General features: G+C 37.1%; 5 protein-coding genes across 10 annotated transcripts in view; 3 read left to right on the top strand and 2 right to left on the bottom strand.

Annotated features, from left to right (window-relative positions):
* slc29a1a (solute carrier family 29 member 1a) overlaps positions 1-1954 on the bottom strand; it is a 44269-nt gene extending 42315 nt beyond the window's left edge. Inside the window, exon 1 of one of the 2 annotated variants that reach the window (XM_077217476.1) lies at positions 1729-1954. The gene's annotated coding sequence lies outside the window, so the exon portion shown is untranslated. The remainder of the gene's footprint in view (positions 1-1728) is intronic. The other variant, XM_077217479.1, reaches the window with a different exon arrangement.
* Positions 1955-4916: 2962 nt separating this feature from the next.
* Positions 4917-12546, top strand: mtrf1l (mitochondrial translational release factor 1-like). Its single transcript, XM_077217482.1, has 7 exons — positions 4917-5464; positions 5544-5623; positions 6264-6447; positions 6583-6746; positions 7637-7754; positions 9040-9176; positions 12304-12546. Exons 1-7 carry the CDS (start codon positions 5065-5067, stop codon positions 12511-12513), a joined length of 1293 nt encoding a protein of 430 aa, XP_077073597.1. The 5' UTR covers positions 4917-5064; the 3' UTR covers positions 12514-12546.
* A 1236-nt stretch (positions 12547-13782) lies between these two features.
* fbxo5 (F-box protein 5) lies at positions 13783-18260 on the top strand. Its single transcript, XM_077217481.1, has 5 exons — positions 13783-13909; positions 15014-15675; positions 15769-15859; positions 16319-16495; positions 17695-18260. The coding sequence occupies exons 2-5, from the start codon at positions 15038-15040 to the stop codon at positions 17944-17946; spliced, it is 1158 nt and encodes a 385-aa protein (XP_077073596.1). The 5' UTR covers positions 13783-13909; positions 15014-15037; the 3' UTR covers positions 17947-18260.
* An 18513-nt stretch (positions 18261-36773) lies between these two features.
* Positions 36774-41606, bottom strand: vip (vasoactive intestinal peptide). The gene is made up of 7 exons (XM_077217489.1): positions 41518-41606; positions 39288-39544; positions 38783-38887; positions 38038-38142; positions 37363-37494; positions 37131-37239; positions 36774-37044 (listed from the first exon to the last, which is right to left on the bottom strand). Coding segments are annotated over exons 2-7 (462 nt in total). The 5' UTR covers positions 39290-39544; positions 41518-41606; the 3' UTR covers positions 36774-37035.
* A 2873-nt stretch (positions 41607-44479) lies between these two features.
* anapc1 (anaphase promoting complex subunit 1) lies at positions 44480-124617 on the top strand. Of its 5 annotated transcripts, none has more exons than XM_077217427.1 (48): positions 44480-44674; positions 45711-45947; positions 46869-47024; positions 47754-47796; positions 47965-48065; positions 48757-48839; positions 48966-49039; positions 50361-50503; positions 53437-53660; positions 54515-54724; positions 56114-56209; positions 56325-56415; positions 58425-58490; positions 61289-61426; positions 62892-63032; positions 65032-65092; positions 71741-71928; positions 72561-72635; positions 73279-73544; positions 75147-75238; positions 76369-76517; positions 79372-79450; positions 80793-80829; positions 80962-81035; positions 81652-81830; positions 82605-82831; positions 85245-85363; positions 86048-86319; positions 89577-89811; positions 89945-90036; positions 91641-91775; positions 104833-104915; positions 105537-105615; positions 110330-110404; positions 111167-111237; positions 111437-111527; positions 111614-111667; positions 111752-111945; positions 113711-113797; positions 115327-115444; positions 115963-116040; positions 116120-116187; positions 117367-117505; positions 117792-117878; positions 119453-119548; positions 119678-119882; positions 121175-121309; positions 124163-124617. In XM_077217427.1, exons 2-48 carry the CDS (start codon positions 45735-45737, stop codon positions 124273-124275), a joined length of 5832 nt encoding a protein of 1943 aa, XP_077073542.1. In that variant the 5' UTR covers positions 44480-44674; positions 45711-45734; the 3' UTR covers positions 124276-124617. The 5 variants fall into 5 exon arrangements, with proteins under 5 accessions (XP_077073542.1, XP_077073543.1, XP_077073539.1 ...); XM_077217428.1 differs by having other exon boundaries at positions 44483-44674; positions 111614-111664; XM_077217429.1 differs by having other exon boundaries at positions 44488-44674; positions 48966-49027.
* Positions 124618-144179: the final 19562 nt, after the last annotated feature.

The raw sequence follows: 144179 nt of genomic DNA, 5'->3' as shown, positions 1-144179 counted from the left end.
ATTTTTTTATGGAATATTGCACTATTGTATAATCAAAATGATTTATTCATGCATATCATTATGTTTTTAATGCATGTGCTCTCTCTAATCTTTACTTAAAATAACTTACCCTCCCTTTTCTAGTGACATCTCTTCTCTTCGCTGTTTACTGGCGTGAGAGCGGGGCAACTGTCACTCACATGAGATTGGCCAATAGCAAACCACAACCATCCAATCAATTCCTGTTGGACAAAATCAAGTCCCGCCCTACATTTTTTCTTGTTTGAGAAGACTTATGGAAGAATAGACTATAGCAACTTCTGTTTCATGCCGGCTTTAAAGGGACAATTTGTAGTTTTTTAGGTATTTTATTATCTAAAATCAATATTTTTATTCATAAATATGTCCTCAATTGTGTACAAATACCTCTGCCAATTATCTGACTTATCCTCGTAAACGAAGAATTTATTATCTTTATATAAATGTGACGGGCAGGTCCACGGAGGCTTCCATGTAGTTCCGGCATCTTGAAAAACTATAATTGCAGAGAGGGTCAAAAAGTACTAGGCCAACGCGTTTCCACAACGCGTTTTCGTTCAGAGCCAGCGTCACGTAACTGAAAGCAGCCGAAACGGAGGAGCAGAGCAGTGAGAGGCGCTTGTCACTGCCCCGGCAAGTTTAAAAGCCTGCATTACACTGTTATTATTCATTCTGTAACATTCGCTTGTTCATCGTGTCAAGTTGCAGTTTGTTTGAAATAACAAACCTGTTCACCCGAAGGAAAACTCGACGAAGTGCTATTAGAAGACATCCTGTCAAAGCTTTTTGGTACATAACAGCTACCGTAGATGCAACACGCATTTGAAAAAGCGAGGCGCTGGAGAGCACAATTCGTTTGAATGGAAAATACAATTTCACCGCTAGATGGGAGAAATTGCTACATAATGTCCCTTTAACACTCCAAAAATGAAAACAGCAAAAGCACCATAAGTATCATAAATGTGTGCCGTATATTCCACATCATTTCTAACCCAGGCTGTGCTTGTGAATGGGTCTAGCTGAGTCTCACAGAAGATGTTCTGGTATTTAAGAAGTTGGCTACATTCAGAATTCTGGTTTTGGCATTACTAACCACTGGGGCATCCGAGGTCACCAGACAAAGATTGTTATTTCGTTTCTTTGCATTTCAATACACTGTATCGAATGAAGATTCTTAACAGCACACTCAAGAGATGTTAAAGAGGAATCTGCCAGACATATATTTTGGGGATTTTCTCACGGGATCGCCTGTGGAGGTCAGACCTGAAACAGCATGTGTTCTGCGTACAAATCCGCCTACATTCAACTGACAAGTGTTCTTTTTCGGTCGCTTAATTTATTCAAAATCTGACAAAGCACCACTGCTACTTATTGCTAAGTCTTTTCTTCATTGTATTTATTATAATTAGCCTAAATCTAGGCTATTTAAATTTATTATTATTTTAATTTAACGCATTATTGTAGGCTACAAAATGATATTTTAAATGTACAAAAATGTATAGTAGCCTACTGTATGATATATATATATATATATATATATATATATATATATATATATATATATATATATATATAGGCCTGTATATACTATACAGTATACAGTGTTTGTTTTCAAACAGTCCATTTCGTGACGCAGCGTTCCTGAGCGCGTGCACAGCTGTCATTGTCATTGACTAGCGTTTTCTACAGTGCTGCAGTGTTATTACTTACATGGTTCTTCGCGTTTTCCGAAACGTCCTGCATGTCATTGCGCAGAGTTTCCAGAATGTGTTCTGTGTGAGTGTCGGACTGTTGTCACAGTCTGAATGTGATGACTGCGTCGATATGCAGTGTGAAGTTGCTCCAAATTCCTCTCTGAATCAATGGCTCTGTCAATGGACTTCAGCCTGGTTAAGCGCTGCATGCTTTACATCATTATCCGTTTGGATTAAAAATCGTCAGAAACACGTCATTACAATTGATAGGCTACATTTAAGACAAATAACACATCGCAACGCAGCAGTGCAGGAGGCTAGATGAAAAATAACATGGAAATATGTTTTTTTTTATTAAATGTATATAAATTAACAAGCGTGCAGTGATTGTGAAATAATGTTTTACATAAAAGTAGGCTACATATATTCACAAAGTCTTTCAATGTGAGTTTATTAAACTGGCTTTGCTATGCAAATAAATATAGGCCTAGCTTAATTTCCAGATCGCAGGGAACGAACTCAGAACTTTCTGACAAGGTTCTCTCAAAGTGATTAACAAACGTTTTCAAAGTTATCTGGTCTTTAATAATGTTCTCAAAATGTTTGCAGAAAAACATTAGGCTATTTATACATCGTTCATATAACGTTTTCCTGAGGAGTTTTATTTGGACGTCCCTCTAACGTTTCCTTTTTAATGTTACTTGTTTCAGAACGTTCAGAGAACGTATGTTCCAAATGTAACATTCACAAAATTATAAAATAGAATGTTCCCTTAAAGGGATAGATCACCCAAAGAATGAACATTCTATCATCATATACTCACCCTCATGTTGTTCTAAACCTGTATGATTTTCTTAGTTCTGTTGAACACAAAATAATAAATTATTAAGTATGTTGGTAATCAAACAGTTGATGGACCACATTGACTTCCATATAGGAAAAATACTATGGAATCAATGGCTGCATCAACTTGTTATATTTCTTCAGAATATCTTCTTTTGTGTTCAACAGAAGAAAGAAACTCATAACGTTTTGGAACAGCTTGTGGGTGAGTAAATGATGACAGAATTTTCATTTTTTGGTGAATTATCCTTTTAATGGTCGAAACAAAAAAAAATCAAACTGTAAAAAGCTGGACATTTTAAACATTCAGGGAACATTAAGAAATACGTTTTCATAACTTAATGGGCACGTTAGCAATCGTTCTTAGAACTATTTGTTAGCTGGGTTATATTTATTTATTATGCATGTTATTCTAGCCTAAGTAGTGTGGATGATCTATAACTTAATTATTGGCTATTCTGTACAAATTAGAGCATTCTTGTGAAACTTTTTTCAAACACAATTAAAAAGTGTTTCTGGTCACTTGTAAATAATTGCACTGAGACTTTGGGATCTCAGAGATTGTCAGATGTTTGAGGGTGTGCATTATGTGCATACACAAAGGAATTATGAATCCAAAATAATCAGAGAACAATGGAGCTGAAGACAATAGGATATTGTTATTGTCCATTAGTAATCTTCTTAATATATGAAGACCATCTTCATTGGCAGGGGTTTCCAGCTGCTCACCGAGTGTTTTTGTTCACTTCTCCTATAGGAATATAAGGATATTTCCAGACAGATTTCCTTAAACATGAGTCTTGACTATAACATTGAGCTCTGGAATTGAATATGTTTTTTATAATACACCACCAAGATGAAGAATTGATTTGGATGTGATATTGTGGCTCGTAATGACGTATATTCATTGTCCCCCTGCACACCCAATCTTTGTAGATCAAATCCATGTAAATCCTCTATAATCATGAATTTGCAGAGGATTAAACTTTTCATAACCCTTTTCTCTTTCTCTGGGCCACATAATGTCAAACCTCGGCCTCCAGTGAGAATTACACAATCCACATGGCTCTGTTTTATTTGTCCCTACATAACCCTTTTAAAGAATGCAAAGATTAGATCTAACAAAACATTAATTTTAGAGACAATATTTGAAGCCATGTACTAACATGACATTCCTAAACAGCTCTGGAATTTGTGTTGGACTGTTGTTGTAGAATTTATTCAGGTAAAGCATCAATTTAGTTGCAAAAAGTTTTAAAAATGTTTGGAAAATATGATATGATATATATGTAAAAAGTTGAAAGTCTCTGCAATAAATGGCAAATGTGTGTATATGTTCAAACTTAATTTGTGAAAGAATGAATCACTTGATTCACAAGTAAATCATGTGGTCTAATAAAAAAAATTATATATTGTCTGACTATATATATATAGTATGACTATATATGACTATACATATATATATATGTTACTATCTATGTTACTATGCTACATACATGTATAATGTATAATATATATTATACATTATACATGTATGTTGCATAGTAACAAAGACTAAACTAAATAAAACTTGATCTACATTTATAAATACCTTTCCTAATACTGCCATCTATTGGTTATACTGTGTGTGTGTGTGTGTGTGTGTGTGTGTGTGTGTGTGTGTGTGTGTGTGTGTGTGTGTGTGTGTGTGTGTGTGTGTGTGTGTGTGTGTGTGTGTGTGTGTGTGTGTGATTATTTATTTAATAAAGAACACACTCTAATAAATATACATCAATACATAATAATATAATAACCTTTGCAATACTACCATCACCTGGTTTAATGTGGTACTGCTTTTTACAGTACGATTTGGAATTTATTGTATTTCCACATTATCTAATAAATTATAAATGATAATTATTTTATTATATTATTTTATAAATAGTAGATCGTCTTGATTTTAAATGATTAAAATCGCATTCTCTTGGTTTCAATATATTACATTGATATAGTCTTGTTTTTAAATAAAAAGCCTTTATAAACAATATTAAGGTAAATTTTATAAGATTAATTAATAATAAATTATATTTTATTAAAACAATATAGACGTGTCTCCCGTATATAATAGTAATTAAAATTATTAAAATAAATAAATAAAACATTTTTAAATAGTATTGTGCTCCAGATTCCGTGTTGACGAACTATCGTGATGAACTTTCATTTTTTATTTTAAAATGTGTGTAAATTTATTTTTATACAATGTTACCTAAATGTTAGACAATGTAAAGTATTGTTTTATAATATACATAACAGAACGTCTTGAATATTTCCAGTATGTTTGTAATGTTTCGGACTTTTATTTTGAAGAAGAAAAGATTACCCGGAAAAAGAAGCTTGGTGAATGTGTACAAGTACATGTGAATGTTGTGGTTAATAGATGTCAACTGAAGGCTGAAATAAAATAGTGTTTGGAAAACTATTTTGAATAGCAAATGCTTTTATCCTCCTTTAATACGGCACTTGAGTGGAGATGGCAGTCGTTTGCTTTAGTAAGAGGCTAATGAATGTGACACTGAGAGCAGGAGTCATTAGAGGAGCAGTATGCAGATACCCAGCCATTCACAGGACTGTTAACAGTACAATACCACACACTCAAAGAGCCTTACATACATCCCAGTCTGTGATGGTCACTAAGATACTGTCTGTGGATGAGATCTTTAACAAGAAGTCTCTACATGACTATCTGAGGAAGAAGGAACTGGAATATAACACATGGTTGGACTCCATCAGTACTGAAAACCAACCACTGGATGATGATGATATAAAAATAAAAAGGAATAATCTTTCAGCACTAGGGCCTTTGGTACAAAAAATCAAAGAATTGGAGGAAAAACAGAAGGAGTTGGAGGAAACACAGGACTTGCTGAAAGGTAATGAACTGTGAAAGATTTACTTAAATTGAAAAGCTTTCTAGAGTGCCATTTCATTTGCATCTGCATTTCATTTCAGACAATGACCCAGAATTACATGAACTTGCAGAGTCGGAGAAGGAAACCTGTCTGGCAGCCATTCAAGATCTCAAACAAAAGGTGAGGTGTGAAATCCTCTCATTAACATGTCAGTCACCTTTATTAAATAAATTACCCTTATTGATTGTCATACAGTCTTTGCACAGTCACAGATCTTCTTTTTTTTTAAGTATACCAAGGAATGAGATGGATGACATGTAAACACTTACAGACCTTATGGGTCTCACATATCCAAGTTTTATAGTTTATAGTATACAATAATGTATTAAACTATACATCAATAATGTATATTTTTAGCATTATTGATGTATAAGTAAATATACAAGTTAATAATTTATGAATTTTTAAACAATACAGTTAATGTATCCAGTAAACGAATTAGAAATTAATATATAAATGTATACAATTTATTTTATTCAAATTAATTAATTTACTGGATACATTCACTGTATTGTTTAAAAATTAATTAATTAATAACATCCAGTTATTATATAACCAGTGAAAATAAAATATAAATAACATTAATAGCATGACTTGATAATGATTATTTATTTATTTGTTTGTTTGTTACTCTTATTGAATTATTACTTTAAGGCAGTACAAAAAGTAGTGAAAAATTTTGCAAGTCAAAATGCTGTAAAACCAATAGGTTTAAACATAATGTAAACCGACACTCAATACTTAATTTTCTGTGTTCCAGATTTTATCACTGCTGATCCCAGAAGAGGACTCCGACATGAGTGACCTGGTCCTAGAGGTCACTATGGGGGTCGGAGGTCAAGAAGCTATGCTCTTTACCGCAGAGATCTTCGATATGTATCAGTCTTTCGCTGCTTTCCATGGCTGGGACTTTGGAATCCTGGAGGTCATGTCTAGTGAACTAGGTTGACACATTTGTCTACTTCTAACCGGTCATAGGCAAAGACTCTATAAACTCTTAATAATTTGTGTCAGTGATTGTGTTTTTGTTATCATGTGCCCTGAACGCTCATTTCCAGTGGTGTATTTGGCTTGTTTAGGGGGCATCAGACATGCAGCAGCCAGTATCAGTGGTCCACTCAGCTATAAAAAGTTAAAGTTTGAAGCTGGCGTCCATCGTGTCCAGAGGGTCCCGAAAACAGAAAGTAAAGGTCGCATACACACCAGCACGATGACCGTGGCCATACTTCCTCAACCCACTGAGGTACACACAAAACTTAAGCTCTAATGGCTATTTAGATAAATGCATGTCTAAATTAGGTGTTATTATTAAAATTGAATCGGTATTTCATGAGAAAGCCTTAGGGGTGTAGCGATACCCTCATGTCACGATTCAATACATATCACAATACTGAACTCACGATACAATATTATTGCGATACTCCAAGATATATGATAAAAGGTTAACAAAAAATGTACTACTATTGATTAAAATGCTAAATTAGGTATTACATTGTAGGTGTAAGTGAATAGTGTTAGATTTGGTGCATTGAAACCCAAAGCACAGGACAAAAGAGACACCAGAATAAAAATATTCATAATTCAGAAGCTGAAAATACAGAATTGTTTTAGACGAATATGCTTACACTCTGTCACTGACCAAATATATTTAAAATAATAGGCCACTTTTTACTGGTAACATCAGACATTTGGCATTATCAGGACCCACAAATATTCCCCCATTGCATTATTATACATTATATACAACATTATAGTAGTTTAATGTCGTACTGACACTAAAACTCTGAAAACTTGAATTTATTCTCACACAGTAATATTCATTTTGGGTGAACTATCCACGATACATATTGTTGCATTTTTGTATTGCGATATATTTGACACGATATATTGTTACACCCCTAGACAGCCTTGTTCTTTGAGCAGTACTCAGGTATAAGTGATTATTCATCTTATTGCATTGGTTTTTTTTAAAATATATTTTTATTGAGCAGATTTAAAAGACATTATGTGCATGACATATATGAAAAACATCACAACCTGCTTTTTTTTTACATCCATAGAAATGAATAAAGAAAAATTATACAAATATAGAGAACTCTTATTGCATTGTTGACTTTCTCTTTACCCTCACAGATCTCATTTACCATCCACCCCAAAGATCTGAGGATCGAGACGAAGAGAGCCAGTGGAGCAGGAGGACAGCATGTCAACACCACCGACAGCGCTGTGAGGATCGTCCATCTACCCACAGGTCAGCGGGATGGAGATAAGGTGGAGAATTGAGTTGGGACGCCAGGGACAGGTCCTTACCAATATCCAGCTACTACTGAATTGTCCCTGACAATAATTTTGATCAAACAATTAAAAAAAGATTTATATGTAACCACTGTTTAGTTAATTTGAGCCACATCTGAGAAGTCATAGTAAATACGCTTGAAAACTGTTTTAGTTTAGGGACGTGCATTTAGTGCATGGATGGAGTAAGGTAAGTGTTTGAAACAAAGTCTATGTGCACAGTTCAGTTGAATGGTAATGTTTACGCTCTTTAACTTAATGTTGTTAAACTGAATGTACAAAGCTCAAATTTCCACAAAATTAAAAACAACACTAAAATAAGAGTGTGCAGTTAATGAGATGCATGTAGAAGTTGTGTGTTTCTACAGCAACTGTACACTCTCAGTCGCGTTTTCTTTCAGAATCATTGGTTTAGTTCATTTTTGATATTAAAATAAAGTGATGCACAGTGTCATCAAGAAACAAAAAACACTGTAATTCGCAGTAAGTGCACTATATACTGTACATTATGCAATATTTACTGATTATGTTAATGTTTGAGAGATGTTGATGATTGCATTATGGACAGAGTCAAGTTAAAGTCTCCTTGTCATCATTACCTTTAACTTATAACATTACATACATAATTAAAGTCAATACAGACTTAAAACCTTAATGTCAATCCCTGAATAACATTTTTTGCTGTTATTAATGTATGCTTGTTTTAATATTCTATCATAAAGTACAGAAAGCTAAATTGTAATTTTGTTGGTTTACATAATCAAAATTATGAGTTATGAATGGGTTGGCTACCATATCTATAAATTTAGATGACATGAAATTATGGTCAAAAGTGCGTTTGTGTCCCCACCAATGTTAAAATCAAACCTATGCCCTATATACAAATATATATATACTGTTGTATGTATAGTAACAGTAATATTTTAAAATATTTTTTACAATTTTCTAAATGAATGTATATTAAATTGTAATTTATTCCTGTGACGCAAAGCTAAATTTTCAGCATCATTACTCCAGTCTTCAGTGTCACATGATAATAATAAATGTCGTAAAAACCATAATAATTATCATAAGTATACGGTTTCCACAAAAATACTAAGCATCATGTGACACTGAAGACAGAGTAATAACGCTGAAAATTCAGCTTAGCATCACAGGAATAAATAGCTTTTTAACAGTTATTTTAGATTGTAATACTTTCACAATAAATATGACTTTTTCATAATTTGTGCTATTTTCAGGCACAGTGTCTGAGTGCCAGCAGGAGCGCTCCCAGATCAAGAACAAAGAGACGGCGATGACACTCCTGCGAGCCAAACTCTACAGCGCCCGGCTGGAGGACGAGACCAGCAAGAGATACCAGGCTCGCAAACTCCAGGTACATCGAAACCAGAGCATCAGTGCATGTTATTCAAAAGAAGAAAAAAAATCTTCATAATCTTTAAGCAAAATATAATCTTCCTCTGATATAACACTTTGGTCACACAGGCTATTGGACAATGTAAACCAAGAGCTGTTTTTGATTTGATTTGATTTGATTTATTTAATTGTATCAAGAATGCCTTACACATGAGACAAAAAAAAAAGGCAACAAATACAATCGAGGATAAAAACACAATAAAGTCCAGGACTTATTTCCATTGTGGTCCTCAACACATAACATCTAAACAAGACACTTATAGATTGTGTGATAATCAATGACATAACATAAAAAAGAAAATTCATAAATAAAAAACAAATAAAAATGGCAACTGGGCCCTGATTCTATTCCGCTACCCTCTCTAATAACCAGGGCCCGTATTCCCAAAGAATCTTAATGCAAAAAGCAGCTCCTAGTGACAAAATTCTAAGAAAATTCTTAGAAATGTGGGCGTTTACTCCTAAAATTAAAGAAAAAATCCTAGTAAAGAAAAAAGTAATTCAGAAAGCATCTTAACCCTTAAAAGAGGTCTTAAGGTCAAAATTGTTAGGAGCACGGACGAGGGCATTTAAGAGGCTTAAGAGCAGTGGTGGTAAGTAACGAAGTAGAAATACTTCGTTACTTTACTTAAGTATTTTTTTCGGGGATCTGTACTTTACTTGAGTATGTTTTATTTGCATCTACTTTTACTCTTACTCCAACAAACAATACATTTTCAAACAATAAATACCGTTTTGGGGCTTTTAAATGCGATGTGACAGATAGCTAGCGCCTGCTATGGGGTGCCGTTAATCTCTTTACTACTAGTTAATTGTAAATAAACACAAATGAACAATAATAGGTAGCCTATGTTGAAAGATACAGTACAACTTACCGAAATGTATATACCTTATACATAATATCAATAAATCAGTGTTTTTCAACTGCAGATAGAGGTCAATAAATCAGCTGGAGAACATTACACATAACGTTACATTTACCTCAGGAAAAAAACAAACATTTAATGACCATAGTATGTTAGTTGGCTAGAAAAATTAGTATTTTATAATATATGTAATATTAGTATAAATTAGTATTTTGTTAAATGTGCACTATATATTTATTATATTTTTACTTATATCATTAAAATATTATAAAGTTGTTATTATAATAAAAATCACATGTATTTTTAACATGTAATAATACCAGCTGACAGGGCTCTCTGTAGCCTATGTTTACAGAATTAGGTGAGATTTTCTTAATTTAAAAATTAACATGTATCTACTGTACCAAATATTTATCAAAATGAATCTATTGAATCAAGATCAGAATCAAACCACAATAATTGAATTGAAATTGTAAAATCTGTATCAAAGAATGGCCTACCAGTCATTGCACCATAATATTCTGTCACTAAACTTAATGAATTTGTTTAGAATTGATGCAAGGTGCTTCATTGTCTCTTATGATTGCAAATCTAACAAATTCTTAATTGCAGTATCTAATAATTTGTTCAATTAAAACAGATCAATTGTTTTGGGAGTGATATGCAATGTTTAATTATTGAGATTTACAGTTTGAATATTTACTTTTTACTTTCTGTACTTAAGTACGTTTTAAAACGGATACTTTTGTACTTTTACTCAAGTGATGTTTGAATGGAGGACTTTCTACTTTTACTGGAGTCATTTTTTATTTAGGTATATATACTTTTACTCAAGTATAATTTTTGAGCACTTTTACCACCCCTGCTCAAGAGTTTTTTTAGCAGAGGAGAAAATGGCAGAAAGACGAAGAGGGAGAAGAAATGCATTGCAGTCAATAGATGACAGTGAGTTAATAAGACACTATAGATTAGATCGTGCAGGGATCATGTTTGTGACCGATTTTATTAGAGACACAATAACATCTCCGACACAGCGCAGGAATGGCGTAGTGCCAGAAATGAAATCACTACTGTACATTAAGATATTTGGCAGCTGGGAAAATGCATCAATGCAGCAGTGATGATTTGGTTCTGTCACAAACTTCTGTAAGCAGTGATCACAAACAATTACAGCACTTTCAGAACCTCTTATTGTGTCGCAGTTCATTTAGTTTCCACTGGACATTCCCACATTGCAGGGTCAAAAAATGCATTTATGAATATAGCAGGCTTCCACACAAGGAGGGGGAATGAACCGTAAATAATATATTATTAACCACTATAAGCTCCCACGTCTGCTTCTGTGCTGTGACACCCGGCCTGATGTTCCTTTAAGGATGGCCTTGTGTTCATCCACTAACTGGGCTCACAGTAAACACTGTTACTCTGTCCAGTTGAGCTTTCTTGTCCTTCCTGTTTTTTATTCCATGTTTGTTACATTAAAACCAACATTCAAACCAACACTTAAATAGACAGTGGAAAAATGTTTATCATTCTAATCCAATCAAATACCTTATAGGAAATTAACAGTATGGTAAATAAAAAAAAGGATTTATATACAGAAATATAATGTGTGTGTGTGTGTGTGTGTGTGTGTGAGAATGGTCAAATAGGAAAAATTACGCATGTAATTTCAAAGTGAAGGCTTAGAATAGACCCTAATCACTCTTTTTTCCCTTCTTGGACAACCAACCAATCACAGTCTTCAAAAGATTGTGTCATACATAGCAACGGGGTCAGCCCCGCCTCCTCACTAAGATAAAAGTTTTTGTCTTTTCCTTACTCAGAGTTGCTCTCAGATCGGTCCCGAATCACTCTTAAGCTAAGACTCCTACGTGAAAGTTTTTAAGCTAAATTAAGAGTTTTCTGAGAGGATTCTTAGATTCTTTAGGAATACGGGCCCAGGCCTTGATTCTCTTTTTAAAAGAGTTCATGCTGGAAATGACTTTTTAGCCACATCAATTTGGTATTCTCTGAATATCCTGTTTTACCTGGAAGTACATTGCATTAACAGTTGCGAACATCAATTCACATTGAGTTTAACTTTATAATGGACAGAATAAGGCTACTGTAGAATTGTCAATGTTGATGTATAAGTGACTATCTAATATCAGAAATAATTGGTTTAGTTGATTTATGTTAATAATATACATAAACTACATTTTACTTCTCTTATTACAGATTGGCACCAAAGGCAGATCAGAGAAAATCAGGACGTATAACTTCTCACAGGACCGGATCACTGATCACAGGATTGGAAAAACCATTCATGACGTGCGTGGATTTTTACAAGGAGAGGAACTGCTAGAGGAGATGATTGTGTTTTTGCAACAGTTTTCTGAACAGGAATCCCTCATGGATGTTCTCGAGGACAATGAACAGAATCAGTAGTTATTTATGGCAATAAAGAAATGTGTAAAAGTTTGACTTCATGGGTGTCAAATTGAATTGTGAGGCCAGCGTCTGGTCTAAGAAAAGAGCGCAGTATATCTCACCATTACCCTGAGAAGCTTCACACACACTGTGCTTTCTCTTGAAGTTCACACAGCCCTGTGAAATGCTTTGGTGAGGTGACTAATTACAGTTAGTTTGACTTTTACAGTTGTTTGAGATTTTTTAAAATCATTTTGTAGAGATTTAACTCGCAAAGAGCCATTTCTAGCTCATAAAATAATATGTAGAGCTGGCTATAACATACATTATTTTTTTTAAAACTTTTTAATGGCAGGATTTTATATAAAAGCTGTTGTAATATAGTTTAAAATGTAATTTATTCCTGTGGTGCAAAGCTGAATTTTCAGCTTCATTGCTCCAGTCTTCAGTGTCACATGATCTTTCAGAAATCATTCTAAGATCATTTCTTATTATCAATGTTTTTTTGTTTTTTTTTTTGGAAATCATAATACACTGCCTTTTAAAAGTTTGGGGTAAGTAAGATTTAAAAAGAAAAAGAAATGAGCACTTTTATTTAACCAAGGCACATTAAAATGATTTTTTTTTTTAAAGACTGTAAAGACGTTTATGAAATTAATAAATATTACAAATAATTATTTTTAATAAATGCTGTTCTTTTGAACCTTCTATCCTTCAAAGAATCCTTTAAAAAACAATTTCCACAAAAATACTAAGCAGCACAACTGTTTAACGTGAATAATAATAATAAATGTTACTTGAGCAGCGAATCAGCATATTAGAATGATTTCTGAGAGATTATTCATGTGACAATTAAGGCTGGAGCAATGATGCTGAAAATTCACAGAAACCAGTTCATTTAAATTGTAATAATATTTCACAATATTACTGGTTTTCCTGTATTTTTAATCAAATAAATGCAGCCTTGGTGAGATTAAGAGACTACTTTTAAAAACCTTAATGGTTCCTGTATAATCTCGGTAATAACCAATAATAATAATTTAAAAAAACATTTTTAAAGTCCACTTTATTGATTTATTTAAAAAAGGCGCTTTTCCCCCCAAGCGCGCCTTTGATTGGTTGGCGCTCTTTATGCATGTTGACGTTTAGGAGCTATCTGCGTCATGACATCACTTCAGTCTTCCGGCGTACGCTTTCATTGGCTGCTGGTCGTTTAAAGGTATTCCACTGCGCTCTGGTTGGCTAGACGGTTTTTCGCCAAATTTCAAATACATTTGCAAGTGGCGCTTTTTCCTGAAACTCTCACTAACCATTGTGTTGCCGCTTAAATGCTTGTACTACAACTGCAATAGCGACCAGGACGTGTTTGTAACGACATATGAGGACTATACAAACGTGATTTTATATTTTAGAGGTAAGAGACGACTACTTTAATGTTATATTTTTGTAGTTTCGTGAAAATATAACTCTTTAAATAGGATTTTGAGCAAATAGTTGCTAGTTGTCCAGACATTTTTTCGATCACTCAATGTGATGGTCTCAGATTTGAGTTTAGTATTGTATTTTTGTATAATGCAATTTATCTATTTGTATTATAGAAGCCATTCAAAGAAACGTTATAAGCATTTTTGCGTAGGAACATCGATTTTAAGTTGTCCTAAAGCTAGTATGTGGCCTCAGTAGTGTGCATCATGAGGAGCCACGTCAGGAATGCATGCACTTAGGCGCGTAAATTTAAAAGTACAAATAAACGCATCCACTATAACATCTTAACACATTAAATATCAGGCAACAAAAATGAATTATTTCAACATCCATTATCACTGTGTTTTTATATTAAGGCTGTAATGTTTAAAACGCGAGAGCAGGCTAATGCGTTTCCATTTGAGCCTTAAAAAAAGGAGGGACATTGTGCTTTGTGTTTCTATATGAGTTTATATAATTATTTATGTTTTAAACGTATTGGACACATAACACATAAAGAAAATCTGCAATTAGTTAATGCAGTTCCAATATAGGCCTAAGTTACAGTGTAAAAAATATGACTTCCATATTAGGTATTTGTGTACCTAAGCTTCTTTAAGTTGATGTCATTTTAAGTCATGTTTTCTGGGAATACTTTTTAAATCAAGTTACTTTTTGCTGAAAACAAGTAAAATCTGCCAATTGTAAGACATGAGAATTTAATTCAAATGGAAAAATATGTTGTTTTTTTTGTACCCCATTGGCAGTTATTTTTTTCTTGTTTTTAGCAAAAAGGAGGGAAAAAGGCTTTACACCTTAATAGGTCGTTTAGCATCTCAAATATTCTTGATATAAGAGTGTTAGAGCAGTCACAAGTGTTTAGACCTTTGTATTGGAAGATGGGGGGGGGTATATTTACTTGTACTGACTGTACATGTCAAACTAGTAGTTTGGCTAATGTGGCTTTATAAAATGTTCACATTATTGGGTTAGTAATGACATATAACAATTTGTCCAACATACTTTAACATGTCTTATTTCTCATTTCCTCTAGTTTGCGGTCTGAATTGGACTCATTATGAAGTGTCCAAGCTACAGTGACGATTGTACCGTTTTATGCCACATGGAGAAAGCTAAATCGGACCTCGGTGAGATGAAGTGCCACACCGTTTCTCCACGGAAAACGGCCGCCCCAAGCTCACCGGTGACGGCCATCGTCTCCACCCCAACGGAGGCCAGAAGCAAAGGTCCCCACAATAAAGAAAACTACCAGAATAAGCGTCATTCTCTAGAGGTCACGTCAGACGACGAGCTGATGCTCAGCAGTTGTGGCCTAGCTGAGGACAGCGGCTACCTTTCCCTCCAAAACAGCCGGTTGGATCACGGGGATGTGGGTGGCATGGACTCATTGGAGAGGAGTAAAGTGGAAAATGTGTCCTCTCAATCCTCGGATGCGGAGTGTCATTCTGCGCTCTGTCTACCCGTGCTGAATTTCCAGGAGGAGGTGTGCAGAGAACTGGCCAAAAGCTATAAAAAGAGCAGAAGTTACGACTGGACCGTCGTCAATAAGGTTGCTGTGAATTTCGGGCTGCATAATGTGATCGGTCAGAAGATGGGACTGCAGTTTGTAGACCTCCTTTGTGAACTGTTGAAGAAGGACATGAGGCACATTCTCGCCAGGGTTTTGGGCCTGCTGGGAGATTGCGACTTAGTAAGGTAACGTCCCGTTTAGTTTCATTATTTTTCCTGTGATTTGATCTGACACTGATGTGGATCAGATTGACTGACTGTCTGTTTGATCTGTTGCAGCTGTAAAAAAGTGAGCCAGACATGGCGGAAAATCATTTCCCAGGATCATGTTGCCCTTCAGCGCTGCAAAAAAGCAGAAAGAACACAAAGGGTAAGAGACATTCAGATGACAACTGGACCTATTCACCCATGTGCTGTTTTATTAACTTTTATATAATGCAAAGTTCACATTGTAATGGTTTAGTTTAAGCTAAATGAAATGGACTTGAATTGGTTCTTTCAGGTGCCAAACAGAATTAAGCTTGTCAAATGACTACCTCAAGATCGCTCAAAGAAAAAAACACCATTACAAAAAAAAGCTTTTTTTCTTACCACAATAATGCTTTGATTTTAATATTAGGGTTTTTCTTTTATTAAAGAGTTTGGTTTCAATCTTGTATTCACATACACAAAAAACCCTCAAAACCACTTCCAAGCTTAAAATTTGGTTTGAGACAAACCGCAGTGTCACTTATAAAAGTGTGCATATTTGTGGTTCGAACATGATTAGAGCCTTCATAATTGTTGTTTTGCTATCTTTCAGTTCTAATTGTTTGTTTTTTGATTCCAGGACTCGGGCCGCCCCGTGGGATCATTATCACGAGACTTCACCTTGAGCAGGGTGGTGTTCTCTTGCATGCAGACCGTCGCCTCGACGCCCATTCACAAGGCTGTTAAGAAGTCGCAGTGCCAGACTGGTGGAGCGCAAAACTCATCCAAATCAATTCGCTTCCAACAGTTTCAAGAGGTAATTTTTTATTTTATTTTTTTATCTCCGTTACACTAAATTATGGATCCTTTTCACAGACTGTGATGCGTTTTCACAGTAAACATTGTAAATCCAGCTTTCTTTCTTTAAATATACATTTTACTTTAAAAAAAGTGTAAATTTATATGAAATTGCTGATCACTTATCAATTCTGTTGTGTGATTGGCTGAGGTAGGGATGGATTTGTCTTTCTCTCTTCTGACCAACTTAATGTCTCTAAGTTTTCCTCTTTTATGGTACATTTTCACCGCAACGATGTAGCCTACTTAAAGGAGTTCTTCCTCTGTTTTTCGCGTGCGGACGACAGCGTTGTCAAAATGATACCATTCATGAAATGATTAAAAGCGTTATATTCTGCTGCCAGGCAAGCAGTTGGCGATGTCACTTTGTAATGAAACCCTAAGGGCCAGATTTACTAACCGCTTGCAGCAACGCAAACCTTCATTTGGTGTTAAACTCAGTATTTCCTAAAGACATGCATTGCAAAATGAGCGCTGAAAGATGTGGACAGGGTTGTCTTTGCAGCTGACCTTATTGCATATGCGTTTGTAGGAGTTTCCCCTTTCAGACACAGAATTTATGAGGAGAATGGTTTGCACCATTATTTACCGCCCCATAAAAGCACATCTAGACACTAACTGGTAGATTGTGTTGGTCATTATGGAAATGATCTGGCTGCGTCTTTTATTTGTGTGTTGTCAGTAGATCACGCTGGACGACTCCCATCGGTGCTTATTTAGAGTTGCGCTCTCGCTAATTTGCGCTGTTTAGTAAATCTGGCCTTAATTTAAAATTTTTTTGGGGTACATACACAGACTATAATAGTATTGTTTTCTAAAACTTGAACCTTGAAACCAGTTTTCAAATGTTAATGTTTTCAGGCGCCTAAAACGCTGTTGCGTAAATGAACGGCCAAAATACACGCGTTTTGTTTTTCCGTTCTGTCTCGCGTAAACGCCCCTATTAAAAGTCATAGAACATGGGTTTTTTCTTTTGCTATTGGGGCAAATGGGAACACCAATTATTTGTTATAGTTTCCTTTCACCACTAGAAGTTTACCCAACTATAATGGCTTCTGAGAACCTGGGAAATGAGAAAAGTTAAATTGTCTCTTCTGATACACACATGAGTTTAGTTGTACGTGTCTGGCAGCTGATGTGAATGTGTTTTTCTTCTAGGCTGCCAGATCCCTCAAGCAGCACGAGTCTCTGCGACCGTGTGTTCTCTGTGGCTCTCCGGCACGCGTCGACTCCGACATGCAGCAGGCCGTGTGCACACGCATCAGCTGCGCTTTTGAGTTTTGCACACTGTGCCAGTCGGCGTTCCACAACTCCGACCCGTGCCGAAGATCAGTCCGAGGCTTCTCCCACTCCCAGAAGACACTCGTCGTCGGCTCCACTCGAAGCAAAAGAAACGTCCGTCGCCTCTGAGCACCACAAGGGAAAATGTTGCAAGAACTTTTAAAAAAAAAATGCCTTTGGATTCTTAACTGTTTTGAAAGACTTTTTAAAATGTTTTATCTTCCTAAAATGTGAAGTGAATTTTGCACAACGTGGAATACCTACAATCATCCATTGCCAAAAAAAGATTCAACAAGGAGGTTAAACAGCCTCTTGTATATTGTGAATGTTTTATAAGATTTTATAACATTATGAATGTTTTATGATGAAATGAACCATTCTTGTCTGTTTTGTTACAGAATGTACATATTTAAATGGTTAAATAAAGCCTGTATATTTTTAAATTTTGGTTCTTTATTGACTGGCAATATAATTGAGCTTTCAAATATGTAGGAGTCTTTTTTTTTTTTTTTCAGGGTTTAATTGCTTAATGATTGAGATTCCTTATTGGCTATTAGAACCAAGAGATTTGCTTATTGCATACTTTGCAGTGTGCTACATGTCACATGACTTCTCCATTTGGCCCATGACGTTATAGGTGTTTATCTGCCTCTAATCACTCTTGCTATACTGATGTCTGTGCAACACTGCTTCAAATCGAACAAACCCTGGGTTTTAGTCATACTTTACACTTAACTTCAGGTTGAGTGCATTGCATTATGGGATCCAATTCCCAATACACATTTTATGAAATATCCTCTGCATCTGAAATCACATAATTCCCTACTATAAAGTAGGTGAAAAACAGCATGTGATAAAAGTATGTCCTAATTCACAATACTCATAAAAGAGTAGGCAAACAGTTTCCAGAGAGATGCATATAATGGATACTTTTCTATCCCATAAGGTAGGATATTATCAATGGCAGTGAATTGAGGCTTGTAGTTCATAATGACAACATGACAAATGTAGTACGTCCAGATTACATTCATACACACTCATAGCATATAGAACATACTTTGTTTTCTTCCTTTTTTTTTGCAGTTTTGATCAATTTAATGCATCCTTGCTGAAAAAAATCTTTAAAACTGACCCCAATCTTTAGAATGATAGTACATACTGAGCACAATACACATGCTATGGTCTGCTCCATATAGTAGCCTATGGCAGTATATTAACAATTTTGACATTATTATTATGATTTCCGCATAAAATCTATATTGCTCTCAGCTGGTCAATCAGGTTATCTGTTATTAGTGTCGTGTGGTCTGATGAAGACACAAAATGGAGCCCAGAAACTTCTGAAGCTTTTTTATTTTTAGCTAGATGGCACCAAAGAGCTTTTCTATGACACCTATTCCTCCTGGTGCTGTTTAATCCACAGGTTCACCACCTAAAATTAATGTATTCTGTGAAACACTCAATTACGTTTGTATTTTTTGTATACTTTGCCGTATCAAGCACAATAGTGTTTGTTAAACCAGGTCAAATGAGCAGCGGATGAAGGGTTTCCACTGAACTACACGGAGGGTTTACCAATCATTCACTGTCTAATGTGATTCACAGACAGAAAACAGAGCTAAACCTGAAACACAATTACCTCTCTACTTGCTGGAATCTGAATTAGTGTCTCCCTATAGAAAGTATCTCATTTATAGAAGAACATATAAATAATGTGGCCACTTTTCTCATTTCCATTACGTTTCAACCATGTCTGGACCCAGGTGTGTATTTTCAGAATACAAAACACTGATTGCAATAATAGGCTATGAGTTTCTTATCTTTTTTCCAATTGTTTACTCCTTCGCAGCTATAAGTAAAATATAAGTTTTTCTTGTTATATGTTTGGTCCACATGTGAAAAATGAAATTATTATTATTTGTGATGCAATAATGCTGCTTCCTTACATGCCATTTAATAAATTTAAACCATATAACATCCATATAAAATGTGATTTCATTACTGTGAAGTCTGAATATTGTTTAAAATGCTGTGAAAGGATATAAACCAAATTGTAGACAAGTAAAAACCATGTCAATGTTTGATTTGAAAGATTATAAGTATAGATATCACTGCATGCTTGAAGCCAATTTTAACCTAGAATTAAAAATATAATTGATTTTTGGATTTCCTTCCACATCTCTGACATAAAACCTGTTGTATATGGCAATAGACATTTGTTTTCTCTTACCCATGAAAATGGGTACAACTTAAACTTGAAATATATTTGAAATAATTGTCTTACAATTTTATTCTTAAAATTGAAAATAAACGTTATCCGAAATAAATCAAACATAAAAAATGAAATGTAATTTATTTCCGCTAGTAGTCAAGAAAACATTTCATTGTACTAAAGTAATTAAAACTGAAATAAAAATTCATCAAAAACAAACATACTTAAAAAACAAAAACGAATAATGACGTGTTAATGTTAATGACGAAACAAGTAACAAAATGATTAAAACTTTTAACTAAAATGAAAATAAAAGCAAAGTATAAAAATTATAATACCGTGGTACAGTGAAGATGTCAGTAATTTTGTATATACAGTTTACCATGGTACCATGTCAAAAAACATGGTAATACTATGGTACTTTGATATACAGTTTACCAAAAAACATGGTCATACTTTTTGTTAATGTGACAGATTTAACATTTAAAAAAACTCACAAAAGCTAACAACAGCATTAAAGTTTTTGACCATTTAAAATTTAAAATGCTTTAATGTTTTATTGATCCTTTCTCAGCATGATTCAACTAATTCATAACCATAAATAAGTGCACCTGTTCCATTCACATTTAATTTCCTCTCTCCTGCTGTTTCGTTTAGAAGTTTTCCTGATTTACTCTTGGAATGCACTATGGCTCCATTGCTAATATTTTTGGCTTATGATATAAATTGCTTGCTTTTCTTCATTTGTACGTCGCTGTGGATAAAAGCATGTGCTAAATGAATAAATGCAAATGTAAATCTTGACAAAGAACCACCAGGCAAGACGGGACCTGTTTGTCTGTTCATTCTAAAGGCTGAAATATCAGTGTGTAGTTGATGATGCTGTCACTGTCCCGGAGACTCTTGTGACAAGCGGCCATTTCTCAAGGCTGAATGTGGCTCTTAAACGACACCCCCACGTCCTCATTACATTTATTCCTTCATCTGTAAACACGCACACTGGGGTTGCTGCATGCACAAAAAATAGGATGTGCAATTGTAAAAAGACAGATTTGGAGTGAATTATTGGGATTGTAAAAGCAAGGTTGTGTCATGTAGAGAAATATTCCGTAATTAAAGGGATAATTCACCCAAAAATGAGAATTCTGTCATTATTTACTCACCCTCAAGTTGTTGAATGAGTTTCTTACAAGTTTAGAACAACTTGAAGATATTTTAAAGAGTTTTGGCAACCAAACTTTCCCCCATTGCGAACGTATACGGAAGTAAACATTTTTCAAAATTTTTCTTTAGTGTTCAACTGAACAAAGAAACTCATACAAGTTTAGAAAAACTTGAAGGTAAGTAAATGATGACAAAATTTTCATTTTTGGGTGAACTATCCCTTTAAGGTCTTCCTCTCAGTATAATTAATCTCAGAGCTGACCTTTCTGGACGAGAAAACCTCTGTGTGCGTGTTTTATTGTATTTCCATTTGATTTATTAAACCACAGCCTGTACAAATGAAGCTCCAAATCATCGGAGGATACGGAGAGCAAAACAGGTGTTTACACTGAAACACACACACACACAAAACATATTGCTTATTATGAGTCATTCTGTTTGGGAATACAAATCTAATTTTTCTGTTTGAAGCTTTCTGCTGTGATTAACCTTTCAGGCTAAATGCAAAGCGCTCTGAGTATGTGGGTGGGTGATGTTTTAACATTATTTTAGTCACATCTGGGTTTAAATTTGAATTAAGGGCATGTGGGTTCGTTGGAAATGTGGACTGTAGATTATTGCCACTAAAGGAATGCATTATTATGAAATCTGTCTTATAAAACAGTGAGTTCTGACTCACTGTCAAATGCTTGCTTTTTAACCATAAATGTCTTAATTTTAGGCCAAACTCAAAAAATATATATTTAGGCCTAAATTTAAGATTTATGTTTTTGAACTGCCTATAAAAAGTCCATTAATTTGGGTGTAATCCAAATACGGGTTGGGTGTAATCCTAATCCGTATACGTTCGCAATGAGGAAAAGTTTGGCTGCCAAAAGTCTTCAAAATATCTTCAAGTTGTTCTAAACTTGTAAGAAACTCATTCTCGTTTCGAACAGCTTGAGGGTAAGTAAATAATGACAGAATTCTCATTTTTGGGTGAATTAGCCCTTTAACATAAACAAATTTATAAACTTACTCTGATGTATATTTGTCAGGCAAACTGAAAAAAAAAACAAGGCATAAGTTTATCAGTGACTATTTGCATCTATTAGGTTTAAAAATATATAATATATTTCCAAAATCTATTCAAATTGCTTAGAATCAATCTGTTAGTTCACCCAGAAATGAGAATTCTGTCATTAATTACTCGCCCTCATGTCGTTTCCAAACCCGTAAGACTTTCATTCATCTTTGGAACACAAATGAAGATCTTTTTGATGAAATATTCTGTCCCTTCATTGACAGTCTACGCAATTGACACTTTGACACTCCAAAAAGTTCATAAAGAGATCGTAAAACTAATCTATATGAATCGAGTGGTTTAGTCCAAATTTTCTGAAGAGACTCGATCGCTTTATATGATGAACAGATTGAATTTAGACTTTTATTCACATATGAACATTCATCAACTCACACATCAGTTATGATAAACAGAAGCTCAAGCATGTTCGCTTGACGTGCGAAAACCAATGAGGTTCATTCTAGTCTTACGCATCACGTTTGAGCTTCTGCAAGAACCAATGAGGTTCATTCTCGTGTTATGCATCACGTTTGAGCTTCAGCAAGAACCAATGAGGTTCATTCTCGTGTTACGCATCACGTTTGAGCTTCAGCAAGAACCAATGAGGTTAATTCTCGTGTTACGCATCACGTTTGAGCTTCAGCAAGAACCAATGAGGTTCATTCTCGTGTTATGCATCACAATTGAGCTTCAGCAAGAACCAATGAGGTTCATTCTTGTGTTACGCATCACGTTTGAGCTTCTGCAAGAACCAATGAGGTTCATTCTCGTGTTATGCATCACGTTTGAGCTTCTGCAAGAACCAATGAGGTTCATTCTCGTGTTACGAAGCACGTTTGAGCTTCTATAAGAACCATTGAGGTTCATTCTCGTGTTAGGCATCACGTTTGAGCTTCAGCAAGAACCAATGAGGTTCATTCTCGTGTTACGCATCACGTTTGAGCTTCAGCAAGAACCAATGAGGTTCATTCTCGTGTTATGCATCATGTTTGAGCTTCAGCAAGAACCAATGAGGTTCATTCTCGTGTTACGCATCACGTTTGAGCTTCTGCAAGAACCAATGAGGTTCATTCTCGTGTTATGCATCATGTTTGAGCTTCAGCAAGAACCAATGAGGTTCATTCTCGTGTTACGCATCACGTTTGAGCTTCTGCAAGAACCAATGAGGTTCATTTTCGTGTTATGCATCATGTTTGAGCTTCAGCAAGAACCAATGAGGTTCATTCTCGTGTTATGCATCACGTTTGAGCTTTAGCAAGAACCAATGAGGTTCATTCTCGTGTTATGCATCACGTTTGAGCTTCTGCAAGAACCAATGAGGTTCATTCTCGTGTTATGCATCACGTTTGAGCTTCAGCAAGAACCAATGAGGTTCATTCTCGTGTTACGCATCACAATTGAGCTTCAGCAAGAACCAATGAGGTTCATTCTCGTGTTATGCATCACAATTGAGCTTCAGCAAGAACCAATGAGGTTCATTCTCGTGTTACGCATCACGTTTGAGCTTCTGTAAGAGGTTTGTTCTTGTGCATCAAAAGCAGGTTCGGTTGAGCTTCTGTTTATGTTCGGTGATCAATGTTTATATGTGAATAAAAGCCTAAATTCAATCTGTTCATGATATAAAGCGATACAAATGGATTTGTTTTACAATCTTTTTATGAACTTTTTGAAGCATCAAAGTGTCAGTAGCGTAGCTGTCAATGGAGGGACAAAAAACTCTCAGATTTCATCAAAACGATCTTCATTTGTGTACTGAAAGATGAATGAAAGTCTTTCGGGTTTGGAGCGACATGAGGGTGAAATCACAGCATTTTCATTTTTTGGTGAAATAATCCTATTATTCGAATCTTACCTTTCATGCGGTGTGTAATAAAGCTGTTTGTGAATGGAAAAGGTCTGCAAAGTTTTAGAGATCAAAGTGTGTGTGTATACTATTACTCTGACAGTTTCTGCTACCTCACAAATTCTGAAACCATTTCAAAACTTTGATTGAAAATACTGTACTTTCATTTGCAACCAAGGTTAATACACATTATAACCTGACAGAAAAATAACCTTTATTCTGATTATTAAGTTGACCTATTTTTGAATCATTGCTGTCTTGTATTATATCACCCCTTTTCTCTACACTGTAGGAAATAACAACATAAAAATGGTAACATCTAATTTTTATAGGTTAAATCTATAGAAATAGCTATTTATAGTAACAATGGCAGGTGGCCACTTTTTACAGTGTACGTCTATAAGATTTTCTGCCCTTCGGTTTTCTTTAATGTGTCATGTGTCGAGCTGTTCCCTGTGAAGTGAGGGGCATGTGTGATGTTTATTATGAATGACTGGCATCTGTCACATGACTACATCAGGTCTCTAAAGGTCGACTCCTGTCACTGCGATGGTCTTGACCTCGCATTGCCACCGGCCCAAAGGACAGCAGATCCGCTCTGCTGCTCACACACACTCACATACAGAAGAGTTTCATTCTGCAGAAGATAGGAGCATGCAGGACAGATGTTGAAGTGGGAAATTAATCATTTACAAATGAAATGCTGATTGTCTTTCATTGTTGTGATCCACTAGCGTAAATTCCAATGCTACAGTCCTTTTCCTCCCCCCATGGCATGTGTGAATTAACATAAAATGATTCGCGGAACATGTAGGGATTAATAGATAGACGGTCTTGCATGGCTGGATAATTCTGTTCAGATTTGTTTTCGTGCATGATAAAACAATTAAACCTATCATCTTTTTCTAAAGATGCAGCGCTCTGTTCTCATCAAAATGGAGAAACACAAATCATACTCTTTCTAAAATTTGGTTAGTAGCCTATTGTTTAAAAGTTTGGAATCAATAAAAATTGTTATTCTTTTTTTTTTTGCAAAAGAAAATAATTTAATTGATCATGGATACAATGCAAAAATGTGTACCTTCGGGGGTACAACGGCTTGTCACTGGGGCAGTACCCTCACCCGATGTACCCTTTCACATGGGTACATATCAGTACCCTTGCAGTACACTCTAGAAAATGCTGGGTTGTTTTAACCCAATTTTGGGTCAAACATGGACAAACACAGCCATTGGGCAGTGTTGGGGGTAACTTATTACAAGTAACTTGAGTTACGTAATCAGATTACTTTTTCAAGTAACTAGTAAAGTAACGCATTACTTTTTCAATTTACAACAAAATATCTGAGTTACTTTTTCAAATAAGTAACGCTAGTTACTTTTTCACATTTATTGACTGACAGCTCTCCTGTCCCCATGTTGAGAGAAATAAAGTGAGGTGTTGTGTGCATTTGCATTGAACATGCATTTACTCATCTCACTTGCACAAAAACATTCAGTATTCCTCAAAATGAATAAAAACAGTCAAATGCAATCTCAGAATTTTGTGCAAAAGTTTTATAATTAACTATGTTAAATTACACAAATATACTTTGTGTATTTAATCTCACTTTATTAACCAATGTATTTGCTGCTGATCTACAGTGATCTAATTCAACCATACTAATAAGCAAAAATGACTTTAGATTAGGTTTAGAAATAAGAGTGTTGAACTTCCTTCTGTATCCTATTGTTATTTAATCAAGAACAGCAGCAGCTGAAAGGTTTGTTTGAGCGGCGCCCTCTACTGTACAGTAGTAAATATGCATTTCCTTCAGCTTTAGGCTTATTCATTTAACTTTTGATGTAAAAGGGCCTTAACAATTGGCAAAAATAGATTGTTTTAGCTGTTAAAAAACAAACAAACAAGCCCATGCAGGTGAGAAAAAGTAACGCAAAAGTAATGTAACGCATTACTTTCCATAAAAAGTAACTAAGTAACGTACTTAGTTACTTTTTTGGGGAGTAACGCAATATTGTAATGCATTACTTTTAAAAGTAACTTTCCCCAACACTGCCATTGGGTTAAATTTTTAAATTACATTTTTAACCCAATGTTTGAGTTTGTCCATATTTGACCCAAAATTTATTAAAACAACCCAGCATTTTTTAGAGAGTATGTACCTTTCAAAGACAAATATGTTGTCAGGATTTGGGTTGCTTCTCTGTTCTCTCTTACACTATCACACACACTCATCTCACTCACACACCAGCACACACACACTTTCATGTCTGCACTCTGACATCACCTGTTGATCATCTCAATCAGCACTCACGCTGATTTGCAGTGACACCTGTTTAGTCTCGTCCGATTACTCTGTCACTTCTGGTGTTTGCTCTCTCTGTTCTGTGTCGGATTATTGTGTGTGTTACGCACTGCGTTATGCTCTCTCGTCTCGTCTTGTCTTGTGTAGCAGTGTTCGTCTCCTGTCATGTGAGCCTCGACTAAGCTACTCTGCTCGAGCTGCTTTCTACAAGGACGAGTTCCTACTGGCCAAAAGAACTTCCTGCTCCACGTTTTCTCTCCTGACTAATATCTTCTGTTACGCTGTCTTCCTGGAGAGCATCTTTTGAGTTCCAGTTCTGTGTAATCGACTACAAACCGACGTTGTTGTTGAACATTAAAGACTTTGATTTAAGTTACCTTTGCATTTGGATCCCTTTGTTGCACTCTGACATATATACCTCGGGTGACTAAATTGTACCTTATAAGGTACAATGTTGTCCTTTTAAGGGTACTGCCAAGCGTTTTGTACCTTATGATGGCAAATGTTGTACTCCATACAGCACATTAAAAAGGCCAGAATGCTCTTTATCATTTATTAAACATTCAAAATGATTACATTTTCCACAGGATGAATATTTTAAGCACTATCACAATGTGTCATAACAGGATGCATATATTGAGCAATTTACTTCAACTTTTTATACTCTAAAAAAAGAGTTGTAAACAGTAAGAATATTAAGCTTAATATTATATTAAGCTTTTTTCAAAATCAGTACAATACATTTAATTAACTTTCTTTACCATGCAATAAAACATGTTAACATCAAGAATCACAAAGAAATTTCTTTTTTTTTCCAAATCATACTCACAGTACTAGATCTCCTTTTAAGTTTTTTTTCTACTTTTAAAACAGTTTTGAACATCAAGAATGACAAAGCAATCTTTCTAGCAGTACAAAGTATGAATATTTTAAGCACTATCACAATGTGTCATAACAGGATGCATATATTGAGCAATTTTACTTCAACTTTTTACACTCCAAAATGTTTTTTTTTGTAAACAGTAAGAATATTAAGCTTAATATTATATTAAGCTTTTTTAAAAATCAGTACAATACATTTCATTAACTTTTTTTTACCATGCAATAAAACACGTTAACATCAAGAATCACAAAGAAATTTCATTTTTTTTTCAAATCAGTACTAGATCTCATTTTAAGATTTTGTTTCTACTTTTAAAACAGTTTTGAACATCAAGAATGACAAGGCAATCTTCCTAGCAGTACACATTTCATAAATTGTAACTTTATACCCTTAAAACATTTGATCAGAAAAACACATTTCACCAAACACAGTGCTACACATTTAATTTTAACTTTTTAAACATTATTGAGGATCACAAACAAATTATCATCAGCAGAGTATGTGTCAAGGGCCTGAAAGTCCTTTTCTTGCCCTGGTTTCATAATACTCCATTCAAAGTCAAATTTGTGTACGCATGGAAGTGTAAATCATACAAAACTGGTATTAAAAACTTGCCACACAGAAACCATACAGTTTTGACATTTAAAATGTATTTAATTTGGAAAAATAGAGGAATTTCTTCTGCATGGATATAGTCAACTATGAATACATCTTTTAAAGAGTACTTCACTGTCATCAGTCACTTCTGAAACAAGCTGTATGTATTTGGACAAATCCTCCTGTACATTTGTAAGAATTTTCTGTAGGTCTAATGACAACGGATTCTCTATACTCCTACCTACTACCATCTCAAATTCATCAAGGATTTTGGGAGTGGAAAATTTCCAGCATTGTCTATCTGGTGCCTTTCGCTTAAAGTTTTGGCAATATTAATACACTTTCTACAGCTTGCAACGGTTTTAAAATACAGATGCTTCTCCTCGAAACGCATACATCAAAGTAAACGCAAAGGTCCATACATTGTTGTTAGTCTCGAGTATACTCTTAATTTGTGCTCTTGACAGAGTGTGAACCTCCTCTCTGTAGGCCGATTCATCGTTGTCGGTGATCAGATCACCGTCGTATCATCAGCAAACTTGATGGTATTGGAGCTGTGAGTTGCCACGCAGTCATTAGTGTACAAGGAGTACAAGAGTGGGCTAAGAACAGCCCTGTGGGGCTCCAGTGTTGAGGGCCAGTGATGAGGAGATGTTGCTGCCCATCCTAACCACCTGGCTTCTGTTTGACAGGATCCAGCTGCACAGCAAGCTGTTTAAAGGTGCAGTGTGTGATTTTTAGCGGCATCTAGTGGTGAGGTTACGAATTGCAACCAAGAAAAGTTACGTTGGCCGACAGGAAAATATGTCATCACCTTCACACCGCCAGCGACTTTCTCGCTGTATGTCGCTAGGCTCTGTACTGTGAAGTCGCTTGTGGGCGTTCGTAGTGCTGTCGCTCTAATGTGCACGTCTGGCCATATCTATACAAAATACCATCACAAGTGATGTATACAACTATACAATTTTAATTTGACTAGGAATTAGGCTCAAAAGAAACAGTATATGCTGTTGGGGGAGTGTTTTTATATTACCACAGCAGTGTTCAGTGGATTAAATAATTTACTAGATTAACGATCGATCAATCAACAAATTAAACTCACTCGTACTGTCATAAATTACTAAAACGTCATTCGAATTTGACAAATAATCAATTTTCTTGTCCCTAATAGTCAACACAATGCAGGGGAAACTGTAAAATGAACTGCAGGAGTACTAAACTTGCATCATAAAATTACACCACTCGAACTATAAATGTATGAATTAAACTAACAGAGACTGTCGACAGTTTCTTTTCCATGCATCATTTATTATATCCATATGTGGTTACAGTCAAATCATATAAAACCGTGAAATCATCCTCGAACTCTTCTGTCTTCCCTGCACTCGAGACGGTGACGTAAGCTCCACTGAAAAGGCTTCTTTCCTATTGGTTGTCGCTCGCGAAAATCGCTTCTCATTTGCATAAAGTTGAAATTTCTCAACTTTTGTCGCTTGTCTCTTGTCGCTTGACACGCCCACATTCTGTCGCCAACAGTCAATGTCGCTCGTGTCGCCGGATTGTCGCTACTCGATCCGTACCGAAACACGATCTGTACTGCGCATGTGCGAGAACGAAGTTTTTCTGCCACTTCCTGTCATCATCAATGTTTTTACGACATCGTCACTGTCACTACTCGATCCGTTTACTGTCACAATTTGTACTGTACTGTGCTGCATGTGCGAAAAAAACATGGATTCTTTTGCATTTTATGTGAAAGTTCAAGAATTTCTCTTAAAAGGAGAAATGCCTGGCAATCACGCAGAGCGTCGGAAAGTGAAACGGTCGTCTGCGAATTTTATCATCAAAGGTAACTATGACAAGGTTTAGACTAATCCAGGATTAGGCCTTAGTTCAATTTTGTTGTGTAACAATATATCGTAATACAAAAATCATGCAACAATACGATAGTGACAATATATGTATCGTGGATAGTTCACCCAAAATAAAAATTGTGTGAGGAAAAAAATTATGTTTGCAGAGTTTTTGTGTAAGTACTACATTAAACTACTATATAATGTTGTTTTAATGCCAAACGTCTTATGTTACCAGAATGTTAAGCATATTCGTCTAAAATAATTTAGCGACACGGATGTCGCCAGCGCTCCATTGAAATGAATGGGATCATGTCGCTTTGTCGCTGGCGGTGTGAACGGGGCTTGAGACAGCAGAGAGTAGCCAGTTCAGCAATGAGGTTTCTTTACAAGGATAAATTAAGAAACTATGTTTAATTAATTATTCAGTAAAACTATATGTTATTGCGAATATTATTGTTACTTGTTCATCATTGTGTCAGTGTTTTATTTGCTGAACTAAGCTTGCTTCCTTGCACGAAGAGCAACATAGTAACGAAACGCGTTTGTCCGTTTAGGGCTCCTGTAGAAACATGTCGGTGCATTTCAATGTAAGATGACCCGTGGTGTGTGTAGACAGAAACTGCTCATTCTAAGGTAATACAAATATAACAGTTCATTAAGTAAGGTCTTTATACACCACTGAAATCTTCTTTTTCAAGGTAGAGACGAAACGCGCTCTGTAGCGCTGTGTGTTCACTGTCGGCTGCGGTAGAAACATGACGTCACAATATGTCGACCTCCAAGGGGCGCCCGCGGTTATGGAGATATAAATATCTCATTCTAAGGAAATAAAAACATAACGGTTCATTATGCAAGGTCTTTATACACCACTGAAAACATAGTTATGGATCTTAAGCCTGGTTCACACGGCAGGATAATTAGGCCGATTTTAGCCCCGATTTACCTCTTCCGACATTCTTAAGGATGCTCCAATTATCGTAAAACAATCTGATCAGATATTCCTGCCGTTTGTGGTGTGTTAAGACTGCTCTCATCTGCTCGGAAGGACGTCGGGAACGCTCCGATCTCAAATTGGGGATATCCAACATGTTGGATTCTATGGCCCAATTTCTCCGGGGACACACGAGCACGCAGCAAGTGGACTGTGGTGTGTAGCCAATCAGAAAGCGAGGTGACAAGGCGCAGAGGAAGCAACGGGAAACAAAATCAAAACAGCCGGCGGCACGGCGCACCAGAAAGACCGGTGGATGTCGGAGATGGATTCGGTTAAAAACGAACTACAAACTATCGCCACTGCATCATCCTCTACGTCCGCCATGATTGTTTACTCTGAAGGCACGTTTGATCTTGAGGGATTTTGCTAGATTTTCCATCTGACCTGGGAATGCTGGGGAGTCAAATCGGTTCGTGTGTGATGCGTTGATTTTGCCGTGTGGCTGCGCACCATGTCAATAGATCCTCAGAAATATTACACAATGCCAGGGCCCGAAGTTTCACAACAAGCATGGAGGCCACTATGGTGTTGAACATAATCATACACTGTTCGTTCATTGGCCAAAGGAGGACTGGCCCCCTGACTGAGCCTGGGTTTTCCCAAGGTTTTTTTCTCCATTCTGTCACCTGATGGAGTTTTGGTTCCTTGCCACTGTTGCCTTTCGCCTTTGCCGCCATTGGCTTTCGGCTTGCTTAGTTGGGGACATTTCATTTTGTATTTAACAATACTATTACAACTTTATTTTCCTGTTATCTCTATAAAGCTGCTTTGAAACAATCTCTATTGTAAAAAGCGCTATATAAATAAAGGTGACTTGACTTGACTTGAACGCTGAGCTGTAGTCTACAAACAGCATTCTCACATATGTGTTCCTTTTTTCCAGGTGGGAGAGACAAGTGTGTATTGTAGATGCAATAGCATCATCAGTGGAGCGGTTATTGCGGTATGCAATTTGTATGAGCAAGTACCATGTTTTAGCCATGATGCCATGGTAATATCTTGTGTTTTTGGACAATCTCTATGACAGAACCTTAATATCAGTACCAGATTATCTAAATATTGTAAAAATTCAGTAACACTGTATATGGTATTTTCTGAATTCTTAGAGCAACAAAACTGCCTACAAATGTGTACAGGACTAATGTGGCATGCGGGAAAAGTGCAATGCACAAACAGACACGCTCACTAATGCTCAAAACAAGTGGTTCCTGGCCAGCCATTTCTATCATTTTAAGTGGTAATGCACCCATTATCAGAGTGGAGCTGGTCAGTGTAGAGTCTATCCATCTATTTTTACCTGCTGTGGTCAGCAGGCCCATTTAGCCATCCGGTAATGAGAGCTAATGAGCTGGCCTTCTCCACACAGCCCTGGGCAAATCACATAGCATCTGATTTGCACCACAACAATTCAATAGCCAAAGATTAAGCCTGTATTTTTGTTAAAAAAAAATCTTTCTTTGCAAGAACCCTTGCAAAATTATTTAAAGTATATTGAGAAAGCCACCACTTCTGGTCACATCTGTGGTTAGATTGATTTGTTTAGATCCAGTGAAGTCATGTCCCATCAGTTTTTTAAACATTAAGGCACAGATGTAGCCTACCCAATAAATAAAACATCAGTTAACTATCAGAGCATTCATTTAGTTCGCTATTAAATAAGAGATCTAGTGCTAAAATGAGTTGATTTTTAACTCAAGCTGAGGGCTCATTGCTGCTGCTATCAGTGTCATGGATACAGTGTTGTGCCTCGCAGTCTTCAATCGGATGCGCTCTTCAATCTGTCGCCGTTGTGGAGACTCTATTCATTCCGGTGAAATCACAAAATAAAATGCACAGCACACAAAACGTGTCCCTGCTTGATATAGACTGTAACCACTGATGAACATATTCAGTTATGATGAGAAAAAAACCCTATACGAATGCGGATTAGAACGCGTAACCTCTGACGCGCTTGGCAAAAGATCAACCACTAGGGCATTTAAGAACTCAAACAAAACTTGCGGATCGATGGATTTATTTACGGGTTGAGAGAGGCTGCACAGTTAAGCGGCCAGCGGCCACACATCATGCCGCCGGATGATGTTGCTAAGAACTTGCTATGTATAACTATTATCAGACCGGCCCTCGCGGCCTCAAAACACTACCGGCCCACCGGGAAAAGTCCCGACTCTCCCGATTGCCACTCCGCCCCTGGTCACACGCATCACACACATGACCAGCGTCGGCCAATAGTGTGTGACGTAGCTCTACGCAATCACACTACTTAACTGACTCGCCCACAGAGAAGGAAATGAATAGTTGAAATAAAGTCGTTATTTTTGTTTGTTTTTGCAGACAAAAAGTATTCTCGTCGCCTGATAAACTTAAGCTTGAGCCACTGTAGTCACTTGGACTATTTTAACGATGTCTTTAATAACTTTTCAGGGCGGCAAGTTTCAATCCCTTAGAAGCCTATGGAGGAGTGATCCAGCTCTCAGATTTAATCAAAAATATCTTAATTCGTGTTCCTAAGATGAACAAAGGTTTTACGGGGCTGGAACAACATGAGGGTGAGTAATTACTGACAGAATTTTCATTTTTGGGTGAACTATCCCTTTAAAGGAACAAAAGTGTACTTTTGAAAAGGTACTGCCCCAGTGTCCGCTTTTGTACCTTTTTTGAGTGTGTATAAAGCCTACTGTTTTCATGTATTTGTGCCTTGATTTGAAAATCCAGATTCAAGATGCTTGATGCAGATGAACGGTGAAATCACATTTCACATAAGGAAAAATAAGGGGAACCACCAGCACTAAGGCCCCGTTTACACGAAGGGAAAACGCAGACATTTCCCTGCGGTTTGGCCTCTTGTTTACACAAAAACCCCGTTTTTATCCCAGAAAACGATTATTTCTAAAAACTCTGGCCAAAGTGGAGATTTCTGAAAACGCCGGTTATGTGTTGCCGTGTCAACTGGGAGAAACGCGGTTTTAGGTTCTCAAAGTCACATTATGCGCCAGAAAATGATTAACCTCATGTGAGCGCCCAGTTTGGCATAGTGATGATGGCGCTCAACGGCGTATTTATGCGGGTTGATGTAAATGACAAATGTTGTGTGCACGATGTTATTATTGAAAACGGAGGGGCCCGGGGGGGGGGGGGGGATATTCGTTTCTCTAAATACCCGGCTATGTGTAAACGTGGCCTTAATGTAACACCAGACTCTGAACAGAGGATGACTGATATACACTGAATAACAGGGGGATAATGATAGACAGGTGCAGATGATTAGTTGACATGGAGATTAACCAGGGTAAATATGGCTGCGTCCAAAAACATAGCTGACTTGTTGCCTCGCTGCCTTTGCAATGACTTTGCAGGCAGCGTTAGTGCATGAACTTCATGGAACTGATTTTGGGCAGACTTCTGAGGAAGTGTAACGGTTTAATGATCTACACAGCAAAATAGAGAGAGCTTTGTTGAAAATAAAACAAAGTGAATGACTATAATAGTAATTTATCACTATATAATATCAGAAGTGGAAAACATTGAGCAAAAACGTACATTTACACACAAACTGACCAGCAACTTTCAGACGCCATCTTTATTTCTGTCATAGAATGAAACAGGATTGTGGGATAGGATTGTGGGATATCAAAGTCAGTGAAGGACACATCCAAGTTGCCTTCAAAAATCAATCAGATCCGGAGACAGGAAGTGAAGCTAACTTTGGATTCGGACGTGCCTTGATGCCTTTCTATCTCTAAAAGCAGCATTTTTAAATTTTCGGACGCAACCTATGAAAACTAATAAGACAGCAATGGAGACAACGGAAACAGCAACTAAATACACAGGAACAGAAGATAGGCACAACGAGACAAAATAAATTAGTTGATGAAAACAAGGTAATCTTGACAGTATAATATTTGATATGCGATTTCTAAGGCCTCTAAATGATCAAATTGTTGCTGAAAAAACTGTTGTGCAAAATCTACATGCCTTCTGTCATCTGATCGAAAGTTGACCTTTTTTACAAGTAAAAGGCCTTTTGTAAAATGTCCACCTTCAGGTCCTTTTGCTGTGAAATCTTCACGTATTTTTATAAAGAAAACACAAGAATAGCTTTTATATTGTTAGAACTATTTCAAGATGAACACTTACTGGACTGAAGCAAATTATATTTGTATGCATGTTATGTCAGTAGTCACTAATATAAAGATCTCATTGATTAAATTACAAGCTATCAGAAGTCCATCTTACTTTCAGGCCATACATATCAGCATATGCACAAAATTGCAGATATTTGCTCAGTTTGGGCCTCTGAATAAAATGTAGGTGTTTTTTCCTCTCCATATTCTCCATACTATATGAAACTTAACAACCTGATGCCTTCTACATCAAATAATAAGACACACTACAATATAGACGTGTATCAAATATGATACAATACATAAAACGAATAACATAAACTTAAAAAAAAATTATAATATTTTACTATTATTTCATATTTCAGGCTTTACAGGATTAGAAAAATCATAATGTTTCTTAATGGAGTTAACATGGATAAATGTATAAATGTATATATAGCTATATATAGCCCATTGCTAACAATAAATGTTCATATGGAGCATATTATGCTATACAAGTTTTGGTGCATGAGTAATTTTCAATTAGTCATCTCCATTTTTGCATTTCCTCCTACTTAGTGCTGTAATGATATAAATCCAATGTGACAAATTAAGACCAAACATAATATTTAGTGCATGTTTTTTTTTGTTGATTGTTTGTTATTGTTCCATTCAGTTTGATTTCTGGCATTTCCAGGAAGATGGGATGTGCAACTGCCACAAAGATTACAAATGACAGGCTAAAATGACACATGCATTAAGAGAAGCACAGCCACAGAAGAACACATAACAGCCTCTTCAGTTACCTAAGCCAAGTAGAGCACTTCAACAATAACAACCTGGCCGACCAATCAAAAGAATAGGACACTCATTGACAATAACCTATTCTTAACTAGGCTTTAACCACGCTGTTAAGAATCAAACGTTTGTACTAACCTTAACTTTAACCCTAACTCCATTCGTATTTCCAACATATATATATGTTGTACAAACCAAACCATTTTTCCAGACCAAAGGATGACTCAAAATAAATCTAATTTGACAGACAAGCCTAATTTTGGCAACCAGAGTCCCATCTTACAGTGCATGTCATCTTATATAACGTTTTCTTTGGCATTCCATATCCTCTGACATTTATGATTCAAATTTCCAGAGCTGCCTTTAATGCGTTGTAGACGCTTAGTCACTGGCCGGCTAATAGTAATGACCGTTTCCTTTCGGAAGTTCTCAAAATAACACTCACAAAATGAGACCATTAACTGGAATAACAAGAATGAATGATCGCACACCTTTTGGGGACAAACCCTTCTGAATATATCCGTCTTCAGACTGCATCATAATCGCATCATCCTATGACACTCATACATCATTACTCCAGCTGTCTGTATTTACCATATTTTTCTAAAAAGTGAGTGCTATGCAATATTTAACATTTTTGTCTTGCTCTGCACTTGTGCTCCTTAAGTCCAATTTATCTGTATTTTCAGGGATGAAAACATATGGCTGTCATAAGTCACAGAAATATAATTGAGACAGTTTGAACATTCTTCAAAGTAATGGCCCATTATTCTGAATGGCTGTCGGTGGAACCAAACATGACCGTGAATCAATTGTAGTTCATGGTTAAAGTTTGTTTCACGCTTGTGGCCGGACCAAGAGCAACATTGAAATTGAGCGCACTCAAGAAATGTATGGCTCTTCAACCTTTTATTATACTTTGAATGGCAAAAATAAAGATTTCCAGTGCCTGACCCTCCCAAACCCAAATGATCCCTCTAGAGTTAGAATTCACACAGAAGCAACATCAATATTTTTTTACAAAATAAGTCAATTTACAAAATGCACGGAGATACATCATCATTCGAGATATTTCACGGGTCCAATCAGCAGTCTTCAGGTCCAAATATGTGGTTCTCTTATTGTACCAGTCCGGGGCTTGTTTCAATGCATTTATTGATCTACAATTTACAGGAAACATGTCAAAGCAAACGTGTCGGTTCCAAGGCCAAAGCACACTATGTACATCTTAAAGCTAACATCTCTCATCAAAGTTTAATTTCTATGTACAGTGCAAACATTTACGTTTTCTTTTTCTTCAACACGTTGTTTTAGTAGTATGCTGATGTCCTATACTAGACTGTGTAAATGGAAAACCTATGATGGTCAAGGAGAGTTGTTTTCTTGCCTTCAAACCCACCTCAGAGCGGCTAGAAGAGAAAAGATCAGTCTTTAAATATACTTGAAAACCAGACTGTTGTTAATAGAAAGCCATGCACGTCTCCATCTAACTTACCAACGGTATATGATTGAGAAGTCGGTCTACAGTGACGTCATCGTAGCTCTCCCGATACGAGGTCTCTCCGCCAGCCGATTCCTCCTGCATGCTGGGTGGGTCTTCTTGACTAAAGAAAGGAAAAAAACACCAGTAAAATACCGTTTTCATCGTTTAACACCACAAAATATGTTCTTTGGTTCAGAGTATTAGCATGACCCTCATGAAGCAACAACATGCTGGCGCTTTTTACCTTCTCTTCCCTGTTAGAACAGAGTTAAGATATTTCTTCACCGCCATCTGCTTGCGAAAGCGGCTGTAGTTGTCTGTGAATATTGCGTCTGAATGACGCTTCACCGGCGCCTGGTCCTCCATCAAATCATCACTAAAATTGCACAAAGAAACACGTCAGATATGCATTTCATTCCTAACAGTTCATGTGACATTTAACATTTAACTTTTAAGATTATACGGTATATAATCCTATGGACATTTTGAGATTGATCAGAGTCTGTATACGGATAAACAATCCATTAAAGCAGAAAACAACTTTCTTTGCATCTAAAATCTGTGATTATATCGAACGATTACCAAAATATAATTCCAGTTACACCAAGTTTAATTGATCTGTCTTCAATTTAGATGATCTGATTTCTCCTCCCTATTAAAACATATAAAAACTCCCTCTTCTAAAACCAATCTGAGATAATTGATGGTTTTAGTTCACCACCAAGTTGGTTTCAACTATTCAGGTCCGGTTTAATGGTTTTAGAAGGTTTTGGGACCACCTGTGTGACCAGTAAAAACCATCAAATCACCTTAGGCTGGTTCCAGCATGGCTATGGATCATGTTAAGGATTTCCCCTCTGCCAGATTGTTAAATGCCACTAAACCCGGATGCATTGGCATAAAAAAAGGGTTCATGTACCTGACTCGCTTTCCAATCAATGACTCCAGGTACCGTCTGGCAGATAACTGTCCAAGAAGTTTACTGTATCCGCTTGTGAAGAGCCCGTCTGCGTGTCTTGTATCTCTGCACAGACACAGAACCAATCATTTCACAACTGCAATAACCAACTTTACTCTAGAAACCAGTGAATGACAGTCTATTTCAGTTGCTCTTATAGCACTGAGTTGTCATAAAAGATACTTGTTTTAATTATATTAAAGCTTTTGAGCAATGTCTCTGTTTCAGTCAAAATTCCAGTTAAACAGAAAAAGGAAATATGTTTTCTAAAAGCTTCTTGAAGAACTCGCATTAAGATTCTATAAGAATATGAACTATTTTCCCGGAAACTATGGTTAACATGGTAAATTTTGCACGTTTGTGTAAGAGCCACCAACGATTTCAAGCATTTGGAGGTGATTTAAATAATTTACGACTAGACAATTTTAATTTGGTAGCCTATTGAAATTACACAGAAACGGTGTTTAAACTAAATCTGGATTTTCCCTATTTGATTGGTTCATACAGCGTATCAAAATTGTAATTCTGACAACAAAAATAACTTTCTTTTCTTTCTTTCCGATGCGATTCAGTCACCTGCGCGCGCACAGCTCTGATGGCGCGGACAGCGCGCGCTCATATTCCGATACATAAAATGCTTGAAAACCTTACAAAAGAGTTAGGAATTTTGTTTAATTCGTGTGCTTTCATAGAATAAAGCGCTTACCTCATGGAGGCGAAGGGTAAACTTAAGGTCCGGGCATATAAAACACTGGAGAGAGTTATGAAGAGCAAAATCTGAGAGCCGTTCCTCACGAGCATTGCTTTACACCTGTGCATACATGAATACATACTGTGATTTAACATCGCATTAATTAACAATCAAATGTAAATGCATTTTAAAGCTTGAATGCAATTGTAAAGGCATTTGAATGCATTCGCATAAACTAACTTAAAATGAGCACTCTTTGCGCATACATCATAATTAAAAGGGGCTTCTTTATAGAAGATATTTCTATTTGATTAATTATAACAGTTTTTGCTTTGCCTAAAACAATTTAAGATTAGTTTGTATAGAAAATACTAATTAATTGTTCAATTAATTAATGTAGGCTATATGTCATGCAATTTCTTGAGTTTGTAAAATAAAACTAATCTAAATGAATGTAACATGCACAGAAGTAAAAAGTGACTATGGTAAATGTTCAAATATTAAAATCAAAGGAACTTACATGTGCTATGGTGATGTGATCCGCGCGCTGATCGGGGTCCTGAAATGCCTCCAGTCAAATCTCCCAAAGTGACCAGGTGGTTTTTAAAGTTCCTTTTCGCGGTCTTGTGTCTCTTTGAATAGTCTCACCCCTCGCCCCGTTTTATATGTCTGAATACTTTCCATCAGACAGGAAGACAATCAGATTTGATTTGTGTTAATACGTCACGAAGAAAGTCCCATTGGGACTGATGTGTTCGTCATTGGTCGGCAGGCACACTTCACACACACACACACACACACACACACACACACACACACACACACACACACACACACACACACACACACACACACACACACACACACACACACACACACACACACACACACACACACACACACACACAAATCAAGTTTGTGATTGCTCAGAATGTTTTGTGTCATTTCTGGTGATTCATTCTGTGGATATTTGTTTGCATGAATGCATTGTTTGGTCAAAGAAGAGATACGAGAGACATGAAACAATAAACATTAAACAATAAAAATTGCATGACTTCCCGAGTTAAATAAGAATTCCTGCACAAAATTCCTTTTGTCATTTTTTTTCTAATTTTGGAACTGATCTTAAAAAACATTAAAGGGAATATTATATGGATTTCTACACATTTTTTTATAGATAGATGGATGATAGACAGAACAATAGAACGATAGATAGATAGATAGATAGATAGATAGATAGATAGATAGATAGATAGATAGATAGATAGATAGATAGATAGATAGAACAATGGGTATAGAATGATAAATGCATATATAGATAGATAGATAGATAGATAGATAGATAGATAGATAGATAGATAGATAGATGGATAGATAGATGGATAGATAGATAGATAGATAGATAGATAGATAGATAGATAGATAGATGGATAGATAGATAGATAGATAGATAGATAGATAGATAGATAGATAGATAGATAGATAGATAGATAGATAGATGGATAGATAGATGGATAGATAGATAGATAGATAGATAGATAGATAGATAGATGGATAGATAGATGGATAGATAGATGGATAGATAGATGGATAGATAGATAGATAGATAGAACAATGGGTATAGAATGATAAATGCATAGATAGATAGATAGATAGATAGATAGATAGATAGATAGATAGATAGATAGATAGATAGATAGATAGATGGATAGATAGATGGATAGATAGATAGATAGATAGATAGATAGATAGATAGATAGATGGATAGATAGATGGATAGATAGATGGATAGATAGATGGATAGATAGATAGATAGATAGATAGATAGATAGATAGATAGATAGATAGATAGATAGAACAATGGGTATAGAATGATAAATGCATAGATAGATAGATAGATAGATAGATAGATAGATAGATAGATAGATAGATAGATAGATAGATAGATGGATGGATAGATAGATAGATAGATAGATAGATAGATAGATAGATAGATAGATAGATAGATAGATAGATAGATAGATAGATGGATAGACAAAATGATGGATAGATATACAGAAAGTTTATTTTATACAAACATAAGCGAATGGACATGATTACGGATATCTTTGCGTGGGCTACTGTAGTCTACCCTCATCTTAACCCCGATTCAATCCCTTTGCTAACAGGATCATTCTCTGCATTAAATACATCACTGCCAAAATAATGAACAAACATGGTCAGTTGTGGAGAGCCGCGATAGTGACATAAACCAGACTCTTTTAAAGCATCAACACAGGAAATGTTTAGTGTCCGCTAAGACCCTAGAGATGGTTGTCCCGATCACTCATTACTTTGAAAAGTCGTCATTTATTCTCAGTAATATTATGTTAGCCGTTGGCCTGGCATTAGGACTGTCCTCATTGTTGGAACGACGAGTCCTGGTTTACACATTTCTCTGCAGTAACAGGGACCATTCGACCTGTGACCTGAACAGCATTCTAATGATTTGATCTGGAAAGCTGTTATCTGGCTCTGGATCCTTGTGGATGAAGTGATTAATGAGGGAAGCAGATTGCAGATGTGATGCCAATAAATCAAGTTGACAAAAACAATTTCAGTCTCTGTTCTGTGTCTACTCTGTAGAATCTAGACAGAAGTGTGAGACTTCCTTTATCTGGATCAATTAGATGGCAGAGTTTAATATAGTGTTAGGGAGTTGTTCAAATCCGTAACACCAAATATGATAGAAATAGAGATGCTTGACTTACTGTAGCAAGCGGCAGGTTCAAGTCTCGTGATTTCCTGATCCACTTCCCTCTTTTTTTTATTGTTTCCTGTCGTTACTTCTCAACAAACTGTCAACAAAAATGAATAAAATGTTGTTAAGGACCTCTAACAAACTGAAAGAGTTTTAAGAAATTTTAAATGGATCAGTATGTTGATGTTAGGTTTGTAATATTTAGTTTATTCTTTCGTCTTGAAATTCATAGAGGAAGAGTCAGTTCTGATCTGTCAATATCTTTATACTGCGGCCCAAAAACCCTGTGACTGATCAGTTAGACAAACCCTTAAGTGCATCCAGATTAATGCAGTAAATACATCTGTATATCTGGCCACACGGAGGACATTAGCTTCAATAACGCTATCAGAGCATCATTAGATCTGTAATCAAAGCTAAAGACAACAGCATCATCCTCCGGAGACCGTCACTCCACTCGGCCAATCACATTAGGGGGTTTATTTAGCGTAGTACATCCATTTCAATCTGAATTATATTTATTTAATTATAGAAATGCATTTAAAAAGAAGTACATCTATCTATCTATCTATCTATCTATCTATCTATCTATCTATCTATCTATCTATCTATCTATCTATCTATCTATCTATCAAAAATATTTTCAATATAACTCAATAACTAATGCTGATTGCCATAGAATATTTCAAGCCTCTGCGTTGTCCTATGACTAATAGTTTCATCTTTGCACACTGACTGTTTTTCGTACGTCATCTCACACACGAGCATCATGCAGTTTGTTCCCATTGCCCATGTATATGCTCTTGACTCGGACATGGATGTGACAGCTCTCAGTCATTGGCGAAATATTTTCTTCGCACGACTCTGTCATATTGTGTAGTTCTGCATTCGATATTGCCAATTTAACTAGCTGAAGTTTAGCTGTGCATGCAGTGGAAAGACTTGGGTTTAGTAATACAAAGGAACATTCTGAGGTGATGCTTCCCATATGTGTGAGAGGGAGGAGACTTATTGAAAAATAATCGAGTGAGATGATAACACACATTCATCCAGACACACACTATCTAGTGTACATTAAGAATCTCTGCAAGTCCATAGAGGAAGCGTGCAACCTTTATTCTGTCTCTATCGAATTCATATTGATCTCAACACATCCATCTCTATTGTGTCAGAGTTTATGGGAAATAAAATGCCTGAAATTCAATACCACCTCAGAACCTCTATTGGTTTCACTCAAACAGAATCTATTTCTCTATTGATTGCAAAACAAATATACATATCAAAATATGAATACCTTTTATACAGCATGCATAAAATACAGTACAAGTTTTCTAAAATTGATTTTCCAAGCATACATATCTCATATCTCATTGAGACTCAGTCACTACAATGTTCTTCTGTGCCATGAGAATTCAAACTCAACTTATTATGACCTGCAGCCTTGGAGAGCTAATAGAAAAGTGTTATTAATAATCTGTGGCTTTAGGTTTAAGTGTGCTTGTTGCTATGCAATTATTTTGTTCATGTTTATGAAATCACCAATATTCAGAGAATAAATATGGGTGGTATTCAAAATCATATACAATAAAAATATTAATTTATTCTTTTATTAACATTACATACAAAATATTTTGTCATTATCATTTGTATGAAGCTGTAAAGCAGATTTGTGGAGTTTAACGTTTACTTTAATTCATTTAGCATACGCTTTTATCCGAATCAGCTTACAAATGAATAATACAACAACATAGTCGATTAATCCTAAGAGGCAGTAACAAGAGAAGTGTAATCATCAGTGCATTAAAAATAAATCAATATCTGTGCTGTCCCGTGTTTACATGAATGTCTTTATACAGGCACAGACATGTATATAGGCTATTATAGGGTAGTAAACTTCCAAAGAGGGGTCAAAATGTCTTAACAATTTAAATAAATAAATATTTGAAAGATTTAACAAATTAAACGGCTAAATCTGCTCCAATATATTAGTTATTTAAACCCTTACGCTGTGTTGAAAAGCCTGTAACACCTGTGATGCTCCCTGTCAAAAATGACCTGCCTTTTAAAAATTGCTTGAAAATCGCTTGTTATGCCATATTATCACCAATTATTGGATTCATTCTTTTTGTAAACTTGTTTTCTTTCAATTAGCACAGGTTTTGTATTTCTTTTTGGAACTGATTGATTGTAGGCCTCATTGATCTGAGCTTATGCACCTCAGCTTTTGGGTGAAAAAAGCATTATTTGTGGACAATTTTGTCAATATTCAACAAAATAATTTGCGCTGTTTATCTCATAGCTTTAATGTTTAACCAGGAAGTTTGTTTTGTACAAAATAGATCAAAGTCCCACTTGTTTAGTGTTCCTGGTCAAAAATTACCGGCCAACAACAAAGAAAAGCGTATAAATCGCATTATTGCTATTATCAGCAAATGTGGAATTCAATCTTTTTGCAAACTTGTTTTCTTTCAATTACTACAGGTTTTGTATTTATTTTTGAAAATGATCGATCATAGGCCTCATGTAATGGCCATATACAATGGAATAAATATAGCTATCGAACTAGCATTTATCTATTTAATATTCCTATTTGTCATTTTATAGAAAGATGGGGGTACTGGCCACCCGTCCAGGTTTTCCCCCTGCTTTCAGTCCACATTCCATACAAAGGATACAAAATAAAATGTATGATTTTCAATGTTGACACCGTTCTTTAAGACAAATACTGCCAAGATACAAGGTTTTACTGTGGGTTTGTTTGGAAATGCACCTTGGAAATAACTTTTTTGGCCATATACGTGGCAATACTATGGTATTGTGTAAAGTACCATGGTAATCCACGGCATGAATCGAAAAACCATGATAAAGCCATGATACAGTGAATGATAGCACCATCACTTTACCTTGCAGGCCCAACAGATGCGTGCGATTGGCTGCCAGAACGCAGCTCTCTGATTGGTCAGAAGTTCGGAAGTGCGTCACGGGATAACAACATGTCCGCGTTCATTTGAAACAGTGTAGTGCGCTCTGCTCGATCGGTTTTCACTGCATACTTTGATGTATTTGTATGTTGGGCTCAACGAGCAGGCGATTGCAGAGGGAGAGGCATCTGTCAAAGGGAAGGACCGCACTCCAGGACAGGAAGATCGACTATTTGTTATTAGCAGGTGAAGATTTGAGCGGATGTTAGCAGTAGCTCGGCTGCTAATGCTGGCATGATGACAGTCTAACTGAAATATAGAAAGTTTCGTGTTTTCCCCCTAAACACTGTTACACGTTACAAGCAAAAACATAAGATAAGAGGTCATGTGCAGTGTAATTGAGGAATTTACTTAAGGATTTCCCCGGAATCCATCGCATGCCATAACAAATGTAACTGTCACTGATACATGACACTGACTGGATAAAAACTGCAGTCAATGTTTTATTTTTGTCTGCAGCTGATGAACTTTTGCTTTGTGTGATGATTTTAGGTGGACAGTTGACAGTGCATGAAATATACTGATAGATTGACAGATAAATGTTGTATGGAAATAAATATTATATGTGTTGATAGATAGACAGAACGATGGATGGATAGACAAGATAAAACAATAGATATAACTATAGATAGATAGATAGATAGATAGATAGATAATTAGATATGGGTATGTCTTCTAGAAAGATAGATTGATAGGTGGATATATGCACATATGTTTTGTCATATAAACTGAAAGAAAGACATGTATAGACAGACAAACAGATGGACAGCTTTGCTATAATGCTGGCTTATTATTATATTAGGAATAATACAATTATAATGCAATTTCAAAGATATATATATATATATATATATATATATATATAAATCTTTGAATAGCTATAAATCTTTTGAACAAATGAACAAGGTTCAACAACATATAAGGCCTCGCACAACCTTGTTCATTTGTTTGTGTTTTTTCACTAAATATGCACATTCACCTTTTTTTTACGTGCTTCATTGAGCACTGAGACATATTTTGTGAAAAACAGCAGCAATGTCCAAATTAACATATGCTCAAAGTGCTTTTAAAAAGATGTTTGAGATATTATATGTTGTATAATATGATACAAATGGGGTCATCAATAATGCAGAATTAATTTGCTGCTATTCTGAAGGTAACATAAATGTCAAACCATTCTGTATTAATAACGTTTTTTTTTCTATGTCCTTCTGTTTCACAGAAATAATGCTGATATTGGGAACTCATGTCGCACATCTATGAAGAGAGAGCCACAATGATAGCCGCAGGCGAATTGCAGTCGTTTGTCCCATTCGGTCGTGAGCACTGCAAAAATCACCCGAATGCCGTTAATCTCCAGCTGCGGCAGCTCCAGCCGGCCTCTGAGCTCTGGTCCTCCGACGGGGCGGCTGGGCTCGTGGGATCCCTTCAGGAGGTCACGCTGCAGGAGAGAGAGAAGGTAGACTGTTTGTTCTGTGGAACACAAAAAGAGATGTTTAGCAGCATGTTTGCACTGCTCTTTTTTCCTTAAAGTGAAAGCAAACTTTTGTTAATTAAAATATGAAATGTTTTATAGGATTAGTTCTCCCAAAAATGATAATTCTGTCATTAATTACTCACCTTCACGTCTTTCCAAACCTGTAAGACTTTCGTTCATCTTCGGAGCGCTAATGAAGATTGTTTTGATGTAATCGGAGAGATTTCTGTCTCTCCATTGACAGCTACACAACTACAGATTTGACTCCTCAGAAATTCATAAAGAGATCGTAAAAACTAATCCATTTGAATTGACCGGTTTAGTAAATTTTCTGAAGAGTCTCGATCACTTTATATGATAAACAGATTTAATTTAGGCTTTTATTCACATATAAACATTGATCAGAGAACATAAACAGAAGCTCAACTAAACCTGCTTGACGCACGAGAACAAATCTCTTGCTGAAACTCAAACGTGATGCGTAACACGAGAATGAACCTCATTGGTTTTCGCACGTCAAGCGAACATGCTTGAGCTTCCGTTTATCATAACTGATGTGTGAGTTGATGAATGTTCATATGTGTATAAAAGCTTAAATTAAATCTGTTCATCATATAAAGCAATCTTGTCTTTATATAAAGTTTGGATTAAACTGCTCAATTCATATTGATTAGTTTTACGATCGCTTTATAAACTTTTTGGAGAGACAAAGTGTCAGTTGCGTAGACTGTCAATGGAGGGACAGAAATTGCTCACAATTAATCAAAAAAGATCTTCATTTTTGTTCCGAAGACGAACGAAAGTCTTACAGGTTTGGAATGACATGAGGGGGAGTAATCAATGACAGAATTTTCATTTTTTGGTGAACTGTCCCTTTAAGTATGATTATGGTGTGATTGGCAGGAGCGCTGGCGGCTGAGGAAGGGAACTGCTCCTGATGAGGTTGAATATGAGGAGGAGCTGTATGTGGCTGGAAACATGGTCATATGGAGTCGTGGCAGTAAGAATCAAGCCTCATATGTGTACAAGGCCTTCACGGTGGACAGCCCAGTTCAGCAGGTACCATCTAACTTGTGCTGGACATTTTCTCAGAATAAACCTCACTTTTATAAGCCATTTTGGGTAATGTGAGAAAATATAATAATTACCGTTTGGTATTTTTTTATGTAATACAATCGATTCTATACACTACCATTTCAAAGTTTGGGGTTGGTAAGGTTTGTTTATGTTTTTGACCGAAGTCTCTTCTGCTCAACAAGGCTGCATTTATGTGATCCAAAAACAGCAAAAAAAAAAAAACTACAACCCAATAATATTGTGAAACATTTTACAATTTAAAATAAGTGTTTTCTATTGTAATATGTTTTATTCACGTGATCAAATCATTACTCCAGTCTTCAGTGTCACACGATCCTTCAGAAATCATTCTAATATGCTGATTTGCTGCTCAAGAAACATTTCTGATTATTATCAATGTTGAAATAATTTGTGCTGCTTCATATTTTTGAGGAATTTTCATATTTCTTCATATTTTTTTTTCAGGATTCTTTGATAAATAGAAACAGGATATTATTCGAAATAGAAATATTTTGTAACCTTATAACTATTACTTTTGATCAGTGTAATACATCCTTGAATAAAAGTATTAACCCCCCAACAAACAAACCTACTGACCCCAGTGAACGGTAGTGTATAAACATTTTTGAAGTGCCCAAATACGTTTTGGGGCTGCTGTATTAAGAGTCACGTTTAATAATTCAGTTTATATAATTTCACTTTGGTTTATAGGCTCTATGGTGTCATTTCACTGTTCCTCAGTCTAAAAAAGATGGTAAGAATTTTATAAATTATATTATTGTTTCCACACAAGTTAAAAATGTTTTGTTTTTTATTTATATATTACTTTATTGCATTTTAAATGCTTAATTGCTTCAGTAGCAAGTATATGATGCTGTCTCTTTTTAGTTGTTGAGTGATTATTTTTCCTCATAATCTCCAGTAAAGGATGTTGTGGAGCAGACGGTGTGTATTGTCCAGAGTACCTGTGTGAACGTCCACAGCATGAGTGGCAAAGAGTTCATATCTCCACTCCCCTTCCAGGTCAGAATGCTTAATGTCGGTGTCTGTTGGGTTTCTCCACAGTACATCTATGTCTAAAAACAATTGACAGAGGCCTTGCTAACAAATTCGGTTTAAATGGCTGTATCAGCCTTGTGTGTTTGCAGGACACACTGCAGCAGAGCCTTTGTCACGGACAGAACGTTTGCTACTGCCATTGGGGATTTAGTCAGCCTGACTGTCTTTTTTAGCTCAGTGACCGATTATGTGTGGTAGTTGTCCATTTCATGAGGCATATAATGGGTTATTTGGCACGCAGACAGGAAAAGGGGGCGGTTTTGGTTTTAGTAACAGTATTTAGACAGTGCAATTTATAGTTTTGACTAATGCTGGCTTTATTTTACCAAAGCATATTCTGGCATGTTGCCCCTGAGGCTTTTCCTAAACATTTCAGACTGATTTTAAATGTGCGTAAGGGAAATGGGACTGGAATGTGGAGCCTGAAACTTTTGCATTGCACAATGCCATTTTTCCATAATAGAATTAAAGTTTGTCTGTTTGTTTGTAAAAATGTCTAGAATGAATACAAGCAATACAGCATTGAGTACCCTGCTATTGTAAATATAGTATGTGCAAAGTAAAAATCCTTGCATAAATACTATTTTTCCATCAGCTGAAAAATTGTAATGTTCCGTCTTTGTCTTGATCGACTGTTACTGGGTTTCGTTTGTAGGTCTCCGCTCTCTGGTCAACAAAGTTTGGCCTGCTTTTGGAGCGCAAAAATATTACAGTTGACGGCCCCATGAGCCCCATCAGGTATTTATTTATTTAATTTATTTTTCGACATGCACAATGTTAGTACTGTAAGTGCTTATGTTTGAGCGTTGTAAAACAATGTATGTGTATGAATATGGTTTTGAATGATTTGAATCTTGTTATCAGGGAACCTCTCCCGACCCTGTTCAGCATGCTGCATCCCTTAGATGAAATCGCTCCTGTTGTTTGTAAGTCCAGCGGTAAGACTTGATAACTTGTACTTTATTAGTGTTATTTCAGTATTATTTATGACTTATTTGATTTATTAATATTTTAAATTAGCTTTTGGTTTTTAGTAATTTTAGTACTTCAACTTCAAACTTCAACTTATTTTATTTCAGTTAGTTGCCAAAGACAGCTATTTTATTTCATGACAATAACAGCACTGTACCTCAGGAATGAATGGTTAAGATTTGGCAATCATTTGAATTTTTGTTGTGTTTTAAATGTTGGTGGAATTATTAATTATTGTCCACTATGACACACAAAGTTTCATGGTTTTGCACTTGTGTTCTCCATGGTCCTCTGTCTTGGAATTTATCCATTTAAGCCATATTTAAGAAGACCATTTATTAAATTAACATTTATTGGATAAATGTTGAGACCCATGGTCTAAAATTATCTACCTGTCAATGGCAAGTGATATAAAATATTTCTTTAGCCATGAGGCTATATTTAGTATTATTTATATTAATACAATTTTGTTCTAATTACAGTTATTTATTGTGATTAAGAATTAGTTTTTCTTGCATATGGTCACTTCATGCATTTTTATTGATCGTATAGTTATCCAATTTGTAAAAACTGTTCCATTTACACTTGGCCTCAAAAATGTATTTCCACAAATTAAATAAAAATCTGATCTTCAGTTTCCGTTCACGTCAACAAAAAGCAACAGTATAAGCTGCATGTAATTTATTACTACCTAATTTCAAGATCAAATACTGCATTAAGAGAGAGCAGGATCAGCACTGGTAAGATAATTTAGTCTCATAATAATTTATAGCTTAGTATTTTTAATGAAGATGATTGCGTTGAGATTCAGGATGCGATGCCGAACATTTTCATTTGTGGCAGAGGCTACTCGTCTGTGTCAGGCCATATCTGTGGTATCATATGGGTTTTGCAGTAGCGTTGTCATATCTGGCTACCGGAGCTGGTAGCCCATTACACACTCACACTTTTTTTTTTTTTTTTAAACAATTTTGGGATGAGTAAAATTTATAGATGTGGCTTCAACAATCAGATCCATTTACACTTGTCCAGTTTCACTTCAGAATGCATCTTAAACTACCTCCTAAAGTGGTTTGAGTGATCGGATTTCAATCCGTCTTGAAAGCGTTTCGGAGGGCATTTACCTGGTCTTTTCACGATTGGATAGCATACATTTAGCACTCGGAAAGTGTTAGTTTTGGACACCATTGAATTAACTCTATAATAATGACACTGATGTATTGTCGATCTCTGACTTCAGAATATGTCATGTGCTGATGCTCTTGTTGTTCCCACTCATTGGTTCAGGTCTGTTTGAGGCCCGACTCCAGTATGTTTCAGACAGTGCTCAGAGAGTGGTGTTCACCTGCCTCAAGCCCTCCATTATCATGACGTACGACACGCAGCAGTGCACACACACCGTCTGGACCCTACGCGAAGTCACACCTGAGGTATGGTTGCTTCGTGCAGTCATAATGAAATATCCTGTTTCCATGTTTTTTTGTTAATGGTTAGAGGATGACATCATTATAAGAACTGGTCAATGTTCTAACGTTTGAAATTAAAAATGTTATAAAAGGGCCCCTGTTATGTTTTTTTCTAATCTTACCTTTCATGGAGTGTGTAATATAGCTGCTTGAGCATGTAAATGGTCTGCAAAGTTTTAAAGATCAAAGTGCACAACAAATAAAGTTATTGTCTCGTAAAATAAATAATTGGTTCTAAAACTTGCGAAACGAGTCGTCAGCAATTTCAGTCTCACTTCCTGTTACAGTTGTCTGTCTTCATTGGCCGCCTGCAAACAACGTCTACTTTGACCCACCCTCGAACACTGTAGTTGTAGCTGAGACTGGAAGAGTTTGGTTTGTGTTGTTTATGTCCAGAAGATGCTTTTTTTCCCCGCCAAGGGTCCACTTTGCATGCACTTCCAAAGCCCATTGTTACTGTTCGTGTCATTCTGTATCAAGTACTGAGGAAGATTCGGAGCTGAAATTCAGAGATGGTTATAGGCGTTTTGTTTCTAACATGCCCTGTAAGTGGTTGACCAGTCACAACAGACTGGGCCATCTGACCAATCAGAGCAGAGTAGAATGAGAAATGAGGTGCAATGTGTTTTTTGACCTTCGATGCATGTACACCTATTGTAGGAGACCTCCAAAGCAAAATGAGGAACCTTTAAAATAGCATAATAGGGGCACATTAACCGTGTTAAATGTCTTTAATCCAGTTAAACTATTTACCTAATCTTGTCTAAAGATTGACTGGATTGAATAAGATCACCAGCATTGGTCTCTATTTACATTTTTTACTAATGGCTAATATAAAGTAAATTAAAGTGATGTAATTTGGAATCTTTTTATATCAGAATTTGTCATTGAAGTGAAATATCACTAATAAGCAGCAAATCACACCATAATGTTAATGAGAAAACTACCTGAGCACTACTGTAGTACTAATAAAAATAATCTTTAATAGATTTTATTAGATTTTTTTCCTTAAAAGAGGAATTTCGTGCATTAAAGGACAAGTTTGTTATTTTTCACTTAAAGCCCTGTTTTAAGATCGTTTCTGATGAAATAGAACGGTTAAGATAGAAATTTGGACAAATGCTGCTGTCCTGAGAATTTTTGGTTTCTGTATTAGCCCCCCTCCACCTCCACAATGTTTTCATAGGGGCACTGGAACAATCATTCATAGAACGCATTAAACTTTAGTTTACAAAGACGTGAAACTCACCGAGTGGTCTGGGGTGTTCACTGATATGCTCACGCAAAAATCGCTGCAAAAGATGCTTTCCAACAGGTTTTATCGTAGTTTTTGTCATGACTTAAAGGTGCAGTGTGTGATTTTTAGCGACATCTAGCGGTTCGGCTGCGAGTTGCACTGAGGGCTCAGCCCACTGCTCAACCCTCCCCAGAGCCATATGGCTCTGCCCCTCCCTTTCGAAGAAGCTACGGTGTCTAACCTGGGACAAACATATCGTCGTCCGGACAGCAGAGAATAGCCAGAGTAAGCCAAGTTTGTGTAACATTGTCACTGTTTCTGTACCATAGTCCATTATAAACCACATCATGGATAAAGTTTACAAAGCCATAGTCAGGTGAGGATCAAGGGTCTTAATATATAATATAATAATAGTAATCAGCTGATTGTCTCACGAACGTAACCAGCACATTTCCCCCCACATAGCAAATCCATAATACAGCGAGGGAGAAGAACCACATGAAACTATGCAACTATATATTTTTTCTAACAGGGTGGTAAAGGTTTAGCTGGCTAATATGAGCTGTTACTGTTGCTGAGCTGGTTAAAGCGTAAAGCCTTGTTTAAACTCGACGCGTCCGCGTGATCCCAAAGGTGCGCGCGGCAAAAATGACATGATTGTACAGCGCGCGCGCCTCCGCATCCCCTAGACACCATTTACTACACACAATAGGCTTTTTTCCTCTGATTTTGAAAACTCTTCGGGATCGACTTAAAATGCTTCCAAGATCGACTTGTCGACCGCGATCGACGGGTTGGTGATTCCTGTAACGTTACTGTTTTACGGTCAATGACAAGAGTACTAATCAGTTGTCTCACGAGCGTGCAGTACATTTATCCCCTCATAGCAAAGCCATAACACAGCGAGGGAGCAGAACTAAGTTACATGAAACAATCCAACTACATATTTTACACCACTGACAAGGGAAAAGTCATTACTCACGGTGTTTATGGCTAGCTTCTAGCTTTCTGCTGCTTCTCTTTCAAGGTAGTGACGAAACGCGCTCTGTAGCGCTGTTTGTTCGCGTTCGGCTACGGTAGAAACATGACGTCACAATATGTCGACCTTCATAGAAGGGGGTCCCCGCGGTTATGTAGATATAAATGTCTCATTCTAAGGTAATAAAAACATTACGGTTTATTAAGTAAGTTCTTTATACACCACTGAAAACATAGTTAAGGATGTCATATTGCATTTCTGTTAATAGATACTCAAAATCTTTACACATTGCACCTTTAAGTCAGTGGAGTCCAAAAACCTGTTGGAAAGCATCTATTGCTGCGATTTTTGCGTGAGCATATCAGTGAACACCCTAGACCACTCGGTGAGTTTCACGTCTTTGTAAACTAAAGTTTAATGCGTTTTATGATTGTTTATGATTGTTCCAGTGCCCCTATGAAATCATTATGGGGGTGGAGGGGGGCTAATACAGAAACCAAAAATTCTCGGGACAGCAGCATTTGGCCAAATTTCAATCTTAACCGTTCTATTTCATCAGAAACGATCTTAAAACAGGGCTTTAAGTATAAAATACCGAACTTACCCTTTAACTTCATGTGCTACATTTTAAAAAGTGATTAACATCTAGACCCGTTCTGTATGTTCGTGTGGTTTTTGCAGGAGCAGACCACAGTATTGAAGTGTCCTGACCAGACCGGTCCGGTTCAAACTCCCAATGCAGCCCCCAGCTTCCTCAGCACCCACCTGAGAAACGTGAACCGGCTGGACTCGCCCGCCTCACCCCTGCACTGCCACGCTCTGCACAACCAGAGCCGCATTCCTGCCTCTCCGGCCCTGCACTCTCGGGTTCACTCGCCTAGCATTTCAAACATGGCTGCTCTCAGGTATGTCTACACATGGGGAAAAACCATACTACTCATGCTTTTTCTGTAGTATGTATTTTCTACACAGTATATGTCAATTTTATATAGGCATATTTTATATATATATATATATAATTTATTTTTTTTACAGCAAACATGCATTAAATTGATCAGAAGTGACAATGAAGGCATTTATAATGTTACAAAATTTTTTAATACAATTTTCTTCTTTTGAACTGTTTTTCATATTTATTTACAGGTAAGTTGACTGAGAACGAGTTCTCATTTACAGCAAAGATCTGTGTAGGTCACACAAAAAAGAAAGAAATACAGCCAAAAGTACAATATACAGCAAAACAAAAAATGAAAATAAACAATAAAAGAAAGCAAAAACAGTAATAAAATGATCCTTGAGCAGACGTTTAAAATCCCGTAAAGGAATCAGATCATTCAGTCTAAAAGTGCATTGTAATTAATTCCTAGTGTGAGGGGCAGAAAAATTAAAAGCAGATCTAACTGTTTATCAAAGAGAAAATGCATCACATTTTTCAGAAAAAGATTAAGCAGCAAAACTGTTTTCAGCATTGACAATAATAAGAGATGTGTCTTGAGCACCAAATCAGCATATTTGAATTATTTTACATTATTGTAATATTTCACAATATTACTTTTTTTTACTTTATTTTTTATCAAATAAATATGAGACTTTTTTTCAAAAACAAAAAGTCATACCGACCAAATATTTTTAAATGGTAGTGTAAATACTAAATCTAAATTAATATAATAAAAGTTAAGAAAAAATATATATAAAATGGGTAAATGTGCACATTTGTATCTAAATGTGCTCTTTTGGTTTCTCTTTAATTTTAAATCAGTCGGGCTCACTCCCCTGGCATCGCCGTTCCCTCTTTCTCTGGAACTCAGCGTTTCAACATGTCCTGCCACACCCCTTCCCCACGTGGCCACAGCATCCTGGCCTCCCCTAACAGCACCCTGAACGACACGGCCCTGCTGCCCGAGATGGAGCCCATTCTACCAGACCTCTGCATTGAGCAACTGTGGACAGAAACCAGCGCTATCTCCAGGTCTGCTGAGTTTTGTTATGCCATGTTTATGAGCCGAGAGCATGCAGTTACTGTTGATGTTTGTCCTGAAATCAGTGTTGTGTAGGGCTGGGACGGTTACCGCATTACCGCGGTCACGTGATGCCAACCACGGGTCTGAGCTCGTCACCATCATCACCGCAAAAAAAACAGTGGCCTGCACATGTGTGCACGTTGTGTCTAATGACATGGATTCATTGATTCTAATGACATTGATTATGTCTAATGACATTGTGTCTTACATGGATTTAAAGTTTTCTAAACAAAACTTATCATCAAAAGATGGAGCAAATCTGGCCTTTCACGAGTTGTGGAGCACAATGCACAGCGCCATCCGCTGATTGTTTTAAGGACTATGAGCGCTGGAAGGCGCTGCAGCCGCAAGAAAGCTCTTGGCTGTTCTAGAAAGGAGACTGATCCAATGCAGCAAAGATATTTAAAGACTAAAGCCCCTTGTATAGCCTATTAGCTATGTTGTATCCCCATAATTCCGATCGGCGCACAGGGACAAAAATAAACAAATAGCCTAAATAAAACGCACCTCGGCAAACCTGACCTTACCTGACTAGGCTATTGTACAATTTTATCATTGTAATAAAAAAAAAATTTTTTTGCAAAAAGAAATAAAGCCCGAATAAAATAAGTCATTCACATTATAGGCTTATTAACTCTACGCACTGTCATGTCAGTGTGACGACTAGGACAAGCCTGTTCTGAAGACTCCCGTGAATTATCACTAAATCTTGACACTTAAGATTTAGTCGCACACTTCACTTAAATTACAACTGAGATGCTTATTAACTAACTTTTAAGAGCAGAATTTATTTTACTCTTAAGTCAATTCTTAGCAGTGTTCTTGTGAATAATTCTCAGAGGCTTGATAAATACGGACCCAGGTCTCTTAAATCCTCAGGTGATGCTTGTAAAACAGCATTGAATTAACTGGACAGCAACAACTATAAAATCCTCAATACAACAGCTGATTTTTAAAGATTTATTGTAGGACAAAACACAGAGTAAAGTCTTTTCTACGAAATGCACATTTCATTCGGATTACTTAAGCAGAGAGTCTGTTTATTTTTTGTTTTGAATTTTGTTTAAAAGTAGACTTTTTAAGCTTTCTATTTATTTCTCATGACTGTGAGGCAAGTAGCCTATACGCTGAGTTTCAGTTAATTTATAAGACGAGCTCCAGTTGACGTGCAATGCAAGAGATTGCACCGGCGCCTCCGCGTCCTGATTATATGTCTTAAACTTAAAGGCTTAGTCTTGTGTCTTACATATGTCTTTAAAAGCGGGAATTTCTTGCTTTTCAACTGCAGTTAGAAAAGATCCATACAGTCCCACCCTAGTGTTGTGTCCATGTTACAGGGAGAAAGGCTGCCAGGCCTCTAAAGTCTTCATCACCTCTGATCTGTGTGAGAACAGGTACCTGTGCTTCTTGGTCGAGTCCCACCAGCAGCTCAGGTGAATGTGTGTCTTATTTATTTATTTTGCCTCTACAATAATGGGAAAGACTGATTTGCTTTCTTATTATTTATCTATTGTAAACTAAATGACTGGTCTTGTGTGCTATTTGCAGGTGTGTAAAATTTCTTGAGAGCAATGAAACTTCTCAACTGATATTTGCATCAGTAACTTTTATCACCGCAAAAGATGCCGCCCCTCTTGAGGTGAGTATTTGAATTTGAGGACTGGAGTCAAATAGTTGATCTACAAATGGTGTAACCTTGAGTTTTCCTACGGATGCAAACAAATCACAATATTCCTCATTTAAATAATTCCCACTCTAGGCATACACGACAAAAAGGGGCGAGGCTGGGTTAAGTTGTGTTAGTGGTGTGTTGAAAATCACGGTTATGGTAAGGGGCGTGACATTTACCAAACACACTCGAAGTGGTTGACCAATCACAACACACCGGGCCAATCAGAGCACAAGGAAGGAGGGGCCTCATAGAGACAGGAACTAAACTGAGCATTACTAACAGACTGGGAAGAGAGGAGCTGCAACAATGTAGGAGTAGTAGTATTTGAGTTTATTGCCACATCAGCTTCGCAGGCTATATCATGGCAAATGCAGATTATACATTAGAGAGAAAAAATGTTATACATAAGATACTTGCAAAATAAGTCCTTAAAAGTTTGTCCTGATAATAATCTTTTTTGCAGACCAAAAGCATGTGTTTTATCTACTTGTTGGTGCTACAATATTTGCATTTTGGTGCTTCTTCACCCTTCAGTAAACGTCCATGGGTTAATCTGGTGTGGCCTATAGGACACCATGTATGCACAATTTGGTCATGTCTGGATTTAAAGGAGTAAATTCATCTTCTTTCCATTTCAAATAGTTTATTTTGACATTAATCCCATTCTGTTAGCCATTTATCCAATAAAGGTTTGTTAATTAGTGGCTCACAAAAAGTTGGGACTTCCTAATGTAAAATATGTGAAATAATTTAATTTTTTTCACATTCAGGCATTAAAACCTATTCTAGCATACTTCAAAAACAAAATCAAATCTATGAAAAAAGGCATAATAGGCCCCATGTAATTGATCATTATCATAAACATGCTGGTTTATTGCAGAAATAATGTTACCGTTTAATGCACTTCATTTTTCTAGTTATTTACCTATAATGGCTAATGAATCAGAAATGTCGCACATTCAAAGAAAATAGCTTACCTCCACAATCTAAAATAAGGTGGATATGAGAGGAAATATGTAAAGCATTTGTCATCTTGGTGTGTCCTTGAAAGTTGCTATCTATTTTCTCTTTTATCTTCACTGTTGTGAAAAAACAAAAAATGTAGGTTGGGAGACTCTTCTATCCATCGGTTGTGTATTGGACTTTGAGATGTGGGCATTGCATTTAAAAATGGAGGCAGATCCAAATGCGATCTCTGTTGATTTTAAGAAAGTTGCAGAAATTCAAATTACGACATTTTAATTTAAATTACGAGGTCAAAAAAGTAACAAAACAAATGCATGGATGTATCGTTCACAATAAGATTAATAATAAAGTGAACTTGTAATGAACCCCATAACGAGTTTCGTAATACACTTTTCTGCTATTATTGTGCATAATTCATCTGTGCTATTTGCAAGTTACGATATTCAAAGTTAATTGTGTTTTCTGTTGGTTAATGTTAACTACTCAAAAGCTCGAAGCTACTCAAAATACCCAGGACACATCAAAATTAAAAAGGAGATTGCGCTTTTGCTGTAGCACCACCTAAAATTTGGAGACACCTAAACATATTAGAGACGCTGCTACTGTGCAGGATTTTAAAGGACAACTCAAAACACATCTGTTTTCAATAGCTTTTAATCAGTGACAATTTTATTATACTCGTTACCTATGTGATGTTCTTTCCTCTTTTTGTGTTATGTGTTACATTGTAAAGCACTTTGGTCAACTTGTGTTGTTTTAATTGTGCTATATGAATAAAGTTGCTATTGCTATTAACTAATAGCCAAACGCCCACTTTTCGCCATCCAATAAATTGGAAAATCAATGTAAAATGGGTTGAAAATGCCGTTTCTGTGTAGTCATAATTTACAGTTTAAAAAAAAAAAAAACACTTAATGCCTGTAAATCTTGAATGTCAGTTGTAAGTGTCGTTGTCATTTTGCTGTCGTCATCAGGACCTAAATTTCCTCTTGTTCTTCATTTCTTGAAAGGACATTCATGCTATGCTGGTGCTTGAGGCCAATGGAAGTCTGGTGTTGTACACAGGAGTCACACGGGTGAGGCTTGATTGCATCTGCGGTTTTCACCTCTGAAATGACATTATTAGTGGCCTGAATAATTTTTCCACTTTCAGCTCTTTTGTTCTGAGATGTCTGAGTCTGTAATATGCAGTGTGACCACCATGCATGGTTCTCTTTTGTTATTAAAAAAGCCAAAGGCATCTGTGCATTACAATTTGCACTCAAAGCCTAGTGTTGAGTCTAATACATCATCTCATTCCATCATGTTCCCCACCAATCACCAGAGATTTGAAAATTGGTTTCAGGTGAGTCACTCATATCTGGATGAGAGATTGTCATTAGTGCTGGAGAGAATGCAGTGATTCTTTGCAGACACACAGGCATGTCTGTTTATACTGTTAGATTCATACAATTTATTTATGTCATTAAATTATACTTACAGATGTATGCATGATTGATGTATAAAAAGCCTCTTTCTCTCCAGCACTGATGATAATGTGTGTTTCAGATGACTCACCTCTAACCAATTTTCTAGGTCTAGTTCTCTAGTGATTGGTTGAAAATATGATTGATCAAGGTGACCTATCCCACTGAATCCTATCCCTATCCAATGTTATTCTTCTTATAGTTATATAGTATGTGATGGTGATCTGTCCTATAATGCATGCATGCACGCACGCACACACACACACATTAATTTTTATTATATAGGACAGATCACCATCACATACTATATATTAAGACCAATAACACTGGATAGTGGGATGCAGCTTTTGTATTCTGTTGAATATCACCTTGATCAATCAAAATTTCTGCCAATCATTGGAGAGCTAGACCTAGAAAATACTAGGTTTCAGGGTCTGTAGTATCTAGAGACACTTTTATCTTGCAGTAGCATGTCATTATACTTTCCATCACGTGTCAAACACAAGGCCCGTGGGCCAAAACTGACCCGCCAGCTCATTTCATGCGGCCATGCAATTTCATTTCTTAAAAAAAAACTTGAATGAAATGTCTGATATCGCTGCCCAGTCCATCAGTTACCGCTTTTCTTGAAATAACCCCTCAAACGTATCACGCATGTATTCATAACTTTCAGTGCACGACGTGACGTGACAAACTGCTAAATTTATATCTGCTTTTGCTCTTTGGCCTGCTCTGGGTAAAGGTCTATAACTATAATGATAGCAGAGTCCACACCACAACTATAACGATAATGGCATAAAGTCATTGGAATTAATGAGTTTTTCCAGTCAATCAGAATCCATCCTGCTTTAAAGAAAACTCGAGAATTTAAACAGGAAGACCACAAAGCTGCAGTGCGCTAATAATAAACAAAGATATTGTGCGCTGGTGTGGATGTTAATATAGTAATAGTTATCTTTAATAGTTCTCCGTCTTGGTGTGAACGGGCCTTAAGAGATAGGCTTGCTCAGCACTTGTCTTAAATCACAACTGTTCGTTATATTCAATGACACAAATGTACTAGTAAAAACATTTATAGTTCGTTAAATACACAATAATGTCTTTGGATGTGTCAATAATCCAAAAAATAACCTTTAAAACATGCTTTTTCTAAAATGTCAAACACACATTGTGTAGTAGCTATAAAGTTTACTCTTCTTCATCCACTTGATCGGCTACTAATTTTTATGTCTTTAGGGTGAAGTGGATGAATTTATGTGTCGTCAATCCAACTGGCATTGACTTTGTCACTGTATTGTGTTTACACAAACATGTCGGCACACATAGCCTGCTATAGCTTACCGATCAACTAACATGGTCATAAAACTATTTAAATAAGGAAATAAAAATGATGCATTAGACATCGTCAAGTGACGAACGAACATCCAGATGACGTTCACGCTGCTGAGAGCGACGTTTAAATTAATATGTAAATATGTGCTGCGTGCTTTCCTCTCAATAACAAAATAAACACAACAAAAATGACTGTGGTGAGAAAACAACAGTTAAGAAAGCATCTGATCATAGCGATGTGGATATGTCTGCATTTCACAGGTATCATGATGACAGATTAAAATTACACTGTTATGATGGTTTGAATATAAAGTATATTTGAGACTATATATATATATATATCTGACTATGAGACTATAGTTTGAATTAACCCCTTTTCTTTGCATGACACATTGACATTACAATACAGAATGGCTCTTTTGGCATTATCCTGAACATTGTATAAGCATTCATTTCATGTGTCATTGAACAGAAAGAGAGGGCGTGCGTAAACGTCACATCCTTTGGATTTTCTTGGCAAAAAAATCCTTAACATAAAAATCAGTCTACAGGCTTTCAGATAACCTAGGAAGTCGGCCAAGGTCTCGAATTTAAGTTTTGTTACAAGCTGTTCATACACTGGCAATAAAACGCAATTAATACATGAAAAATCTTATATATAGCCTTTAATAAAAAAAAAGTCTGTTTAAAAATTACCGTTAAGAAAACCAAGGCATAAACATATGGACTTTGTTTAATATCTAAAAAACTTTACATTGGCAATTTTAGCAAGGCCCTGCAGTAAGTAAAATGGTTTGAGCACAAACTTAATGTTTGTTACATAATATGTTTAAAGAAAATTGATAAATTAAGACTAAAATAAAAACAAAAATTAGAAGTATAATGAGTGATGAAATTTGTCCTTAATTTTCAGTCAGCCCTTTTTAAGGTACACATAAGCTGAGTTTGACACCTCTGATTTATTTACATAAACAGAATTATTATTCTCATTACCTACAAAGTGATTCATTTTAAGCCTTTTGTAATACAAAACCGCCCATTTTTTAAGCTAATAATCATGACTGTTTTACTTCCAGGTCAGCAAAGTATTTGTCCCTGGCCTTCTGTCTCCTAGCTTCAGTGTGCAGAACCACCAGCCGCAGTTAATCACTCCTCTGGAGAACATCAGCACCCCCGCCAGGGCCACAGTTCAGCATATGAGCCGACTGGAGGAGGTACTGCAATGTGCTTATTGAGGGAGTGTGTGTGTGTGTTATATTGTAACCAATTAGTGACACACTAATTGAGTCATATATGTAAGACAAGACCACATTCTTTGAGAGGACTCTTGATATTATATCCTAATGCTAATGGCCTTCCACTTTGTTCGTACAAATGGATCAATGTCAGTATTAAATCACGGTAATATGGCCCGCTCCATTATTTTTGCTCTTAAACAACAAAAACAACTTGGCCCACAACATGAGGCTGGTTTGATGATCTAATTTTGTGAAACAGAGATCAAGTAGCCTATATGATTGATAGAATGCTTAGTAAATTATTAATCATACCAAATGTAAGTGTATTTAATTGTGACTGTTGTTTTAGACCATTTAACTTGAAGTAATACACCATTGATAAAAGCTTCTGCAAATGTCCCCTAAGGCACAAACAGCATTTTATTTTGTTCACTTCAAATCCCGAGAACTACAGATGTATTCAAGGCAGATGTACTTGCGTTGACAAACAAATTTCATTCACAGTTTGTTCCTTTTTATGATGGTAATTTACTACCAATAACGGTCAAGAAAGCAGACACAAATAACTTTTTTAGTAATATTTTCAAGCGTTTCATGCCTTTTTTGATAGGAAAGTGAATGTTAAAGTGCCCCCATTATGTTATTTTAAAGGTTCCTTATTTTGTTTTTGAGGTTTAAATTCAGGTAAAAAAACACTTTAATTTTCTCATAATACACATTGCAGCATCACTGCTTTTCTCTCAGTGTCTAAAACGGTTTGATATAGGATTTAGTCTCTCTAAATCCCTCCCTTTCGAGTTCGCAATCTGTGTACTCTGCATTGGTAAAGGTGGTAGTGACTCTACATTTTACAAGATAAGATATTTGTCAATGACTCTCAGGATCTGTTGTGCACCAAATCCTAAACATGTCCCTCTAGGGGCACATCCATATAAATGATCATATCTGAATTTCAGCTCTTCCTCAGCACTTGATACACAGTGATATGAACAGTAGGAGTTGTTTAACTGTATCAATTAGAGCGCAAGTCCTCATCCTTTGGAAGTGCATGCCAAGTGGATTCACAGCACAGAAAACAGTGTCGTCTTGTCATGTCAACAACACAAACCATATTCTTCCAAGCCTCAGCTACAACTACAGGGTTTGAGGGCAGGTACAAAGTAGACGTTGTACACGGGCAGCCAATGAAAACCATAGACTGTCATTATCCAAATGTGTTAGGTTCGAGCAGGAAGTAAGACTGGAATTACTTTTTGCATTCACAAACAGCTGCATTACAAACTGAATTAAAGGTAATATCTGAAAAAGCATAACAGGAGAACTTCAGATGGAAACTATGGCTATAGAAGGGATGGGCATGAACGTGCAACACCTTACATCACTGTTTAATGGTGTAATGTTTTTGTGTTTTATTATCCGATTCCTCATCTCCTGCTCTAAGGTTGGCATGCCGTCCCCTGTGTTGGAGGTCCGCAGCATGACGCAGCACCACGAATCATCATGGCTGGAAGACTCTCCTTTCCAGCAGGCTGCACCTCATATCCACACCCTCCGAGACCCCGTCAGCAACAGAGTCACGCTGGTTAGTGCAGCCCGTCACCTCTGACCCCCTCTCTGCATTTGCTTTTTTGATATTCCAGAGTCAAATTGATATTAATGCTGAGGGTAACAGAAATCTTTATAACGTTTTTTTAGAGAGGGCTGTAGAATTAGGGTGCAATGATACTTATGGCTGAATATTTTAAGAATGGGTTATAATTGATATGATGGCTGGTATTATTAAGCTATAATTATTTATCTCTTATTCGTGAAGCTGCAGTTTGCTATATTTCATGCACGTTTTAATATAAACGAGACTTTAAAAGTCCCAATTAAATGGAAGTAGCGACAGATTTTTCTTCAGTATTGTGACGTACTTCTGAGTGTAGTAGATTATCGAGAAGAAAAAATGTAGAGTGGATACATGGTTCTTTGCATCAGATTTTGATTTGATTTTGCAGGGGTGGCATTTAAACTGACTGAATGATTAAAGAAGTCAGTTTTGATATATCTAGTGTAAAATTAAACGTATGCATGGATGAATTAACAATTCGATCTATAACATGCATTTACAAAATATATAGGGTGAATTTTAATTTCATGCTGACTTTAACACCTTTTAACAGACCGACACTTCAGTACTTTTGAAAACGTGTATAAAAAGACTTTAAAAATCAGCTCTTATGTGATATTATGTGTTTCCAATATCAGCTGATTCCATACAATCCTGATAATTAATTAATATATATTGGCCGACAAATATATCTTGGATCTCAATATACAGTGCACAATACATTTGTTTAGACACATTGTTTGCTGAATTAATGGGATAGAATTTACACCCAAAAATGTAAATTCTGTCATCATTTACTTGCATTAATTTACCCTCAAGTTGTTCCAAACCTGTATGAGTTTCTTTCTTCTGTTGAACACGAAATAAGCTATTAAAGAATGTTAGTAATGAAACAATTGACGGTAGCCATTGACTTCCATAGTAGGAAAAAAAATATTATGGAATTCAATGGCTACCGTCAGTTGTCATGGTTACAAACATTCTTTAAAATATATTCTTTTGTGTTCAACAGAAGAAAGAAACTCGTACAGGTTTGGAACAACATCAGGGTGAGTAAATTACACATTTTTAATTTTTGGGTGAACTGTCCCTTTAATTGCAATTTAGCCGATGCATAATAGTGGACAATATATTTTATTCATTGATAACAAATGAGGTATAAAATTAACACTTATTTATTTACACATTATTTACCCCAGATTCACAAGTTGTCAGTATATTTTGGAAGGAACACACTTCTTTTATTCAGCAAAGTGGACACAGTTTTTGTCCGATGGCAGTAATCTCAAAATGGCCACATATGTTGCGGTGAATCGACCTGGCTCGCTCCATATATCGCTGTCTGTACTATTGACATAAACGTAGGAGCTGCATTCTAAATGCATTTTCAAAATGTCAGAGAGGGTCAAGCTGCTTGCGTTTGTGCTGACCACTGCTGCTAAAGGCAGGAGCTGGTAATTGCTTTTGTCGTTCAGTGGCCGGCTGTAATTGAGGGCTGCCACAGTAACAGGACATGACCGACAGACATGTGCACCAGGAGCCCGTCACTGTTTTGACAAGACTCAATAAAGTCTGGTCCCCTGCAGTCAGCCCCTCTGCGTTGTAATTTCCCACTGAACGGCATGTCCTACTAGAAGAAATCCCCTCGCAGGCCTGTCAAAGCAATCTCGCCACAACCAACTTATGTGGGATGATACGCTTCAGAGAAAGGGGTTTAAAAATAGCCCCCGTCTAAGGTTTATTTTCATCCAAGTCATTGTAGAATGCCTGCCGGAATTTTTCTGCATGCAATTGTTCTTTTGTTTTCAATTTATTTTAGCGAAGGGATCAACAAAAGCCTGCTTGCTTTTGAATAAATTCGACCAGATATAAATAGCAAAGTGACGCCTTTAGATTCGGACTCTATTTGATGATGTCTGCAGTTCAGTATGTGCTGCTAATATCTGCCTCTCACTTTTCTTTTGTTCAGGAATTGAGCTCCGGTTCCATGTTAAGAATCACCATTCCTGAGGTGGCCACTTCAGAGCTGGGTAAGAGAGAACACTCGGATAAAAACTGTCCAACTGTGTGATGCATTGCTTCGAATGCAGCACAGAGCTGAGTCACAAGCTGTTTATGAGCTTGAAAAGGCACAACAAACCATCAAAACACTAATTTAAAAAAAAAAAACTTTCAGCATTTATTAATCTCATTTCTCTCTTTTAAAGGGGTCATATGATGGTTCTAAAAAGAACATTATTTTGAGTGTTTGGTTTAATGCAATGTTGTACATGGTTTTAGGTTAAAAAAGTCACTATTTTACACATACTGTACATCACTGTTGCTCCTCTATGCCTCGCCTTTCCCAAAAACCTTAAGCGTGTGACGGAAATATCACGGCCCTTACATTATTGTGAACATCAGCTCCCAAAGGAATAATGACAGGTGTTAGTGTCGTTATTACCTTATCAATTCAAGCCCGAATCTGAACCGGAAAATGCAGATGACCAAGCTGATCGATGAACTTTGCCAGCACAACTGGACCAGATCGTATCAAATTGGTAAGGTTTTATTTCATTGGGGACATAATTACTTATTAAAATGACTTGTACTGTCTTTTTACGCTTCGCCTTTACTTTAGCTGGCCTTAACTCTCCCAAACTCTGGAAACAGTCCTCCAAAAAATGCGCAGCACACAGTCGAAAATTTTTGTTGTGCTGTTCTGGAACAGTGTTAAGCACTTAAGCACGTTTTCTAATTGTGTCCACTTTTGAATGGCCAAACAAAGTCATTTGACTTTCGCAATGAAAAACACAGTGCAGATCCTTTACATGCACAAACAGCTACCTAACACACTAAAGAAAAAGGAAAACAAGAAATCGCATCATATGACCCCTTTAAAGGGACATTGTGTAGGAATTTCTCCCATCTAGCGGTGAAATTGTATTTTCCATTCGCACGAATTGTGCTCTCCAGCGCCTCGCTTTTTCAAAATGCGTGTTGCATCTACGGTAGCTGTTAGGTACCAAAAAGCTATGACAGGATGTCTTCTAATAGTACTTCGTCGAGTTTTCCTTCGGGTGAACAGGTTTGTTATTTCAAACAAACTGCAACTTGACACAACGAACAAACGAATGTTACAGTATGAATAATAACAGTGTAATGCAGCCTTTTAAACTTGCCGGGGCCGTGAAGCGCCTCTCACTGCTCTGCTCCTCCGTTTCGGCTGCTTTCAGTTACGTGACGCTGGCTCTGAACGAAAACACGTTGCGGAAACGCGTTGGCCTAGTACTTTTTGACCCTCTCTGCAATAATAGTTTTTCAAGATGACGGAACGACATGGAAGCCTCCGTGGACCTACCAATCACATGTATATAAAGATAATAAATTCTTCGTTTACGAGGATAAGTCAGATAATAGACAGAGGTATTTGTACACAATTGAGGACATATTTATGAATAAAAATATTGATTTTAGATAATAAAATACCTAAAAAACTACACATTGTCCCTTTAAACCAAAGTTTTTTTCTGGTAAGATAAGGTAAAAACTTTATCAATCCTATTATGGAAATTTTGCCAGACCATTCATATGAAACACAAATCCTCAAAAATACATTAAAACATATTAAAAAACACCGTAAATAAATGTATTTGGCTGCCTGGGTCATCTGTGTGAGGGTGTATGATGTTGAAAGACCCGAATCACCCAATGACCTCAGGAACATCACTGAAGATGTGTCCCAGCGCATCCTAGGATGCATATTTGACGTAAATGTCAAGTCAATAAATTCAATTAATATGAATGCACTATGAACTTATATGAACAATCCATAAACTATTTTATTTGTTTTAAGTAACCTTAACAAAGATATTAATAAATGCTTTTAAAAGATATTGCTCATTGTTAGCTAATGCATGAATTAACATTAACAATTAAACCTTAGTGCAAAGTGTTATTTTTGTAAAGAATATATGTCGTCATATTCATAAATTTTAGTCTAATATTGGAATATTTGAAATAAGGATATTTTTCTTGAGAAACTTTGTTAGTAAATTATTGCAAAAATGTTGTCATATTTTTGTTAACAGTATAATTTAGTAGTATTATGAAATTAAACTTGTTTAATTACCGCCATGATGTGAGATTAACACTGCTGTTTTTCCAGCCACACTCACACTCCTATGAGACCGATCAGTATTTTTTGTAGTTATTTTGTAGAACTCAGATCCTGATTTATTTGGCATAAATGATGTGCTCAAGGATCTGTCACTAATGTGCTTTACTGCGAAGTAAAACTGTGAGTCATTCCTGCCACTTTCTACATTTAGACATTTGACCTTTTCTAATGTGTTAGCTATAATTATTTCAGGAAGTATACATGATACATGCTTGGGGTCTGTTCATGTCATTAAAGCTGTTTGCTATTACTTTTTCTATTTACTTTTTACAATTATAATGTTAACCACCTAGAAACCACCCAAAGCATGCTAGCATGACGGCGGTGACTTTTAAATGGACAAACAGCGCTCACATCCCAACTGCGGGTGCAGGTTTCCCGTGGCGGATTCATTTGAGTTTTTTTCTTTTCTTGGCCTTTCGTCTTAGACTGATTGCGTGTGACATCTACCCAATCCAGCTTTCTTTACAATTTTCTCAATTAATGCCAGCTTCCTGTTAATAAGTGCTTTAGTTTGGAAGTGGTGGGCTTTGTGCCACTAATAAAGTGACATTTTATTCAGGTCCATGCTGACCTTTTGGAGTTTGTTTGCTAATTAAGCTCTAGGCAAAGTCATTGAGAGTTTGGTGGTGTGACGCTGAACGATAACAAATAAAATGAAAGAAGTTGAAAATGCCATTTTAGATATCCCTAATTTGTTTAGTTGTGAACAAAAAACTACTTTTACACATTTTGCTGGAATTGTATTTTAACCAGTGAAGATATCACTGGATTTTTAAATGTAGCTTTATCACTTGTGGTCACTGATATTTACACTGATCTCTCAAGAATTAGTGACAAGGCTGGATGAACAAACTCTTTAGGATTTTAAATGACTAAGGGTATTCACATCTGTGTCTCTACTGCAAAATTACGAAATTACATAGTAGCACTGAGATGCTTTACTAACCTTCTAGATGTGACTTGTGTCTCTCCTCAACAAGCTGTGTGATTTGAGGACTTCAAAATCAAGCTTGTTGGTCAAATTACAAGCTGAATTTAATACTTTGAGATAGGGGTTTGTTTAAATTACTAACCCAAATTACGAGGAGTAGTGATAGTCATGCATGTCTTGGCAAAACATCACTAAATATTTTTTACTGTGAAATTCTCTCACTTAAATAAATATATAAGCCCATTTCCACCATGCAATAAAAAATTAAAAGGTGATTCCGACTTTTTATTTCACAACCCTGACTTGATCATCTCTCATTTCTGACTTTTTTCTCAGAATTGTGAGTTTAAAAAGTCTTAACACTCACTAAATAATCAAGCCTTTTGAATTTTCTGAGCAATATGATGTCTTAATGCTCATGCTCTGCCCACGATCACTGACGGACTGTCCCGTATTAGCATATTTCCGCTCTCAGCCATTTGTATACTGTCCGCCAAGGCAGCACTTTATGTGTCTTGTGTCGACACATAAGTGGAGTGACACGGTGGAGTGAGCAGTTGCTCATCATTTAAAGAGACATGCACCGAAACGGGTGTCTGTGAACAGAGCTGTTTTTGAGGAGGTAAAAGGTTGTTGTTTTACACAGCCATTGAGGAATTTTAACCGAACTATGTTACAAACTTTACATAAAGACCCTAAAGAATCATACCAACTTGTGGAAAATGGGCATCCGATGACCCCTTTAACAGAGATCATAACCTGGAGAAAAAAAGTCAGATTTGTGAGATTTTTAACTCAAAACGCAAGCTACAAACTGGGAATTGCGTGCCAGAATTGTGTTTACAACCTTACAATTCTGAGGGAAAAGTCAGAATTGCGAGACATACTCGGAATTGCGAGAAATAAAGTCAGAATTGCGATATACACTCACTGGCCAGTTTGTTAGGTACACTCGGCGAGTACTGGTTGGACCCCCTTTTTTGCCTTCAGAACTGCCTTAATTCTTTGTGGCATCGATTTAACAAGGTGCTGGAAACATTCCTCAAAGATTTTGGTCCATATTGACATGAACGCAGCATGGACATTGTCGGATCTGAACGATCTGAACTGCTGATACAAGGCAGGATCCCTACCATCTGAATGTTGCAGCAGAAATCGAGACCAGGCAACGTTTTTCCGATCTTCTATTGTCCAGTTTTGGTGAGTTTGTGTGAATTGTAGCCTCAGTTTTCTGTTCTTAGCTTACATGAGTGGCATCGGTGTGTGTCTTCTGCTGCTGTAGCTCTTCTGCTTCAGTGTTTGACATGTTGAGCGTTCAGAGAAGCTCTTCTGCAGACCACGGCTGTATTAAGTGATTATTTGAGTTACTGTTGCCTTTCTATCAGCTGAACCAGTCTGGTCATTCTCCTCTGACCTCCGGCATCAACAAGGCATTTTCACCCACAGAACTGCCGCTCACTAGATATTTCTCTTTTCAGACATTCTCTGTAAACAGATAGTTGTGTGTGAAAATCCCAGTAGATGAGCAGTTTCTGAAACACAGCCCGTCTGGCACCAACAACCATGACACGCTTAAAGTCCCTTAAATCACCTTAAATCACCTTTCTTCCTCACTCTGATGCTCAGTTTGAACTTCAGCAGATCGTCTTGACCATGTCTACATGCCTAAACGCATTGAGCTGCTGCCATGTGATCGGCTGATAAGATATTTGCTTTATTGAGCAGTTAAACAAACGTACCTAATAAACTGGCCGGTGAGTGTATAAACTCAAAATTGCATGAAATAAAGATAAAAGGTTGCAATTGCCTTTTTTTATTCAGTGGAAAATGGAAATGGGCTTTCATAGTTAAATATATGTTGAATATTAGAATCAAAAAAGCTATTTCCCATCATTTCATGCTTTTGTTTAATTTCGGCACTAAACAGCTCTCAAACAAAATTAAACTGAACATTTTTTTTATAGAATGGCACTTTACTGCATACACGGCACCTTAAATTACATAATAACCTGTCTTGCTAACTGTGGTGTCTTTTATAATATGTTGTTGAAAATTGTGGCGTCTGTTAAATTGTGTTGTATCGTATTCAATTTCAATGTTTAGCTGTGTTACTTTTTGTACTGTGATGACCTGATGGGGGACTACAGATGTAAAATAGCCTTTAGGCTAATTCTGGCATATTTACATTGCTGAAAAGCTAAGATGTCCATTAATATGCACTGTCCCTTTTAAATATATAAACAACTAAATAAATACATTGTATATTTTAACATTTTTTAAATTTCAGATTCCCCCTCCCCCAAAATTGTATTATGCACATAAGGGTTTTGCTCAGCAAATTATATCAAGGTTCAAAATTGTCTTCTCTTTCATTTCATCTTCTACAGAAATCAAACTAATCCAAACCCCATGCATCCCTCCACCCTCAGGTCTCAACATCCTCTTCCTCTGTGTATCAGGTCGTGTAGCCCCCGTGTCACGCAGTCGAGCACTCTGGCAAACAGTCATCTGTAAACCCCCTCAAGTGTAGTGTCCCTCGCTTTGCTCGGTTCCCCTGTGTTCTCCACCCCCTCGCTCAGATGTGTGTTCCAGCTCCGGCTGTGTCCTTTGAAGCGCCGGCCCCCTCCGTGCGCACCCTTCAATAGAACAACATTCATCTCCATTATCTTCACCTACACTTATTTTGGATGTACACACATGGGGGTGGGCAATATGACCTAAAAATTATGTTTTAATGTTATTTTTAATGTTAATCTAATATTATGGTATTAATTCACCAGATATCTGTGGTGACAGCTGACTAAAAACATGTATTCGTGGTGTTTGCTAAAGCAAGCATCATTATAACAATTGGTTATTACACTTCTTACTACTTCAGTAAAACTTTACATTAAGGTTCATTAGCTAACATTAGTTAACCACCTTAGTAGTTTATTTATTCATCTTAGTTGGTATTAATATCAAAGGCTGTATTTGTTAACATTAGTTAATGCACTGTGTGAACTAACATGAACAAACAATGAACAGCTGTATTTTTATTAACTAATATTAACACAGATTAATTTAAAATTGCAACAAATGTATTGCTCATTGTTAGTTCATGTTAATACATTAACTAATGTTACCTAATGAACCTTATTGTAAAGTTTTACCACTTCTTATTATTAAACTTCAGCATGCTTCAGACATGAATTATTCATCAAATCCTTAAAGAAAGGTTTGCTGTGTTACTTAAGTGATTTTTGCCTGATGAATGATGAAATGAGTGAGAAAAACATATTGACTCACAAGAGGCCTGCGGGGGTTTAAAAGACACTTAATATTCAATAATATTATCGATTTGACTACACCGATACTATCGGATGAAAACCAAACTTGAACTGAATTGAGCTGTATGATGATGACACTATATTGTCTCGTGTAGAGCTGCTTTACAGCTAAATCTAATTCATTTAATAATTGATAAACTTTTTTCTGGAGGCACTCAAGGCTTATCTAGAGACTAAAATATTACAGAAAGCGCCACACTTTACCATTGTGACAGTGACTTTTGTTATTAACAGCTGATCTTTCTTTCACTCCCAGTCAAACGTTGCCTGCAGGCCGTCAGGTTTATTTTACCCAAGGACACTGCCATGAAAGTGCTGGTCAAGTGGTACAACAGTTACAACGCCCCTGGAGGTCCCAGCATGCACCTGGAGTGGAACCTGTTTGTTACATGCCTAATGACAATGATGGGTTACAACACCGAACGACTGACATGGACACGTAACGTGAGTGTCTCTTTGGTCTGACCTCTGTGTCTGTCTTTGGGCTTTGTCAACCGCGGGGAATGCGGAGAGTTTTCAGGTACCTGGTTTAGCACACTAGGAAAGATCAAGAATTTAAATAAATGAAAACTATACACGTGATTTACAATCTACTTAAAAGCACAATTTACTTAAACCCTTTTAAATGTACTTTTTTTCTGATCATAGTTAAACAATGTTTTAAAATCTGTCTGGTAAACACAGAAAACAATTTACTACACATTAAACATTAGTTTCTACAAATTAAATGGTCATTATTGATATACCCATATATTGCCCAGTACAATCTCTATTTTTTTTTTTGCATAAATGTTATGTAAAGTCTTTTGTAGATCTTATTTTCTTGCATGCAGTTCATATAATTTTGTTTAAATAAATACATCAATATTTTTAAAATTATTTATTTATCAAAACAAAATACTTTATTAAAACAAAACACTGTTTATTCATGTATCAAAACAAAATACAAAACAATTTATGTATACTGAATTATATAACATCATTGTATTATAAGATGGCTGATAGTGAAGTTTCCAATTGGTGAATGAACACTTGTCAGTCTGAAATGCTCATTAACACACTTGTCATCTCCACAGCTTCATTTTGAAGTGCCTCTCTCTCCAGTAATAGCCCCTAAGAAGGCCCGTCCTGCTGACACGGGTTCAGATGAGGTGAGTGACCCTAGACATGCCAGAGGCAGAGGTCGGGGTCAAAGACCCTTGGTCATCTCTGTATCAGCTTGAACTGCAGGTTGAAATGTTGATTTAGATTTGTTTTTTACAGAAAGGCTTATCAAAATATGTACATTGTCAAAAGTTTGGGGTCAGTAAGAGAAAGTAAGCAATACTTTCTTTAAAAAGCAAGGGTGCATTAAATTGATCAAAAGCAATTAGTATATTGTTACAAATTATTTATATTTCAAATAAATTGTTTGCAATGTTTCTTGAGCAGCAAATCAGCATATTAGAATGATTTCTGAAGGATCATGTGATACCGAAGACTGGAGTAATGATGCTGAAAATTCAGCTTTGTAGCTCAGGAATAAATTACATTTTAAGACATTTTCAGATAGAAAACAGTTATTTTAAATTGTAATAATATTTCTATATTTGTTTAAATAAATGCGGCCTTGGTGAGCATAGAAGGCTTTCAAAACATAAAAAAAATCTTACTGGCTCCAAACTTTTCAACGTCAGTGTATATAGTGTGTATAACATGTATCAGCCCTCCACTGAGTTCCTGTAGTGAATGTTTTGAAGGTATTTATTTACCCATGGTTTGTTGATATATCTACATCTGTTCTGACATCATCAGGATTGGGCATACCTCCGCTGCTCCGACTACCATTGGCAAATTTCCATGCTACCTGCGGTGGCCGTTCAAGGCCTGGAGTTGGTGTCGCCCCCTGGTGGAGTGAATAACCAAGAGTCTCCTGTGGGTTTGGAGTCGTCAGCCCTCCTCTTCCCACATATCCCGGTGCTCTTCTACGTTCTGCACCTGCTCTACGAAGACCTGAAGCTGGATGAGCTACAGCGGAGCGGGGCGAGAGCTCTGGTTGGTCTGCTGCAACAGCTGGCCAAGTAATTATTTATTTAATTTTTTGGCCTGTTTGATAGAAATAATAATTAATGAAGTGGGAGAGACCAGAACTTATGTTTTCTATGACTCATGCACTAAACTCCTAACCAAGTAAAGTCACCCAACTCCTCAAACCTCCCATTTCACATTGTAATTGCTGCTTTTCTTTGTGGTGTATCCTAAATATGGATGGGTAAATAGCTGTAATGTTTTTCATTGTTTATTAAAATGTCAAGTGGATGCTGTCATGTGGACATAAAAAAAACAGCAGTGAGAGTTTAATTGGTTGCCGTTTGATAAACCCATGTGGGCTTGAAATTTAAAAGCATTGAATTATAATACACTATAAGACCAGATAAGGCTGTAACCATAATCCTCCATTGAGTACTGAATCTGTGGCTCGTGTACATTGTTTGCGTCTGTTGTGTGTAGGTCAGCATTAGGGCCGGGGAATATTTATCTCAATATTTTATAAGTAATAATATTATAATATAAAATATAATATTATATAAGTCTTTTGACAATATTGGATTCATATCTCTACTTCTGTATTTAAATGGTATTTTTTCCCTCTTAATCAGAAACCATAATTTCAACCAAACAGCCCATTAATTTTTGAAACATGGGGCAAGATATGTCCCACAATTTTACCTGCTATTATTTTTTTGCTACATTGTCACTTTGAAATTATCCAGAAATGATCACTAGAAACTTTGGTAGAATTCAATGGTTTTACTCTCTATTTTATCAATATTATGTATCATGTATTTTATATATTCTATATCTTCTATATTTCATATAGATTCAAAAACATGTAAAAGTGCAAATGTACTGATAGAAGATCATTTTTAATTTAAAAAATAAACCACCTTTTTAACACTGAAAGATATTTAAGAAAACACGTGATATCAGTAAGATCAAAGTCATCCAGCATCCTTTATGGTTCTTACTCCATATTTTTCTTGTTGTACGTTCAACACAGTCTCTGGTTTGTGTGTGTGTATATGTGTATATATATATATATGTATGTGTATGTATATAAATATATATATATATATATATATATATACACACACACACAAACCATATATATATTTAGGATTTTAACAAATTATGCTTTTTTTGTTGCACTCACTTCAGAGTTTGTTGGGTAAATGGAGCTGACAGTCCATTTGAAACCATCCTGTACTCTCAATTCATTCTTAATCAATAATAGATTGATCAGTTTATTAATTAATGTTTGACTTGACAGTACATGTATATTTTTTAATGTGAGTGTATTGACACATTGACTGAGGTAAAACTGGAAGGTACAGGAAGAAACAGGCGTCCACACCCAAAGATAGATCCTGTTTAGATAAATCCAAACATTTAGTATTTACAAATAAAAGCATATTTACATCATTGTGATATTCACAATATTGGTGCATACCACGCTAGTCTTCAGATGTACAGCAACCAAACCACAGATCTCATTGATCAGAGGCGTTAAACTGTGCCGTGTGAGTCATGCTCTGGTTTGGCTTTTATACCAGTATTAGTGTATATATTGACTGCCTGACGACTCTGTTACCAACTAATCATTTTTTCTCTCATTTCATTAGGGACCTACAACAGGAGGATTTCATTGATCTGTACTGGCGCGATTACCCCTCATTCATCAAAACGTTCAAGGAGGCCTGCGTGATTGATCAAGGTACGAGACCGATCGATGCGGTCGGGACACCTCATTAGCAGCTAAAGGCATTTCTATTCATTTACCAGACAGCGCTGACTTGTTAGGAGTTCACCAGATGCGCTTCTAGCCACGTTTAGGGTTTGAGTGACTGGCTTTGTTGAATTGAGGATTCTGTTAGTTGTGTATGTGGGTAGTCGACACATAAAATGGACGTGAAGATTTATTTCGCAACGCCGAGATTTAAGGTTAAATGTTCCATTAAAAGGTTTGACATATGCATGTTCTCACCTGTGTTGATGCATTTCTATTTGAAATTGGAAGTTAGGGCAGGAAGTATTTCAAGTCTTGTCTATTTTGTGCATTTTGTGTATATGCGCTTGAAAAGGAGAGTATTTCATAATTTTTTTATTCAGAATAGACAAATATCATATTATATATATATGTATATATATGTATGTGTGTGTATATATAATATAATTTATACTAATTATTACATATTTGTTTAATTTTATTTGGTCAGCTTTTTATAAATGAATAAGTGGTTGTTTTTGGATGCATTGACTGGTCATAATTTCAGTTATTCACCTTTCTGCTGTTTACTTAAAGGTCCTGCAGTGTATATTCCATGTACACTACCATTTAAAAGTTTGGGGTCAATAAGTTATTTTTTATTTTTTTGAAAGAAATTTATATTTTTATTCAGCAAGGTTGCATTCAATTAATTAAATGTAATTGTTTATTTTAAATAAATGCTGTTCTTTTGAACTTTTCATCAAATTTCAACATCTATTCATCCAAAGTCTTGAAAAACTGCATCATGTTTTCCACAAAGATATGAAGCAGCACAACCGTTTTCAACATTGATAATAATCAGAAATGTTGCTTGAGGAGCAAATCAGCATATTAAAATAATTTCTGAAGGATCATGTGACACTGAAGGCTGGAGTAATGAAGCTGATAATTCAGCTCTGCATAACAGGAAAAAAATACATTTTACAATATATTCACATAGAAAACATAACAGACTTCTTTCAAAAACATAAAAAAAGTACTGACCCATAATCATGTTCAAAGAATTATAAACTGCTCTATAGCTTGTCACGCAGCTTTACTGTCATTTACATGTGATGTCATCCATCTGTGTGCAGCTCAGATGGAGCTGATGACTTGGCCAGTGTTCCTGAACGGAGAGGCCCCGTGTGTGTTCAGCTGGCTCAGTCGCTGTCTGAGAGGGCAAGATGTGGCGCCTTTTCCTTATCTGCCCAGCATCTGCGAGAGAACCAAACTACTGGTGCTGGTAAGGACCAAAATGCTACTGAAAAGATCTTGAATATGGTCTTTATGCCTGGATTTATAGGTCCTGTCCAGCCACATTCTAAAACCCAATTCACTTCTGGCAAATTCAGGTAGTCTCTTCTTTCTCTAGATGTTCTACAGTGCGACCAGTTTAGTCCGATTCACACATGACTCCTTTGAGCAGGTTTTATATCGATTCATTCAAAAAAGACTCAACTCAGGAGTTTACTAGTTTGAAGCAATCTGACGAATCTTTCACAAAATAAACTCACTGAGTGCGTTTTACATGCATGTTCTTAACCCGATTATGCTTAATAAGCCGACAATGCACGTAAACGCGTTAACCTGTTTTCCTTTATCGGAGTAAGGACATAATAAATGGCTTAAGCATAGACCGATCGACACAGCTAGATAAATAATGTTACTGCATGGAAGGATAATATATGAGGCGTAAGTTTCCCACTGACATGTTGCAATACTATTCTTCGTTTTTCAATTCTTTATTTAACATCATAACCGACGTAACAAATGAAATACTCATATACTCAAATTATTACGTTTTGACAACACTACCAGGAAATAACCTGATTTAGTAATAAATTCTTGTAAACACGGTTTACTTGCGTTGTCAGGTAATTGGTTTGCATGTAAATCTGGGCAACATGTTATTTCAATAAGTTATTCATGTGAATGTGCTCACTGAATCAGTCAAGAGTATCTGACTCACTTTCTAAACTGCAAATCCACCTTGAAATTAAGTTTTGTGCAACAGTTTGTGAAACTAAAATTACTATCATTACTGACTGGTTACTGATAACATGTGGTTAAAGGTTGATCTTATGGTAATTTAGGGGATAGACTCTTGCATTTAAATCTGGTTGTCACTCCCAAAACATGTTGGGGTCCGTTTTTTTATGTTTTTGAAAAAAGTCTTTTCTGCTCACCAATGCTGTATTTATTTGATAAAAAAAATAGTAAAACAGTAAAATTGTGAAATATTGTTACAAAATAACATTCCAATAGGCTGATTTGCTGCTCAAGAAACATTTCTGATTATTTTTTACTTTGATTATTATCAAAGTAAAAAAACAAAAACAGTTAATGTTTTTTTCCTCAGGATTCTTTAATGAATAGAAAGCTCGATATAACAGCATTTATTTGAAATGTGAATTTATTTGTAAATTTGAAGTTTACTGTCACTTTTGATTGATTTAATGCATCCTTGCTGAATAAAAGTGTTATATTCATTAAAATGAAATCATGCTGTCCTCATACATTTGATTGGTTGTGTATGTGAGCAGTCACTGAATGCTGGTGATGCCCAACAGGGGGCGTTAACAGTGAGCAGAGGAACTGGGTGTCATGCCCTTAACTCACACACATGTTCTTTGGAAATGTCAAGCAGTTAGATGGCAAAGTGCTGCAAGCTAATCATAATGACATTTTACGAGCAGCGAGTCGTCCCCGGGCGTCCTCCATGTCCTGTGAGCAGGAGTGATGCCCCACCTTAATTAGTCCATGGAAGTGGTTGTCTGAATCACTCGAGAGGGCGATACAAGGGGTCACGGGTGCCATAGTGTGTGTGTGTGTGTGTTTGTTTTGTACTTCCTTCCATCAGGCAAAGTGAAGTGACGCACAACCCTACTGAGGTACTGACAAATCGTTACTCAATTATGGGCTGTGTTTACCCCACCGTTCCCGTCCCTTAGATTAGAGTCCAGAACATTAGAGCATCCATTTAATCCCTCTATACTTAAACTACCAGCGTATGTCTCTCTCTCTGCCTGTCTTTCTCTCTCTCTTTTCCAACCCCTTTCTTTCTCCCAATTACATTTTGTGGTAATTGCTAAGGAAAGCATCAACATTACTATGGCTCATGCGTAGAGTTGCAGTCGTGTTCTGCAGGTTTTGAGGAGAGGGGTGCTATTGCTTTTCTAAGCTATCAGACTTGAGATTTTCACCTGTTTGGATGTTTGAACAGGAGAAATACTCCTTTAGACATTAAAGAGGAGATTCAAGCCTTATATAGACACCAGAATATCACAGAGACTTTGTGGTTAGACTCTTTTGAAGCTATCTGCCTAGTCTGTCATAGATGCTTTATCCAATCTGTTCACGCAGAGCCGAAGCACAACCAAAACAATGTTCTTCCTCAAAATACATGCAGTTTCATTTTTTTAACCGCTAGAGGGCCAAAAGAAGTAACATTGCAGACTTTGGGTGCAATACTTGAATATCTGATGCTGTGACTAAATCTAAACTGTCTTCCTGTTTAAATCCTCAACTGTATTTTGGTAATTTTGTTACGTAATTTTTATTAGTTTTTCTTTATTTATGATAATTTGGTAATTTATTTTTATTTCAGTTTTAAATTTACTTCAGTAATCACCCTAAACTTCTTTCAGCTAGTTGCCAAGAAAAGGCAACATTTGAAAGCGTTCATTTAGTTTAAGTTTCTCATGTAATTATTTTATTTTATATCAGCTTTATTTTAATTAACAAAAAACAGACTTTCTGCTTAATTCCTCAATTGCATATTAGCTATATGTCTTTGTCATTTTTATCAGTTTGTTGTTTAAAAATATCTTCAAGTAGTAATTTCTCATTTGAAATGAAATTGATTGATTTGAAATTGCTGTTCTGAATGAGTGCCGTATTACCTGTGTACTGCGGTTGTGACGCATGCAGTCATGCGTGTGGTTGATGACTGCGCTCCTGCATTACTTCATGATGAAACATGTTCATTCTCCCCTCACATGACCAGACTGAGTGACTGTCATGACAGTAGCAAACCAAAACCACACAGGTGCTGTCCCACTGCTAATACTCACTCTCTTCTTCGGTCTGTTTCTCAGAGTTATGCCCTGTATGTGGTTGGAGATGAGGACGCCATCTCGACAAACATGTTGAAGTACCTCTCCAGGCTGTCAGCAGGTGGGCTCTGCGTGTGTGTGAGATTAGAGGCTATTGAAGGGCGTCTTTACCATCAAGCAAGTACACTAGTGAAAAATAGGATTAATTTATATATACATATTAAAATACACATATGGTTTGGATGCTAAATGGAGGACTGATCTATACAGAGGAAAGGCTCAAGATCATGCCAACAACCTCCAGCGGATCATAAAGCATCGCGGGGAATCCAGCCAACAAACATGAACTATGCTAGCCACTATATCTCTATATCCTATTGTGAAGCATCAAAACTACGTCACCTACAGATTGTTCACAAAAAATGAACCAGTCTGCTCTAATCTTGAGTCTGGACTAAATTGAAAATTAAGTTATATTTTTTCCAGTGTAAATCCATTGTTATAAATTTTCTTGGGTCCTTTAAGAATAGTGAAATAGTTTTTCACATAATGAGCTCTTTCCACGAAAGTAGATCTTATGGTTCCACTTTACTTCAATAGTCTAAATAAAGTGTTACCAATCGTATAGATCCATTTATACTTTAAATTAATTGCAGCCATTTATGTTTCTAAGAGCACAGAAGTTTGTTTTGTTTCATTATTAGTCGTGCTGTAGTGGCATAAATATGTAGCTAAAAATAAAGAGATTCCCAGAGACATTCACGAGAATCTGATGTAATGGTTCCAAGTTATTTAAATTATAATTGATCGTAGTCAGTTCAAATATTATATTTGTAGATCAAATCCAGTTTATTTTAGATAGACGGGGTGTGGGACAAAATAAAAGCTGATGATCTCTTTTCATATCGGCACCTATTCAGTCTAATATTGATTTAAATAATAATTATGAAATATATATACTGTACGTGCATCCCAAGTAGTAATACTTTTCGTAAGTGTTTATAAAATGACCAGCATATTTAGCATTCCCCCATAGCATTTTCAGCATCATTACTCCAGTCTTTAGTGTCACATGATCCTTCAGAAATCATTCTAATATGATGATTATAAATGTTGAAAACGGCTGCTTTCAAAAGAACTGCATTTATTTGAAATATAAATCTTTTTTAGCATTATACTGTATATGTCCTTACTTTCACTTTTTATCAATTTAACGAGTCCTTGCTAAATAAAAGCATCTTACTTACTCCAATCTTTTCAACGGTATTATATTTAAAAACAAAATATTTTTCAGATTTTTATTTTTCATATTCCAGCTCATTCACTATTATTTATATCATATACATCATACAGTAAATAAAACCATCCAATTAGATTTGATAATACAGAAACCAGGGAAAAAGAAGAATAAAAAGTGTTTTTGACTATGTATATAAATGATTATGAAGTTCCTGTTTTCACAGGGCAAAAGAAGAATATGAGTGATCCTTTTCTGAGAAGGTACAGTACCTGTGGTTCAGGAATACTGTCATGTGCCTTATGTTTGTTTTTTCTGGATAAGTCTCGGCTCATAAATTCTAGTCAGCTGCTTTAGTTCCTCCAGTGTGTTTGATTGTCGGGTGTGTTTCACAGGCAGAGCAGCGTGAAGCCCGCACCTTCATCTGGATGCCTGGCTGAGAAGCTGGTGGTGTGGTTGACCTCTGCAGGTCAGAGTTATTCCAGAAACACAGCACAACCTGTTGATCCAAAAACATACTCAAGTACACCCTTGCAAATGCGTATGCTTGGCTGACACATCGCAAACATGTAGTCCCATACTTAACATGCATTGTTTCTCTGGTGGTAACAAACCTCAGTATTCAAAGGGGTGATAGTTTCCTTCAAATGTCATTCATTCAAAAGCATTATTAAGGTATGCTAGCTAAAAACAAGCAAACGGTTCAATTTGAACTTACTTAGCATTAATCTGTTCTCCGCTATGACAGCAGTTCACCTGAAAGAGAAAAACAGATTGTAGATGTTTTACTGGACGCTGAAAAATTCAGTGCGTACTTTCATTCTGACACATTTCGGAAAGCAGTAAAATGTAAAATTGGGTAGATAGGATTTGCATTCACGTATCGTTATTCTCCTAAAGCCCCTAATTTTCTATTGTGTTTAGCCCGGAATGTAGGTGTCTGGTTAAAAACATCCTCCTCAGATTCTGCAGCACTTGTTGGTTTACCTTAGTTCATGTTAGCTTAGTTATATTTGAACTTTAAACCAAGCTTGTCACGAGGGCATGTGACTATGACTATTTTACATGCTTGTTTTTTACCTCAGGATTTACATTGAAGGATCTGGAGTCGGTTCCTTTTGGTGTGGCTCTGCCAATCAGAGACGCCATCTACCAGTGCAGAGAACACCCCTGCTCTGATTGGTCTGAGGAGGTCTGCGCTCTGATTGGACGACAGGACCTGACCAAGCAAGCTCACAAAGTCACCCTGGCCAATCGTAAATCCGTAAGAAAGTTGCTTTGCAGTTTGAATGGCATGTTTGGTCACAGCTGTACATGTATTGCTATACATTTCGTTCTGAACTCAACTGTTGACCTGTATTTTATGCATTTATTTTAGCATTATTTATATACTATTATAATATTTATATAATATTTTTTATATTTTCAGTGTTTATTTTTTCTACTTTTTTTTTAAGTTCCGATTTTTCATATAATATTGATCTTTTATTTGATCTTTTTCACTTACCCGAAATGATTTAAAAAAAAAAGTTTTAGTGAACAGTAACAGCGCTGTTTATTACTAGATAAAATGTAAACTATCCTGTATTAAGACACTATCAATAGTAATATACAAAATACACAAAGCTGCACAACTATCTTTAAGGCGAATTAAGTTGCCTTCTTTTTGGTTGTGCTTGAAATAAAAAAAATTACTTTTATTATTCCTGTATTCATACTTGCATATTCATTATCATGCAAAATATCAAATAGAAACCCTAGGACACTTCACAGGGGTCAAAAAAGATTTTTAAAAATATTATTGGCTTTTCCAAAAACAAATGTTGAATTGTTGTCTCCTGGGTAGTGGCAGTGCTGACAGTAATTCCTGTCCCAGTTAAAACAACTACTGTCTGAATTGGGCTAAAGACTTGAATATGGTATTTAAGACTGGTATTTTCTAATTTTAGAATGTGTAAATACAGTAATTATGATGCGAAGTGAATGAATTGAACAAGGTACTTTCATTGTATATTCAGTGTGTTTGTGTTTGCCCTAGACTGTCGGTCTAAACGTAATGCTTGAGCCGCCAGTGACCAGTGATGCCGATGAGGAGGAGGACGGTATGACAGACCTGCGCCCGGAGGTGACGGAGCTGATCTGGAGTCAGGATCTGAGGGTGCAGGAGGTCCGTCGTCTGCTCCAGAGCTCCAGACCCGTCCGGGTCAATGTGCCCCATCTGCCTGAAGTCAGTGACCATGAGTACATTGAGGAGAAAGAGAACAAGTGAGCAAGCTCAGTCTGGTACTCTTAAAAATAAAGTATTGTACACTCTTACAAATAAAGGTTCTTTATGGCATCTACTGTTCCATGAAGAACCTTTAACATCCATGGAATCTTTGAAAAAAGTTTTTTCTAGGGTTTTAAAATGTTCTTCTATGGCATTGCTGTGAAAACCCTCTTGTGGAACCTTTATTTTAAAGAATGTAGGGTTCTGAAAGGATCTGTAAAGAACTAAGTAAATAAAGAAAACACAAATGAAACCGCTACTTGTCAGAAAAACAAACACAATTTTTTTTGTTTTTTAAAAATAATTATACACTGTTAAATTGATATTGTGGCTTTATAAATTGTCAGGCACTTGATTGTGCCATTATATTATTAACATTTTAACAAAATCAAGTTCAGATGAAGTTATGAGGTTTTTGATCCGCAAATTTCTGACATTTTTTTTCCGTCGTTCGAATGGCTGCATCTGAGCTAGCAAGTGCATCGCATTATGCTTTCATCAACGTACAGGTTATAAAGTTTATTGTAACTATGTGGGGTTCAATATTTTCTGTCATTTGGCCGAAAACTAGTGCTATAAATTAAAACATGAAGTGTTATGCACAGGCTTTTGTGTTGGAAATTCACCAATAAAATTGAAGTCAGGCCACTCAAATGGTAAAAATAAAATAAAATAAAATGTATTTGTCTGAAACTGCAATCCAAAACATATCTCAGAGAGCTACAAAATGAGCTCTAAGCAAAACAGAGTATTTATTCAGTAAAATCATACATATTCATTTATCATTGATCAAAACTTTCAAAGTTAATTGGATAAGCAAATGAACAGAATATCATAAGGCCTCCTACATCCTTTTATCATTTATGTACACCTTCCGGTTCATCTTTATCCACATTGGTTTTCCTCAGCATTCCATAATATGTCCACCTGACATACGTAAATATTTTTTAAATTGGAAACATTTTATTTGACTCCCTAGACTCTTCCCAGGCCTACTGACCTTGACTACAGAAAGAAGCATTATTCACTAGTTGTTTTTCACAGCATTTGCAGATTAAAACTTGAGTGAGAAGACAAAGAAGAGATAAAAGGGACAATATATCTGAGTCTTCTACCAAGAGTGCGATGGAAGGAGGGTGCCTGTGCTCGGTAGTTATCTGAGGCCTTGCATTTGAGTGCCTCAGATAACTTACAACATCTCCATACTTAACAGTCAAAATTGAACGCTTACATGTATGCCATAACCTCCTTTGGGCAGCGACCTGCGTGAAACCTTCAGTTCATCCCCTTACATTCTAAAGATACAAGTTAAAGTCCCCCTGTAGTCAATCATTTTACCCCTTAAAAAGATCACATATTTATGTGATCAAAGATGAAATTACATATTTAAATGTTTTTTCCTTGGAAAAAAAAATTCTTCATTTCTGCAATGAGCCCCGCCTCCACTCACTCACAGCAGCTCAGAGATCCACTCGTTGACGATCACACGTTGAGCTGATTGGTTACAAGGTAGTTTGTGACGTCAGAAACACCAGCGATTTCAAACTGTGTTTTTGGTTCACCGCAGTTTTAAGGAGAAAATACTCAGCAATGGTGTTGAGATGAATTTGTACATTCATCAAGCAGGTTTGTCTGAAGCATATAAAAAATACCACATAGACACATAAACAAATTCAAAAACTTGATTTTCATCGAAGGAATTACGTTGTCCCCCTCCTCTAATCCCTCTGTCAAAAGCATCATATATTGAGTAACATTAAAGGAGGAGTATCTGTTTTTAGTACATTTATATACACACACACACACACACACACACACACACACACACACACACACACACACACACACACACACACACGTATGGATATGTATACATGTCCAAAACAAAATGGATTAATATCTTACTCATGTAAGATTAAAAAAATGAATCATGTTTAAACGGTGGTATTGATTGAATACACATAGGAAAATAATGTCTCTTACACCATTTAAAACAGTTCTGGCTATGACTTTATGCGCTCTTCTTCACTCCTCAAATACATGAAACATTAGTCTTTATATAAACTATATACAGTTTTTATAGAGTAAAGAAAATGCTGTACTTATTCAAAGAACCAGTTCTTCATTTATACTTGCATTACAAACAAGTAGGTTTTACGAGGTTGTACAGACAGTTTGAGGATTCAATGGAGTTACGAGGTGTAGTCACAAACTTAAAAAAAAAAATATATATATACTTTTCATTGGTTAAATGTTTTGCAAAACCCACAGACCGACATAAAGGGTGACCAATAGTAATGAATTATGTAAAAAAGGAAAATGACAAAATATAGAGATACAGAGTTTCTGTCCAACAGTGGCGTTATGGAAATCTTAAAAAATTCATCATTGCTCTTATTTTTGTTGCAGACTGCTACAGTTGTGCCAGCGCACCATGTCTCTTCCGGTGGGCCGAGGACTCTTCACACTCTTCTCGTATCACCCTGTGCCAACCGAACCACTCCCTGTGCCCAAACTCAACCTGACTGGTACTCTCATAAACCACCACCCATGCTTTGAAGTTTTCTAATGAATACTTTTACAGCGCTCGTAAAACCGTTTTAAGAGCCCGGTTGAATTTCGTTGTCAGTATCTGTGCCCAGAAGATGCAAATATCCGACCCTTCCCACCACAGCGTTATATCTTTCACTCTATCTTCAACGATTTCATGTCAGTTAAAGAGAAAACCTTTTCCCACGACCCTTAGTGGTATTCTTCATATGTAGATTTTTGGGTAGACTTTTCCAATTTGGGCTACCCAGACCTCCAACCACTCTCAAAATTATAACCACTGTTAACCACTCTCAAAATTATATTTAGGCTTAATTTAGGACATATATTTGAATTGCATATACATTTTTCATCCATTTGGATTTTAACATACACAAACTGTAAAGCTTGAAATGCATATTGGTCAAATCAAACGGATAACAAACGGGTATGATTTTTGCAAAAAATAGCATAATTTATTTATAATTAAATTATATGCATGTAGTTGATTTTTTGTATTTAATCTCATAATCTCAAACCTCTTCCTCTGCAATTTACTTGCTACTTCCTACTCACTTTCCCCCTGTAAAATGCAACATTTTTGATGTGTTACCTTTGTTAAACCCAGGAAGCCATGTAGTATCTTAGTAATTAAACTCCCCTCTCTTTGTCTTCTCCACCAGGCCGTGCTCCTCCCAGAAACACCATGGTGGACCTGAACAGCGGTAACATCGATGTGCCGCCCAACATGACCAGCTGGCCCAGCTTTCATAATGGAGTGGCGGCTGGTCTTAAGATCGCCCCTGCTTCCCAGGTGGAATCTGCCTGGATTGCCTACAACAAACCCAAAAGTGCTGACCTGGCTAACGAGTACGCTGGCTTCCTCATGGCCCTGGGCCTCAACGGCCACCTCACCAAACTAGCAACACTTAACATCCACGACTACCTGACCAAGGTCAGTTACAGCCTCAGATGGGATGATAATTATATCATGAATGAAAACGCAATGAGTTACAACTCGACAAAAGGGCAACAGGACCAATGTCACTCTCTAGGGTCCAGTATTATTTTAGTTTTAAACTATTATTGTTTTTATAAATAGTAGCTTTTATATATATATATATATATATATATATATATATATATATATATATATATATATATATATATATATATATATATATATATCAGGGCTTAAAGTATTCCGGCCGGGGGCCGGATTTCCGGCTTGAGGGCAGGTCCGGCCTCCGGCGCAGGCAACATTTATTTATCAGGCTGCAAATTACAGTCGGAGGCACTTTCGGCGCGAACGCGCTTGGAAAAAACGAGCGCATCGCTTCCATTATGAGCGCGCGCGGCTAGATTTGAAATAACCAACTTGAGCGCGCAAAAGACGCGATATGTGAACAGTCCCTAATCTGACTTGAATAAAACACCGGTCCCCTATAAACCTACCACATTGATTCAAGAGTCAGCGCGCACAGCTGTCACAGCCAATGGGAGCATGATATTAGGTTGTCTTAGCCAATTGCTAGAGAGGAGGGCGGGTGTCTTGTGCAGGAAGTGAACCAGTTCGCAGTTAGCTTGTACACACGCTATGGAGAATGGAGTTTATCAAACCAAGAGAAAATACATCTGCTTTGGAGAAGAAAGTAAAAAACAAGTGGCGCTGAGCATGGTTTGAATAAAGAGGAAAAAACGGGAATGCTTTAGGCACTTGGTGCAGTAAACTTCCGGAGCCTGGAGCTTGTTTTTGCATAGTTTGCCACAAAAAGCTTCACTATGCCACTAGCGGTGAAAAAAAACACTTGTCCGTCATGATGGAGAATGGAATTAAAGAGTAGTGAGAGAATGAGATGCTTGAGATCCTGTCAGCAGCGGCAGATCTTAAAGTGACAGCAGCCACTAATTCTCTATGTCTGTAAAGTTAACTTAAGAACAAAGGGAACAGAGAAAACTAATAACTACTCTTTGACTAAAGAACGCTTGTAACTTTAATAAGGATTAATCTAATTTAATTTATAATTTATGCATTGCGGACTATTTTATAACCCTATTCAATTTCTGTATATTTCATACCTGTTAGACAGGAAAGGTACAGATAAATATGACATTTATTATGGGTTTAAGTGAGGATTTTTTTTAAGTTCACTTTAATTAAGTTATTTTTTTGAAGCCTAACAAATGTTTAAAATTTTGGGGGAAATAATTTTCATCGAGACATCATTAGCTATATTAATATCAGTGATACTGGCCCATTAATAAAAAGATGCCATTAAGATACAGCCGTAATACTTGAGAATAAATGGTTCCATTTGAAAATAAGTCCGTCTGTGCAGTCTGTCTATGCACTGTCTGTGTCTGCAATTACATGGAGCCTAATAATCCAATTATAATCAGACCAATAGCACAGCCGGAATAAAAAAAGTCACAAGTAAATACGTCATTTTGAATGAATTGGTCAAATCCGAATAAATTCATTTGGATTGTAAGGGGTGTTATAAAACTTTTCTAATCCGCTTGATAAGGCATGTAAACACTTTATCGGATTGAAAACCAAAACTGGAACGTTTTGCGGTCGTTTTGTGCTCGTCGTCTCCTAATAAGGACCGGAAATAGATGAATATAAAGTCTCCTTTTTAAAACAAAGAAAAAAGCAGTGGTAGGAAGATAAGTTAGTATAACATCGGAAAACTCTGTATTTTCGTGCAGTGTGCGCACGCCATTTAAAATCAATTCCATTTTAAGGTTTGTTACATATGGTTCGGATTCATCAATCGGAATGATTTCCTTCCTTCATATTGAAACAAAGGGCGTCCATGTAAACTTAGCTATTATCTCGTAATTAATTTGCATCTTAAATAATTTGCATATTGTCCACCCATACATTTCAGATTGGTCCTAAGGCCCTGTTTTTTGTAATAAACAACTGCAAATGTAACACAAAATCTACTGTGATCACCTGTAAGACATCCGCAGCTGTCCCCTAAAGATAACCCAGATAATGTATCCCGTACAATATGTGACGAATCCAAACATTCATGTGTAGCTAACAGTATGATTCACCTTAGATTACATGAGTCACCTGCGCTTATCTATAATGGAGATCTATGTGGGAATCTGGAGTTGCGGGCGAAGTTAACTCTAGTGGTTATTCAGAAGAACAAAACAAGACCAATTTTGCATAATGGCTTTCAATTGAATTGAAGACGTTATTAAAAAGGTTACCTTTCGCTTAATGAGAATTGGACACTCTGTGATGAAGTAGTCTTGAAGTGGGGTACACTTAATTGAACTTCTTTTTAAAGGCCAAGATGGCATCTCTCCTGCTAATGGACCTAGAGATCGTCAAGGCTCTTCCTGAAAAGCAAAGATCTCTTCTTCCTCTTCCTCCTCCTCCCCTAATTCTCTTATCTCGCCATTCTTAGCATTGGAGCTGTCAGGTTTGCATGTTTTCTGGGGTTTTTGCTCTCATCCTGTTGTTTTTCTCACATGAAAGTCAAACGTAGAGCTGAGTTTCATTCTGACAGTTCACAGGGCAGTAACGTGTGCTGCTCTCTCATTTCCAGTCAGGCCAGGCTTTGTTGATACTTTCTGTGGTCGCCGAGCATATCTGTAATCTATAAGCTATATCGAGCCTTTAGCTAGTTTGGTGTTTACACTGCCCGCTCTCACACTGAGATCTGCGGCCAGGCTTTCTAGACTCTGATAGTACTCCTGTCTATTTTACAAGAATCTGGCAGAAAAACATCCTGTTTTACTTCATGCACATGTAAAAAGGAATGAATGAGAGACATTTTAATGAATGAAAAAAGTGTTAATGTCAGTCCCAAGGTTGCATAGCTCTCTGCAAGTTCAGTCTTTACTTGATTGGAGAGAGTTGATGGCTTAAAATAGTGCTCTTTCGGTTTTGGAGTGTTTCCAGATATACATACATATATATATATATATATATATATATATATATATATATATATATATATATATATATATATATATATATATATATATATATATACTGTATATATATATAACGTATATGTGTAATTAAAATATATATATATATATATATACACACACACACACACACACACATACATACATTTTATTATATATTAATAATAAATCAAATATATATTATTATAATTTGCGCTATATTATAACATATGAACATATTATGAACATGGTTCTATCTTGTCTCCTCTCATTCAGGGTCACGAAATGACAAGTATCGGGCTGTTGTTGGGTGTTTCTGCTGCTAAACTGGGCACCATGGACATGTCCATCACTCGTCTGCTAAGCATCCACATCCCCGCCTTGCTGCCGCCCACCTCCACCGAGCTCGACGTGCCTCACAGTGTGCAAGTGGCCGCTGTGGTCGGCATTGGTCTGGTTTATCAGGGCACCGGTCACCGGCACAATGCAGAGGTGTTGCTGGCAGAGATTGGTTAGTAAGCGTGTTCAGGGTTTGGCATAAAAATAAAATCAGCTGTTGTTCTCATTTGTGCCCATTCAAGATATTGAATATTAAGTTAATTGTTTTATATCTGAGACTGTAACAGCTGTGTGTCGTTCCCAAGGACGTCCACCTGGTCCTGAGATGGAGTACTGTACGGATAGGGAGTCGTACTCTTTAGCAGCAGGACTGGCGCTTGGAATGGTCTGCCTTGGGGTGAGTGTGTTTCCAAAGCATTATCTTGTTCCTTGAACGCTCAGCAACAACAGAAACAAAAAATCCCTACTGTAAAGGATCAATTTGCCCAAAATAAAATTAACACAAAGTATCATTATTGTCTTTAATCATGTGCCGTGTGTACATACCAATGTGTGTTTTAGTGTTTCTGAAAAGTCAAATTTGTTTTAATTTTAAGCGCATTGCATGGCAGCGGATAAAAAAACGAAACGCAGTTCCTTCAGGAAACAACAGTGACGCATGTAGTAGACAGTTGGTGCGTCCCAAGTCATGTACTTGTGCATTATTCTATGCTGTTTTGTAGTATAAATAGTGCAAGTAGTGTGTTTACACTAAAAATTCCAAAAAGAAAACATGCACCTTAAATACCTGGATGATACACTTAATTAACCACAAAAAAAACTAAATGTGGAATGTTGGGAGATTAAAATTAACAACAGAGTCCAAACTATTAAATTCAAATGCTATTTATTTGCAGATATAATAATTACACTAATATAAAAACTGAAATGTTTGTATAAAACTCATTTGCACATAAGGTAATTCCATAACTTCATTAACACTTGTCTTCATGATAAATGTATTTAAACATACACTAACAGTAAATAATCTCCTCTCTAGTGTTTTTTTATTGTAACTAACGAACTGTGAACATTGAATAACTTTCCTGAGGTAAATGCAAGGTTACGTATAGTTCACAAACTGTTTCTTTGACGTCTTTCTGCGGTTGAAACACAGATTGAGGGATTGCATGAGTCATGATTCATTTTGGTAAATTGTACACTGTATCTTTCAACATACCTTTTAATATTCATGCATGTTTTTTCATCCTATAACTTATTAAAATACTTTTGTATTAAAGTGGAAGAAAAGACTTGCGCTGCTGCTTGAACTGAGGCACTACAGCGATCTGTCACGTCACATTTAAGAGAGTAAAAACAAAAATAAAATGGACAGAATTTGAAAGCTGAGATTTTGTTTCTTTTCAGAAGTAACAAAGTTAAAAGCTCTTTGCGATTTTTGGATGGGAGGCACAACAAATAATGTTTTTTGTAGGGAAAATCCACTGAGCTGGCGGCTCTGGCTTGAACTACGTGTGATTCATAGGGTCCAACAAAACCTGCTTTTATGTCGCTTATTTTTAACCGTTAATGCGTTATTGTCATGTTAACTTCGACAGCCTGAAATTCAACACGAGATTTTCTTCACACACAGTATTTCAGAGTAATACACAGAGTTTCAGTCTGACACCATTTCCACCCCCTTTTGTCATGATATATATTCGGCCCTGATCATTGGCTGATTACTGAAAATAATTGCTTGTATCAGACGATACAGATTATTGGCTGATACATCTGTGTATACCTAATCTGATTATAGTTATTGTCCTTGGTGTGAACGGGCCTTTAGTCTGTGTGGTAATGCACTATTAAAGTGATGGAGTAAGTATTTGAAGTAGTATTTATTAGAAAAAGCTTGCTAGCTCATTCAGCAAAAAAGCATGCAATGTGTGCATCTATGAGTGATGGGAAGCGGAGATATTCCCACGCTTACCCAGCTGTTTGCTCTCTACTTCTCTGCAGCACGGCAGTAACCTGATCGGCATGACCGACCTGAACGTGCCCGAGCAGCTCTATCAGTATATGGTAGGAGGTCATCGACGCACTCATGCTGGCATCAACAGAGAGAAACACAAGTCTCCCAGCTATCAGATCAAGGTAGAGTCATGACTTTACCATCAAAGAGCATATATTCATCTGGAGCTTACTATGTACTGAGAATGATGCCACACCTCTCATGTGGTCATGCTTGACAGTTTGTATTATTCTTAGAGAACGTGAGGTTATGTTCAGCAGCGCTAATGTGCTGTCATACTATTTATCTGGTGACATCAAAGTGAACAATACGTATGCTGCATTCCATGCATACTTTATATTCATGCATCATATATATATATATATATGCATTATGCATGAAATTTAATTAGGTGTTCAAGCACGAAGTGCTGAAAACCTATTGTAATTGTACTGATTTTTAGGTGTTCAAGCACGAAGTGCTGAAAACCTATTGTATTTGTACTGATTTTTATTATTATTATTATTATTATTATTATTATTATTATTCTGCCGTAAAACGCGTCGTGCAGACCAAACCGTAAGTGCTAGAGACTTCATATTTGGGATTAAGGTAGCACAGAAATCGAGGAGAGGTTGAGAGAATATGAGCCCGATTGGCCCATAGGTGGCGCTGTAGTAACAAAAACGCGAAACTGCTCATAACTCCTAAACCGTAAGGCGTAGACTCAAGTGTCTTATATCATTGGAAAGCTGGACTCTTAACTTAAAAAACGTATATCTCCGATTTCATTTCCGCCATGATAGATTTTCCGCCATTTTGAATTTTGTCAAAAAACTACTTTTGCGAACTAGTCCCTGGTTTTTTGCCCGATCGGAACCAAACCAGTGTAGAAATGTTCTCTGGAGTCTGAATATCAATAATTATCGAAAAAAAGTTGAATTTTCGATTTCCGGTTGCTAGGGGGCGCAAAATGAACGTTGTGGGAGGAGCCTATTTTACTAAAATGGCTATAACTCAAGAAGTAAATGAGATATCTTCACCAAACTTGACACACATGTGTATGAGGACAGTCTGGGGTCACGGTAAAAAAACCGCGTCGATCTAACACTAGGTGGCGCTATAACATTAAAAAAACATAAAAGGGGGTGTGGCCACCTGACCGTTAGTCCGATTGACCTGAAAATTGGTATGCAGTGTCTTGGTCCAAGGCCCCATGTATGTGTAAAAGGATATTGGCGTATCTCAAAAAACATGGCCGCCATCGGCCAATAAAGTTTGAGCACCTGTGAGACGAGGTTAACGGAGGCCAATCGGAACGAAACTCCATGGGCATGTTCGACTCATGGCCCAAGAGGTCTGTAAGAGTTTTGAAAGAAATCGGCCACTAGTTGGCGCTAACGAGTTTTACGGCTCTGTAATCACGTGGTGTTGCACACATCCCCACAAAATGCATATCATTTGATAGATCTCCTCATGATGAACAACTTTGCCTCTAGAACCATTGCTGTCAATCAAACTGTTCATTAAATATTCACGAATATGTTAAAAACCTACTTTTGCGAACTAGTCCCTGTTTTTTCGCCCGATCGGAACCAGACCAGTCTAGGACAATTCTCTGGACTCTCTAGATCAATAATTATCGAAAAAAAGTTGAACTTTTTTATTTTTTGCATGGTATTAAAGGGTTATTTAGAAAAGGTGCGTGACAAAATGCACCCAAAAGCCTATAAATCCTAAAGGAAAACTCAGAACTTCACAAAAATGGATGAGCATATGTGTCATAACAGGCTGAAGAAGCATGCAAAGTTTCATGGAGATCGGACAATAGGTGGCGCTATAACTGTTGAAAAGCTTTAAAACCATACATTTCCTATGGTAAATTGCCTGTATTGGCTGTAAATGGTCTTTTCCATCTATGATCGTATAATTTTCATATCTTAATGTTTAAAACCAGTGCAGTAAAATTATCTGGACTCTCTAGATCAATAATTATCAGAAAAGGTATAATTACTTCAGTATGATGGCTATAATAGAGTGTAAATCGGATGGCTATAACAGCTTGGATGGCTATAACAGCCAATAAGTGGTATTTTACTGCCCCCTGCTGTCATTTCATCATACTACTCTCTAATATTTTTATATATAATTGATATTTAGACTTTATTAAATCATTATTTTAACATTTACAATCACATTTTGTCAAAATTCATCTATTGCTCTGTACTCTCTAGAACAATAATTATAGGAAAATGTATAACTTCTTCATTTGGATGACTATAATAGGGTCACTTCAATATGTAGCCTTGACCGAAAGCCAATATCTTTTCAATAAATGCTCATAGCTTCTTAAAAAAAGGTCAAGAACAGCTATAACAGCTTGAAAAAGGCTAACAGCCAATAAGTGGTATTTTACTGCCCCCTGCTGTTTAAAAAAAGTCATTTTGTCACACTACTCAACTATAATTAATATTTAGACTTTATAAATTCACTATTTTAACATTTACAATAACATTTAGTCAAAATCGTCTATTGAAGTGACAATTGAGTCACATTGGCTCCTGAAGTTCCAAATGTCTCTATCTACATCAGAATGAGCGTGTGTAAATTAAATTATATGAAAAACATGGCCTATTGTATAAGTAGGCTGTAATAGCACTGTTGTCCACTAGATGGAGCAGCAGCATTAGACATTTTTAATCTTTTTTTATCAGCTTTCAGCATTGGCTAACAAACAAATGCTTAAAGCATTTTCTTTAATTAGTTTTATATTATTACATTGCAAAGATATATGTGAAATGCTCATATACCATTAAAACAGATTTTCACAATAACATATCCCAAAAGTGTGTGTGTGTGTGTGTGTGTGTGTGTGTGTGTGTGTGTGTGTGTGTGTGTGTGTGTGTGTGTGTGTGTGTGTGTGTGTGTGTGTGTGTGTGTGTGTGTGTGTGTGTGTGTGTGTGTGTGTGTGTGTGTGTAAGCATGCATTATGGAGTTAACATGAAAAAAATGGTTTGCTTCACTGGAGAATACTGGAGAAACAAAGTAGTTGAAAATGAAAGTGAGCCAATAAGTGGTCTTCTACTGCCCTCTGCTGGCCACTCTTCTTATTAATAGTCTTTTTTTGTATATAGACACTATAAAATCACTTAAATAACAATTACTATTATAACACATTCATATTTTGTCAGAGTTTATCACTTCAATTGTTCTTATGCTTCATTTAATTGCTATCAACGTGGTAAATCATGGTAAATAACGCCAGAAACATGGTAAATCATAGTAAAAAAGGTAAGTCATGCTAGAATCCTGGTAAATTATTCTAGAATGTGCTATATCATGGTAAATCATCATATAACATGGTATATCAAGGTAAACTATGGAAAATCATGTAAGATTCATGGTAAATCATACTGGAACATGGTAAATCATGAAAAATCACACTGAAATGTAGTATATCATGGTAAATCATGCTTGCTACATAAAACTTAATGTCTTTTGATGCTTTTGTGCTTAACGGCCTTAAAGGCCTTAACTGCTTGAACACCGCTAAATGCTGCTTGCAGCTTTAATTATTATTATTATTATTAGGTGTTCAAGCACGAAGTGCTGAAAACCTATTGTAATTGTACTGATTTTTATTATTAGGTGTTCAAGCACGAAGTGCTGAAAACCTATTGTAATTGTACTGATTTTTATTATTATTATTATTATTATTATTATTATTATTATTATTTTCCCCTAAAACGCATCGTGCAGACCAAACCGTAAGTGCTGGAGCTCTGAAACTTTGTCAGATGGTAGTACAAAAATCGAGGAGAGGTTCAGAGAGTATGACCCCGATTGGCCTATAGGTGGCGCTACAGCAATCAATTGCGCGTAACTGCTCATAACTCCTAAACCGTAAGGCGTAGACTCAAGTGTCTTATATCATTGGAAAGCTGGACTCTTAACTTAAAAAACGTATATCTCCGATTTCATTTCCGCCATGATAGATTTTCCGCCATTTTGAATTTTGTTAAAAAACGACTTTTGCGAACTAGTCCCTGGTTTTTTGCCCGATCGGAACCAAACCAGTGTAGAAATGTTCTCTGGAGTCTGAATATCAATAATCATTGAAAAAAAGTAGAATTTTCGATTTCCGGTTGCTAGGGGGCGCAAAATGAACGTTGTGGGAGGAGCCTATTTTACTATAATGGCTATAACTCGAGAAGTAAATGAGATATCTTCACCAAACTTGACACACATGTGTATGAGGACAGTCTGGGGTCACAGTAAAAAAACCGCGTCGATCTAACACTAGGTGGCGCTATAACATTAAAAAAACATAAAAGGGGGTGTGGCCACCTGACCGTTAGTCCGATTGACCTGAAAATTGGTATGCAGTGTCTTGGTCCAAGGCCCCATGTATGTGTAAAAGGATATTGGCGTATCTCAAAAAACATGGCCGCCATCGGCCAATGAAGTTTGAGCACCTGTGAGACGAGGTTAACGGAGGCCAATCGGAACGAAACTCAATGGGCATGTTCGACTCATGGCCCAAGAGGTCTGTAAGAGTTTTGAAAGAAATCGGCCACTAGTTGGCGCTAACGAGTTTTACGGCTCTGTAATCACGTGGTGTTGCACACATCCCCACAATATGCACATCATTTGATAGATCTCCTTATGCTGAACAACTTTGCCTCTAGAACCATTGCTGTCAATCAAACCGTTCATTAAATATTCACGGATATGTTAAAAACCTACTTTTGCGAACTAGTCCCTGGTTTTTTGCCCGATCGGAATCAGACCAGTCTAGGACAATTCTCTGGACTCTCTAGATCAATAATTATTGAAAAAAAGTTGAACTTTTTTATTTTTCTTATGGTATTAAAGGGTTATTTAGAAAAGGGGCGTGACAAAATGCACCCAAAAGCCTATAAATCATAAATAAAAACTCAGAACTTCACAAAAATTGATGAGCATATGTGTCATACCATGGTGAAGAAGCATGAAACGTTTCATGGAGATCGGACAATAGGTGGCGCTATAACTGTTGAAAAGCTTTAAACCCATGTATTTCCTATGGTAAATTGCCTGTATTGGCTGTAAATGGTCTTTTCCATCTATGATCGTATAATTTTCATATCTTAATGTTTAAAACCAGTGCAGTACAATTATCTGGACTCTCTACATCAATAATTATCAGAAAAGGTATAATTACTTCATTTGGATGGCTATAATAGAGTGTAAATCGGATGGCTATAACAGCTATAACAGCTTGGATGGCTATAACAGCCAATAAGTGGTATTTTACTGCCCCCTGCTGTCATTTCATCATACTACTCTCTAATATTTTTATATATAATTGATATTTAGACTTTATTAAATCATTATTTTAACATTTACAATCACATTTTGTCAAAATGCATCTATTGCTCTGTACTCTCTACAACAATAATTATAGGAAAATGTATAACTTCTTCATTTGGATGACTATAATAGGGTCACTTCAATATGTAGCCTTGACCGAAAGCCAATATCTTTTCAATAAATGCTCATAGCTTCTTAAAAAAAGGTCGAGAACAGCTATAACAGCTTGAAAAAGGCTAACAGCCAATAAGTGGTATTTTACTGCCCCCTGCTGTTTAAAAAAAGTCATTTTGTCACACTACTCAACTATAATTAATATTTAGACTTTATAAATTCACTATTTTAACATTTACAATAACATTTAGTCAAAAATCGTCTATTGAAGTGACAATTGAGTCACACTGGCTCCTGAAGTTCCAAATGTCTCTATCTACATCAGAATGAGCGTGTGTAGATTAAATGATATGAAAAACATGGCCTATTGTATAAGTAGGCTGTAATAGCACTGTTGTCCACTAGATGGAGCAGCAGCATTAGATATTTTTAATCTTTTTTTATCAGCTTTCAGCATTGGCTAACAAACGAATGCTTAAAGCATTTTCTTTAATTAGTTTTATATTATTACATTGCAAAGTTATATGTGAAATGCTCATATACCATTAAAACAGATTTTCACAATAACATATCCCAAAAATGTGTGTGTGTGTGTGTGTGTGTGTGTGTGTGTGTGTGTGTGTGTGTGTGTGTGTGTGTGTGTGTGTGTGTGTGTGTGTAAGCATATGTTTAAATAAGATACCTGTGAAAACACTTTATTAATAAGTATAATGGCCAGCAGAGGGCAGTAGAAGACCACTTATTGGCTCAGTTTCATTTTGACAGACTTGATTTTCATCACTATTCTACACTAAAGCAAACCTGTTTTTCCATGTTAACTATTATAAGACAATCATTTTTTTGTCAGTTTATCACTTCATGGCTATTGACACTTCACATCAATGCTAGCAATGTGGTAAATCATGGTAAATCACGATAGAAACATGGTAAATCATAGTAAATAATACTATTACATGGTGTACCATGGCAAATCATGCTAGCAATGTGATGAATCATGGTAAATCATGCTACAATCCTGGTAAATCATTCTAGAATGTGGTATATCATGGTAAATCATTCTATAACATGGTAAATCATGGTAAATCATTCTATAACATGGTAAATCATGGTAAACTATGATAAATCATGCTAGAATCATATTAAATCATACTAGAATGTGTTCAATTGTGATAAACTATGCTAGAGCAGGGTAAATCATGGTGAATCATACTAGAACTTGGTATATCATGGTAAACTATGGTAAATCATGCTAGATTCATGGTAAATCATACTGGAACATGGTAAATCATGAAAAATCACGCTAAAATTTGGTATATCATGGTAAATCATGCTAAAACAAGGTCTATTCCATCTATGATGTCAGTGTTTCATGCTTGCTACATGAAACTTAATGTCTTTTGATGCTTTTGAGCTTAACTGCCTTAACTGCTTGAACACCGATAAATGCTGCTTGCAGCTTTAATTATTATTATTATTATTATTATTTTCCCCTAAAACGCATCGTGCAGCCCAAACCGTAAGTGCTGGAGCTCTGAAACTTTGTCAGATGGTAGTACAAAAATCGAGGAGAGGTTCAGAGAGTATGACCCCGATTGGCCTATAGGTGGCGCTACAGCAATCAATTGCGCGTAACTGCTCATAACTCCTAAACCGTAAGGCGTAGACTCAAGTGTCTTATATCATTGGAAAGCTGGACTCTTAACTTAAAAAATGTATATCTCCGATTTCATTTCCGCCATGATAGATTTTCCGCCATTTTGAATTTTGTTAAAAAACGACTTTTGCGAACTAGTCCCTGGTTTTTTGCCCGATCGGAACCAAACCAGTGTAGAAATGTTCTCTGGAGTCTGAATATCAATAATCATTGAAAAAAAGTTGAATTTTCGATTTTCGGTTGCTAGGGGGCGCAAAATGAACGTTGTGGGAGGAGCCTATTTTACTAAAATGGATATAACTTGAGAAGTAAATGAGATATCTTCACCAAACTTGGTCCACATATTTATGAGTTCAATTTGAGGTCACAGTAAAAAAACCGCGTCGATCTAACACTAGGTGGCGCTATAACATTAAAAAAACATAAAAGGGGGTGTGGCCACCTGACCGTTAGTCCGATTGACCTGAAAATTGGTATGCAGTGTCTTGGTCCAAGGCCCCATGTATGTGTAAAAGGATATTGGCGTATCTCAAAAAACATGGCCGCCATCGGCCAATGAAGTTTGAGCACCTGTGAGATGAGGTTAACGGAGGCCAATCGGAACGAAACTCAATGGGCATGTTCGACTCATGGCCCAAGAGGTCTGTAAGAGTTTTGAAAGAAATCGGCCACTAGTTGGTGCTAACGAGTTTTACGGCTCTGTAATCACGTGGTGTTGCACACATCCCCACAAAATGCATATCATTTGATAGATCTCCTCATGATGAACAACTTTGCCTCTAGAACCATTGCTGTCAATCAAACCGTTCATTAAATATTCACGAATATGTTAAAAACCTACTTTTGCGAACTAGTCCTAGGTTTTTCGCCCGATCGGAACCAGACCAGTCTAGGACAATTCTCTGGACTCTCTAGATCAATAATCATTGAAAAAAAGTTGAACTTTGTCCTTTGGTTTGCTATAACAGGGTCATTTATAAAATGGGCGTGGCAAAATATAGTCAAAAGCCTATAAATCCTATACGAAAACTCAGAACTGCACAAAAATTGATGAGAATATGTGTCATACCATGGTAAAGAAGCATGCAAAGTTTCATGGAGATCGGACAATAGTTGGCGCTATAACTGTTGAAAAGCTTTAAAACCATACATTTCCTATGGTAAATTGCCTGTATTGGCTGTAAATGGTCTTTTCCATCTATGATCGTATAATTTTCATATCTTAATGTTTAAAACCAGTTCAGTACAATTATCTGGACTCTCTAGATCAATAATTATCAGAAAAGGTATAATTACTTCAGTTAGATGGCTATAATAGAGTGTAAATCGGATGGCTATAACAGCTATAACAGCTTGGATGGCTATAACAGCCAATAAGTGGTATTTTACTGCACCCTGCTGTCATTTCATCATACTACTCTCTAATATTTTTATATATAATTGATATTTAGACTTTATTAAATCATTATTTTAACATTTACAATCACATTTTGTCAAAATGCATCTATTGCTCTGTACTCTCTACAACAATAATTATAGGAAAATGTATAACTTCTTCATTTGGATGACTATAATAGGGTCACTTCAATATGTAGCCTTGACCGAAAGCCAATATCTTTTCAATAAATGCTCATAGCTTCTTAAAAAAAGGTCAAGAACAGATAAAACGGCTTGAAAAAAGGCTAACAGCCAATAAGTGGTATTTTACTGCCCCCTGCTGTTTAAAAAAAGTAATTTTGTCACACTACTCAACTATAATTAATATTTAGACTTTATAAATTCACTATTTTAACATTTACAATAACATTTAGTCAAAAATCGTCTATTGAAGTGACAATTGAGTCACATTGGCTCCTGAAGTTCCAAATGTCTCTATCTACATCAGAATGAGCGTGTGTAGATTAAATTATATGAAAAACATGGCCTATTGTATAAGTAGGCTGTAATAGCACTGTTGTCCACTAGATGGAGTAGCAGCATTAGACATTTTTTTATCTTTTTTTATCAGCTTTCAGCATTGGCTAACAAACAAATGCTTAAAGCATTTTCTTTAATTAGTTTTATATTATTACATTGCAAAGAAATATGTGAAATGCTCATATACCATTAAAACAGATTTTCACAATAACATATCCCAAAAGTGTGTGTGTGTGTGTGTGTGTGTGTGTGTGTGTGTGTGTGTGTGTGTGTGTGTGTGTGTGTGTGTGTGTGTAAGCATGCATTATGGAGTTAACATGAAAAAAATGGTTTGCTTCACTGGAGAATACTGGAGAAACAAAGTAGTTGAAAATGAAAGTGAGCCAATAAGTGGTCTTCTACTGCCCTCTGCTGGCCACTCTTCTTATTAATAGTCTTTTTTTGTATATAGACACTATAAAATCACTTAAATAACAATTACTATTATAACACATTAATATTTTGTCAGAGTTTATCACTTCAATTGTTCTTATGCTTCATATAATTGCTTTCAACGTGGTAAATCATGGTAAATAACGCCAGAAACATGGTAAATCATAGTAAAAAAGGTAAATCATGCTAGAATCCTGGTAAATTATTCTAGAATGTGCTATATCATGGTAAATCATCATATAACATGGTATATCAAGGTAAACTATGGAAAATCATGTAAGATTCATGGTAAATCATACTGGAACATGGTAAATCATGAAAAATCACACTGAAATGTAGTATATCATGGTAAATCATGCTTGCTACATAAAACTTAATGTCTTTTGATGCTTTCTTGCTTAACGGCCTGAAAGGCCTTAACTGCTTGAACACCGCTAAATGCTGCTTGCAGCTTTAATTATTATTATTATTATTATTATTTTCCCCTAAAACGCATCGTGCAGCCCAAACCGTAAGTGCTGGAGCTCTGAAACTTTGTCAGATGGTAGTACAAAAATCGAGGAGAGGTTCAGAGAGTATGACCCCGATTGGCCTATAGGTGGCGCTACAGCAATCAATTGCGCGTAACTGCTCATAACTCCTAAACCGTAAGGCGTAGACTCAAGTGTTTTATATCATTGGAAAGCTGGACTTTTAACTTAAAAAACGTATATCTCCGATTTCATTTCCGCCATGATAGATTTTCCGCCATTTTGAATTTTGTTAAAAAATGACTTTTGCGAACTAGTCCCTGGTTTTTTACCCGATCGGAACCAAACCAGTGTAGAAATGTTCTCTGGAGTCTGAATATCAATAATCATTGAAAAAAAGTTGAATTTTCGATTTCCGGTTGCTAGGGGGTGCAAAATGAACGTTGTGGGAGGAGCCTATTTTACTAAAATGGCTATAACTCGAGAAGTAAATGAGATATCTTCACCAAACTTGACACACATGTGTATGAGGACAGTCTGGGGACACAGTAAAAAAACCGCGTCGATCTAACACTAGGTGGCGCTATAACATTAAAAAAACATAAAAGGGGGTGTGGCCACCTGACCGTTAGTCCGATTGACCTGAAAATTGGTATGCAGTGTCTTGGTCCAAGGCCCCATGTATGTGTAAAAGGATATTGGCGTATCTCAAAAAACATGGCCGCCATCGGCCAATAAAGTTTGAGCACCTGTGAGACGAGGTTAACGGAGGCCAATCGGAACGAAACTCAATGGGCATGTTCGACTCATGGCCCAAGAGGTCTGTAAGAGTTTTGAAAGAAATCGGCCACTAGTTGGCGCTAACGAGTTTTATGGCTCTGTAATCACGTGGTGTTGCACATATCCCCACAAAATGCATATCGTTTGATAGATCTCCTCATGATGAACAACTTTGCCTCTAGAACCATTGTTGTCAATCAAACCGTTCATTAAATATTCACGAATATGTTAAAAACCTACTTTTGCGAACTAGTCCCTGGTTTTTCGCCCGATCGGAACCAGACTAGTCTAGGACAATTCTCTGGACTCTGTAGATCAATAATTATTGAAAAAAAGTTGAACTTTGCCCTTTGATTCACTGTAACAGGGTCATTTAGAAGAAGGGGCGTGTCAAAACACACTCAAAAGCCTATAAATCCTATACGAAAACTCAGAACTTCACAAAAATTGGTGAGCATATGTGACATAACATCATTAACAAGCAAGCAAAGTTTTATGGAGATCGGACAATAGGTGGCGCTATAACAGTTGAAAAGGTTTAAAACCATGTATTTCCTATGGTAAATTGCCTGTATTGGCTGTAAACGGTGTGTTCCATCTATGATCATATAATACTTATATCACAATGTTCAAAATCAGTTCAGTACAATTCTCTGGACTCTAGATAAATAATCATCAGAAAAGTTATAACTTCTTCATTTGGATGGCTATAATAGGGTCACTTCAATATGAAGCCTTTACCAAGAAAGCCTATATCTCTTCAATGAATGCTCAGATCTTCTTAAAAACAAGTCAGAACATGTGACTCTAAATAAGATAAGAAATAATGCATCTATAACAGTTAAAAAGGTTAAAGTTATAACATAATGGCATATTAAGCCAATAAGTGGTATTCTACTGCCCCCTGCTGTTTAAAATAGTCATTTTGTCAAGCTACTAACTACTAATATTCTATAATTCTTATTTAGAGTTTATAAAATCACTATTTTAACATTTACACTCACATTTAGTCAAAATTCATCTATTGAAGTATTGCTACTGACTATTGTGGCACATTGAGAAATGTGAATCCTGAAGGAGACTTGCAGTAAACATTTTTTTCCATCACATAGTTCAAATGTCTGTATCTACAACAGAATGTGTGTGTGTAGTCCTATATTTCTGAATAAATGCTGAATAATCGGATTAATAGATTACAAAGACATTATGTGAAATGCTTATAGACCATTAAAGTATATTTTCATAATGACACATCCCAATAGCATTGAAAAAATCAACAACAACATTTGTCTTTGTGTGTGTGTGTGTGTGTGTGTGTGTGTGTGTGTGTGTGTGTGTGTGTGTAAGCATATGTCTAAATAAGATACCTGTGAAAACACTTTATTAATAAGTATAATGGCCAGCAGAGGGCAGTAGAAGACCACTTATTGGCTCAGTTTCATTTTGACAGACTTGATTTTCATCACTATTCTACACTAAAGCAAACCTGTTTTTTCATGTTAACTATTATAAGACAATCATTTTTTTGTCAGTCTATCACTTCATGGCTATTGACACTTCACATCAATGCTAGCAATGTGGTAAATCATGGTAAATCACGATAGAAACATGGTAAATCATAGTAAATAATACTATTACATGGAGTATCATGGCAAATCATGCTAGCAATGTGATGAATCATGGTAAATCTTGCTACAATCCTGGTAAATCATTCTAGAATGTGGTATATTATGGTAAATCATTCTATAACATGGTAAATCATGGTAAATCATTCTATAACATGGTAAATCATGGTTAACTATGATAAATCATGCTAGAATCATATTAAATCCTACTAGAATGTGTTCAATTGTGGTAAACCATGCTAGAGCAGGGTAAATCATGGTGAATCATACTAGAACTTGGTATATCATGGTAAACTATGGTAAATCATGCTAGATTCATGGTAAATCATACTGGAACATGGTAAATCATGAAAAATCACGCTAAAATTTGGTATATCATGGTAAATCATGCTAAAGCAAGGTCTATTCCATCTATGATGTCAGTGTTTCATGCTTGCTACATGAAACTTAATGTCTTTTGATGCTTTTGAGCTTAACTGCCTTAACTGCCTTAACTGCTTGAACACCGCTAAATGCTGCTTGCAGCTTTAATTTGAATTGAGTTTACAAAAAAAGGAAAGGAAAATAGAATTATATTCAAATAAATGATCAAAGCATAGAAGTTGAAATTTATTTCATATTATTGGTGTGAATTACCCATAAGTATGTTTTCATGCTCACAAATTATGGGCTATTTCCAGAAATAAATATGAATAATGTTTGAAATACCATCTATTTGTATTTATTTATATTTTGCATGTTTCATTATGTTTAATTAATACATGTAAATTAATTGTTTTGTAGTATGCAGAACATGCACTGGATTATATAATAATATTTAAAGGCAACACAGATTAAATGTAACTCTTTTTATTAGGAGGGTGACACTATCAATGTGGACGTGACCTGTCCTGGTGCGACACTTGCTCTAGCCATGATTTACCTGAAAACAAATAATAGGTGAGTTTTATATTTTTATTTACTGAATTTTGTTCCATTTCTATTTGAACAAAGAACCACATCCTAACATTAAGCATTAAGGTGAAATGTTTATTTTTTGTGCCACAAGCACAGTCTTATTATAGTATTATTTATATACTATTATAGTATTTAATAATTTTGAATTGACTTTTATTTTTATATTTTCATTTTAATGTTATTATTTTTTTATATCATAATATAAAGTAAATCATATTTACTTTTAAATATATCTATATAGCTTGTTCAGTTTTGGTTTTTGTCTTTTATTATTTCAACTTAAACTTATTTAATTTCATTTACTGGGTAACATTTCAAATTTTTAAGTTTTTTTTTTTAAGTTTCAGGTTTTCATGTAATATTTAAATTTTATTTCATCTTTATTTCAATGACCAAAATCATATCGTTTTAGTTAACAATAACATCACACTAGCAGCAGCAAACATATTATTCAAATATCCCCAAAATCACACACCTTACCTTTAAGTAAGTATAAAGCGTAATGCTTTGTGTCAGTTCTTAAGAGCAGTGGAAGATTGAAGCTGGCTTCTTTCAGCTTGTCTTTTCTCTCAGATTCACACCTGTCTCTCTGGACTCCTCCAGGTCTATAGCTGATTGGCTGAAAGCCCCAGACACCATGTTCCTGCTGGACTTCATCAAGCCTGAGTTTTTGCTGCTGAGGGTGAGAGAGCGTTACAGGGCCGACAGCCTCTGGGCTCACAGGGACTTGCACATTAACACCTTGCGTTGGGGGTTTCACTTTTTACCAAGGGTTCTCATGTTTCATGATGTTTTTTTATGCCACATAAGGGGTCATTTTAGCCTGCTGTGCTTGTTAACCTACTGGAATGTCACTTCCTTTCTGACACTGTTCCAAAACCTTAAAGACCCCATGTGGTGAAAATCAAGTTTTTAATGTTGTTTTATGTCTATGTGGTGTTTTTATGATTTAAGCCAAACCATATGCAAATTCTTCAGTAAACACCATTGTTGAGTTTTTTCTTCTTAAAACTGCAATAAACCAAAGAGTCTCAATAACGCGGTTTGAAATTGCCAGTGTTTCTTACGTCACAAATAAGTTATAACCAATCTCGTAACGAGGGTGCAGGTTTAGCATATCATCACAAAACCAGTCTCCAGTCTCACATGTATATTTGTGGCAATAGCCAACAATACATTGTATGGGTCAAAATTATCGATTTTTCTTTTATGCCAAAAATCATTAAGATATTACAGTAAAACTTCAAATAATAGCTGAGTCCCAAATAGACACATGTCTCTTTTACACGCCTGGTGTGGCGACAGGTTTAGGTAAATAAAGGCCGGGTCTGTTTTTTAGTTTCGGGGTGCATTTAATCTTCTAAAAACCCGTCAGATCGTCCGCTTTTTGACGGCCGCCAAAGAAAATTTGTGATCTTTTTTGATCGGTGAGTGATGTAATAGAATGACTGCTGCGCTTGACAGGGCGCAAACTAGCAGAGAGAGAGAGAGCCCCGGCCGCGCGCGCGCACTGTCACGCCTTCAAACAACAAGAGCGCTGTCTTGCTCTCTCTCCCTCACGCATATTAATCAAAATCAATTGACACGATAGTAAAAGGTCGGAAGACCGCAGTTTCACGTGGAGCATTTGGAGATTTTTAGAGATTAGAGACTCTAGAAACAACATCTCAATGAACAACATCTCAACCCTAAATTATAAAGTCCTTTCTCATATAGACGCCTGTCTCAAATACAAGCCTGTGCAGTTCGACGATTTGGGAAAATAAAAGCCCGGGCTATTATTTGAAGTTTTACAGAAAGTAAAGATCATGTTCCATGAAGATATTTTGTAAATTTGCTATTGTAAATATATAAAACATTTTATTTTTGAGAGTTAATGCAGCACAATCACGAACATAAATGGACAACTTTAAAGGTGATTTTCTCAATGTTTCGATTTTTTTGCAACCTTAAATTCCAGATTTGCAAGTAGTTGTATCTTGGCCAAATAAATTTGGCTAAATTGCTAGTTTCTCAACTCCAAAATTCAGTACCGCATGGCAATGCTTAGAGGTTGGAATAATGGCAGTATGCACCATTTCTCCACTGGCTTTTACCATGGCAATGGAAGTAATCATTAGGGCATCAAGATGGGTAGTAGGAGGAGAGCGCTTGGCTTCTGGGATGCGACTACCACCAATCAGAGCATACATGGATGACATGACAACCATGACTACAACAGTAGCCTGCACTAATCGGTTATTGGGGAAGTTAACCGATAATATCGAATGGGCACGAATGCAATTTAAGCCCTCTAAATCAAGGAGCATTTCGATAGTTAAAGGAAAGGTAGTAGATAAAATATTCTTCATTAATGGTGAGGCAATACCAACAGTTTCTGAGAAGCCAGTGAAGAGTCTTGGGAGATGGTACGATGGGGATCTAAAGGACACAGTTTGAGTGGGAGAAGTTAGACGACAAGCAGTGGAAGGGTTGAAGAGCATAAACAGCTGTGCTCTACCAGGCAAACTAAAACTCTGGTGCTTTCAGTTTGGTCTACCGCCAAGGTTGCTGTGGCCACTGACTGTGTACGAGGTTTCTTTGACAACAGTGGATAAGCTGGAAGTGTTAATAAGTTCATACATCAGGAAATGGTTGGGAGTTCCACGCTGCCTCAGCAGAGTGGGACTTTATAGTAAAGGAGTATTGCAGCTGCCAGTCTCTGCTTTAACTGAGGAGTTTAAGTGTGCCAAGGTCAGACTGGAAATGACTTTAGCAGAGTCACGCGACAAAAGTGTAAGGGAGGCAGCCCCTGTGGTAAAAACTCAAAGAAAGTGGTCAGCAAAGAAATCTGTAGAAGAGGCAAAGGCTGACCTTCAAATTGGGGCGATCGTGGGACAGGTACAGCATGGAAGAGGGGGTTTTGGGCTCAGTTTAGCTCCTCCTAAATGGCACAAGGCAGGCCCAGCTCAAAGGAGGAAGCTGGTAGTCAACGAGGTGCGAAAGCAGGAGGAGAGGATGAGATGTATAAAGGCCATTTCCCAGGCCAAGCAGGGAGAGTGTATGAGATGGGAGAGTGTGGAACAACGCAAAATGGGCTGGCAAGACCTTTGGTCAATGGAAGAGAATAGGATCCTTATTAGGTCAACATATGATGTTCTCCCATCACCGCAAAACCGAAATCTCTGGGTAGGAGAGGATCCCTCTTGTCCTTTGTTCATCACCTGCCACTTTAAGGCACATTTTGACAGGATTATGGTGGCTCTTAGCCTAGGTCGGTTTACTTGGCCCCATGACCAAGTATTGCGATGTTTGGCTTTAGCATTGGAAGCCAAGCGTAGTATGACCAATAAGTTGCCGCCTGTTCTAGCAAAACATTACACGCAGAAGACAATATTCCTCCGCCCAGGCGAGCAACCAACAAGAAAAGGTGCGAACACCAATTCTCGCCCAGGACAACTGGAAGCTGCTAGGGACTGGAAGATGCTGACTGATCTTGATCAACGGCTTATTTTTCCACCTGAGATTGCCACCACTAACCTACGACAAGATATTGTTTTGTAGTCTGGATCAGCACGCATTGTTCAACTGATAGAGTTAACAGTGCCATGGGAGGATGCGGTAGATGTGGCATATGAGAGGAAGAAACTGCGGTATGCTCATCTGGCCACTGAAACAGAACAGCGAGGATGGAGAGTCCAGGTTTATCCAGTGGAAGTCGGTTGTCGAGGTTTTGTGGCACACTCTACAACCTGGTTCCTCAGAGACGTAGGATTCAGTGGCCAAGAGTTGCGTCACACAATAAAGAACTTATCTGAAGCAGCAGAAAGGAGCAGCAACTGGCTGTGGTTGAGACGGAAAGATTCTAGCTGGCTGAGTACAGGCCGCCACGCTACGGTTTCGTAGAATTCTTGAAAACTTGAAGAGTCTGTTGGTTTATTTGTATAGGTTGTATAGTATTTACAGTCATTACGTTCCTGTGTATATTGCTTGAATGACGGGTGGTTGGGCAGATATTGTGTTTTGCGGTAGGTCGTATGCCATACGGAACCGTTGCCACTGAAACTGCATATTAAAGCACCAGTGGGGCTCAACAGTCTTAGTCAAACGGGTTGGCGCGTATGGTTGGGTTGCGGAGAGATTGTGGTTAGGTCTCAGCAGCAGGAGGGATGTAGAGGTCAGTAAGCTGGACTGAGTTGAGTGGGGGACGGAGGGGGGTGACTCTGGGACGCCAGAGTCACTGTCGAGCCCTCTCGAGGTGTCGTGGGCTAGTCGACGAAACACTGAGGAAGGAAGGTGCCCACTTGAAGAAGTCCCCTACTCAGCTCAATCCAAACGGTTGTCATGGGGGGACCGCACTGTGGTTGCAGCCGTTGTGTGTGCTGACGCGTGTTAACACTAGACAGAAGGAGATTTACATCACCATATGGAAAGAAGCGTAAATGGATGGAGAAGCATAGGTTACTGTAAAGCTATGTCTTAGTTGGTGCTTAACTTGGCGAAAGCCGGGTACAAATCAGCATGAAGTTTTAACATCTACTCTCGTGTAATGGAAATCATTATTATAAAAAAAAAAATTCTACCTAAAATTTGTGTTTCATGTAGTTTATCCACCTTATTTTTAACATAAGAGCTGTGTGGTCATTTGTAACTTTACTGTGTCTGGCTTCATCCGCTTTCAGTTATTTTTAGCTGTACAAAACAGCTCGTTATGCTGCTTGATATCACAAACTGCTATTTCTTACCACATTATATTAATTATAAACTCACTGGTTTAGCGCAAATAGTTTGACCATTTACTGCACTGTTATTATTGTTATATATCTATGAATGCTAATGAATCGGAAGTCTTGCACATTCACAAACATTTTGAAAGCTTGCCTCAAAGTTGTTAAATTAGGTGGATACTCTCATTAAAATTTCTGCAACTTAGCAACATGCTTTTGCCAAACTCGCAAATATTTTTTGTTTTATTTTTGCATTGAAATGTGGAAAATATAAATGAATTTGATTGAAAATATAAAAAATCAAGCCCTAAATCAAGTTTGACTTTTTGCCCCTTCATATTTAAAGGTTTGTGCACCTCTGCGCTAGACGGATGTATTTGACCCTTTGCGCTTGCACCTCTTGTCTAAGTTAAAAATGTAAACTTTTAATAAACTTTTTTCTTATTCCATTCTCGCATTTTAAATGCAAAACTGCTTTGTGTGATCAGCTCCTTTGAAGGCATCTGGCAAGTAGGCAAGCTAGGTCACATGGTTTTGAAACAGTCAGAGCCATACAGGATTTAACCAATAAACATGAATGCTTCTGAAGAAAGGGATGTACAAATACTTCCTTTTTGACAATTCAGCATAAAATGTTTATTCATGGCAAGCTCTTTGTGTTTAGTAGCTTTGTCTTTGTTCTCTCTACAGACGCTGGCCAGATGTCTTATCATGTGGGACGAGATCGTTCCCAATGCTGATTGGGTGACCAGTAATGTGCCTCAGGTATATTAGAGCTCTAACAAACTGCAGGGACTGATCCAACATTGCGTTCTGTTTCCAACTAGTTTCTCAAAAGAGGAAGCATTTTTTTGCCTCAGGTCATGTTTTTACTTCCCCATTCCCTGGAAGGTCACAGGTTGGTCAAATATTTAGTAACGCTTGTGTTGTGAAACGCGGAACTGTTGATCACTTCAGCCGTAATGGTGGTGTAGAGGTCATTGAGCAAGAGAGGAGGGACAGGAAGGTTATTGAGATGTTTCAAAGTGTGTCTTTTAATAGTGAGGTAAATTCACCATGCTGCATTTGTTGAAGTTTATCGGTTTGCTTTAGAAAATCGCCCAGAAGCCCTGCAGCCTTAACTATGAGAGTGGTTTGTACAAAACTCTCTGTTTCTGTTAATCTAGTTGCTTTTATTTCCTTATTTTTTCATGCGAAAAAGAAAATGCCAATCACAATTCAGTATTCAAATATCCTGATGGTTAGTTTCTGGAATGTTTGAATGCTGAACATTCTAGCAATGCACGTCATTGGAAAATCTTGAACCTTAAATTTTCAAAAATTTATTTCTTGAACATTTACGGAAACCACAAATGGATAAAACTTTAAATTAATACAAAACGTCTTCCATTTGACTGCTGCTGGCCCCTAGCATTGAGCTTACACATTATTGGTCATTGTTAGTGAATAGAGATGACGTGATGTTGTCGTGTGGACTATGTCAGGCCCTTTTAATACGATTAAAGCTAAAAATATGCATGTTTTCAGATCATCAAGGAAAACATCGGAAACCAGGAGCAGACGTCCGTCTCTGAGGATCTTAACATGGAGACCTTAGTGTGAGTAGCATCCGATTCTGACTGATTTGTTTTTATTGTGTTGTGTGATTTGTAGGAGATCCTTATGCCCACAGACTGTTTCTCATTCATGTGGAGGTGTTTTCAATAATGTTCCTCATGTCTGACTTGAATTTCCATTGACAATCTGAGAGTTTTTTTTCCTTTGATGAGTGAAATAAAGTTGTCACTGTTTCCACAGTCAAGCTCATGACTATATAATTGCTGGAGGCTGCCTGGCCGTGGGATTCCGGTTTGCTGGGTCTGCAAATTCAGATGCTTTTGACTGCTTAGTAAGAGGACATTTACCACCTCCTCACAGATTTGTGATTTTTCTAAAAGTTCTCTGAATATTCTAAGGATTTTCTTTCTACTTTAGTACAAATTTGCCCGAAACTTCATGCAGTGTCTGACAACCTCTACTGCTACGGTAGTAAGTATTTATTGGCATCAATGGCAAATCCATCCTCATGTCATCAAGAATCTCAAAGCTCACACAACTTTCGGTATCCTCCAGACAGGGCAGTATAACCTGCAGACGTGCTTGAGCATGGTCCTCTTGGCGGTTTCTATGGTCATGGCTGGTTCAGGGAACTTGAAAGTGTTGCAGCTGTGCCGCTTCCTCCACAAACGCACCTTTGGCGAGATGAACTATGGCTTCCACATGGCCCATCACATGGCCCTGGGCCTGCTCTTCTTGGGCGGAGGGAGGTTGGTTGAGTTTGATATGATTGCTCTACCAACATCATTTATCATAACCCTGATATTTTTCATTAGAGCTTATTTTGAGTAATAATCCAAAAGCCAGTGACTGACAAAGTTTGATTATTCATATACGTTTTGTTCATCTACATAATTTTCACAAACGAACCCAACTTTTATGAATTTTGAAGCCTAAATACCGTTACCAGAAGTAAAAAGCTTAAGTTTCGAGCTACACCATGGTCACATGACTTCAACATAATCTTCCAACAACTCTTTCAATCTTCATTTAAAATCTACAGCCTGGTTTCACAGACAGGTTTTAGATTAAGCCAGGATTAGGCCCTAGTTCAATTAGGACATTTAAGAAGCTTTTTTAAAACGTGCCTTAGAAAAAAACATTACTGATGTGCATCTTGAGACAAAACAATGGCGCTGACATATTTGAAGATCTCTCAGTGCTTTCAGTTAAAACAGATCAAACATGGATTTTAGTCTGGGACTAGACTTGAGCATTATCTGTGAAACCGGGGGTAAAAGTTGCAAAGTTTGAGTTTAAATAGTTTTCAAGAGCAAGAGTACAAACACAACAAGGCTGTAACAGTCGACTATTGAATAGATGAGTTTATCTGTTCAGCATAATGTCCCCGACAACATCTGTAGTCCAGTTTAGCCTTTGTCAAGAACCCATTAAAAAAACATTTGCTTGATGGAACCAGAAGTTGAAAAATGCATTATGTGTTTCTGGGTTTAAGGGCACATTCCTGCAGCACCATATTAAACATTTTGTTTTGTAACTCCTCCCACACAGGCATGAATTATTACTCAGGACAAAGGTTGTTGGTATTTGGCCAAGCAACGCATGAGAACATGTCAGCTACATTTCATGCTATTTATAACTGCAGATAAAACACTATTGTGTTTTTGTCCTCTGACTTTAAAAGTATGATAATAGCTTTTTATCATAATACTTCCTCTGTCACGAAATGGCCTTTGACCCCACATTTTATTCTTTGCTAAATAATGCATTAAAGGAAGTTTCCAAAAATGAATTTTGCCATAATTTACTCATCCTCATGTCATTCACACTTCTACATATTTATTACTTTCGGTCACACGATGCATGAGGATCATCATTGACGTCAAATTTGCAATAATGCTTCTTCATCTACCAAGTTTAAATGTGGAAGAAACAACATGAGAATGACACATTTTAATAAAAAATAAATAAATCCTTAATCCAAAAATGCCAGATCCATCCCTACATTCATGCTGCTGTAGATATGAAAAAAAAAGGCATATGACAAATGTATGGAAACGCGTGTGTGATGCAGTGAGCAGCAGGTTGTCTGGTTGGCCGGTACACGGGCTCTTGAGCATTTTTAAAGCAAAATAATTTGACCTATAACCAGGTCAATGAAAGGCACAGTAAGAGCCTCTCGTCCTGTCAGAACCTGTTCAAGTGCACTCTTCAACTCAGCCATTATTTTTAAGTGAGGCCTTTGAAAGAGCACAAATAGTACCGGTGAACAATGGATGACCAATTTCCCCCTCGCAACACAATTGCGTGAGTCTCATGCACTCTGAAATATTGCCTCCTGGCACAATTGAATATGCAGCATGTGTGTCCATTGTTTCTTTTGCGCTAATTTTCCAATGTCAGTTCACATGCATTGTTCGCTGATTTACGTTTCCCTCACTCAGCTGGTAATATGCTGTCAGTCAAAAACCTAATCAAGATTGACATCTTTCTGACATACTTTTTTTTCCACAGGTACACCCTCAGCACCTCCAACTCGGCCATTGCTGCTCTCCTTTGTGCACTTTATCCTCATTTTCCTGCTCACAGCACAGACAACAGGTAGATGCACATCAGTTGCTAACACACACACACACACACACACGTCACAGTGAGAAAATATGTCTGTATTGTCTTCACTTCTGAGGAAAACCACTTTCGGTTTTACTGTAAATGAGACGTGTTACCTAGAGTCGTGAATGTGTTTGTTTTAATTGCCTGTAGCTACATGGTCAACGTGTCATTTAGGCCCAAAAAGTATTACACTTAAAAATGTGTGAATGTCTTTGCATTAGATGACAAAATATCAAAGCAAGTGCGTGCCATTTATTTTAATGAAAGAGCACAAGCACACTTTTCTAGCACACGTTTTACAAAAAATAATTTTGAGTTTGAAATAAAACAATAAGTCTGAAGTGCGTCCGAAATCACATTATATTTCACGACCGAAAGTATGTGCTTTATAGTATAATGCGTGTAGTATGAATGAATGCACTGTATCTGCCGAGGTGTTATGTGATTCGTCACTTCAATGCCATTCACAAATCCTTTCAAATGGCATCATGCATGGGATAGTAAAGTGTCCATCGGATACATACTTCAGAGTATTACCAGAAGTAGTTGGTCATTCAGGTACTTTTTGCCTACTGTTTTATGAATACTATGAATTCGGACATACTACTCAGCTCACATACTGTTTTTCACCTACTATATAGTGTTAACTAAGCATATTCGCATGCAGCAAAACATTTACACAAATGTTCTGGTTAGAGACTGTATTTCATTTCTGCTACTACCACAAAAAATAGAGATGACCATAATTCTTTGACTTGACAGTGATTGAAACGTGTACTTCCGAGTTGCTAACTACTACCGGCTATGTGTCAGGATACCCTGGATGGATTTGGGTTTTAAGTTGGGACCAGTGCTTAAAATTAACTTTTTTGCTCACCAGAAACTCTGGCTAGTGGTTTTCCCAAGTTATTATCTCATAATTTGGCAGCAGGTATATTAGGCTGCTGTCACTTTAAGACCTGATGCACGGATCCATTATACTGTTGCACATGCATGCGTTTTCTTTCTCAACTGTTTACCTTCACTTGAAACATAACTGACTGTTTACATGAATACTCACATTTTTATAATATTTCTGTGTGTATTTGAATGTTTAAGTGCAATAAGCAGTGAAAATAACTCAATTTAGTTCTGAGTTGCAGTTTTATGTGCCACACTTTGTTTACAAGCACAAAATTATGTGCAATCCCACACCGGAATTCAAACCCTGTAACACCAACAATCCCAGAGCAAATGAAACGAGTGAGTTTGGAGAGATTCATGAGAAAGCGCAGTATCGTGTATCTATTCTGCGGAAAATGAGTATTGGAAGTCTTTCAGATATTTCAGTATCGAAAAAACAAAACTCTACATTGCACTTTGTTTATTATTTCAGATGCCTTTTTAAAAGACTAAAATTGAAAAAGCCTATATATGAAATTCAACCTGCCAAAGTGGCTAGTAGGAGTGACTGGTTAGAAGTATAAATCAGCTTTTTTTTGTTTCTCCTAAACATATGTTCCTGTTCTTCTTTGAAGGTATCACCTCCAGGCGTTGCGCCACCTGGCTGTTCTCGCAGCAGAGCCTCGTCTGCTGGTGCCTGTAGACGTGGACACTCTCAAACCCTGCTACGCTCTGCTAGATGTCACCTATAAGGTATGTACTGCGCCACTTTATAGTTTATATTATATCATTAAGAATGAATTTGACCTTCAACCTCCAGTTCCAGGTCAAAAAGCTTCCTTAAAAGTGCACTGCAAACACTCAGATCTGACACGTTTCACGATTCCATTTCTTTATTCAAACCTTTTTCTTCTTCACTAAATAAACTTGAATGCCATGTGTCGTTGAAGACTGCATAATTAGCACGTTGCTCAGCCCGTTGCATGTGAAGCCGTTAGGCCACATCAAAGAGATTCTTGGGTGATAAACATGGCGAAGGACTGTTGAAGGTTGACCGTGGCGTCTGACCGTGTCTCTCCTGCTGCTTTGAGAGGACTTATCTTTTCAATTAAATGACGCCAGCCAAAGGAAGGGAACCAGCTGTTCACAGCAATTACAAAGACGTCTTTGCTCACGCAGGAATTGAGTCACGCATAGCTGACGTATACATCATGGTGCAAGGCATTAGGTTTCTAATCTGTTTGTGCATGCATGTGGTATATGTTTAATAGGAGACGCAGTGGTACGAGGAGACAACCGTGGAGTTGATGGCTCCCACCATGCTGCCTGAGCTTCACCTTCTAAAACGGGTAACAAGTTAAACTTCCTCTGTATGGCTCATATGAACTCCCTAAATCTGACCTTACATTTTTTTCTCTTTGCATCCAGATTAAGGTAAAAGGTCCAAGATATTGGGAGCTAAACATTGACATCAGTAAAGGAACTCATCATCTGCAGTAAGTCTACATGTAGATTAACAGAGATTGAGTCAAACTAAACAGCTTTAAGCTTTGTTCCAAAATCTGAGCTGCCTATCTAGACAGTATTTTGAGGCATCGTAGCCAAAATCCAGATGCAAGACCTTCCCAAAAGGTGGGCACTGGGCAGCAACTTTTTTGCAATCTAATTAGCATCACGTGTTCTTTAAAATAATGCGACAAGCTCAGTGAAAAATAAAGTTCATCCAAGATGCTGAAATGTTTATGTTTATTTTGCTCAGTATGGAAGTATTAATATAAATAGATGAACCAAATTAAAATGGAGTCTTTTACCCAGAATTTGTATATCCTATATACACACACTATAATTTTTAAATTACAATTTAATAAAAATACATTTTTATTAGAATTTAATACTTTTATTCAGCACGGATGCATTCAATTGATCCAAAGTGACAGCAGAGACATTTATAATGTTACAAAAGTTTTCTATTTCAAATAAATGTTTTTTTTTTATCAAAGAATCTTGAAAAAAATGTATCACGGTTTGCACAAAAACATTAAGCAGCACGACTGTTTTCACATTGATAATAATAAGAAATGTTTCTTGAGCAGCAAATCGTCATATTAGAATGATTTCTAAAGGATCATGTGACACTTGACTTGAGTAATGATGCTAAAAATTCAGCTTTGATCACAGGAATAAATGACATTTTACTAAATATTAAAATAGTAAACAGTTCTTTTAAATTGCAATAATTTTTAATAATATTACTGTTTTTATTGTGTTTTTGGTCAAATAAATGCAGCCTTGGTGAGCATTTTGAAATGCACTTCTTTCAGAGACACTAAAAAATCTGACAGGCCCCAAACTTTTGAACGGTAGTGGAGTTTTATGCTTGATGACATCTCAAACTACTCTATATCAGCTCGATTAGTCCGGATATTTTTTAATATAACTCTTATTGTGTGTGGCTGAAAGAAGTCATATACACCTAGGATGGCTTGAAGGTGAGTACATTATGGGATCATTTTCATTTTGGGGTGAACTAATCCTTTAAGTTCCAGTTCAGTTAGTATGCTGCTTTAGAAGGCAGCTCCCTATGAAGAGAGCAAGCCAGCTCAGTAGGTTTTGGAACGGAACTCAAGGTAATTGTGAAGAAAAACAGAGTAGATTGAGTACATTCTGTTTTCTAGATCCATCTTATCCAGAGACGGCATTCTCTACGTGAAGCTGCGTGCCGGACAGCTCCCGTACAAGGACGACCCTCAAGGTTGGAAGAGTTTACTGGCCCCAAACCTCAACAATAGAAGCGCTGAAGTTCGCACTTTTAAGGTCGGTCTGTGTGCCCGAACAAACTAAACTGGTTTGGCCAATGTCTGTCAATATTTACTGTGTAATATGTCTGTTTGTAAAGCTGTAAAATAATTCAAGCATGAAACCGTTCATGCAAATACAGAGGATAAAGGCATAAAGATATTTCCGGATGTTTGCCGATGTCGTGTTCCTAATTGGATTAATGCAGCATTATGTGTTCTTACAAAGTCATGCAAAGAATTTTTTTCATGTCAATGAGCTATTTTTCCCTTCCCTCCCACTCTTTTGTCCTTCTCCTACGCAGCCCGAGGCCATCTCAACCTTCACCTCAGATGCTGCGTTGGTCTCCTTCGCCGAGTACTTCTGCAGAGCCTCGGAAAACATGAAGCATGTGAGACCATAAACATGTTGTTGTAAGGGAAACTGCTTGGTTTGTGCAGTCGGAAAAAAAGTGTTCATGTCCCTGCAGAGCTTTTGGATTCGTTAGGAAAGAAATGTGGATACTAAATAGCTGTCAGGGACAAAATTTCACTCTACTGAGACGACTTGATCTTTTAAAAACTGTTTAGGTAAAGGGAAAGGCCTCAATTTACACATTGCAGGATGCAATTGTGTAGTAATTAATATTTTCTTTTCATGACAGATGATGAGTTTCCACCTCAGTGTTTAGTAGAACAGCCTTTGGTTTTTATGTTTATGGATTTTTAGAGGATTATTATTATGGGTCTTTTTATCTTGAAGGAATGTTCTGGGTTCTGTTGTACGTTTTATCGCCAGCATCCTTCTCATGTTGTTGAAAAATGATTTAGGCCTCCTTCAGTTTTCATAAATAAGCAAAAATATGTGAAGAGTATTATGGGATGGAAAATTGTCAAGTTTTGAGGAAAATTTATGTTTTGGATCCAAAATAGGTCATTTGTGTGATTTGCAGTTTCTAGTTTCAGTGTTTGAAGTGCAGCATTGCATTCTTTTACACATGAACAGCTCATGATCTGGTGAGCACTGAGTTTAGGTCGCTTACGCCCCAACCATCTTCCCAATTTGGAATGACAATGAAAATAATACAAACCCAAATTTCCTTCAAAATAAAAGCTCAATGGTTTAATATTCGAAAGCCAATAAATTAAGACATCCATAAATATCCATGAATAAAAAAAGCAACTATATGGAGTCTAGGGTAAGTTTTTCCCCTATATTCCCTTATGATAACTTCATCTAGAAATTTAAATTTTAAAGCTGCCACCTTTCTTATCCTTGATGAGTTTGTTTTCCCGAGCAATGCACTTAGAATGAAAGTGGCGAAGCATTACACCAGGAGAAACGTTAAAATATAAAAAGATAAATCACTGAATATGAGACCAGTGTGATAAAATCATGTGGAGTCAGTAAACTGATAACTTTTACATGATACAATATGTGCAATGATACTTTAAAAGAGACTTATGGTATTATTAACAGAGTTTGACATGAACTTGTTGGTAAACTAATGGCATGATATTCTAATAACAAAACAATATTAATATCATACAAATGTGGCGTAAAATAATATTTTTTAATTCGATGCTACTTAATATTAGATGAATAATAAGTTTATAATTTACATTTCTTGGATAATTTTTTTTCATTTAACTTATTGTAGCTCAATATGAGTTTGCCTTTGTGAAGGATTCATGTGAGCTACTTTAAAATACAATCCAAAATTACTTTTTTTTTAATATAGATATGTTATGATGCCTTAAAATGCTGCCTACAGTGCATGTGTCACAGTAGCTATAAATATTAATGAATACAGTAAACATAAAGAGTAAATATGACCCACTTTGCTGCTACGCTTCCCATACGTGGATTACAATAAACACATGAACTTTATTTACTGTAGTAATCAACTTTGTTTGTAAATGAAAGTTCATGTATGGGTTGTGTTGCTGGTTGCTGAAGTTTACACATGCTGTCTTGTTTTCACAGAAGCAGGAGACAGTGGCCTTATTGTCAGCAATTTTGTATGAATGTGTGACACAGGAAAACCCAGAGATGCTGCCAACACACATCTCTATTGACCAGGTCAGTTACAGTAAAAATGGCATTAAAAATACATGAAATGTCGACTTTGAAAAACCTGAAGTCGCTTGACACCTTGTTTTTAACAGCTAAAACACGTTCTGTGTGACTTGTGTGTGATCATCTCTGTAGGCCGTGCGGACTCTGGAGCAGGGCGATCTGTGTGAGACGTTCAGTCTGTGGCAGATGAAGCTGGTGTTAGAGCTGTGTGAGAGCAGAGTCCTTCAGCAGCGGCTCAGAGACACACACCGTCAGACCCGTGGCCTTCTGCTTAACTCTGAGTTCCTGCCCGTCATGAAGAGCTCAGCGGATCGAGCCCTGGATCACTGGCTCTGTGGTGAGTATCAGAAACATCATTAACAGTGACTCAGAGATGCTTTCTCAGATTTCTATTTTAGAGATTCTGTGTCAGCTCCTCTAGTCAGCGTTTAAGGACTTGCATTTGTTTCGTGTTTTGGTCAACACCCTTCAGCAAGCGTGAAAGACTGTAATCATGTATGCTCCGCAGGGTTGGTAACTTCAAGGCCAATAGGGTGAATGTCATGAAACCTGTCAAGAACATTTCTAGATCAGATTTCAGTCCAAAATCTAAAGGAAAAAAATATTACATTTCGTGTAAAGAAATGTGTCTAATTTGAATACCATTCAGTTTTTTTTACACTGTTCTCATTTCTATACTGGAAAAAAAAAGTTCTAAATGTATTTAATATCTTTCAATATCATTATCAGTATTTATTGTACTGGCTGATTTTAATTGCCCAAACCAGTAACTGACAAAACCAGTCATATGGGTCATTTTTTTGAAATTGAGATTAATACATCACATTAAATCTGAATAAATAAGCTTTCCATTGATGTATGGTTTGTTAGGATAGGACAATATTTGGCCGAGATACAACTATTTGAAAATCTAGAATCTGAGGGTGCAGAAAAATCGAAACATTGAGTAAATCGCCTTTAAAGTTGTCCATTTATTTTCGCGATTGTGCTGCATTCACTCACAAAAATAAATGTTTTATACATTTACGGTAGGAAATTTACAAATTATCTTCATGGAACATGATCTTTACTTAATATCCTAATGATTTTTGGCATAAAAGAAAAATTGATAATTTTGACCCAGACAATGTATTGTTGGCTATTCCCACAAATATACCCGTGCTACTTAAGACTAGTTTTGTGATCCAGGGTCACATATTACAATAATGAGAACTAGATTTTTTTGCATTACATTAAAGAGAATTAAAGAGTGACATTTGCTTGATTGTCGATGGTAAAATGCACAATGATCAAAAACCACATTTCATTTTCTTTGTACAAAATAGTTCATTATTATTATTGTATTTATTTTATATTTCTTATTCATTAATATAAATGTATTAATTTATATTTATTATTTAAATACAAAATTATTAAAATATTTTATTTATTATGAAATAAATATAATAAAAATAAATTGGAGGGGGTGAGGGATGTCTGAATTATAGCCTGGGAATTTATTTAGGGAGTATAAAGGTGCAGCCACACTAGACATCTTGTTCTATTTACTTACATTCATGTCTATTCAAATGCACAATTGTTTCATGCTTGAACTATTAATCTAACTACACTGTTATTCGTTGCAAACAGATAACAGTCATGTGCTGCAAGCGTACTTGAGAAGACAGCCAATGAACAACGATGCTGATGTCAACATGCTGGCCTGCTTCCTGGTCTACCATTCCATCCCGAGCCTCAAGAATATGGTGGCGTCTGACCTGGAAGGTAAGGTCACGCTCGAACAGAAGCTAACGACTGGTCTGTCGAGAGAACCTGGAAGTCTTATTTTTAAGGAAAAGTTGTCATAAAAATGGATTTCCTCGCCCTCATGGCATCAGTTTGGGTACTAAAACTTTTCGTAGACTTGTCGCAGACTCGGATGTATTTGACTTGACTTTGTTTGTACTCTGATTTGACTCGGACTCCAGTGTTTGGGACTAGGGCTGGGTATCGTAACAAAATTTTCGATACCGATACCTTGACTTCGATACCGGTTCCTGAACGATACTTTTTTCGATACCAATTTTATCAATACAATACAAAACATTACCTAAATAAAAACTATTATTTTTTTCAGTTTGTTGACTTTTTTACACATATTTTGAGTCTGTAAAAAAGCACCAATGCTAAAGTTTTCTATGTTTCCTAATCATTTAACAACATGTATTCTTTACTTCAATGAGCTCATTGTTTCTGCCTTAACTTAATGCATTGTTTAACAATGAAACTGAATGAAAATTAACTGAAATGCATTACACACAGTCACCCCTGATAACAGATCACTCTAAATTGTAATTTAGACACATGCATTTTCTGTAAAGCTCCTTTGAAACGATATGTATTGTGAAAAATGCTATACAAATAAATGTGAATTGAATTAGATATAGGCTACTGGGGTGCGGGATGCCTCGCGCTCAGCACACATGAAGCTTGCCGCAAAGCACTGGCAAAAGTAGCCTAATGATTATGGATGTGTCGGGAAACGATAGCAAGGAGATATTTTAATTGTTTATAAATGAACAAGTGTTTACTAAACGTGTTGGCTGCAAAGATGATTATTGCGAATTTGCGATGCTGACTCGTCATCCCTGCAGTAGTGAACGCGCACGCGCCTAAATGGATTAGGTAATCAAACTATTTATTTCTAATTTAGTATATTCAGTATATTAGATCAGTGCATTAGATCTTAAATTGACTGCAGCCTAATAAACTGTTTACTTCATTTGAATTTTGATTCATATATTATGTGTCCTTTTGCTTGTAAGAGACGATTAGAATGTTTGTTAGAACGTTCAGTAAGCTTGAGAAATTTTTACTTACTTTTAGTTAGGCTAGTATTCGTTTTTGCTGTTTTTTTGCTGATTGTTTCTAACATATTTAAAGCATTAATTTACATAGGTAATATGTAAAAAAAAACAGCAATAAAAATCCTTGTTTTTTTAAATAATTTTTACTGTGTTAAATATGGAAATATACAGTAATTATATGCAGGTGTGGATCATATTCATCAACTTGAAAAGTTTCAGCTGGCCCTGCGTTATGGAAATTACACGCAGGACCTTTATACACAATGCATGCCATTGTAAAAACTGTAGGTCAGTCTCCTCACAGCCTTACTTTCATCCATGAAAAATTATGAAAGATCACTTTCGATGACTGAAATCACAGAATTTACTGGTATATTTTGGAGCTGATGTGTGAATGGTCTCTGACCGGTAAAAAGCCGGAATGCCATACTTGCATACAACAACATATTTGTGTATTTACAGGTCATTCTGACAATTTTATGTTACGTTATCGGGATTGCTGTGTGAAAGGGGCTGTTGACTTAATGAAATACAGTATTGTTTAGTTGGACTTGGACCATAGATGCACCCTCACTCTCTTCCATTATAGGAAAGTCAAAACGCCAGCGCTGAAATCTTGCGCTGATTACGCAGACTCTGAGCCCAAGTCTGTGCAGTAGTGAGTGTTGAAGTGGAGCCGCCTAGCAAAGCTACCTAAAATGACAGAAACCATCTTTGGGAAAAAATTATTTGAAGTGTAATTTGATTGTTTAGTTTGACTCACGTCCCATTAGATTACATGGAGAGGGCGGGTGCGAAACATTTTGTCTTAACTTTTCAGGACCTGTGCGGCACAATTGGATTGGACGTCACTCAACTAAGGTGGACTTGAACTCAACACTAATTCTTAGTTTGGTGAAACCCAAATTAAAGCTCCAAAAAGGACAAAAAATCACCCTACAACAATATTCAGCTTACAGTACATTTCGGTCTGTTCCGGACACAAAGCTTTCATATGGCTTCAGAAGACTTGAAATATAGTTTTCGAGTGTATGAACTACTCTTAAGGGTTATACTTCAGCCAAAATTGAAGAATGAACTTGTGTGATGTCATTTTGAGCAAAATCAGGCTGAAACTGAAACTTTCTGTAAATGTTCACTCCAGCTGATAAACACCTTCAAACTACTACTGTTCCATGGTGATTACGTAACAGATAAGTGTGGCTCTGAGGCTCCAACCTCTTTGACATGGAAATCTTCTCTGGTTCATTTCTACTGTTTATTTTTTTTTTAAATGAGATCACACCAGTTTGTTCTTCAATTTCACTTGAAGTATATCAGGGTCTACAGTATACTGCTGCTCTCACATTTTTCTTCTTTTTACCCCTAAACAAAGAGTGGAAAATAACTTTGCCGTATGTATATTGGGGCATTTATGGTGCTTTGTTTGCAGTACGACCTCTGGTCACTGCTGCTTCCACAGAAGAAATGAAGTCATACAGTTTCGGAATGACAAGAGCAACGATAAATTAGACGATTTTTTTTGAAGTACTGGATATCAGCTTAATTTCTTCTGAAATGGCTGACACTGCCGTCGGTGTATGAATGAGTGAATGAATGGGTGAATGTGAGGCAATATGTAAAGCGCTTTGGTGGTCATGGGTCTGTTAAAGCGCTATATAAATGCAGTCCATTTACCATGCAGTCCAAATGTTTTGCTTATGTGCAGCCAGCCTTTCTTGAACTGTGTCTTGAACTTACTTAACTTCGTCGTTGTGGTCTCTCTGTACAGGATGTTCCAGTTTTCCAGAGTTCCTGCTCAAGAGCAGTCAGTTGGGTGTTCCTGTACGCGCTCTGCTGCGTTTGAGTCCTCTGTTTCTTCAGAATCGTGATTCTGGAGTTTAACTGCACTCCTTCAGACCAATTCCTGGAGGTGGACCAACGTTCTCCCTAACCAGGTACAGTGGCAGTGTCCTCACAAGCCAACCAACGACTTACAGGAACTTGCTGCAATATCTTGCGTCAACTTTTAAGGTTTATTCGTGGACGTTTGTATGACATGATGTCCTTTGAGAGCCAAAGTGTTGCACAGAAGCTCTGAAGAAACACTTATTTTGATGTAAATAATTTGTAACTATATTTGTACCTACGATAATTCAGCCAGTAAATATGACTTGAGGACATGCCTTTGATAAAGTATTCCTGCCTTGTGTGAAATAAAAGAAGTTTTGTTTGTCAGAAACAAAAGAAGGTCTGTTTAGTCAGTTTTGCGGGGGATTTCAGGGGTGTTTGCTGAGGTGAGCATCACTATTAAGGGGCTTTCACACACGCAACATCTACTAACTCCCATTGGTAGACTTCATATCATATTACTGTTCATTTGCATAGAATTTTACTCTGCCAGCTGTCTGGAGATATAATATAATATATATATATATATATATATATATATATATATATATATATATAATAAAAAAAAATTCCCAGTCACTTTGTTGCTGCGGATAATGGTATGTGTGAACGCCCCTTCACTATTGCTCATACTTAAGGTTAGAGGTTTGTTTAAATCAATAAACCGAAGTATTGAACGTTGCCGCAATAACTTCACCAGGACATGAATGATTCCTCAAACCATGTCTTGTTGAGGAGAGGTGTGCTGTCATTTTCAGTGTTGTTATTAACTAAACCTATTAAAAATAATTTAAAAAGAAATTAAATGTAAATATTAGATGAAAAACTAAAAATGAAATTTAATCATTTTGATTACTAAAAATACTGAAGCTAGAACAAAAAAAGTCTATATATAAAAGACAAATTGACGAAAGCACACAACAAGATTACAAACATTTTAACTAAAATGAAAACTGAAAAATATGTAAATTAGGGCTGTCAAAATTAACTTGTTCATTTTTGCGATTCATTTTTTCAGTTTAAAACGTCAGAATCCCTGTTCTCCCGAGTATCCTCTGAACGGCAGTGTATATGTGTGACAGGTTTGCATGGGCATCCACCGCTCATATTTCCATCAGGAAATGTAAAAATCTAGTTTGTATATGTTCCACATTGCTCTGTTGTCTTTGCCTTTATTTACTGTGGCTCAGCAAAACAAGTATCGCACAAGCATTCCTGTATAAATGAAAACCACCCCACTGCCAGGAACACATCGCCACACACCCGCTCACATTCCACAGTATTTGAATAGCCACGTTGCTGTTTAAAATAGCTCTGGCTCTACTTCACTTTGAATACTGCTTTCAGTTACTGTGTAACTATTTTACTGAACTAAACCACACTGAAGTGAAAGTTCTGCTGAAACTCTTGCTGTTTAAAAAATGTGAAGTGATATAAACTTCATGTGAAGTCAGAAGACTTGTGTAGGAGCCACAAGGATATCATTTCATTTTCTCTTAAAGGATTTCCTTACCCAAGAAAACGTTTTATCTGACGTCGAACGGCTTAAGTTATCATGCATCTCGTACTTGAATTTTATATGAAGATTTGAGTTATAAGCATTTATATGAATGTAAAAGGAAAAGTCTAAAATGTTTTTAGATGCTGTACCTGGTCATTTATTTTCACCATTTTGCTGTTCATTTAAATATGAAGACTCATTTAAATTTTTCATGGAAGAATGTTTCATATACGTAGTCTCTCATTAAGTAAGTCTGCATGCATAATAATGCTAAAAGAATCCGTTCATAATAAGTTTAGATTGAAAATATAAATACATGTCATGTCAACAACCAACCTGTAGTTGACTAACCACATTAGGTTAAACACAATTAATGACACCATTCACACAAATGGTTTGCATTTCTGAAATGTTGATGCCAGGCCCCCAAACCAATGTGCTCATTGTGCCTAATACATCATGGAATTATTTAGAAGAATGTTTTATCCAGAAAACTGAAGTCCCTTGTTAAAATGTTGACTGAGACTCTCATACTTGAATGTGATGTCAAGTTGGAGTATGCAGAAGTGTGAATGAGATTGGAAAGCTACAACAGAAAGGAAGTAATTTAAATTGCGTTTTCTGTGCCACTATCAAGCATAATTGTGAGAATAAAGACTTTTCTCCTGTCTGTCAATCCCATGCCATCGGCGATTGAAGATTCATTTCGATACAGCTTTCAATTTGCATTCAATTTCCATTAGTTAGCGTGGAGTGCACAACTTGGACACAAAGCATATTCAGAGTTTCGTACACACTCTTTACTTCTCTATAGCACTTCCTGTGTGGTTGGGAGTATTGTAAAGGGTGGCTGGGCATTGGTATGGCAGTGCCTTGTTCAGGAAACCCATTCTATGTGATTCCAACAATGCTCTTTGATCAGATAAACTTGAGTGTATATGTGTGGTGAGTGTTTAAACGCTTCATTTCTGCTTGATTCCCTCTGGAATGAGGTAAATGATCACTTCCACCCAGAAGGCTGTGCAACCTCTGCGAGGCCACGTATAGTCTGGATGAAGAAATAACCGCCGCTCACGTGTCTGGAAATTCCTGAACAGTGGCGTCTGTGATTACTGAACCCTCAATCATGAGATCTGTACTGAAAAACGCAATTTTTAAGCTTATTTGTGAGGTTTGGAATATTCGGTTTATTTGAAAGCATGCAAAGGTTTTATTTAACCGATTTTGTAACGTGACCTTTTTTGACTGTCATTCTGTTCATGTGCATTTCAGGAAGGCAGGCAAACTGTGATACCAGATGTGGGATGTTTGGAATGCGAGCAATGATGTTGTGCAATCTTGTGGTTGAAGAGCAGTCCGCCTTTTTGGGATGTTATTGATATTTTTAATGCTTCGAAAACAGTTTCACATTTAAAATGTTTTTTTTTGCATGCAGCTTTTTTTGGCAAGTCCTCGCTGGCACAATGAAGCATGCTGTCTGTGCTTAAACGTGATCGGATATCCCCCTGGTCTACTGGCCCGAGTCTATATTTGGCATTATTAGTCATGTCAGAATGAAGGACTTCCCTTTCTTCTGCTGTGACATCACAATACAATCAAAGTTACAATGCGGGGAAGTATTATTTTTATGTAGTGAGTGCATTTGAATGTAGGTGATCAAGGCCAGGTTTCACAGATGGGGTTTAAATTAAGCCAGGATTAGGCCTTAGTTCAATTAAGTAGCTTTTATAAACATTACTGGTGTGCATCTTGAGACAAAATAATGGCACTGACATACTTTAAGATATGTTGCTTTCAGTTAAAACAGCTCAAACGTGCATTTTAGTCTGGGACTAGAGTTAAGCCTTGCCTGTGAAACCGGAGGAAGGTGTTTTATATCAATTATTGATTGTCAAGTCAAGTGCCTTGAATTTGACAAGCATTTAAAACATGCAGGAGCAGGTTTTCAGGCAGTATTACAGTCTAAATTCCCATACACACCCAAATTCTTTACAATGCTGACATAAAAAAACTGGGTCTGGTGAGTTAACTAACATGGATTTTGAGTGCTTAAAGAAACTTTTTTGTTTTTAGATAATATTGGGGTTTTGTTCATTTTTAATCACCTTTTCGCAGTCTATCAAAAACGTCTTGCTGTGACTTTTTGAAGTACAAATGTTCAATAAAAACTGCATGCATAGTAATGGAATAATAATAATCAATTTAGAATAATTTCAGATGGAATATATTATCATGTCATTGCAGCCACCCACCTGTAGTTAACCAATGCTGTGTGGATTTCCTCTAAAAATGCAAGTCTAAAAGTTGTGCCAGGTCACCAAACCTCACCCACATATTTATTTTAAAAATTTTGGCACGCACCACAATGAGCTCATTGTGCCCAATGCATCATGGAGTAATAAACTGATTGTTTCACCCTGGAAACTGAAGTCACTGTTGTCAAGGCGTTAACTGAGACTCATTCACAACCTACAGACAGATTTTGAATCGTTGCGGCAAACTGTGTCGGGTGAAGTGGGCGTCACCAAGAGCGCTCAAGAGAAAGTGTGTGTGTGTGTGTGTGTGTGTGTGTATGGACCTGTGACTCTACATGAATGACTCAAGTAAAGAACACGCGTGAAACCACTATTTCAAAGGAAAAAGAAGAGGAAGAGGGGACATCTTGAGCATTCGCAGTGGAACTTGCGGGCGCATCTGCGCAAAGTCTCTCCAAAGTCACTTGGTAACTTTTGCGCAGAAGTGCAGCTCCATTCTCAGTTTTGTGGTAAGTGCACATTAAACTCACTAACGCACTGACTTAAGTATGCTATTAATTAATTTTGGGGGGAAATATCATGTTAATGCGTTTGTGCTCTTATTTATTTTGCGTTTTATATGATTCGCTCAACTTTTACTGTTAGATGCACTCTACCCAGTCTAGTCTAGTATAAAAATGAGTCAGAATTTGAGCATGCACTGGTGTGTTCCTCCCATCACCACGGCTGTAGACAGTAACAGAACAATATAATAGTTTTTAACATATATATGCATACTTAGTATGCACTATATTATACTGTCACTTGCAAAGAACGGTTGCAGGCTTTCTTACATAAGACGCAGTGAGTTTTTCGGGTCATTTTATTCTCATTGGGCGCTCGATGAAGATAAGAGGAAGCCTGCGGTGCAAGCATGAGATAGTGTTTCTAACTTCCTGTTCCTCTTTAGAAAAAGACACTTAATTGGAATAGCTATGCATGTCTCCCTATGGCAAGCTCACATGTACTGCTGTTTTCGCGTGGAATACCGTAACAAGAATAATGTAAACGTCTCGTAATGACACTTGTAACTGAGCTCCCAATGAAAAAATGTCTTGTTAATTTTACGAAGCGTTTGACCCGTTACGCGAGGCCCGTTCTGTGGTTAGTTACTGTGTCGAGTCACGTACTTAGTTCAAGCCACCTCGCAGCGAGGGGGCGTGGCATCCGCTTGTCAATGCGTTTGTATCTGGGTAGAAAAGCGCGCGCGTATTGCCTGTCAAACCGTGTGCGCCCTGGCTTCCTAGATAACAAAACTAGGGTCCTAATGGCCGATGCCTGGTAGTGGACTTCTAAAGAAATGAGTCCCTTTATGAATATGTGTGTGGCTTTATCAATCGATAGCTGACATTAACTTCTGTGTATTATTACAGGCATTTTTATAACCTCATCAAAATGTCCAGTAACTTTTTTTCTTTCCTTGATTTGAGTGTTATATATCACTATATTAAAATAAAAACTAGTCGTTTTATATTTAGTCTTTTGTATTTAGATTTACACGTCACCGATGACGTTGAATAAACACGACGCGATGTGATGGATGCAAAGCATGATGCAAAGACTCGGACGGAACGCGCAGCGAAGCGTTTATTAAACAAATTGAAATCAACTTTTGAACCCTTTACTGTGAGAAAGTCTTATAATCCCGCTCTTTTAAGTCTGTTTCCCCTCTTATTCGAGTGATGTTTAACAGTCTTCTGGAACTTCCCCCCGTCGCCCATTCATGTGGTTTAGTAGCCCCGGGTGCGCCTGTACTATACACAATCTGTGATCACAGAGGTGATTTCCATTGCCCAACTTTTAACAAACGTAACGAATGTTACAGAATTTACTCAAATTCTAGGTCATAACATGTAAATTCAGTATCCTGCTCAACTAATTGCCTATATTAAAATATTTAAAATGGTCCCACAGCCTTGTCTTGCTGACCAGCTAAAACCAGCACACCTTCTTAGCTGGTTTAAAATATAGGCCTATCACTCAGAAATCCCTATGGTAGATTATCCTAGTCTTCAGACCACTGTACCATGCTTTTGGGGAGTACCATGTAAATACCATGGTATAATATGATTGTCATACCATATTACCATAGGCCTATGATACTATCACTGTAAAATGTTACCGCCTCAGTACTTTTTTGTTTGAAATATTTGATATGACTGTGCAATACCAATTTACAGTACAATTTTATAATAATTTACATATCTGAAGTGACAGAAGGTCCAGATACTGAACTGAAAGTAAGCACTCTAAGAAGTCGACATGTATTTTTAATGTCACATTCCTACCCTGTCATTTTACAATGCCTCCTTTCTCGTCTACTTTTAGTTAGGCAACTTTGGTTTCCAGTAAAACCCTTTTACTGGTGGCCGTAGAGAGGCGGAAGTGGTGGCAATGAAACCTACATTCATAAAAAAAGTGTCTATTGTTCTGTTTCAGGTATGTTTAGAATGACTGTATGCAGTCTTATACTGTTCAGCAGTAGTTTGGTGGTTCAGGGGATATAGATTCCCTCATATTTCAGAGTTTGATACCATTCATCTTTGGCTCTGAGGTTGAGTATGCGAGAGGGAAGTCTCTGAATCACTGGGCCTGAGTTTAGTCTGATCAGTCAGAATAGAAAAAGCAAGAAAAACTGCTTTGATGAATGCGTGCGTGTGTGTGTGTGTGTGTGTGTGTGTGTGTGTGTGTGTGTGTGTGTGTGTGTGTGTGTGTGTGTGTGTGTGTGTGTGTGTGTGTGTGTGTGTGTGTGTGTGTGTGTGTGTGTGTAAAATGCAAATATGATAGCTAAAGGGTGATTAGAAAACCAGCCATGTGGTGTGAGTGATGGATTTTGAGGGCCTCATGTTTTCTAGGTTTCTCTGCCATCTAGTGGACATTTCTCTCAACTAACTTGAACGTCATGTGAAGTAAAAGCAAAGAGGCCTGGTTTCACAGACAGGGTTTAGATTAAGCCAGCCTTAGTTCAATTTGGGGATTTAAGTAGCTCTTATAAACATAATAAAGAAAATAACATTAGTGGTGTGCATCTTGAGAAAAACTTGTTTTAAGATATATCAGTGCAAGTTGCTTTCAGTTAAAACAGCTCAAACATGCTGTTTAGTCTGAGACTAGACGTGGTTTGTGATTAGGTTTAATTTAGGGTTAGTTGCATGTAATTATGCATAATTGATAGTATTATTAAACTGTTACACATGTGTAACGAGAACACTGTAAAATAAAATATTTTGGTCCCAATTTATATTAAGTAGCTTTACCTGCTATGCACTAACATTGAAATTAAAAGGGTAGTTCACCCAAAAATAAAAATTAGTCCATGATTTACTCACCCTCAAGTCATCTTAGGTGTATATGATATTCTTCTTTAAGACGAATACAATCAGAGTAAACATGTCCTGGTTCTTCCAAGCTTTATAATGGCAGTCAATGGCCGTTTCTGTTTTGAAGTCCATAAAAGTGCATCCATCCATGATAAAAACAGCTCTGGGTGGTTAATCAAGGCCTTCTGTTGTGAAGCGACGTGTTCCTGTAAGAAAAATATTCATATTTAACACGTTACAATTCTAGCTTCCGGCCAAACGCATTCTCTACTAATGCCTAAAGCGCAACTTGTGAACCAATAAAATTAAATAAGTATTTAAGTTTATACCAGGGTTTGAAATTAACTTTTTCACTCACCGGCCAATTTGGCTACTAAATTTGTAAGTGGCCATTCAGAACTTCTTCTAGCCAAAAAAATAAGTAAACCAGATTGACTACGTCATAGCTTAGGGCCTATATATATTTTTTGGTTTATACAATTTTATTTTCATACATTCATTTCTTAATTAAGCAAAATCCTGTCTAGCCATCTCCTCCCTTCCTTTTTCATCCTCATCACTACAAATGTATTTGTAAAATTAAAATGTCTTTTCTGTTAACCAAATGCTCAAATGTAGCCTGGTAATACCAAACTCTGCTACTTCGCTTTGCTTCGTAGGCAGAGTCTGGAATGGCATAATTGAAAAGTGTTTTCTTTCTCGCGGGGGGGCGCTTGTCTGAAGTATAAAATCATTGGTTACCCGTAAGCCAATCACATAATGCAATCACCTCTCTCGCCAACTTAAACATCACCTCCATTCAAAATGTTTAACAAAAACTCTTCTTGTTCGGGCTTCAGTTTGCAAATGCTGGGAATATTCTCCCCAACAGAGCGAATTGCATCCCGTGTCTCCATATCCACGATCGTTTTCGATTTCCCTAACCTAAAATACAATCTTAAACTCAGCGCTTAGCGTCTACGTCACGGCTCTCAGCCCGCCCTCTGCTCGTTGATTGGCCGGCTGTTTTCAGGCCGGAGGAAAACTGAGAGATAGGTCGCTATCTCAGACTGAGTACAGAAGCGAACAGAAATTGAGCGAAAGCAAGAAGTCTGACGTAGTCAGGCTAGCTCAAATGTCCCCTGAGCTCTCATCTTCAGCTGTATCAGTAAGGAAGTGCGGTTCCCTTTCGAGGGGTCTCTCATATTGCGCAAGTTAGCTTACGCTATGGGAAAACTCCTTTTCTTGAGAATATTGAAGCCAAATTTTTAAAACGCAGTGCAGCTGCACACCAGAGATATAGCTGAGCGTCTAGCGCGCTCATTGGCTGTGCTGCGGCAACTGCACGAACCTGTGGCGAGTCGGCTAAGATGCACGAACCAATCAGGTCGCTTCACACCAGAGCGCATCAGAGCCTGCCAGTATGGGCGTGGCTTATAGCTATATAAGCCCCCATTTTCGCCATAGAATTCAGATTTAATCTCCTTCAGCAAGTTCCACTTCGCTGACCTCCGGTTGAGAAGCCTTCACTGCCACTGTCGAAAAGCCTTCAGCGGAACATGCAGCTGCTAACAAGCAGTTGAGGATGCTGGCTTCCTGGTTTTCACTGGACACCGCCTTCAGCCCGCTGTTCTGTTGTGCTGTCCGGCGCGCATATATCCTTTTAAAGGATTAGTTCACCTCAAAATGAAAATTTCCTAATTTACTCATCCCAATGCCATCCAAGATATCCATGTCTTTCTTTCCTCAGTGGAAGAGAAATTAATTTTTTTGAGGAAAACATTTCTGGATTGTTCTTCGAATAGACTTCAATGACGACCACTGTTTTCAAGTCCAAATCAATGCAGTTTCAAAGTTCTTTGAAGTGCTTGAAAATGCTGTGCACGATCGCAGCTGAGGAGGAGAGTCTTATCTAGCGAAACGATAGGTCAATTTAAAAAAAAAAATATATATATATATATATATATATATGCTTTTTAACTACAATTGTTCGGATTGAGCTGATCTGCAACGCGCTGGGAACTAAGTCATCACGTTGAAAGGTCACTGTCAATGTCGCCGGCGCCAGCCGAAGTACCGCCCTACTGTTTACAAAGCGACCAATACAATTTTAACTATCCTCCTTCGCATGGTCGAGTGGGGCGGTACTTCTGCTGGCGCCGGCGACATTGACAGTGACCTTTCAACATGATGACATAGTTCCCAGCACGCTGCAGATCAGCTCAATCCGCACAATTGTAGTTAAAAAGTATATATATATATATATATATATATATATTTTTTTTTTTTTAAATGACATATCGTTTCGCTAGATAAGACTCTCCTCCTCAGCTGCGATCGTGCACAGCATTTTCAAGCACTTCAAAGACCATTGAAACTGCATTGATTTGGACTTCAAAACAGTGGTTGTCATTGAAGTCCATTATTCAAAGAAAAATACAGAAATGTTTTCCTCAAAAAAAATATTTTTTCTTCCACTGAGGAAAGAAAGACATGGATATCTTGGATGGCATTGGGGTGAGTAAATTATTAGGCGATTTTAATTTTGAGGTGAACTAATCCTTTAAGCAAAACTTAATGTGTTCGCCGCTGCTACTCTCTATCTAAAAGAGCAATTTTCTAGGTGTTGTTTCAAATGCCTCGAGACACATGTGCCTTGTGCAGAGGCCCTCTCTTTGGCGCGGATCGTCACATCTTGTGCGCTTCCTGTCTGGGCCGTGACCACGCTGAAGCTGCACTCTCTAAAGGCGGCTGCCCTGAGTGCGATGAGATGGCGCTCGCCACCCTGCGGACTCGACTGGCCAGCTTCGCCGACGACGACGACCCCGCGCCTTTAGCTTTTCCTTTGCTCGGGCTTCGCAAGAAGAAGCGCCGCAGACAAAGAATGCCAGAGCGGACAGATGCCAGCGAGCACCTGCCGGCCTAGTCCCCGCGTGTCTCGCTCTCACCCAGAGAAACCCCCTCGCCGGTCCTGTTTACACAGGCAGACCAGCGCCCCTTTCAGGGAGCGGCCGATCTCATCTCTTTTGGGGGATCGGATGACAGCCTTTCCCTTGCTGCATCCGAATGCAACGGATGGACGGGCTCCATGACCGACCCCATACCCTCAACACAAGCCAGCGCCAGCGGCATGAGAGCCAGCCTTGACTCTGAACTTCTCCGCGTGCTAACTAAGGCCGTTGAAGACCTCGGGCGAAGACCAATCGAGCCCACGCAAAGCAGGCTGGACAAATGATTCCTGCAAGGGTGCCGACAGGCCCCTCAGCTGAGACCTGCCCCCTTCTTTCATGAGGTACACGACAAGCTAACGAAGTCGTGGAAAGCGCCACATTCAGCTCGTCTCAAACCTTCCCCCACCTCAACACTCTCGAATGTCGACGGCGCTGTGGAGAAAGGATATGAGAAAATCCCCCCCTCGAAGAGACAGTGGCCGCGCACCTTTGCCCGACCACAGCTATGAGATGGAAAGCTAAAATGACAATCTCATCACTCACTCCAAACCTCAGAGAGAAATAGGACATTGAGAGGTGCAATTACCCAACCCGTAATCCTTGCCGTACTACTTCAGCTCTCGCTGGCCGAGCTTATCCCTCAGCTAGTCAACTTGCTTCGGCATGGCTGTCCTCCAGGTTTTTCAGGCCTAACTTCTTCGTTCTGGTCTGGACCTGATCCGGAGGCTTTCAATGACCTGCGCAGCACCACAGACCTGGCTCTGCGTGCCACAAAATCTACCGCCCAGGCGATTGGTAGAAACATGGTGAACTTAATGGTGCTAGAGCGTCATCTCTGGTTTACATTAACCGAGATGAAGGATGCAGACAGGGCCGCCTTCCTGGACTCCCCTATCTCCACAACCGGCCTGTTTGGCCCAGCGGTAAGGGGCTTCACGGTACATTTCACCGAGGCACAGAAAGCATCACAAGCAATGCGCCACTTCATCCTAAACGTTCCAGCTCTGTTTCGGGCCGCCACAAGAAAGCGCCACTCTCTCAGCCAGCAAAGCCAGCGCTGCCGCTCTCTCAGCCCCGCCCAGCAGCTGAAGTCTGTCACCGCTCTCGTTCAGCGCAACATTGCAGTCAAAGAGTCTGTTAAAACATGCACACCTGCAAACGAACGCCGCTTTAACAGCAACGCAAATACAACACGAAAAGAGCACTCTGTTCTCCCTCCGGCTTGTGCTGGAGGTGTAATAAATGTTGGATGTGTGCCCACAATAATGTACGCACCCCTGCACATAAGCACTGTTCCCACAGTATCAGTTCCCGCTCCTGCTCGTGCTGGAACTGTAATAAATGCAGGCTGTGTGCCCACTATGAAGTACGCACCCCTGCACATAAGCACTGTTCCCACAGTATCACAAACACAAAACAGCTGGGCGGCCAGGTCCCTATCACAAAGTGGCCCGTCCCCAGACTTCATTCAACCCCTAGCTATGCGGGCCAAGGCCTCGGAAGCCATCCCCGAAGGCTACTCGCTACAGTTTGCTCGCAGACCCCCGCGCTTTCTAGCTGTGGTCGAGACATCGATGAGAAGCTACGTGGCTCACGTCCTTCACAACAAAGTGTCAAAACTGTTAGTGAAAGGGGCTGTAGAGCCAGTCCCTTTATCATTAAGCAAGTCAGACTTTTACAGTTGCTATTTCCTTGTTCCAAAGAAAGGTGGCTGCCTCAGGCCTATCTTAGATCTCAGACACCTGAACAAAGATTCAGAATGCTGACAACCAAACAAATCCTCGCGCAGATTCGCCCAGGGGATTGATTCGACCCTCCAGCGCTGGTTAAAACCCTGTGTACCGGCTCACGCATAGAAATCCTCATTCGAAGAGGAAATTGATCTCGACAGATGCTTCCAACAGAGGTTGGGGGGTCTCTCAAGGGCAGGCCCATCTCCGGAGAGGCGCCTACACATAAACTGTCTAGAGATGAGAGTGGTCGCTCTATCACTAAAAGCTTTCCTCCCATACATAAAAGGTCACCACGTCTTGGTCCGGTTGGACAACATGTCAATGGTTTCCTTTATAAATCGCCAAGGTGGGCTCAGGTCGAGCAACCTGCACACCATGACCAAACACCTCTTGCTATGGGCTCAGCTCAACCTGCGCTCGCTGAGAGCGGCGTAAGTGCCAGGCATTCTGAACCAGGGTGCGGATATGCTATCCAGAGACATTGTCCCCCCGGGGGAATGGTCTCTTCACCCGTAAACGGTTCAGATGATATGGAGCATCTTCGCTTGTTGCCGAGCATTTTTCTCTAAAGACAGGGACGTGCTGGCCCAGAACTGGCCAAGCCGCCTGCTGTATGCATTCCCTCCAGTCATGATGCTACCTCAGGTCATCGAACGGATCAGGGAGAGCAAGTGTGGTGTGCTCTTGATAGTCCCTCTCTGTAGGAACCAGCTATGGTCGCCATAGGTTCGTGCAGTTGCCTCAGCACAGCCAATGAGCATGCTAGACGCTCAGCTATATGTCTGCTGTGCAGCTCCACTGCGTTTAAAAAATTTGCCTTCAATATTCTTCAATAGTTTTCCCATGACGTAAGCTAACTTGCGCAATACTCGTTCCCTAATCTCAGGGAACCGAAGTTACGTTAGTATCCGAGACGTTTTTCAGCTTGGTCTTTGCGTGTGAACTCTGGTCTGCGGGAAGTATCGCCATATTATGTTTTTTTTGTTTTTTTGTGTTTAAATCTTCACTTCAGGCAAATGAATCGCGCGCCGTTATTTGTTGCGTAGTGATGAGCATGTTCGAGTAAGCCAGCTATGCTCAGATTCTCCGCAACAAGCTGTATTTAATATATCACGATGACTCACGAGTTGAGTATTTGCGCTAAATCTGCGCAGATTTGGCTTACACGAACTTCCCCAGCAAAGTGAGTAAACGTAATAAGTAACGCCAAATTGGCTAGTCATTTGACAGCGTTACCCGCCACAGTTGATTTTTACCCGCATTTGGCAGGTTGGCGGGTGTTCATTTCAAACCCTGGTTTATAAATAACTTTTTGTACATATTGTATGGTAATGGTTTATATCAGCAGTTAAAGGGTAACTAATCACTAAAACAACTTTTTTTAGTTAATGATCTGTAAGAATGGAGCTTCATAAATGTTGTTCATTGATGAAGTGTTTTAATTTTCAAATATATGGTGTAAAAACGTCTGAGTGCTGCCCTCTTCAGGTTAAACGGAAAGCTCCTGAAGTAGGGGTACTCTGTGACGGAACTCTGTCACACCCTTGGTGCGAGCTCACCACGCCCTTGGCACCCCTGGTTTAAAAGCATCTGGTTCCGTCAAAACTACTGTAATAGCGAGTCAGGAGTTGGAATTACGAGTATTGGAAACAATCAGGAAAGCGTATATTAGCATCTAGTTAGCATAGCATTTATATAATTATTTAGATTATTTCGTGTAGCCTAGGTAGTTAATTAGCATAGTTGTTAGTATTGTTAGAAGCATAGTTAGTTAGTAGCATAGTATTGCATCAGTTAGGATAGCGTTGATTTTAGCATTAGCTTTATCTGTATTTAGTACAGTGGTTAGGATGGTACATAGGTGTAGTCTTGCTGGTTGCAACAACACTGCTGGACCGCATAACTTTCCACCAGACTTGGAAATTAGGTACCAATGGTTCCATGCACTTGGCCTTGAAGACTGTGAGTTCCCGCCTGTCGCTCGAGTGTGCAACCTGCATTTACGCGGGATTGCTTCTCCAACGCAATAGAGGTGGAAATGGGCTTCTCCACACAGCTCGCGCTGAAAAGCGACGCAGCGCCAAACGCTGGTCTTCCTGCATGGACTCCACCACCGTAGCAGCGTCATGATGTGAATGAGCATATATTTTTAATTACAATTTATGTTCCTTACTATTAGGCTAAAGTTAACCCTCTGGTGTCGATAAACGCGCATTTTGCTGGATATAAAGCTACTTGCGTCACTCCAGTCACTCTCCATTTTAGCGAGTCTGACAGCAGCTGTCAATTAATCCGTCACTGCAGGTCTCAGGTGCACGCCAACCCCGCGCTCAGCCCCGCCCTTGGTTCGTCCCCTCTACCACCGCTGGGCTCTGCCCACTTTTCCAGCATTTTTCAAATATTGCCAGTGGGTGGAGTCAGGCTCTGACCAGGGGTTTAGTTACCCTTTAAACATGAAGATTTTAGTTTATTTTTTCCACTAGATGACAGTATTTACAACATTACTGCCATATGGCCCTTGGTGCAGACAAAGATGTTGATCCTGGAACAACATTCCAATCAACAAATCAGATTTGAGGGACAAGTTTACAGTTTATGTCAAGTTTAGGCATAGGGGTTGGTGCTTCTATCAGTGTTATACATCTATTATTTCCCTCTGATTTTAGGGATACATTATTATGGGTATAGAGGTAGGGATTTTCGGACAGAAATTTTTACCCAGGTAAGCGTGTAACTTTGCAAAACCAGGAACAAAATTTCCTATACAGTTAACAATCACTGAAGAGAGTTCAGTGTTAATGTTATATTATAAATGAATATAGATTAAGTGGTTTCTGCACGTCCTGCATAGTCATAAATTCTTTTTTAATATGTACAGCACCATGGTTGTGAACACCAACATTATATGTGAATGTTATAATCATTCATGGTTTATATCAGTGTATCATTATATTAGTATATCATGCCCTTAACCCTAATAAAAAAAGTACTGTGGTATTACACACACACACACACACACACACGATCATATACCACAAAATTATACATGGTACTCCAAGGCACACAAAGGAATGAAAGAACTAATGAATATATATATATATATATATTACATACATTTTGTAATTTTTGAGGTATATTAATTACAGTATATGATATATTATTATTGTTAGTATATATACTAACAATAATAATATATCATATAATTAATATTCATATACCACATCATACATGGGATGCCAAGGCACATAAAGGAGTGAATGAATGAATGAATATATAAAAAAAATGTAATGTAAATTTTACTTTATATGAATATTAATTGTATTACATATTATTATTTTTTGTTTTATATATATATATATATATATATATATATATATACTTATCAGTACTTATCAGTACTATGATACACCAGAGTGTCAAAGACAACCTAGTGATTATTTAGACCGATGAAGATAAGCAGCCATAATGTGTTCACTCATGCAGTCCAACACAGTCATTTGTATAGTAAACCTGCTGTCATGCCCTCCTCAGTAACAGCGAGTATCAATCGTCCTGTCAGGAGGAACCTCTGCAGGATTAAATGAGCTCAGTCAAATGATTATTGATCGTCTTTAGAGGTCCTCTGTAGCGGAGAGGGCTATTGTGTGTGACGGGTCGGTCTCAGGGTCCGATGGCCTGCACTAGAGCGCCGTGTCCCAGGAGGAGTGTGTAATAGGAGAGTATTGATCAGAGGGTTTGTGCAGGTTGCAGTGAGAATGAATCCAGAGTTTGTTCTCACAGGGTCAGTGAACGAGTGACCCAGCAGCACACGGGACACCAGGGGACGTGTCTTTACTGACTCTTATTGACTGATTTCTGGCTCAAAAGATGTATTGTAATTTAAATGTACAGATGCAAATAGATAAAGTGTAATAAGATAGACACTTAAAAGTGTGTTTTGGATGTTTTCTTTCCACTAGTCTACAAAATAAAACCAAGTGCATGGGGAAAAATCCCAATGGATTTGTCTGGACAGTGTATTGGACTGTAGAGAAAACTAAGTAAACCAATGCATTAGCAGGTTACAAAGTCTTTTAATTGATTTGACTTTTTTTTGCTGTAGATAAGCATACAAAAATGTGTAGTTACTATGTTTGGCCTTTGTAGGGCAGCACTGTGTGCTATCAAAAGATTCTGACATGTCTTCTGATGGGGGTGTGTCTTAAAGGGATAGTTCACCTATCAATTTATCACCCTCATGTCGTTTCAAACCCGTATGACCTTTGTTCATCTTCGGAACACAAATTAATTTTTGTTTGTTAAAATAGTCCGCCGGCTCACCATTGCAATGACTATGGGTGGTTCAGAAACCTCTTGATTTCATCAAAACGATCTTCATTTGTGTTTTTGGAAGATGAACGAAGGTCTTACAGGTTTGGAAAGACAATGAGGGTCATTAATGACAGAATTGGAATGACATATTTTGTAGTTCAACCCAGTTCACATTACCCTGATTCCCTCAACAAAAACCCAATTGGCTTTTGAATAATTGCAGAAAATAAGCTCTATGACCAAAAAAAAAATATGATTCTTACATGATTATTTGTTTTGTTCATCAATCTTCACAAAATAGCCCAACTTTTATTATTTTCGAAGCCTAAAAACAATCACCAGAAGTAAAAAGCTTAAGTTAGGCTATAAACGAACTACACCACAATGTCACCAGCACTAAGCGTCTGACAACTCTTTCACTCTTTATTTCAAATCTACACTTTGTAAAGTTTGAGTTAGAATAGTTTGCAAATGTTATTATAAACACAACGAGGCTGTAAAAGCAAACTAGTGATTAGATGAGTTTACCTGTTCGTTTAATGTCCCTGACAGCCTCTGCTGTTTTTTTTAAAACCTTTTTTCAAGACGCATGAAAGCTTAAAAAAATCATGAGTGGGGTATTACTGATGTATTTCTGTGTCATAGAATAAAATGTGAAAATATCTTGAGCTTTCAAGGCATTTAACCAAAATCCCATCCAGAAAACTGACTTTGCGCCGTCAGGGACAATTGATGCCACTAACAGTGCAGACTTTCTTCTTCTCACCCTTTAGTTTTCTTATTGAAAGTCCACTTAAATCAAATCATTAGATCTTGACACTTCGTGTTCATGCTGTGAACAGAAGCTGTAAAGATCATGTGAAATCTGAGATAAAACTACTATCTTATGACTCACAGATTCTGCATTTCCTCCCAGCTGTCTGCCGGATCTGGACTGATGGATCTTAATCATTTCTATTCTTCCATCTCCTCCCCCGGTTTGTTTGCTTTCAGACTCGTCACGGGAAGTTCAGTAGCTACGGATCTGAGAACATCATGGGAATTAAGCATTAAATGACTATGACTCAGTTCCTGACTAGCCAAATCTTTTCCTGTGTGCCATCATACAATGGATGCCTCTGATTGTATAGTTACACTTTTTTCAGATAGTCCACTTTAGACATTCTACTAAGAATAATTAACTTTGCAACTACATGTCAACTAATAGTCATTAGAGTATTAGTAGCCTAGACTGTCTGCTTAATATCTGCTAACACTTTATTCTGATGCTCGCCAACAGACATTCTACTGACTATAAGTAACTTTGCAACTACGTCAACTTATTCTACTAACCCAAACCGTATAGTCTACTAATACTCTAATGAGAGTTAGTTGACATGTACAAGAGTTGCAAAGTCACTTATAGTTAGTATAGTGTCTAAAGTGGACCATTAAAATGAAATGTGATGATCTCTGAATATTTTGCAAATCCTTCGAATTATTTCTTGCCTTATAAGTGACATAAGTTTCTTGGAAAACTGATAAAAAATAACCTTTGTGCCTTTACTCATGCCATAAAGCCAGCCAATCAGATTAGAGCTTGCCAGATCAAGAAAGTGTTTATTTTTTCCATTTAATATAAATCAGATGGTCAGTGAACGTTCAGTGGGTGGTCTGAGCATGACTAGATTCATAAATTTGATCGCTTTTAACATCATTAATTCTAAATGAATGATTCCAGATGCAGCAAATCGTTTTTTGTCTTGTTTCCAGTCCAAATATCCAACAAATTCTTCAACCAAGATGCATTTACTAAAGTAGTAAAATGGCATAAGATATTATTTCTTGTTTTCTGGGGAAATAAATAAAAAATAAGTGAGTTTTTGCTTAAAACAAGCAAAATTATCTGAGAAAAATAATCTTGTTTCTGTTTGAATTAAAATTATTTTTCCTACACGATTGGCAGATAATTTTGATTTTATTTTAAGCAAGAACTAACTTCATTTACATTAATTCCCATGGAAAACAAGACATAAAATTTTATGTCATTTCACTTATCTAGTAAATGCATCTTGATTTAAGAATTTCTTGATATTTGGACTGGAAACAAGACAAAAATACCAAGAAAAGCCTTTTTTGCAGTGCATGTAACAATACAAGATACAGTGGGTAAATGACCATGCGTAGTGTATGAGAAACTACTAAACTAAAGAGAGGAGTTCAGAGTCCTGATGGCTTTGGGGAAAAAGCTGTTTGTGAAGCGTTTGGTCTTGGCAGAGAGTGACCTGTAGCGCTTGTGTATAGAGAGTATGATGTGTAAAAGTTCACCTTAAATGACTGGTGTGTCATAGCACTGTGAAAGTAAAACAGAGAAGGACTGATCATTGAGGGCGTGAAGAAGCCGCATCATAATGAGTCATTAGTACAGTACTCAGTAACTATACTACACACATGTGTCTTTATCAGTATGACGACGCTAACAGTCTCCCTGTTGATCCTTTCAGTCTTATTCATTTTCATTTAAGGAATATAGTTAGAATACAAAATGTGACATTTGCCAAATAAATCCAACATGATCAAAAAAACTAGCAGTTTTACAGTAAGTTAAATTTATTTCAGCAAGTATTGTTACCAAATCTTCCTTTTGGAAGTACATATGGTGCAAACATACAATAGTGAATTAACCTCTTTGTTATGATGATTTTATTTTATTTTATTTTTTGCATGTAGGGCATTTTGGCAGTTCTTTCATACCTTTTGTACTCAACATTAACAAGATTTTTCGTCAAAAAGGTGACACGTCAAAACAGTTTTTGAGATATCTATCAAGTCTGCAAAAATGAAACACTAGTGGTCACACAGAAACGAAGATAGCCTTTAATTTCATACAAGCTGAATGCTCACCAAAAGCCCCACGTCATCATGTTTTCAGGTCATTTCAAGTTTGATTTTGACGTGAAATGGCTGAGTTGTTTACTTAGTTTTTCCATTAAAGCCATCATTGTCTTTATTCAGGTCGATTCGAGAACGTGCACGAAAACAAGAGGTGGAAAAGTTATTTATCGTACAAACCAAAATATCCAACCATAGTGTGATCATGGCCTCCTCTCACATGACTTTCCCCCATCAATTGTTGCTAATTTACTTCCGACAAGCCAAGGCATTCTCTCGCAGTGAAAAACATCGCGGAGCAAAGAGGACACTGACAACACGCCGGCAAACAAGACTGGGCAGGTTACTTGATATGAAACAGTCTCAGCTTTTGTTATTTTTACCAAGAAATTTAAACAATAAATCACTGTAGCGCCTCAGTTCAAGCAGCATGTGAATCGATCATCACTTCCCACTAGCTACAACACGAAATAAACATGAATGAACATCAGAAGGTATGTTGTTTCAACCACAGAAAGATGTAAATACACACCAAGTATAAGTCCTCCGACGTTAATCTACTCTGTCCTTTGTGGTTTGTTTGTCGGATAAAATGGCGGATTCAGTGTTATAATTGGTCAGATCGCCTGTCAATCAAACTCCCTGCAAAGGGTAAATAACCACCCACTAAACCCATTGCACGCTTTATGGGGTCTGACTGTTTAAAGTCAATGGGCTCAGGGGAGGCAAGAGAGACTCGGGCTCTCGCTGTAATGTATCGCTGTTTGACACTGTTACTTTAGAAAAATTGAGATTTTTAATGTCACATTTTGTGATGTAACTCCCCTGATATAAACCAAGTATTTTCTGCATAACTCATGCCACACTGTTTTTGCTACAGACACGAAACTTCAGAAACCTCATCTTTGTTGATTGATGTGCGTTTACTATTTCTAAGT

Source organism: Siphateles boraxobius, unplaced genomic scaffold (genome assembly GCF_051911475.1).
Source record: "Siphateles boraxobius isolate OS27281-9 unplaced genomic scaffold, OSU_SipBor_1 73, whole genome shotgun sequence".
Classification (NCBI taxonomy): domain Eukaryota; kingdom Metazoa; phylum Chordata; class Actinopteri; order Cypriniformes; family Leuciscidae; genus Siphateles; species Siphateles boraxobius.
This window is presented reverse-complemented; position numbering and strand designations above follow the sequence as displayed.

What these genes read in the sequence shown, in the direction of transcription:
- vip (XM_077217489.1), bottom strand. An exon ending in TTGATTGGAAAGCGAGTCAG is followed by an intron (nt 37,495 to 38,037) that starts GTACATGAACCC and finishes GTGCAATTTTAG; the next exon opens with TGATGATTTGATGGAGGACC. An exon ending in GTTCTAACAGGGAAGAGAAG is followed by an intron (nt 37,240 to 37,362) that starts GTAAAAAGCGCC and finishes TCCTTTCTTTAG; the next exon opens with TCAAGAAGACCCACCCAGCA.
- anapc1 (XM_077217424.1), top strand. Translation starts at nt 45,735, where the DNA reads ATGTCGCACATCTATGAAGAGAGAGCCACAATGATAGCCGCAGGCGAA. An exon ending in TCAGCAACAGAGTCACGCTG is followed by an intron (nt 63,033 to 65,031) that starts GTTAGTGCAGCC and finishes TCTTTTGTTCAG; the next exon opens with GAATTGAGCTCCGGTTCCAT. An exon ending in CTGAGTTTTTGCTGCTGAGG is followed by an intron (nt 105,616 to 110,329) that starts GTGAGAGAGCGT and finishes TTCTCTCTACAG; the next exon opens with ACGCTGGCCAGATGTCTTAT.
- fbxo5 (XM_077217481.1), top strand. Translation starts at nt 15,038, where the DNA reads ATGAAGTGTCCAAGCTACAGTGACGATTGTACCGTTTTATGCCACATG. An exon ending in GGAGATTGCGACTTAGTAAG is followed by an intron (nt 15,676 to 15,768) that starts GTAACGTCCCGT and finishes GATCTGTTGCAG; the next exon opens with CTGTAAAAAAGTGAGCCAGA. An exon ending in AAGCAGAAAGAACACAAAGG is followed by an intron (nt 15,860 to 16,318) that starts GTAAGAGACATT and finishes TTTTGATTCCAG; the next exon opens with GACTCGGGCCGCCCCGTGGG.
- mtrf1l (XM_077217482.1), top strand. Translation starts at nt 5,065, where the DNA reads ATGGCAGTCGTTTGCTTTAGTAAGAGGCTAATGAATGTGACACTGAGA. An exon ending in TTCAAGATCTCAAACAAAAG is followed by an intron (nt 5,624 to 6,263) that starts GTGAGGTGTGAA and finishes TCTGTGTTCCAG; the next exon opens with ATTTTATCACTGCTGATCCC. An exon ending in ACCAGGCTCGCAAACTCCAG is followed by an intron (nt 9,177 to 12,303) that starts GTACATCGAAAC and finishes CTCTTATTACAG; the next exon opens with ATTGGCACCAAAGGCAGATC.